The sequence below is a fragment of the Porites lutea genome, chromosome 4, assembly GCF_958299795.1.
Source record: "Porites lutea chromosome 4, jaPorLute2.1, whole genome shotgun sequence".
In the NCBI taxonomy this organism is placed as follows: domain Eukaryota; kingdom Metazoa; phylum Cnidaria; class Anthozoa; order Scleractinia; family Poritidae; genus Porites; species Porites lutea.
Window position 1 is genome coordinate 47,091,548 of NC_133204.1, and position 144,179 is coordinate 47,235,726.

The window sequence follows — 144,179 nt, forward strand, 5'->3', positions numbered from 1 at the left end:
AATTTGACTTTGTAAGGCAAATTTACAATGAAATTTTAAAGGTAGAGTATGGTTTTGATAGGAGTACATGAATAAGCCTAGTTGTATTAAGTATATATCATGAAATTTTAAGATACCAAGATTTTGAAAGATTGGATCAGTATGTGCATCGAAAGTTGTTTTAGCTATAGTTCTGATCACTCGTTTCTGTAAAATCTCAAGACGAATAAGGTTAGTTCTGTAAGTAGAGGCCCAAACTAAGTTGCAATAAAAAAGGTATGGATAGACTAGAGAAAAATATAGTGTTCGTAAGGTTTTCGTGGATAAATAGAAACTGGATTTACGAATAATTCCTGTGCATTTAGAAACTTTATTGGCGACATGTGAGATTTCAGATTTCCAATTTGAATTTTCATCCATGATTACTCCCAAGAAAACTGTTTCTTTTACTTGATCAATTTTTTGATTATTAATAAAAAGTTGAATAGTTTGATTTGTGCGCTTTTGAGATGGTTTAAATACAATGAATTTGGTATTTTTCAAGTTTAATGAAAGCCTGTTAGCTCTAAACCATATTGACAACTTATTTAGCTCAGCGTTCAGTATATTAGTAAGGCAGTCTTCATCCTTGTGAGACACAAATACGTTTGTATCATCAGCAAATAATATCAGTTGTAATATTGTTGACGTGTTGATTATATCGTTGATGTAGAGCAGAAAAAACAAAGGCCCTAGTATTGAACCTTGGGGAACGCCACACATGATATTAGCACGATACGAAACATAACCATTGTATTCTACAAATTGAAGTCTGTTGGAAAAATAGCTCTTAATCCATTTGAGAGCCAAGCCACGTATGCCATAGTGTTCAAGTTTATCAAATAAGATGGAATGATTGACTGTATCGAAAGCTTTCGAGAGATCTAAAAAGACACCAACCGCTAATTCACCATGATCAATAGCAGATGAAATTTTTTCATGCAAATCAATCAAGGCAAGCGTCGTAGAGTGGTTTTTCCTGAAGCCGAACTGGTTATCACAGAGAATATGTAAATTAGTTAAATAATCATACAAGCGATTATAGATGATTCTCTCTAGAAAGTTTGAAAAGCTTGGTAGAACCGAGACAGGCCTATAGTTGGTGAATAGTGACTGGTCATCAGCTTTAAACAGTGGTACCACACGAGCTATTTTCATTTGATCTGGTACAACGCCATGAGCGATCGATAAATTCATAATGTGAGCCAGAGGTCCCGAAATGATTTGAATGGATTCCTTAATTATAGACATTGGAATATTATCGTATCCAGCCGCTTTCCCGGAAGCAAAAGATTGAGCAATGGTAATAATTTCATCCTCTGTTGTTGGGCTAAAAAAGATTGACTCTCGAAATGATCCAGATAGAAAATCTTTATGTGAACAAGGAGGAGGCTGTATCTTCTTTGCGAGGTTGGGACCAATACTAGAGAAGTAGCTACAAAACCTATTTGCTACTTCCACTGGATCAGAAATCTCCTGACCGTCTGACTTAAATATTGTATTTAATTGAGGCCTTGGCTTTTTTCTGTTTAAAACTTCGTTTAAAATTTTCCAGGTCGCATGTGTATTTGATTTAGCATCTTCCAATTTCTTTTCATAATACCGACGCTTAGCCAAGCGCAAGGTGTGATTCAATTTGTTCTTATATCTTTTGTAGAGTGAACAATTGTCGACTGTTGGAACTTGAAGATATTTTTTGTAAAGTTTATTCTTTGTTTTAATTGATTTAAGAAGAGCTTTCGTTAACCACGGTTTTTTAAAGCGCCTCTGCTTTCTAGTCGCCTTCTTGAGAGGGAAGCAATCGTTATAAATCTTTGTATACATTTCATGAAAGCGTTTGTACGCAATATCTGGCTCATCACAAGTTTTAATCGAAGACCAATCAACAACTTCTAGTTTTTCAACAAAAGTAGGAATATTATTCGGATTCTTATCTCTAATAAAGAAGGGGTCTTGTCGACATCGATTTACCGACGTGTTAACGTTATCTGAATGAATTGAGAAGACGGGTAGATGATCTGAAATGTCAGTAAATAATAAGCCGCTTCTCGAACGTTCAAAAAAGTTGTTCGAAAAAATATTATCTATTAACGTAGCAGTATGTGAAGTAATTCTCGAGGGACGCGTAATCAAAGGAAAAAACACATTAGAGTACATTCCATCTAAGAATTGGCCTGCCATCCTTGGGTGCCATCCTTTTTTATAGCGGAATCCATTTTAAACCTCTAAAATCATGTAACCATTTATCAGGCACATTCCACAAAAGATAAACGAATTCGCTTCGTTGGCACTTGCCAGAAGATACCCCTAGTTATAACAATTACTTGAGAGAAACTCTAGGTAATGCTAGGGAATCTTGGAAGGGGGGTGAACATGATCGTGGGAAAAAAATCTTCATCACGCAGAGATAAATAACATTAAAATCGAGGACGTAACTCACTCTTCCTCAAGTGAAATCAGTAATGGCCTTGATGGAATATCATGCAAGCTCTAATTGAAAGAAGCTGCACCAGTTATCAGAGCTTCTTTAACATTTATCATTAATTTATTTATCAGGAGCTGTATATTTCCTAATGACTGGAAAGTTGCGAAAGTAAGTCAGACCCTAATAATTATAGGCCTATATCGGTTCTGCAAATGTTAGTAAAATAATTGAGAAGATTATATTCATTCAGCTTTATAATTATCTAAAGTAGCATGGTCTTTTCGCTGTTTCTCAACATAGTTTTAGACCAATGTATTCAACTCTCACTGCTGTACTTGAAGCTACAAATGACTGGTATTTAAATATCGACAATGGTTCGCTGAATGATGTACTCTCTCTCGCTCGCGATCTAAGGAAAGCTTTTGATACTGTCGACCAATACATTTTACTTGAAAAGCTTAAACTTTATGGAGAAGGTTCGTGATTATGTTTTCCGCCAGATATTAGTTAGGATTTATGAGGCTCTTATATTGCATTATTTTGATTATTACAGTAAGGCGTGGGCATGCTTAGCTAACTGCCTGTCTGACAGACTCTAGCAATTACAAAATAGAGCTGCAAGAATAATAACTTATTTAGGCTACGAACATCGAGTCTGAGTAAGCGACTGCCATAAGAAATCCAAGGGATGTAAATTCATCTCCCACTTTGAAATTAGTCATGTCGCAACTGAAACGGAGATGTTTTCCGCCTTTTAGATCTTGAAAAGCAGACAGAACTGACACCAAATAAGCAATCGGGTTGACAAGTCGTTTACATAACAAAGAGGAAGGACCGCGTGATAAGTGGCCAAGATTTGTTTTTAATGCCTCCGGCCAAGCTTTTCCACCTTCGCTAAATGAATATACCAAGAGTGCTAAAAAGATTTTTAGTTTCCTATTCATTCTTCAGTGAAAATGTAATATTTCTCTGAAACCGTCATCTTCGTTAAAGCGGAGGGTTTTATTGGAAAGCGATAACTTTATCTGATTAAATACACGCGCTTTAATTAAATTTTCCCTCCACAGGCAGTAATATTCCTGTCCTCCACGTAAGATCCAAGATAAACTACGGTGGTAACGCCCAACACTCTGGAGATTTCTTCGCTTTTGTTTGCTAACACGCGCGGCCGTATCCTTAGTACCTGCTAAAGGGCATATTGGACTACTGAACCTGATTCTTGATAGGTGTGGTTCATTTTCCAAACCTCACTTGTCACTGAGAAAACAAATAAGCACCACTGTTCAATTTCTTGCAGCATTTTGGCTACACAGCTGTGTCAAGGTAGAAATCGATATGTTTGTTTCTCAGTGAAACAAAATACATTAATATATACCATTGTCTCGTTTGTAACATTTCGTGTAAAGGGGCAGTCTCATGAGTTGCGCATACTCGGGAGATCGCCCTCACAAGGCTCTTGTTTATCATTGCCGCCATGATGGATTCTTCAGTATTGTGGAAATATTTTGCTTGGAATGTCCTCGATTTCTTTAGTTTGACCTTGAGAACGCGCCAAATCGAACTCTTATCGTTAGGTAAGATCACAAGGATGTAGTTGTAAGAGCTGTTTCAGCGCGAAGCGCAAAGGAAACAGTAACAGGGGATGTTCTTGCAAAGGCCAGTGCGGAGACAGTTGTAATTCCAGTTGTAAAAATAGGGTAAGTTGTCATCGTAAGAAAATCATAACTATTGCATTTCTAGTTTTTCTGAATCTTCTCTTCGTTAGAAATCCATGGACGGTTATTTTTGTGCCTCTCAGGAATCGCAAGGAGGTGCGACCACGGGGAAATCTTGTCTTTCGCATGGCAAGTGACACCAAACCACAAACCGAAAGATTATCAGAAGATGCTCAGAGTGAAGGAAAAAGACGATGTCAATGTGGTATTTGGATTTTTTTACATTTCCAGAGACTAACGCAATGGTGCAATAACATATACATGTGAAGGTGAATAAAAAAGTGTGCTCTACGTATACAACTACGGCTGTACATGACTTTAGTCAGCTGCTTTCGTAGTATAATGTGGATAACTTCTTTAGCATCTTCGGTTAGGGTACGTGGTAGCTTAGCCTGATTAGCTTAGCTGGCTAACGTACTAGCAGGCCATTTTTCTCTAGCCTCTTATTTTTTTTCATTCCTCTTGAGTCACTTTGATTCTTTTGCTCTATCTTGGATGCATGTTGCAAGGTTATAAATATTGTTTTTCATGAAGGCTTACTGCTCTCTAGTGGCCTTCAGATAGACAAGACTTCTTGGCATTTTGGAGATTTTTTCTTCCTTTTTTTTTCAGGAATTTATTGGAATCTCGGATCATGAAATGAAATTGCCCAAAATCATGTACCCAGATTTCTCACCACAGTTAGGGGCACAAGAGTGTTTTACCATTCAACTTATTGAGAACTGTTTCGGTTTTTTTTTTACCATCCTGACCAGTGGCAATGCTAACAGATTCCAGACTTAAGTATTACTGTTCCCCTGGATTGTATTCCCTACTGTAATATTGTATTAAGTAGTGGATTTGGTACCCTAGCTTTTTATTGAATGCGATGATGGAGGTGAGCTTGTATTGACACAAACGTCCCTACTTTTCTTATGGAAAGTACGCATAATAATAATTGTTAGCACAAAAATACCGTGATTTACACAGTAAAGCAGGAAGGGTTGTATTAAAAACGAGTCAATTCTAGCCTCATTTCCAGCTGCAACTCTAAAAAGGCCTACCAGTATTTGCTTTACAAAGCACGTATGTGAGAGGGGAAATTTGATGCTCATCACTTCCAGGGCTAAAAGTATAAATCCAAAAGTCAGGTTATTTCCTTTGTTTTGTTTTACATGACTCCCGAACATGGTACATTTTCCCAGATATTTGACATGCTGTGAATCAATAACAAGGGAGCCTTTTTCCATAACTTCCAAAAGAACTTGTGGTTTCCGCAATAAAAGTGTAAATAGTAATGTTTGAGTTCCCTATATATTGTTTATTCCTCAATGATGCTGGGCTTGCAAAATATAGGGGAGTTTGGGGGCGGACTGATCAGTTAATTGATTCATGGAAAAACAATAATTTATTTGCTATTTAATACACATGTACTCCAGTTCACACTGTAGGTCATAGCATATTTTCCCAAAAACAGATGACTTACTGTTTGTCTAAAAGTTGCTAATGTCTTGGGGTTGAAATTGACATCTTACTATAATACTAGTAATAGTTGACACTACAGCTGCCCCCGCTCTATTGCTGGTTTTCAGTGTCACGCCCTTCAAAATATATCAAAATAAAAATCAAAGCCATTGGATAGATAAAGTCCAGAATCTGGGAAATGAAAGGAGGTAAATATACAAAGACCCTCGCCAAGATTTGGGTCGAAGGAATAATTCATCTACGAGATATCCGAGGAAATGTTTTACCCAAATTTATAGAGCTTAGTATGGAGACGCCATGCTGGAGCTCATCCGGATGAGCTCCAACATGGCGGACGCAAACGAGCAGAAACATCTGTTACCGAGTTTTGCTACAAAAGCGTGAATTTACTCCTAAAGGAACTCATAAACATTAAAGTAATACTTTTTCTAATACTTGAAGTGTTTAGATAGCAAAATGCCTCGAAAAAAGTCATTTTTTTTAACCTAAATGACAGCTCTCTCGGCCGTCATGAAAATGCTGTGTCACGCAAAAGCTTAGCAATTCAAGGGTACTCTGTTACAAAACCAAGAAACCTTTTGAAGCGAAAAATTTGTTTGAAAATTAGTTTTCAGCTGCTCTAATACACCATGAAAGTAAAATCTCAGTATGGTGGATAGTTTTGTAAATTGAATTTTAGTGACGGTATGTGAAAGCCAACAATACATTGTCGGTCAATAGTATTCTTGCTCGTTGTGTAGCTCTTTGAAACATACCGATTCATAATGAAAATTTCACAAATATTCCGTGCAATAGGTGAGATAAATGCAGGAAACGCAAGGTTCCATGCACAGTTTCAGTTCGTTTTACACAGCTTTGATCAAAGTTTTCTCAGCTTCGAGAATAGTTTTCACGCTAGCGCATTCTAGTCTTATTTGAAACAGTTATAACGGAAGGACATCTGTGAGCAGGGAATAAGTCAGCACAAATTTGATTGTCGGCGAATTTCTGTAAATGTCCATCAATCTGCTAGTAATAAGCTAGCCGTTGTTCACTCGTCTTGCTTGTTTGGCCGCTGAGTCTTATTCCGGTCCAAGAGAGAGAAAGAGTGTCTGGCAAGGTTTCCAATATAAATCAAAGATTTGAGAACTCGTGTCTGGCAAACTCTCCAAGTGTTTATATATACACAGTTAAACGCACTTTATAACCTCCCCTGCGCTTAACGAGTGTCTTTTGGTCCTTAACTTTCAAAACAACTGCTCCACAGAACGTCACTGCGTAATGCAAAAGAGTATCGAAGTATGACTGCACAATAAATGTCACAAAATCTACCTGAGCGGTCCCTTCGAGATTTTCTGTCTTTACGTCATCCTAACCATTTCGTACTTGCGGGCGCAAACAATAGAAACGTCATCATTACCTACCGATTCCTCGCGGCCCCAGTTCGAGCAAATCGAGATTTTTTCTAGTATACTGACTGTATATTTGAACTGTAAGTACTGTCCTTAATATACGCGCGAGTTACTAGGGTGCCTCCTCGGGATTTCGCCTCTGGGCGAAATCCCTGCGGGGGCAATAATTCATCTGTAAGTACTTTCCTTAATATACGAGCGAGTTACTAGAGTGCCTCCTCGGGATTTCGCCTTCTGAGCGAAATCCCTGCGGGGGCAATTAATATTAATATGTCAGTACAAGACATGTCTTTCATTGTTTACAATTCCTTATGCTGCACAAAAATTTCACTTTGAAGAATATCGGTATTTCCTACTTCTTGCTGTCTTGATTCTCATAAGATTATACTGTAAATTATCAATTAATGCAAATGTATAAAAATTAAAGAAAGTGATAAATCTTAGTCTGATAACACTCTGACTGGACTCTGTTCTATGTATCTCAAAATATGACAACTCAGTCTTCCATGGGTGATGGATTTTTCTAAAGATCACCTTTTTCCGGTTCACAGCTTTTTGACGGTGCAGGTAAACTGAACCGACTCTACCACTTACGCAATTCTGCAGTGGGAGGTGGTGGTATGGCCGCAATGGATTGGGGCTAACAGTGACGGGGATCACTTGCATTTAGAGAGATATTCCTTGTCAAGATATCCACATCATGTAATCTGGCATGTAATATGTTAGCAATGAGGAGGGGAATATATTCATATCCCTTGTCTACTGTTATGATCTTTATGTCCCATTGCTTTGTCCACTGATAGTACTTTCAGCTGAACATCTGTTCTCCTGTTTTTTTTCTTTTTTTTTTTTTGGTTTGTGGCAGGGGGGAGGTGAAGGTGGTAGTTCCAGTCAATCACTTCAAGGCATTGTCTTACTCTGTAGGCCCTGTAACTGTAAAATATTCAAGTTTGAGGAAATATTGCTACTAAACAGAAAATTAAGGCCACAATAGAGCACTGCATTCAATAGAGAATCAGCCGATCATAATGATGATCATTAACATCCTCATCACCAGTACAGTCAACAAGTAATTACCTGGAAGATATCCTCTTTGATGCATACAGCAGGGATAGGCTATTAGCACATTCAATACTTCCTGTGTGCCTGTTGAGATAAACAGCAGTTAGAAAGTATAAAAAAAATAGAGGGAAAAATAAAAATTTTTTCATAAGAAGTGGATCTCTTGACCCAGGCATATGAAGAAAGGCAGGGTCGGGGGAGGGGGGGTTAACACTTTTATGCATTGGCGTTTCACCAATGCATGTATGCGCCTCATATTATCGTTGAACGCTTTAGGAAACACCCTGATAGTGGCAGAAGCTAATTTTTCTTACCCAGCCTGTGGGGCAACTGAAATTTTGTACATAAAAATCAGTGTCACTGTCAGTGTCAATACATCTGTCTTTATTCAAGGATGGCAAAATTATAAAGTGCTTGATTACTGAAAAAAGGCACCAAAACAATATGGTCAACTGTAGTATAACATAATACTATTCATAGGCAATGTACCCCACCAATGGACCTTTCATGCCCGGTTTAGAGATCACCCTGGGAACAAAGTGTTTGTTAGCAGGAAGAGATTACTTGTAAAAACCTGACATGCGGTAATGAAAACTCTCCAAGTGCAATAATAGATAGACTGTTATGTTTATCCAATATCCGATGGAATATATGTAGGTATATATATATGTTGTTGTTAATTTGTTATCTCAGGTAATTTGTATTTTTCTTTTGTTTAAACGTCATTAGCATACATTACCATACTCAAAAACTAAAGAAAAACAAAAATTATCTGAGATAAACATATAACTACAACATATATACTGTCGAGTATTCAGAGGTAGACCCTTCTGAATCAGAACACATATTCTTATCGTCAGAAAATAAAGACGAGTTCAAACTATAATCAAAAAAAAAAAAAGAAAGAAATCAGATGGGATTGTTGCCTGTGATATGTAAATAAAGACAACAAACTGTGAGATACCTTTATAGCGGAGCTCTAGCGCGCGAAGCGCGCAGCGGAGCACCATGGGTAACAAAATGTGGTAAACTACCCATCCGAGAAAATTTGGTAATCACGTGACCGTACACCGACCGCCCGACCGTCCGTCCGCACCACAGGCATACCAACGCAAAATTTCGGGTAGTCTGTGGTAAGGGTTTTTTGGCGCGAAAACGAATGGCAACCCGCGTTTTGTGAAGCATAAACAACTTAGAAGTTAAGGAAAGTCAACTCAGAACAAAAAGAAATTTTTCGTGACGGTTGACGTCTTTTATACATCCGTATTTTCTACATTATTTATTTATTATGCCCTCTAGTTTGGAGTATAGAGATAAAGAGAGGCAGAGAAAACGAGAAAGTAGGCGGCAAGCAAGCCAAGCTCAACGAGAGAGAGAGCGGCAGAGAGCTAGAGAAAGGAGGCGAAACTGCTCTGACGAGCAACGGGAGAGGGAGCAAGAAAGAAACAGAGAAAGGAGGCGCAATTTTACTGATGAGCAACGGGAGAGAGAACAGGAAAGGGACAGAGAAAGGAGGAAACATTTTACTGAGGAGCAACGCGAGAGAGAGCAAGAGAGAAACAGAGAAAGGAGGCAAAATTTTACTGACGAACAACGGGGAAAAGCGCAAGAAAGAGAAAGGGAAAGGCGACAAAATTTCACTGAAGAGCAACTGGAGAATGAACGAGAGAGAGCAAGAGAAAATAGACGCCTAATAAGCGACGAGCGGCGAAGAAGGGAGCGAGAGACAGCAAGGAAAAACAGGCGTCGTGTAAACGAAAACGAACAAGAGGGAGGAGAAGGTGAGCTAATTTTTGCCGAGGTTAGCTTTCTGTTATATGAATCGGGGATTTTACGAAAACAGAGGTAGCTTTTGTTTTGTTTGTTAATCAATAACCTCTTTGTATAAATTGCATCAGTTTTTTTGGACCAATCACCACACGTCATTTGTTGTCACGCAGTCTAGAGTTGATACCTTTATCATCCATTGAAGTTGACCTGTGTCCTCTTCATTGAAGAGAAACGATGTGATTGAAATTTCACTTTAACAAGACAGTCGCGTCCAAGATAAAATTATAGAGTAACCTTATAATTCGTGCTCCTTGGTGTATTTTCGTTGTCTCTGGCGCGGAAAATAAGGTAATCTTAAATTGTATTAATGAAATTTTATCGAAAATTATAACCATTGCCATGTGTCCGATGCATCGCTGAATGAATGATAACTCCTTATGTAAATTTTAGGCGACTCTGGCCTCTGTGACAAGTTAAAATGATTCAGTGTTAGAGGATTGTAAATTATACGGTCTGTGAAAGCGTTGTTATGTTTTTTGAAAAGAGAGCAGAGAGCACCTTGAATTTGAAGATTTTCAATGTTTGTTGAAAGAGCGTTTTGGTGCAGATTGTTCGAGCTTACCTCTATTTGTTTTATTCAGGGTAAACAGAATTTGAAGGATCTATTCTCCGTCTTGTAATTGAAATAACTTTTATTATTTTACTATAAATCTAGGCTTTTCCATTTTGTAGATACCTATCTTCGAGTGTTTAAGAATGTGTATGGAGATCTATGTAAATAAGGAGGGCAGCCAGGGTTAGAAATTATTTTTGAATGTTGACAGGCCAAACAAATTTAAGCTCGGTCATGTCTAGTTACTAACCGGTCAAAATAAATTATTACCTGCCAAACAAATTTTAGCTCGGTCATGTCTAGTTACTAACCGGTCAAAATAAATTATTACCTGCCAAACAAATTTTTGCTCGGACCGGTCAAAAGACAGTAAAAACTCGTAGGTAAGAACCTGGATTTTCCCATTGCATTAACAGGTACGTTCTTAAAAAAGTAGTTATTGGCAAAAAATTTGTCTATTTTTCTAAAATGAAAAGGTTCTTATTTTCTGAAAGAAAAAAAAATTGCAGATTATGTTTCCCAAAGAGGTTCACCTGAATATTTTCCAGGTGTATAGAATTTTTTTTATAGATTTGAGAAAATAAAGATGTGTGTCAAATATTGGGCTAAACAGGTTCTTGTATAGAGGGGGCCTAATTATAACTGGCAAGTTTAGCCTAACAGGTTCCTAAAAACCAGGTTCTTAGTCACAGCTAGGTTTTTACTGTATTGAAGACATTGTACTTTGCAGTAATAGCCAAATTAAGACAAAAATTATGTGATCATAAATGCTCAAAAACTCCTTGTGTTGAGAGATGGGGAAATAATATAAACCAGTTTTGAGGGTGGTTATCAAGTTGTTCATTCATTGGAGGGTACAGTGTAGTAAATAATATTTCCAGGAATATTGTCAAGCTCAGCTCTTTTTTTCTTAAAAACAATTCCCCATTAGAGTTAAACCAGAAATTACAACTTTTGGCTCAGTATTGTTCTGACATGTTTTCTTTGAACAATAGGTGTATGTAGGGGTGAGGGAAAATTCTTGCCCAACTAAAGATTTTATCTTATCTTCTTAGCCATGGAAGAACATGAAAGTCAGGTCCTCCAGGTTGAATGTAGCATGGAATGCTCTCTGCTTGGTGAACAAGAGCAAAGTCACTCAGCAGGTACTGATATAGTTCTTGGTAGATGGTATTTATTATAGAATTGCATAATTGAGTAAAATCACGCATTCTGATTGGTTAACGAAGAGAGGTATTCAGTGTGGAATTGCGAGTTGAAAACGAGGCTAAGGGATGTTTTTTCGCATCTACGTAACAACTATCGTCAAATTGTAACACAACAACTGCAAAAAAGGTTTTCTACGATGTCATTTTAAAATGTTTTCAAGATCATTGTCACCTTTTGTATATCCTTTCTTAACATACTGTAATGTCGCCTGGTCCTCCACCTACTGTTCCAGCCTAAACTGTATTTACCTTTTGCAAAAGCGTCTAGTGCGGCTCATAACAAAAGCTCACTATCTAGCAAATACCGCCCCTTTGTTTAGCCAGCTTAAAGTCCTTGACATATTTAGTATTAATTCATTTTCTGTCACTACTTTTATGTATTGTTATCACCATAATCTTTTGCCTAGTAGCTTTCGAGCTGGCTACTCTAAAACTTCTGGAGAACACTGAACAATAGAAATATATAAGAACCAATGAGCCTCAGGTGTCACAATCTGCTTGCTTATCTTCGTAGCCATGGAAGAACATGAAAGTCAGGTCCTCCAGGTTGAATGTAGCATGGAATGCTCTCTGCTTGGTGAACAAGAGCAAAGTCAATCAGCAGGTACTGATATAGTTCATGGTAGATGGTATTTATTATAAAACTTAATAATATACATGGAAAAATTTCTTGAATGAGATTGGCTTAGAGCAGTGCAGTTTTTAGTAAACACAGTAAAAGACAAGGAAACATAATGCAAAAATAAGGAAATAAAGTGCAAATTTCTCAGAGAATGAAAACCTGTGAACAATCAGTGTTCTCCAGAAGCGCAGGCGACTGGTGGTTTTGCTGCCTACTCTTATGACTCAAAACAGTAAAAAAAACTGTCTGTACCTTTTATCTTGAATTTTTCAGAAGGTCCTAAAAGAAACAAAAACAATAACTTGTCGTACAAAAAGCTCTTTTGCTAATGGTGTTATCGATATATTTACTGAATGATTTTTGATGAGACATTGCCAGATAATATTTTTAATTGTAAAATATCTAAGACAGTACATGCATTCTGATTGGTTAAAAACCAATAGTTTATTGTGCTGGTAATCTCATAGTAAACTGAAACATGCTTTAAAGTTATTTTATAAAAGTAAAAGACCACATTTTCTATGGATTTACCAGCATGATAACTCACTTGGTTCTTGGGAGAACTCTGGAAAAGCTTATAAATCACGAGCAAAACTTCTCAGATCTCTGGGCTTAATGTCCCCAAACCCCTCCCTTAGATACAGTACTCTCGCTTTATCAGTGCTTGGTGTCAGGCACCAGTTTCTTTGCTTTGGGAGCTGGCTACTCTAAAACTTCTGGATAACACTGAACAATAGAAATGTATAAGAACCAATCAGCCTCAGGTGTCACAATCTGCTTGCCCAATTTATTAAGATTATATCTTATCTTCTTAGCCATAGAAGAACATGAAAGTGAAGTCCTCCAACTTGAATGTAGCATGGAAAGCTCTCTGCCAGGTGAACAAGAGCAAGGTCATTCAGCAGGTACTGATATAATAATTATTGATTACAGAAGATGATATTTATTATGAAAGATAATAATATACATGGAACAATTTGTTGAAAGTGATTGTCTTAGAGCAGTGCAAATTTTAGTAAACACAGTGCAAAAATGAGGAAAAATTATGCAAATAAGAATAAAAAAATATGTTCTCAGAGAATGAAAAAATGTGATTAGCTAATAAACAATAGAAATATATCAGAACCAATCAGGTACCACAATCTGCTGGTCACCCCGTGGGAAGCCAGGTAGGTAACTTGACGAGTGGAAAAATAGCTGGCATACAAAGCAAAATTTAGTTCTGTTATGACAAAGTACTATTGAACAATTGAAAACAAAAATCAAATATAAACGTTGTAAACAGGACCATATATTGATTTGATGTTTGAAGCTATTGTACAAAGAGAAAGGATTTTCAGAGAAAATTGAGAGTTTCTAGGATGCCAAACCCAACAAACTGCTTAGTGGAGTCCTTCTACATCAAGACTCATGAGTAATATAAACAAACAAGTGGGCAACTATGTGCCCAAAATGGTCTGAAAATTAATTATTATGACAGCTATGGACACGCATTGAAAGAGTTAAGGATACACCTGTCCATAACTAAGGACAAACAATTCAGTTCCTTGATTTTGAGATGCTAAAATAAATGCGAAACAACTAAGTATGTGTTGCAAAATTAAAGCATACAAAGGCAGGCAGGAAAGTACATGTAAATTATTTCATGTATATTATTAAAAAGTAATCATATGACTTTTCTCACTCAATGTGGAATTTATTTGCACTCATGTGTTTTTCAAAAAGCTCAAATTGCATTTGCCCTTTAATTTAAGGCTCATTCAGTTTTGATATTTTTTGAAAAATGGAAATTGAACTCAAAGGCGAGTGACTACTTATGCAAACACTCATGCCCAATTCACACGCTACCCATTCACACCAACTAAACATGTATTAAAATGAAAAACAGACACAGAAAATTGGACCTCAGATTCTCACACAGGATTCAAAATAATGACCTTCAACCATTCTGGTAATTTGCAAGAAACTTAGTCAGTAAGCAGCTATTATAAAGCAAACAATTTTAACTTTGTTTAAGCTTTGGTGTGAATGGGGTTAAGTATTTTGTGGAATATAAATGAAGAAGAAAAGGGGAAACAAATGATAACAATATTTGTAGTGAATCATGAAAACAAATGCCTGTATAAGATCCTTGCAAATAAGGGAGCGGACATGCGGACAAAAGTACAACCACTTAAGGATAGCTCCATGGTGAGAATAGGTTCAAAATAGTTGTAGCACAGCATGAAGGTCCTTTCTACAAGTACAATTTGTAGCAGTTTTCTTTATAAAATGAGATAATGTTAGTAAAGCATGTGATAGTCAAGATCTATACATTACATCAAAAGACTGATGACTGATTTATGAAATCTCAGTCAGTAGTTATCACCACTTAGAAAACGATTTTCAAACCTTGTTCTTTTATCTAAGGTTTGGAAAAATACTGTGTATTTCCTTTTTGAAATCAGGTTCTGAAATCAGTAACACAAGCACCATTAGGTAGGCAGGCTGTAGCCTGCATAGCCCAAGAGTCACAATTCTATTAATTCTTCTCCTGTAATTGAATACCCCAAACAACTTCACTTATCCCTCAGGCATGCTAAAAATAGAGTCCACTAGTGCCACTAAGCTTATATTGTGTAGTTGGTAAATAAAGATAATTCATTTACTAGGAGAAGAGATGGAAAGGGACACCCTTGTAGTAGAAAATGCCCCAATCGAGGAAGCAAGCAACGTGCAGGAAACACAGCAACCTCTTCCAGAAGTAAATAATAGTAGCCACCTAGAAGATGACCGCCTTATTGCTAGAGCAAGGGCAGTTGGTGTGGACTATGAGTTTGCAAAGCCTGGTGAAGTGGAAACGGAGGATGACAGGAGAAAAAGACAGCGGCGAAACCAAAGAAGAATATCAGAACAAGAGAAAAGGTTGCGTGAAGCCGTTGGAGATCTACCACCTCCTCCACCTGCAGGGTCTAGTCAGCAAGAAGATAATGCATACAGTGCTATTCGTGCATTTGAGGTGGAGCAGATGACTTATGCATTCTTTTTTTGTGAGGTCTGCAAGGAAAGGCGATTGGAGTGCAAGGGCACGAGAAACATGTGTACTCGCTGCAGAAGAGATAAGAAGGTGCCAAAAGTTTGGTCTGGTGAGAATAACATGGATCCAATGGCTGTTCCTGAGATTTTGTCTAACATGTCAGATGCTGAACAGATGCTGATAGCCAGGCTAGCACCTACTGTGCATGTACACCTACTGAAGCATGGAGGTATTGCCTCAAAGGGACATTGCATTGCTTTCCCACAGGCTGTGCAAGAACCAGCCACTATTCTTCCACGCCTACCAGCAGAGGTGGATATCATACGCGTGAGAAGACAAGGAAAAGATGATACCCATAAGGACTTCAGGGTTAGAAGACACCGTGTTGAAGGAGCCCTTCGTTGGCTCAAGGACAACAATCCTGCTTATGGTGATGTTGTTATTGATGGTGCTCGCATAGAGAATTTACCAGAAGATGGTGAGTTGCCGAATTTGAGGACTGTTGAGTTCTCTGAAACAGAACGCATTGATGACCAAGGCCCTGCACCACAACAATTGGATGTTGGGGAAACAGACAGCACTGATGACTCAACAGTCTCTGGAATTATTCTTCCTGAGCCTGGAGTGAATGTGCAAGCACAAGTAGAAGCAGCCATAAATGAAGTTGTTTCTGAATCTCGGGAAAGTGAAGCTGAAGAAGCACAAGGAAATGTGCAACGACCAGTGATCCCTTGGCCGACCACGGGTACAACACCAGCATCAGAGTTTACCACTCCCTACTTTTTTACGATGGCATTTCCTTGCTTGTTTCCCCATGGAAAGGGTGATTTCCACATAAACCGGCCAGTGACATCTCCTTCACTGCATAACTGGGCAGAGCACCTGCTGTGGTACCAAGACGGAAGGTTTGCGAGGCATAAGGTGTGGAAGTTTGTTGTCCACAATATGATCATGAGGAAGCGTGCCCTGGAGCAGAGTCGGTTCTTTGTTGATCAGCAACTTGGTGACCCACACATAACTGTTGCAGACCTGCAAGAGCGACTTGCGAGAGGTGACACTTTTACCGACAAGTTGTTGTATTTTGGCGCAAATCTGCGTGGTACAGCTCAGTACTGGCACCAGAGACGCAGAGAGCTTCGTGCCCTTGTGGAGTTCATGGTCAATGAGAAGCGTGGGTTGCCTTCATTTTTCATGACTGGAAGCTGTGCCGAGTTTTACTTTCCTCCTCTTAGAAGGCTACTGGAAGAGTACATCTTGCAGACGAAAGGCGAAGAAGTCAACCTTGCTGAAGATAGCAATGCCCGCTTCAAGGCAGTACAAGAAAATACTCATGTAGTGGTGAGTTACTTTGACCTGCGTACCCAGGCTTACCATGAGAAGATACTGAAGCCGGTATTTGGTGTCTCTGATTATTGGTACCGCTATGAGTTTGCCAAGTCCCGTGGTCAAATTCATTGGCACCAACTCAGCTGGAGGGAAGACAGGCAACCACATCAGCTATTGCATGAAGTTCGTGAAGATGGTTGTGAAGAGGAAGAGTATGCAGCTAGACTTAGTCAGTGGGCAGATGAAACCTTTGCCATGACAGCATTACATCCAGCTGGCAATGACGAAGAAGGGCAGCCAAGAAAAGACCTCTGGCCACCACCTGAGGGAACGGCTGAGCCCATATCAGATGACAGAGATCCCTTAGTGAAGATGCTAATGCAGATCGCAGCAACACAAGATGCAATACTGGAGGATCATTTGCTTTTAGTAAACAGGGTTGGACTCCACAGTTGCTCTGATTACTGTTCCAGTCCACCGGCAGACCGATTTCACACCGCAGCAAGTGGTTGTTTCGCATTTAGATGATACTGTTGGGAGATTTTGTACCGGAGTGAAATTCTCGCCGTGCTGCAACGACCGGGGTGAACTGACGCTGGAGTGACTTGTGCCGGCATGGTGGTATTATGTAAACAAATGTAGAGCCATGAGAGGGAACCAGAGTGAACTTGCGTCAGGGCGAAAGTTGCCCCAGTGTCATGTAAACATGCACCCCTAAGAGTGTACACCATGGAAAATTGTGGTCGATTTGTTAAATAGATTGCTTTAGCTATTATTATTGTTATTATTATTATAATCATAACTATAACAAAATTCTCAAATCTGATTGGTTCTCAACTGCCCTGATTTCAGCCTTCATAGGACAGTTTAATAGGACAGTACGTGTCATGCCTAAATTGGACAGTACGCGCCATCACGCACGCGCTTAAATGGCTTTTTTTTTCATTGTTAGCGAAAAATCTTGGAATTTCTTGTGTTTTGATTTAAAAAGAGCCCTATATATCACAAATTTTGTTAAAGTTATGATTAACTGGTAACAGAACTTCGTGTCATCCAATTCGATCTGTAATCATACTCGTGATGAAACAAATCGGACTCCCGCTACACGGTCGTCCGATTTTGTTAATCATTCGTATGATTACAGACCGAATTGGACTCCACTCAGTCCTGTTACCATTACTTATTATTATTAGTATTATTATTATTATTACTATTATTACATGTAATAACTTGGAAGGTCTGCTTGAAGCAATGACAATTAAATAATCATGACCATAAAGGAAATATTTAACTGTTGTGATGTAGTTGACTCAGTTACATAACATTTGGTTTCCAGATTTATATTCAAAGTGTTAAGCGAAGGATTTATAAATCTATTTTTTAGAAAGAAAGGGAAATTTGACACCATTTCCAAGGGGAAAACATCAGACTTTGATTAGTCTCCCAAGCAGCTATTTTTGACTCATCAAGCAGCAAAACGCTTAACAAATGTGGTTGCGTGGTAGACTACAACTTGATACCAACTGGCAGGTATCAGTTAGGCTATATTGTATTATAGTTATTATTACGTAATGAAATCGGGAGCTCCGCTTTTAGGCTTGGCTAAATATATATATTAATTCATATTGTAACCAATGCACGTATTCGTAAATGCAACTTACATTGCTGATTTATTGCTCTCGCCATCTACGCCACCAAGATCTCGAATGGGAGACTTACTCCAAAGCTCAGAAGTGTTAAGCAAACTATCAGCAATAATGGCCGGAGAATCGACAACAGAAGGCGAGGGCTGACCAAAAGGTTTAACTGGAGTTGAGGTAAGCCTGCGAACGGCAGACGTTTCTCCTCGCGAGGAGGAACGTCTGCGACTCAGCTACAGAAATTCCATACTGATGACGCAAAATCTGTCCGGAACCCGGTCAGAAGCGCTAATTTGTCGACGGAGTAGTTTCACTGTTTTAGCTATTGTTTACGAATGACAGACAAAAGACAAAAGTACGCAAAGGTCAAATGTAAAGGCATTGAATCTCTAACAAAACAGTCAATATTTGCGGAATATAGTCTTCTTCAGAAGAAGCATTTGAGTTTTTCCGGAGCTCATTCGCAGATGAACACAACACTTTACCAAAATCGACCAGGAGAAACGTAAAATTGAACAAATTTGCATTTGGAACTCCATGACTACCGGATTTATTATGTAAACATTGATTTACGTCATCGGTATGGAATTTCTGTCGCTGAGTCGCAGACGTTCCTCCTCGCGAAACGTCCCTCCGAGGCGATGAACGAGGAGAAACGTCTGGCGTTCGCAGGCTAAGTTGAGGTCTGTGGCAGAAGACCTGCACCGTTCTAAACCTCTTATTTCACTGGTCTCCTGTAATCTGCGTCTGCGGCCCTTTAAGGAAAATAAGTTTTTATCGATAATCAACATTGAAATGGAAAAAAAACAAATGCTAACCAACACGAAACATATATATCACTGAAACATAATAAGCATCGTCGCACCTTGGCTTCAATTTCCTCTTTTGCATGTCTTCGTGCAAGTGTCATAAATATGATCATAAATATGACTCATTGACAAAAATAATCTTTAACGGTTTAATCATCAGGCAAAGAAACGTATGACTTACCTTCTCCGATATTCAACAGATAACGAACGTGCCACCAAATCGCTGTCACTAGAACATTCACATCCTGCCCCGAATTTCACTGTAAGCCACGACTGAAATATATTATTTTCGAGGAAAGGACGTTGAAGGTTTTTAAACCACTCTCTTTTGCACCGTTTCAGGTCAGAAATCGTTTTTTCTTGTGACCCGAGTTCCTTCGTTTACCGTCATGGCCGCCTCTGCCATTTGCAGCCGCCATCTTTTTTTAGCCGGGTCAATCTTGAAATATTCTACAGAATTTTTCAAGTTTTGAGCTTCGGCCAGCACATGCGCAGTTCATGAGATTGACCCTTTAACTGAACCCAATTATTTTAATTACCTTAAAAGGTTTTAAATGACGCCAACTGAGGAACAAAAAATTACTTATTTAAGGCATATATATTAATGAACATTTTCGTTTTCTTTTCTTTTCTAGCTTAATCTGATGCACAGAAAAGTAAACTGGCTTAACGCGGAAAAAATGTCTCAGTTTCATTTCCTATTGTTATGGTTATTGATGCACTCTTCGCCAGCTACCTCGATCGACCCAAAACGATTCTACCAGCCCGGCAACGTTACTCTAGGAGTCTTGCTTCCTCTTCACGTCAGAACCGCCCACGATAAATGCGGTGAGTTTTACGCTTTCGGCCTTGGATACACCGAGGCTATAACTTTTGCAATCGAGCGTATTAACAAGGATCCTGAGCTTCTACCAAATGTGACACTGGGCTTCGACATTCGAGACTACTGCGACACACCTGTTCTCGACATGAAAAAAGCCAATGACTTTGTGAAAAGTAATTTTCTGAACGAACTACTGGAAGGACAAAGTGATAACTGTAAGTCGAAGCTTACAATAAATATGGATAATCTAACGACTCCGATTTCTGCGGTTATTGGCACTGACGATTCGAGTAGCACCGCCTTCGTCTCGAGTTTACTAAATGTGGCTGCCATTCCAACTATAAGTCCTTCCGCTACCAGCGAAGAGTTGAGCTCACCGTATTTTAACTCCTTTTTTCGCACCATTCCACCGGATGGCCAACAAGCTAAAGCCATGGTTGACATAATAGAGTATTATCAATGGAAGTATATTGCAGCCGTAGCCGTTGACCATTCCTACGGTCGATACGGCTTACGCGCGTTGGAACGAGAAGCTTACGACCGAAAGACATTCTGCATCGCGTTTTCGGAGTACATCACGCGTTCGGGATACAAAGGAAAAATGACATCAATCGTAAGAAAACTCAAAGATGCTGAAAACATCAAAGTGGTCGTCTTATGGAGCACCTATGAACCTGCAAAAAGATTTCTGGAAGAAGCAACTGCGCAGGGGCTTGAAGGACGAACATTTCTTATTAGTGAGGCAATAGCTGCCATCAATCCAGACGTTTTGAAAAAAAATGCTGTCATACTAAAAGGAGCAATAGGAATAAGGCCTTATCTATTCACAGACAATCTGTTTGAGGATTATCTTAAGGGAATCACACTAAATAAGACCCGAGAAAGCGCCAATCCGTGGTGGAAGGAGTTTTGGGCAAGCCATCTAAACTGCTCCTCAATGACTGAAAGTGCTTGCCTTTACTCGGCCAAAATAGACGATCGAGTCTTCGCCAAACTACACAACGCGTTCATTCCTTATCTGACAGACGCCGTCTATGCCCTTGCACACGCGCTGGACTCTTTACTGAAGTGTAAAAATCCCGGAGGCGGACCTTTAGCGAGTGGGTACTGTCCTGAGCAAAATGCCAAAGTCACACCCGAAGCCATGCTTCTGAAACTCAGGAAAGTGAGCTTTCAAGGCATAACAGGGCAAGTGCAGTTCACCGAAAGTGGTGATCCCACTTTTTCGTCGTACGATATCGTGAACTTTCAGAAACAGGCGGAGAATTATGAAAATGTTAAGGTGGGGACATGGACAGGGGGAACTCGTATCAACCTCACAATCAACGACAAACAAATAAAGTGGACTAATGAAGAAAGTGAGCCTCCAATATCCACGTGCAGTCACCGTTGTCCTCCGGGAACTAAGCAAACGATCACTGTGTCCTGTTGCTGGGAATGCATTAAGTGTCCTCTGGGCTCCATCAGTAAACAGCATAGCTCTCCCAACTGTACGAAGTGCCCACAACTACATAAATCAAACGGCGACGGTACAGCATGCCTGCCTTTGCCAGTTATCAACATCAAGTGGTCAGATGTTACTGCAGTCATATTTTTGATCCTAACGGTTATTGGATTGCTTGCAACATTCATGGCCATCTTTGTTTTTGTGAAGAACCAGAGTACACCATTAGTGAGGGTATCCAATCGAGAACTTAGCCTTCTTTTGCTTGTCGCAATCGCGTTGTGTTTTGTTCTCACCTTGCTCCATCTTGCTCAGCCCACAAGGATGTTATGTTGTATTATTTATCCCCTAAGGTACTTTATTAATACGACTTTTGTTTCCATCCTCTTCTTGAAGACAAACCGTTTGGTCCGCGCTTTTCAGACCAACATCATTCCAAACTGGTTCAAGCGATACATCGTGGATCGCAAACGTCAATTTCTTGTGGTCTTGGGACTCAACATAGTTGAAGTTATTCTGGCAGTGTTGTGGCTAACTCTTGATCCACCTTACGAGCACCAGGAGATACGAGTACAGACACATGTGTTTTACACCTGTATGCCATTCAGATCAGCTATCGGAAGTGTCCTTAGGGCAACCATGTTTAGCTATTTCATTTTGCTGTCTCTAGTATGCGCTGGTTACGCCTTTAAAGCCAGGCGACTTCCAGAAAACTTCAACGAAACGAGATACATTGGGTCGGCGATGTACGTGCTCCTGATTTCCTGGGTGTCATTTTACCCGGTGCACACGTCCCTGGAAGGTTTTTACACAACCATTGTGGCCTGTGCCACTGCCCTCGTCACCGCATATGGAATTCTTTTGTGCGTTTTCGCGCCAAAACTATTTGTCATCCTGCTTCGTCCAGAGAAAAACACAAACGAGTTTATGAAAGCTGAAATTAGGCAGTTCACAAATAGTGCTACGTTTTCAGCAACAATCCAACAAGCTGATGTTCATCCCACAAACGGGATTTAAAATAATGATACTTAGTTACACAGCACATCGCAAACTAGACAGTTAACAGATCAGGACTACAAAAATTTCGTTACGTCACTTTATACTGAGAGGCACAAACAAGTTGCAGTTACTTCGAGGTTGAACATGCTACTTCTCATGGGAAAAACTCTTTCAAATTTCTGGGACCCAAATTGTGGAATATCAGTGTTAAATGACATTTCAAACAGTAAGAACCACGACAAAACTGAGTGAAACATAAAAATAACCGATCAAAACATGGACAGAAGGGATAACTATCACAGCAAATACAAAAGGAAGCATAGATGGACAAACTTTTGCTAAAGCTTTTTGAAAACTCTTTAGCGTAAAAGTTCAGTTTTAATTTTTTGTTAACTTTTGAAATAGTAATTGAGAAACATATTTGTCTGACACGATTTGTCATTTTTATTTACCATTTACGATGGTAATTTATAAAGTTCCATTAAAAGCAATAAGGATGCACAATTGGCATTATTGTTACCACGACCTTAGACTACTTTAGAAATACATAACGAAATTTATTGAAACGTTTGTAACTTAATTCATTTTTATTTATTCGTCTCAAATTTATACTTAATTGTACTTTAGTTTTACATTTTTATGACAACAAACCATTTTCTTCTTTTTTTCTCGCAAACAGGTGGTGTTACTCCTAGTTTTAAAAATGTTTTTTCTTGGTTCGAGTATATCAGCTACCAACATTAGGTCCCAAAGTTTAGAAAACTGATGGTAGCAGCTAATTAGACGGAGATAGCCACACCAAACACAAAAAAAAAGAATAGGAAAGCCGAAGCAAAGAGTTCTAAACCCTTTCTATTCTCACGTGGACTCCATATTTCGGGATCAGAGTGACACCAGCAAGAATTTCCAAAGGTACCTGTGTCTCGGGTGAACGTAGAAACTTGTACTTTATCAAGAATTTCACCAAAGCAATCTTGATCTCCATTAGAGCGAATCTCATCCCAATGCATGACCTTGGCCCTAAACCGAATGGCAAGTACTGATATGGGTGACGATCGTCTTTCGCGGAGCTTCGAAATCTCTCGGGATCAAATTTTTCTGGGTTGGGCCAGACATCAGGGTCACGATGTAGAAAATACAAATGATATAAATGGGATAAATATGTCATTAAACTTGTAGTCGTTGACACATTCACGGTTAACCTGAGCCAAAGGTGGATTTAGTCGCTGTGACTCATTTATAACACAATCAAGATAATCAATGTCATGAGAAAGGTCGTACAGAGAGCTTTCAAGGTTTCTCTTTACTGCTTCCTTGATCTCCTCTCTTAATTTGTCCTGTGCATTCTGGTTCAGGGCCAGCTGGTAGCTGATATAGGCTAAAGTATTGCTCGAAGTTTCGTAACCCGCGAAAAGAAAGATCTGACACTGGCCAATTATTGCCTCATCGGTGAGTTTCAGTTGAATCCTCGTTCGCTGTCAGCATCAAATGCATCAAATCTTGTCTTCCTGTTGGCCCAGTTTTTAGCTAGTTTTTCTCCTTTGCTGTAAGATCTCTGAGGCGACCTTTTCGAAGTAGCTTGGAGTTCCAGAATCCTTAAAAGATATATTTCAAAAGGAAACCGTCTTAAAATGTCTATTATCCAAGGAGTAAGGAAAACTTCCTTCACTTTTTTAAATAACAGGCTTTATTTGTCGTTTTAATGTCAGTTTCGAAACCAAATGCGGTGGAGAGTATAACTTCCAGCGTCATTCTACTGAAGTAGTCTAACATGTCCACAGATTCGCCTAAAATGCAAACACACGGCTACCCATTTTAACGGATGGACAAGAGCCAACACCAAGTTGAGTTGGGTCAACTAAGTTGACTTACAAAATTACAGTTCTTTGATGCAGATTTTTTGAGCGCGATAGAAGGTTTATATTAAAGCAGTTACTTAACATAAGAAAACTCATCTCATGCCAACCTATAATTTCTTAAACATTTTCAGACGATTTGGGCACCCTGTGCAAAAAACTGTTATGAACTCTCGTAGAGGAAGTTGTAAGGGGGAGATATAAGATTCAAATTGAGTGTATTTTACGAGAAAGTATCTTTTACTAGCGTTTTCATTAAATTTAATGACTTTTCTAAGCTTTCCAACTAATTTGAAGTCAAACAGATTACTCACAATTTTATTGAAAATTAAATTTGAAACATAGACGGCATTCTGTTCGTTCGCAGTCTTATGATTTATGAACTTGCCTTTAACTGGATGTAAATGCAACAATGCAGAAAAAAAGGCCATTTGGAACAAGTCCAAGGCGATTAAAAGTTGATTGTTTCTGTAATAAAGAACTAGAAAAATTCTTTTTATTACTGTAGTACAGTGTCTAATAAAATCTCAATTTTGCCTTGTAAAGGTCTTCCTCGATTAGGTATGATGTAAACAAGGCGCACAAATGAAAAAAAAAAACACTTTTAAACAAATTTAAACTTTTGTAATGTTAACTAGCTATCAACTGTTGGATTTTGATGTTGCTTAGAGTAATTTTAATTTTTCCTCCTAAAATAAACATTTCAATCTACCGTTCTGTCCTTAATTTCAACAATATTTTTTTTGGTTTTCTATTTAAAAAGCAATAACACACTATGATGCAATAATATAATACGGCGATCAATTCGAAACTTAAATGGTCCGCAACCTTTAAAATTCCCCCCACCCCACCCCACAAGGGGGGCTGTTAAAGTTTTGCATGTAACGCAGTTACAGTTTAGTTTCGGTAAAACAGAAGACTTTGAGCTCGATGGCCGGAGATGAGTTTATTCATTCAGATGTGTTTCAACGGGAAAACTGAAACCCTTCCTCAAAAGGTAAATCAAAGGCTCGAGATGTTACGTAGGGATTTGAATATTTCTTTGTCATGGCTTTAAGATAATACGTTTACAGTTTATTGCTTTTTTTAGAAGTATATAAACGGATGCTTCGCCTTTAGCCCTGGCTAAATCTATATATTACACCTGTAGTCGCACCACGAAAAAGAAAATGGATTCAAGGTCAAACATAACTCCCTTGATCCCTGTCTGCATATCAACCCCCGCGCTCCGATCCCTCATCTTCCTGTTATTCGTCACAACAAATTAACCTTGGTAATCGCTCCCGATTCACAAAGCGGCATCTTTATCCACCATCAACTAGCAGTTCTTACTGTTTCCTGCAGTAAATTGCTTTCTGACCCAGTAGCATGATATAAGTTCATCACACGTTAAAGAAAATTCTAATAGAAATTTTGAGAAGAGAAAGTGAACAAGGAGATGAAGTGATGTATAGATATGCCTGGCTTCAATTATTGCAGAGAACCCGTTTTGTAGGTCCCCTTGCTGTTAAAAAATAGTTTGTGGACATAAGCTTAATTAATTATCGGGCACGTTACAACTTGAATCAACGTTAACAGAAAATGTATGATTATATTCCCAATGCGGAAGGATCAACAGATATCCATAATTGATTAAAAAATCAACACATCTTTGATGTTTAATTTTAGTTTCATGTAGATCACAGGTGAGTACATTAAAATGAGAAATAGGCTAAGTTTGCAGGGACACAACATGCCCTCTAAGTAAGCGACTGCCATAAGAAATCCAAGAGGTGTAAATTCATCTCCCACTTTTAAATTAATCATGTCGCAACTGGAACAGAGATGTTTTCCATTTAACCTTTTAGATCTTGAAAAACTGACAGAACTGACACCAAATAAGCAATCGTGTTAACAAGTCGTTTACATAACAAAAAGGAAGTTTAATCTTCGCAGGACTCCGGGCTAAGTGGCCAGGATTTGTTTTTAATGCCTCCGGCCAAGCTTTGCCACCTTCGCTAAATGAATATACCAAAAGTGCTTAAAAGGGTTTTAGTTTCTATTCATCCTTGAATGAAAATGTAATGTTTCTTGAAACCGTCATCTTCGTTAAAAGCGGAGGGTTTTATTGGAAAGCGATCACTTTATCTGATAAAATACCCGCTCTTGAATTAAATTTTTTCCTTGACAGGCACTAATGTTCCTTTCCTCCACGTAAGATCCATGATAAACTATGGTGGTAATGCTAAACACTCCGGAGATTTCTTCGCTTTTGTTTGCTAACACGGCGGCCGTATTGTTAGTACCTGCTAAAGGGCATATTGGACTACTTATCACAAACTATGTGTGATACAACCAGTTACATTTAGCTTTAATTCTTCACTCCCTTGAAAGTATATTTCTTCACATGTTCATATTTTCGATTTCTTTACTCGGTTTTACACTTGAGGAATTCATGGACATCAATTCGCGTAAAATTTCGATGATCTACACTTAGTCTACACACTCGATCAGCTCCGCGACTCCGAACGACTATACAGACCCTAGACCCTCGTGCAAAGTTCAGTTCCCAGATCATGTGACGAGTTTTCCCGCCACAAAGAAGCAATAATTTCCTTACACACTCCCCGCCTTGATTGACACAGGTCAATCAACAAACGAAACGAATAAAATAACAAATGAAAGGAAAAGAGTTCGCTGTTCTTTGACTTAATCTTAATGTTCACTAACATGCTCCTGTCAAGCATTTCCCATGAACATAATAGGGAAATCAGTGTTTCTGCTCTGACGCTCATTCCCGCACTTGTGATTCGACTGCCACAGGATAAAGCGTATTTAGGGGTCTTGTCATTTGCGTTGCCTCCTGCTTCTCTTAATCAGTTTAATTCTCACGTATTCCATCGCTATTCGACTGCTTTTCGCACAAACTGTGACGTCACTAACTTTAACACCTGGAAGTCGATCTGCTGCAAATGTAGTAGGTCGCGTAATCTTCTACTAGCTGGCAACTGCTGCTACTGAGACTTTTTATCGGCCGCGGGAGTGATTCGTTCTTGTCGTTTTGGGAAATTGGATTTTTATACTTCTTATAGTGTTTTAATGTTTACATAGTTAGTATTTGTGTATTTTTTAAGGGCACACTTAATTTGGAGCCTCGCTCTGTTGTTTGTCCCGCACCTTCGTCTCTCGTTCTTATGACTTGTTCAAATGTATTTTTCCCTAGTCTTATTTTAGCACTGTAATCATGGTGAAAGCGATTGAATAATAAATAAATAAATAAACTCTTTTTCAGGCAGCGCTTTGTTGATTTAACGAGACTTTCAAAGAATCCACTCCACCAGGGTGCTAATGCCATAATAAATTTCCAGGATATGCTATACTCTGCTAACAACCTTTTTCAGCTCTTCACTCTTGAAAGCGGAAACATTGTCCGATACAACAAGCCTTGGTACATCTCATCGAGCAGTGAAACGTTTCAAGCTTCTCACAAATGCTTGAGTTGGCATATTTGGAACCAGGTCTAGATGAACTGCGCGACTAGATGTTCACGTATATAACATAATGTAAGCCTTGTTCATAACACGACTCTTGTTGTACACATCCTTGACATAAATGGGACCCGCAACGTCTACTGCTATATCTGAAAATGCGAAGTCGTCAGACAATCTGAATTCAGATAGTTGAGGGATAGGAGGCACTCCATAGGGACGACCTTCAGGTTTCTTGCATACTACACACTAGCTTAATATCTTCTTAACTGTCTATCTTTCTTTTAACGACCCAATATTTCGAACGCAGTTGAAGTCGTTGAACCAGTGTCTCTGCTACTCCAGTTTGCATAACTTGTTCATGGCACTTGAGAATCACCAATCTCGTAAAGTAATGTTCTCTAGGCAGAAGCACAAGAAATGTAGTATCATAGGGTAATGATGACAGACCTATTCTTCCTTGACATCTGACTACACCTTCACTGTCCAGGGTCGACTTTATTTGCTGGTACTTGTCACTGTTTGGGGAGTTTGGGGGCGGACTGATCAGTTAATTAATTCATGGAAAAACAATAATTTATTTGCTATTTAATACACATGTACTCCAGTTCACACTGTAGGTCATAGCATATTTTCCCAAAAACAGATGACTTACTGTTTGTCTAAAAGTTGCTAATATCTTGGGGTTGAAATTGACATCTTACTATAATACTAGTAATAGTTGACACTACAGCTGCCCCCGCTCTATTGCTGGTTTCCAGTGTCACGCCCTTCAAAATATATCAAAATAAAAATCAAAGCCATTGGATAGATAAAGTCCAGAATCTGGGAAATGAAAGGAGGTAAATATACAAAGACCCTCGCCAAGATTTGGGTCGAAGGAATAATTCATCTACGAGATATCCGAGGAAATGTTTTACCCAAATTTATAGAGCTTAGTATGGAGACGCCATGCTGGAGCTCATCCGGATGAGCTCCAACATGGCGGACGCAAACGAGCAGAAACATCTGTTACCGAGTTTTGCTACAAAAGCGTGAATTTACTCCTAAAGGAACTCATAAACATTAAAGTAATACTTTTTCTAATACTTGAAGTGTTTAGATAGCAAAATGCCTCGAAAAAAGTCATTTTTTTTAACCTAAATGACAGCTCTCTCGGCCGTCATGTAAATGCTGTGTCACGAGAAGAAGAAACCTTTTGAAGCGAAAAATTTGTTTGAAAATTAGTTTTCAGCTGCTCTAATACACCATGAAAGTAAAATCTCAGTATGGTGGATAGTTTTGTAGTTTGAATTTTAGTGACGGTATGTGAAAGCCAACAATACATTGTCGGTCAATAGTATTCTTGCTCGTTGTGTAGCTCTTTGAAACATACCGATTCATAATGAAAATTTCACAAATATTCCGTGCAATAGGTGAGATAAATGCAGGAAACGCAAGGTTCCATGCACAGTTTCAGTTCGATTTACACAGCTTTGATCAAAGTTTTCTCAGCTTCGAGAATAGTTTTCTCGCTAGCGCATTCTAGTCTTATTTGAAACAGTTATAACGGAAGGACATCTGTGAGCACTGAATAAGTCAGCACAAATTTGATTGTCGGCGAATTTCTGTAAATGTCCATCAATCTGCTAGTAATAAGCTAGCCGTTGTTCACTCGTCTTGCTTGTTTGGCCGCTGAGTCTTATTCCGGTCCAAGAGAGAGAAAGAGTGTCTGGCAAGGTTTCCAATATAAATCAAAGATTTGAGAACTCGTGTCTGGCAAACTCTCCAAGTGTTTATATATACACAGTTAAACGCACTTTATAACCTCCCCTGCGCTTAACGAGTGTCTTTTGGTCCTTAACTTTCAAAACAACTGCTCCACAGAACGTCACTGCGTAATGCAAAAGAGTATCGAAGTATGACTGCACAATAAATGTCACAAAATCTACCTGAGCGGTCCCTTCGAGATTTTCTGTCTTTACGTCATCCTAACCATTTCGTACTTGCGGGCGCAAACAATAGAAACGTCATCATTACCTACCGATTCCTCGCGGCCCCAGTTCGAGCAAATCGAGATTTTTTCTAGTATACTGACTGTATATTTGAACTGTAAGTACTGTCCTTAATATACGCGCGAGTTACTAGGGTGCCTCCTCGGGATTTCGCCTCTGGGCGAAATCCCTGCGGGGGCAATAATTCATCTGTAAGTACTTTCCTTAATATACGAGCGAGTTACTAGAGTGCCTCCTCGGGATTTCGCCTTCTGAGCGAAATCCCTGCGGGGGCAATTAATATTAATATGTCAGTACAAGACATGTCTTTCATTGTTTACAATTCCTTATGCTGCACAAAAATTTCACTTTGAAGAATATCGGTATTTCCTACTTCTTGCTGTCTTGATTCTCATAAGATTATACTGTAAATTATCAATTAATGCAAATGTATAGAAATTAAAGAAAGTGATAAATCTTAGTCTGATAACACTCTGACTGGACTCTGTTCTATGTATCTCAAAATATGACAACTCAGTCTTCCATGGGTGATGGATTTTTCTAAAGATCACCTTTTTCCGGTTCACAGCTTTTTGACGGTGCAGGTAAACTGAACCGACTCTACCACTTACGCAATTCTGCAGTGGGAGGTGGTGGTATGGCCGCAAGGGATTGGGGCTAACAGTGACGGGGATCACTTGCATTTAGAGAGATATTCCTTGTCAAGATATCCACATCATGTAATCTGGCATGTAATATGTTAGCAATGAGGAGGGGAATATATTCATATCCCTTGTCTACTGTTATGATCTTTATGTCCCATTGCTTTGTCCACTGATAGTACTTTCAGCTGAACATCTGTTCTCCTGTTTTTTTTTTTTTTTTTTTTTTTTTGGTTTGTGGCAGGGGGGAGGTGAAGGTGGTAGTTCCAGTCAATCACTTCAAGGCATTGTCTTACTCTGTAGGCCCTGTAACTGTAAAATATTCAAGTTTGAGGAAATATTGCTACTAAACAGAAAATTAAGGCCACAATAGAGCACTGCATTCAATAGAGAATCAGCCGATCATAATGATGATCATTAACATCCTCATCACCAGTACAGTCAACAAGTAATTACCTGGAAGATATCCTCTTTGATGCATACAGCAGGGATAGGCTATTAGCACATTCAATACTTCCTGTGTGCCTGTTGAGATAAACAGCAGTTAGAAAGTATAAAAAAAATAGAGGGAAAAATAAAAATTTTTTCATAAGAAGTGGATCTCTTGACCCAGGCATATGAAGAAAGGCAGGGTCGGGGGAGGGGGGGTTAACACTTTTATGCATTGGCGTTTCACCAATGCATGTATGCGCCTCATATTATCGTTGAACGCTTTAGGAAACACCCTGATAGTGGCAGAAGCTAATTTTTCTTACCCAGCCTGTGGGGCAACTGAAATTTTGTACATAAAAATCAGTGTCACTGTCAGTGTCAATACATCTGTCTTTATTCAAGGATGGCAAAATTATAAAGTGCTTGATTACTGAAAAAAGGCACCAAAACAACATGGTCAACTGTAGTATAACAGAATACTATTCATAGGCAATGTACTCCACCAATGGACCTTTCATGGCCGGTTTAGAGATCACCCTGGGAACAAAGTGTTTGTTAGGAGGAAGAGATTACTAGTAAAAACCTGACATGCGGTAATGAAAACTCTCCAAGTGCAATAATAGATAGACTGTTATGTTTATCCAATATCCGATGGAATATATGTAGGTATATATATATGTTGTTGTTAATTTGTTATCTCAGGTAATTTGTATTTTTCTTTTGTTTAAACGTCATTAGCTTTTATAGCATACATTACCATACTCAAAAACTAAAGAAAAACAAAAATTATCTGAGATAAACATATAACTACAACATATATACTGTCGAGTATTCAGAGGTAGACCCTTCTGAATCAGAACACATATTCTTATCGTCAGAAAATAAAGACGAGTTCAAACTATAATCGAAAAAAAAAAGAAAGAAATCAGATGGGATTGTTTCCTGTGATATGTAAATAAAGACAACAAACTGTGAGATACCTTTATAATTCATATTGTAACCAATGCACGTATTCGTAAATGCAACTTACATTGCTGATTTATTGCTCTCGCCATCTACGCCACCAAGATCTCGAATGGGAGACTTACTCCAAAGCTCAGAAGTGCTAAGCAAACTATCAGCAATAATGGCCGGAGAATCGACAACAGAAGGCGAGGGCTGACCAAAAGGTTTAACTGGAGTTGAGGTAAGCCTGCGAACGGCAGACGTTTCTCCTCGCGAGGAGGAACGTCTGCGACTCAGCTACAGAAATTCCATACTGATGACGCAAAATCTGTCCGGAACCCGGTCAGAAGCGCTAATTTGTCGACGGAGTAGTTTCACTGTTTTAGCTATTGTTTACGAATGACAGACAAAAGACAAAAGTACGCAAAGGTCAAATGTAAAGGCATTGAATCTCTAACAAAACAGTCAATATTTGCGGAATATAGTCTTCTCCAGAAGAAGCATTTGAGTTTTTCCGGAGCTCATTCGCAGATGAACACAACACTTTACCAAAATCGACCAGGAGAAACGTAAAATTGAACAAATTTGCATTTGGAACTCCATGACTACCGGATTTATTATGTAAACATTGATTTACGTCATCGGTATGGAATTTCTGTCGCTGAGTCGCAGACGTTCCTCCTCGCGAAACGTCCCTCCGAGGCGATGAACGAGGAGAAACGTCTGGCGTTCGCAGGCTAAGTTGAGGTCTGTGGCAGAAGACCTGCACCGTTCTAAACCTCTTATTTCACTGGTCTCCTGTAATCTGCGTCTGCGGCCCTTTAAGGAAAATAAGTTTTTATCGATAATCAACATTGAAATGGAAAAAAAACAAATGCTAACCAACACGAAACATATATATCACTGAAACATAATAAGCATCGTCGCACCTTGGCTTCAATTTCCTCTTTTGCATGTCTTCGTGCAAGTGTCATAAATATGATCATAAATATGACTCATTGACAAAAATAATCTTTAACGGTTTAATCATCAGGCAAAGAAACGTATGACTTACCTTCTCCGATATTCAACAGATAACGAACGTGCCACCAAATCGCTGTCACTAGAACATTCACATCCTGCCCCGAATTTCACTGTAAGCCACGACTGAAATATATTATTTTCGAGGAAAGGACGTTGATGGTTTTTAAACCACTCTCTTTTGCACCGTTTCAGGTCAGAAATCGTTTTTTCTTGTGACCCGAGTTCCTTCGTTTACCGTCATGGCCGCCTCTGCCATTTGCAGCCGCCATCTTTTTTTAGCCGGGTCAATCTTGAAATATTCTACAGAATTTTTCAAGTTTTGAGCTTCGGCCAGCACATGCGCAGTTCATGAGATTGACCCTTTAACTGAACCCAATTATTTTAATTACCTTAAAAGGTTTTAAATGACGCCAACTGAGGAACAAAAAATTACTTATTTAAGGCATATATATTAATGAACATTTTCGTTTTCTTTTCTTTTCTAGCTTAATCTGATGCACAGAAAAGTAAACTGGCTTAACGCGGAAAAAATGTCTCAGTTTCATTTCCTATTGTTATGGTTATTGATGCACTCTTCGCCAGCTACCTCGATCGACCCAAAACGATTCTACCAGCCCGGCAACGTTACTCTAGGAGTCTTGCTTCCTCTTCACGTCAGAACCGCCCACGATAAATGCGGTGAGTTTTACGCTTTCGGCCTTGGATACACCGAGGCTATAACTTTTGCAATCGAACGTATTAACAAGGATCCTGAGCTTCTACCAAATGTGACACTGGGCTTCGACATTCGAGACTACTGCGACACACCTGTTCTCGACATGAAAAAAGCCAATGACTTTGTGAAAAGTAATTTTCTGAACGAACTACTGGAAGGACAAAGTGATAACTGTAAGTCGAAGCTTACAATAAATATGGATAATCTAACGACTCCGATTTCTGCGGTTATTGGCACTGACGATTCGAGTAGCACCGCCTTCGTCTCGAGTTTACTAAATGTGGCTGCCATTCCAACTATAAGTCCTTCCGCTACCAGCGAAGAGTTGAGCTCACCGTATTTTAACTCCTTTTTTCGCACCATTCCACCGGATGGCCAACAAGCTAAAGCCATGGTTGACATAATAGAGTATTATCAATGGAAGTATATTGCAGCCGTAGCCGTTGACCATTCCTACGGTCGATACGGCTTACGCGCGTTGGAACGAGAAGCTTACGACCGAAAGACATTCTGCATCGCGTTTTCGGAGTACATCACGCGTTCGGGATACAAAGGAAAAATGACATCAATCGTAAGAAAACTCAAAGATGCTGAAAACATCAAAGTGGTCGTCTTATGGAGCACCTATGAACCTGCAAAAAGATTTCTGGAAGAAGCAACTGCGCAGGGGCTTGAAGGACGAACATTTCTTATTAGTGAGGCAATAGCTGCCATCAATCCAGACGTTTTGAAAAAAAATGCTGTCATACTAAAAGGAGCAATAGGAATAAGGCCTTATCTATTCACAGACAATCTGTTTGAGGATTATCTTAAGGGAATCACACTAAATAAGACCCGAGAAAGCGCCAATCCGTGGTGGAAGGAGTTTTGGACAAGCCATCTAAACTGCTCCTCAATGACTGAAAGTGCTTGCCTTTACTCGGCCAAAATAGACGATCGAGTCTTCGCCAAACTGCACAACGCGTTCATTCCTTATCTGACAGACGCCGTCTATGCCCTTGCACACGCGCTGGACTCTTTACTGAAGTGTAAAAAGCCCGGAGGCGGACCTTTAGCGAGTGGGTACTGTCCTGAGCAAAATGCCAAAGTCACACCCGAAGCCATGCTTCTGAAACTCAGGAAAGTGAGCTTTCAAGGCATAACAGGGCAAGTGCAGTTCACCGAAAGTGGTGATCCCACTTTTTCGTCGTACGATATCGTGAACTTTCAGAAACAGGCGGAGAATTATGAAAATGTTAAGGTGGGGACATGGACAGGGGGAACTCGTATCAACCTCACAATCAACGACAAACAAATAAAATGGACTAATGAAGAAAGTGAGCCTCCAATATCCACGTGCAGTCACCGTTGTCCTCCGGGAACTAAGCAAACGATCACTGTGTCCTGTTGCTGGGAATGCATTAAGTGTCCTCTGGGCTCCATCAGTAAACAGCATAGCTCTCCCAACTGTACGAAGTGCCCACAACTACATAAATCAAACGGCGACGGTACAGCATGCCTGCCTTTGCCAGTTATCAACATCAAGTGGTCAGATGTTACTGCAGTCATATTTTTGATCCTAACGGTTATTGGATTGCTTGCAACATTCATGGCCATCTTTGTTTTTGTGAAGAACCAGAGTACACCATTAGTGAGGGTATCCAATCGAGAACTTAGCCTTCTTTTGCTTGTCGCAATCGCGTTGTGTTTTGTTCTCACCTTGCTCCATCTTGCTCAGCCCACAAGGATGTTATGTTGTATTATTTATCCCCTAAGGTACTTTATTAATACGACTTTCGTTTCCATCCTCTTCTTGAAGACAAACCGTTTGGTCCGCGCTTTTCAGACCAACATCATTCCAAACTGGTTCAAGCGATACATCGTGGATCGCAAACGTCAATTTCTTGTGGTCTTGGGACTCAACATAGTTGAAGTTATTCTGGCAGTGTTGTGGCTAACTCTTGATCCACCTTACGAGCACCAGGAGATACGAGTACAGACACATGTGTTTTACACCTGTATGCCATTCAGATCAGCTATCGGAAGTGTCCTTAGGGCAACCATGTTTAGCTATTTCATTTTGCTGTCTCTAGTATGCGCTGGTTACGCCTTTAAAGCCAGGCGACTTCCAGAAAACTTCAACGAAACGAGATACATTGGGTCGGCGATGTACGTGCTCCTGATTTCCTGGGTGTCATTTTACCCGGTGCACACGTCCCTGGAAGGTTTTTACACAACCATTGTGGCCTGTGCCACTGCCCTCGTCACCGCATATGGAATTCTTTTGTGCGTTTTCGCGCCAAAACTATTTGTCATCCTGCTTCGTCCAGAGAAAAACACAAACGAGTTTATGAAAGCTGAAATTAGGCAGTTCACAAATAGTGCTACGTTTTCAGCAACAATCCAACAAGCTGATGTTCATCCCACAAACGGGATTTAAAATAATGATACTTAGTTACACAGCACATCGCAAACTAGACAGTTAACAGATCAGGACTACAAAAATTTCGTTACGTCACTTTATACTGAGAGGCACAAACAAGTTGCAGTTACTTCGAGGTTGAACATGCTACTTCTCATGGGAAAAACTCTTTCAAATTTCTGGGACCCAAATTGTGGAATATCAGTGTTAAATGACATTTCAAATAGTAAGAACCACGACAAAACTGAGTGAAACATAAAAATAACCGATCAAAACATGGACAGAAGGGATAACTATCACAGCAAATACAAAAGGAAGCATAGATGGACAAACTTTTGCTAAAGCTTTTTGAAAACTCTTTAGCGTAAAAGTTCAGTTTTAATTTTTTGTTAACTTTTGAAATAGTAATTGAGAAACATATTTGTCTGACACGATTTGTCATTTTTATTTACCATTTACGATGGTAATTTATAAAGTTCCATTAAAAGCAATAAGGATGCACAATTGGCATTATTGTTACCACGACCTTAGACTACTTTAGAAATACATAACGAAATTTATTGAAACGTTTGTAACTTAATTCATTTTTATTTATTCGTCTCAAATTTATACTTAATTGTACTTTAGTTTTACATTTTTATGACAACAAACCATTTTCTTCTTTTTTTCTCGCAAACAGGTGGTGTTACTCCTAGTTTTAAAAATGTTTTTTCCTGGTTCGAGTATATCAGCTACCAACATTAGGTCCCAAAGTTTAGAAAACTGATGGTAGCAGCTAATTAGACGGAGATAGCCACACCAAACACAAAAAAAAAGAATAGGAAAGCCGAAGCAAAGAGTTCTAAACCCTTTCTATTCTCACGTGGACTCCATATTTCGGGATCAGAGTGACACCAGCAAGAATTTCCAAAGGTACCTGTGTCTCGGGTGAACGTAGAAACTTGTACTTTATCAAGAATTTCACCAAAGCAATCTTGATCTCCATTAGAGCGAATCTCATCCCAATGCATGACCTTGGCCCTAAACCGAATGGCAAGAACTGATATGGGTGACGATCGTCTTTCGCGGGGCTTCGAAATCTCTCGGGATCAAATTTTTCTGGGTTGGGCCAGACATCAGGGTCACGATGTAGAAAATACAAATGATATAAATGGGATAAATATGTCATTAAACTTGTAGTCGTTGACACATTCACGGTTAACCTGAGCCAAAGGTGGATTTAGTCGCTGTGACTCATTTATAACACAATCAAGATAATCAATGTCATGAGAAAGGTCGTACAGAGAGCTTTCAAGGTTTCTCTTTACTGCTTCCTTGATCTCCTCTCTTAATTTGTCCTGTGCATTCTGGTTCAGGGCCAGCTGGTAGCTGATATAGGCTAAAGTATTGCTCGAAGTTTCGTAACCCGCGAAAAGAAAGATCTGACACTGGCCAATTATTGCCTCATCGGTGAGTTTCAGTTGAATCCTCGTTCGCTGTCAGCATCAAATGCATCAAATCTTGTCTTCCTGTTGGCCCAGTTTTTAGCTAGTTTTTCTCCTTTGCTGTAAGATCTCTGAGGCGACCTTTTCGAAGTAGCTTGGAGTTCCAGAATCCTTAAAAGATATATTTCAAAAGGAAACCGTCTTAAAATGTCTATTATCCAAGGAGTAAGGAAAACTTCCTTCACTTTTTTAAATAACAGGCTTTATTTGTCGTTTTAATGTCAGTTTCGAAACCAAATGCGGTGGAGAGTATAACTTCCAGCGTCATTCTACTGAAGTAGTCTAACATGTCCACAGATTCGCCTAAAATGCAAACACACGGCTACCCATTTTAACGGATGGACAAGAGCCAACACCAAGTTGAGTTGGGTCAACTAAGTTGACTTACAAAATTACAGTTCTTTGATGCAGATTTTTTGAGCGCGATAGAAGGTTTATATTAAAGCAGTTACTTAACATAAGAAAACTCATCTCATGCCAACCTATAATTTCTTAAACATTTTCAGACGATTTGGGCACCCTGTGCAAAAAACTGTTATGAACTCTCGTAGAGGAAGTTGTAAGGGGGAGATATAAGATTCAAATTGAGTGTATTTTACGAGAAAGTATCTTTTACTAGCGTTTTCATTAAATTTAATGACTTTTCTAAGCTTTCCAACTAATTTGAAGTCAAACAGATTACTCACAATTTTATTGAAAATTAAATTTGAAACATAGACGGCATTCTGTTCGTTCGCAGTCTTATGATTTATGAACTTGCCTTTAACTGGATGTAAATGCAACAATGCAGAAAAAAAGGCCATTTGGAACAAGTCCAAGGCGATTAAAAGTTGATTGTTTCTGTAATAAAGAACTAGAAAAATTCTTTTTATTACTGTAGTACAGTGTCTAATAAAATCTCAATTTTGCCTTGTAAAGGTCTTCCTCGATTAGGTATGATGTAAACAAGGCGCACAAATGAAAAAAAAAACACTTTTAAACAAATTTAAACTTTTGTAATGTTAACTAGCTATCAACTGTTGGATTTTGATGTTGCTTAGAGTAATTTTAATTTTTCCTCCTAAAATAAACATTTCAATCTACCGTTCTGTCCTTAATTTCAACAATATTTTTTTTGGTTTTCTATTTAAAAAGCAATAACACACTATGATGCAATAATATAATACGGCGATCAATTCGAAACTTAAATGGTCCGCAACCTTTAAAATTCCCCCCACCCCACCCCACAAGGGGGGCTGTTAAAGTTTTGCATGTAACGCAGTTACAGTTTAGTTTCGGTAAAACAGAAGACTTTGAGCTCGATGGCCGGAGATGAGTTTATTCATTCAGATGTGTTTCAACGGGAAAACTGAAACCCTTCCTCAAAAGGTAAATCAAAGGCTCGAGATGTTACGTAGGGATTTGAATATTTCTTTGTCATGGCTTTAAGATAATACGTTTACAGTTTATTGCTTTTTTTAGAAGTATATAAACGGATGCTTCGCCTTTAGCCCTGGCTAAATCTATATATTACACCTGTAGTCGCACCACGAAAAAGAAAATGGATTCAAGGTCAAACATAACTCCCTTGATCCCTGTCTGCATATCAACCCCCGCGCTCCGATCCCTCATCTTCCTGTTATTCGTCACAAAAAATTAACCTTGGTAATCGCTCCCGATTCACAAAGCGGCATCTTTATCCACCATCAACTAGCAGTTCTTACTGTTTCCTGCAGTAAATTGCTTTCTGACGCAGTAGCATGATATAAGTTCATCACACGTTAAAGAAAATTCTAATAGAAATTTTGAGAAGAGAAAGTGAACAAGGAGATGAAGTGATGTATAGATATGCCTGGCTTCAATTATTGCAGAGAACCCGTTTTGTAGGTCCCCTTGCTGTTAAAAAATAGTTTGTGGACATAAGCTTAATTAATTATCGGGCACGTTACAACTTGAATCAACGTTAACAGAAAATGTATGATTATATTCCCAATGCGGAAGGATCAACAGATATCCATAATTGATTAAAAAATCAACACATCTTTGATGTTTAATTTTAGTTTCATGTAGATCACAGGTGAGTACATTAAAATGAGAAATAGGCTAAGTTTGCAGGGACACAACATGCCCTCTAAGTAAGCGACTGCCATAAGAAATCCAAGAGGTGTAAATTCATCTCCCACTTTTGAATTAATCATGTCGCAACTGGAACAGAGATGTTTTCCATTTAACCTTTTAGATCTTGAAAAACTGACAGAACTGACACCAAATAAGCAATCGTGTTAACAAGTCGTTTACATAACAAAAAGGAAGTTTAATCTTCGCAGGACTCCGGGCTAAGTGGCGAGGATTTGTTTTTAATGCCTCCGGCCAAGCTTTGCCACCTTCGCTAAATGAATATACCAAAAGTGCTTAAAAGGGTTTTAGTTTCTATTCATCCTTGAATGAAAATGTAATGTTTCTTGAAACCGTCATCTTCGTTAAAAGCGGAGGGTTTTATTGGAAAGCGATCACTTTATCTGATAAAATACCCGCTCTTGAATTAAATTTTTCCTTGACAGGCACTAATGTTCATTTCCTCCACGTAAGATCCATGATAAACTATGGTGGTAATGCTAAACACTCCGGAGATTTCTTCGCTTTTGTTTGCTAACACGGCGGCCGTATTGTTAGTACCTGCTAAAGGGCATATTGGACTACTTATCACAAACTATGTGTGATACAACCAGTTACATTTAGCTTTAATTCTTCACTCCCTTGAAAGTATATTTCTTCACATGTTCATATTTTCGATTTCTTTACTCGGTTCTACACTTGAGGAATTCATGGACATCAATTCGCGTAAAATTTCGATGATCTACACTTAGTCTACACACTCGATCAGCTCCGCGACTCCGAACGACTATACAGACCCTAGACCCTCGTGCAAAGTTCAGTTCCCAGATCATGTGACGAGTTTTCCCGCCACAAAGAAGCAATAATGTCCTTACACACTCCCCGCCTTGATTGACACAGGTCAATCAACAAACGAAACGAATAAAATAACAAATGAAAGGAAAAGAGTTCGCTGTTCTTTGACTTAATCGTAATGTTCAGTAACATGCTCCTGTCAAGCATTTCGCATGAACGTAATAGGGAAATCAGTGTTTCTGCTCTGACGCTCATTCCCGCACTTGTGATTCGACTGCCACAGGATAAAGCGTATTTAGGGGTCTTGTCATTTGCGTTGCCTCCTGCTTCTCTTAATCAGTTTAATTCTCACGTATTCCATCGCTATTCGACTGCTTTTCGCACAAACTGTGACGTCACTAACTTTAACACCTGGAAGTCGATCTGCTGCAAATGTAGTAGGTCGCGTAATCTTCTACTAGCTGGCAACTGCTGCTACTGAGACTTTTTATCGGCCGCGGGAGTGATTCGTTCTTGTCGTTTTGGGAAATTGGATTTTTATACTTCTTATAGTGTTTTAATGTTTACATAGTTAGTATTTGTGTATTTTTTAAGGGCACACTTAATTTGGAGCCTCGCTCTGTTGTTTGTCCCGCACCTTCGTCTCTCGTTCTTATGACTTGTTCCAATGTATTTTTCCCTAGTCTTATTTTAGCACTGTAATCATGGTGAAAGCGATTGAATAATAAATAAATAAATAAACTCTTTTTCAGACAGCGCTCTGTTGATTTAACGAGACTTTCAAAGAATCCACTCCACCAGGGTGCTAATGCCATAATAAATTTCCAGGATATGCTATACTCTGCTAACAACCTTTTTCAGCTCTTCACTCTTGAAAGCGGAAACATTGTCCGATACAACAAGCCTTGGTACATCTCATCGAGCAGTGAAACGTTTCAAGCTTCTCACAAATGCTTGAGTTGGCATATTTGGAACCAGGTCTAGATGAACTGCGCGACTAGATGTTCACGTATATAACATAATGTAAGCCTTGTTCATAACACGACTCTTGTTGTACACATCCTTGACATAAATGGGACCCGCAACGTCTACTGCTATATCTGAAAATGCGAAGTCGTCAGACAATCTGAATTCAGATAGTTGAGGGATAGGAGGCACTCCATAAGGACGACCTTCAGGTTTCTTGCATACTACACACTAGCTTAATATCTTCTTAACTGTCTATCTTTCTTTCAACGACCCAATATTTCGAACGCAGTTGAAGTCGTTGAACCAGTGTCTCTGCTACTCCAGTTTGCATGACTTGTTCATGGCACTTGACATCTGACTACACCTTCACTGTCCAGGGTCGACTTTATTTGCAGGTACTTGTCACTGTTCAGGATACCCCTTAGAACGTGTTTAATCCTCAGCTTGCTTGTACACTTAGAAGGATTCTTCTTGATCAGTTGATTCGTCCTTCTTTCTTTTAAATTTTTAGACAAATAGCCAGTGAACACAAGTGAAGTAACTGTTATGACCTTCGTAAGGAAAATATAAGATTTCTTTGAGTGCAGTGGCTTTAACTCCTCTTGATGCAGTGTCAGCCAGGTTTTCTGACGTAGGACAGTACCTCCATTGCTCAGGCGGTGCATTTCATCTGATTTAGCTCACGCGATTCTCCACAAACTGCTTGTATTCCTTATGTGTTTCTCGACTAAAGGTTTTCAAGTCCTAAAATATCTGCAAATCGTCTTGAAAATACTGGACTGTATATCACTGGTACAACGTAAGAAGTGACGTACACACTCATTGCATCTATTGCTCTGATGCACAATTGCACAATGTCACCTTCCTTTACAGATGCTGAGTGTCACCAAATGTTTTGATTAACAAGGTTTCCTCACCAACAGTAGGTAAGTTTAACTGCCAACCTATCTTGCTGGTTACATAAGATCTGGCTACAAGAGTCAAAAATGACTCTACTATACATTTCAGTTTCCTGATAATCAGGTCTAGAAGCAAAGGCTTGGGGTGTCTTCAACAGTACACAGTTATTAATATATAGATTTAGCCAGGGCTAAAAGCGAAGCTCTGGTTAATAATAACTGTAAACAAAAAAAATTAAATCGTGTAATGCTAAACGAGGACGACAATGAAAATGGCTTCAAGACTAATAGTCTAATTAGCAAAAAAAACAAATTGCACGTGCAGCACACTTTTTCTTCTAATTAGCAAAAAACAAATTTGCACGTGCAGCCCGCTTTTTTGTCTTTCCCTTGCCGTTGTTTTGCACGACTACAACGCTGTTTTGTACGACTAAAACGTCAAACTTCCTAGTTACACATTATTTTTATGGAGGAATTGTCGCATGTGCTTACCCAATATTTTGTTTCCTGTGGTCATGTTCGCTTTTATTTTTCATTGTCGCTCTTTTTTACATTGCTGGCCGCTAGCATTTCTCATTTTCTCACCGCCGCTTTGAATTTCCATGTTTTTCTTCCTACGAAATTCGTCTCCTTTGTTTTTAATAACTCGCTCTAGCTCTTTCTCTGTTGTCCACGTTTGTGTAAACATAAAAAATAACGCCGAAAAAGACACGACTTTGTTGTTGTTTTCTTCTTCTAAAACGTCGGGCGGCCATGTGATTTCCTTCGAAATAAAACCTTGAGTTGCATTTGGGTTACCATACCTGTTGATTGAGTTAGGTATGCCTGTGGTGCGGACGGACGGTCGCTCGCTCGCTCGCTCGCTCGGTGTACGGTCACGTGATTACCAAATTTTCTAGGATGGGTAGATTACCACATTTCCTTAGCTATGGGGCTCCGCCCACGAGCGGCGCTTCGCGCCGCGCATGGAGCTCCGCTATTACTGCCAATATGCATTGTTGATGTTCCAACATCTCTGGACCTCTCCTGGGAAGTTTCGGATCTAATAAATGATGCTAATTCAGCTCCTGAACCACTAGGTTGGACTGGCTTCTTTAGACATCATGTGTGACTATCTGTGAAAAACCAGCTCTTCAGTTAAAACATTTGGCCTTTGACTGACAACCCGGTGTACTACCCTTGCTTTCAAGCAAACAAAATAGTTATCTGCCTGCCACTTCGTCTCAGTATAGTTCTTCTAGCCTTTGGTTCAGTAATGGTACTACAGGTGATGGACGTGTGATTTTTCTTGCAAAAGATACATTGCAGAGTACACTCTTCACTACCTGCATAGAGTGCAGATGAGAAAAGGAGCTGTTTCAATCTTCCCTTATGCTGATCACATCTAGGGTTAGAATTGGTTGGAACTCAGATTTCAGTGCATTAAACAGCACATCTAGGTCCCAAGTTTCTTTACTCCCAAACTTGCGACTAATGATTAATCTCAACTCAGAAGGAATTTTCTCCATCACAACTGGAGCTAACAAATTTCTAAAAGACTCTGATTCGACTCTGGGTTTTATTTTCCAAATCTCACTTGTCACTAAGAAAACAAATAAGCAACACTATTGAATCTCTTGCAACGTTCTGGCTACACAGCTGCCTCAAGGTTGTATCGATATGGCTGTTTATCGCTGAAACAAAATACATTAATATATGCCATTATCTCTTTTGTTTGTAACATTTCGTTCAACTGAACGCAATTATTTTTTAACAATTATACCTCGAGCCCGAATGGGCTCTGAGTCAATAGCTCATGAGGCCAATCATAAATATAATTGTTTTAGTAAAATCCAACTAGTTGGTGAAAAATATCGAGACAAAGCCATTTTAGCAAGTTAAAGCTAGACTAAAAGCCATTGTTTTAATTTCAAAGCCGACGCTTTTCGCTACCAGTGGGCTATAACACATAGCCTAGTAGTAGCTCACACAATCTGAAGGAAGAATTGATAGTAGACCATTAAGTGGATTTTTCTAAAGGGTATCATCCTTTAACGTTTTTAATGACGACAACTGAGGAACAAAAAATGAATTATTAAGGGCAAATATATTACTGAAGATTTTCGTTTTCTTTTCTTTTCTAGCTTGATCTGATGCACATGAAACTAAACTGACTTAACGAGAAAAAAAAATGTCCCAGTTTCATTTCCTATTGTTATGGTTATTGATGCACTCTTCGCCAGCTTCCTCTATCGAACCAAAACGATTCTACCAGCCCGGCAACGTTACTCTAGGAGTCTTGCTTCCTCTTCACGTCAGAACCGCCCACGATAAATGCGGTGAGTTTTACGCTTTCAGCCTTGGATACACCGAGGCTATAACTTTTGCAATCGAACGTATTAACAAGGATCCTGAGCTTCTACCAAATGTGACACTGGGCTTCGACATTCGAGACTACTGCGACACACCTGTTCTCGCCATGAAAATAGCCAATGACTTTGTGAAAAGTAATTATCTGAATGAATTGCTTGAAGGACAAGGTGATAACTTTGGTTCAAAGCTTACAATAAATATGGATTATCTAACGGCACCGATTTCTGCGGTTATTGGCACTGAAGATTCAAGTAGCACAACTCTCGTCTCAAGTTTACTGAATGTGGCTGCCATTCCAACCATAAGTCCTTTCGCTACCAGCGAAGAGTTGAGCTCACCGTATTTTAACTCCTTTTTTCGCACCATTCCACCGGATGGCCAACAAGCTAAAGCCATGGTTGACATAATAGAGTATTATCAGTGGACGTACATTGCAGCCGTAGCCATTGACCATTCCTACGGACGATGCGGCTTACGCGCGTTGGAACGAGAAGCTTACGACCGAAAGACGTTCTGCATAGCGTTTTCGGAGTACATCACACGTTCGGGATACAAAGGAAAAATAACATCAATCGTGAGAAAACTCAAAGACGCTGAAAACATTAAAGTGGTCATCTTATGGAGCAACTATGAGCCTGCAAAAAGATTTCTGAAAGAAGCGACATTGCAGGAGCTTGAAGGACGAACATTTCTTATTAGTGAAGCAATAGCATTCATCAATCCAGACGTTTTGGAAAAGAATGCCGTCATACTAAAAGGAGCAATAGGAATAAGGCCTTATCTATTCACAGACAATCTGTTTGAGGATTATCTTAGGGTAATCACACTAAATAAGACCCGAGAAAGTGCCAATCCGTGGTGGAAGGAGTTTTGGACAAGCCATCTAAACTGCTCCTCAATGTCTGAAGGTGCTTGCCTTAACCCGGTCAAAATAGACGATCGAGCCTTCGCCAAACTGCACAACGCGTTCATTCCTTATCTGACAGACGCCGTCTATGCCCTTGCACACGCGCTGGACTCTTTACTGAAGTGTAAAAATGCCAACGTCACACCTGAAGCCATGCTTCTGGAACTCAGGAAAGTAAGCTTTCAAGGCATAACAGGGCAAGTGCAGTTCACCAAAAGTGGTGATCCTACTTATTCGTCGTACGATATCGTGAACTTTCAGAAACAGGCGGAGAATTATGAAAATGTTAAGGTGGGGACATGGACAGGGGGAACTCATACCAACCTCACAATCAACGAAAAACGAATAAAATGGGCTAATAAAGAGAATGAGCCTCCCATATCCACGTGCAGTCACCGTTGTCCTCCGGGAACTAAGCAGACGATCACTGTGTCCTGTTGCTGGGAATGCATTAAGTGTCCTTTGGGCTCCATCAGTAAACAGCATAGCTCTCCCAACTGTACAAAGTGCCCACAACTGCATAAATCAAACGGCGACGGTACAGCATGCCTGCCTTTGCCAGTCATCAACATCAAGTGGTCAGATGCTACTGCAGTGGTATTTTTGATCCTAACGGTTATTGGATTGCTTGCAACAGGCATGGCCATCTTTGTTTTTATAAAGAACCAGAGTACACCATTGGTGAGAGTATCCAATCGCGAACTTAGCCTTCTTTTGCTTGTCGCAATCGCGTTGTGTTTTGTTCTCACCTTGCTCCATCTTGCTCAGCCCACAAAGACGTTATGTTGTACTATTTATCCCCTAAGGTACTTTATTAATACGACCTTCGTTTCCATCCTCTTCTTGAAGACAAACCGCTTGGTCCGCGCTTTTCAGACCAACATCATTCCAAACTGGTTCAAGCGATACATCGTGGATCGCAAACGTCAATTTCTTGTGGTCTTGGGACTCAACATGGTTGAAGTTATTCTGGCAGTGTTGTGGCTAACTCTTGATCCACCTTACGAGCACCAGGAGATACGAGTACAGACACATGTGTTTTACACCTGTATGCCATTCAGATCAGCTATCGGAAGTGTCCTTAGGGCAACCATGTTTAGCTATTTCATTTTGCTGTCTCTAGTATGCGCTGGTTACGCCTTTAAAGCCAGGCGACTTCCAGAAAACTTCAACGAAACGAGATACATTGGGTCGGCGATGTACGTGCTCCTGATTTCCTGGGTGTCATTTTACCCGGTGGACACGTCCCTGGAAGGTTTTTATACAACCATCGTGGCCTGTGCCACTGCCCTCGTCACCGCTTATGGAATTCTTTTGTGCGTTTTCGCGCCAAAACTATTTGTCATCCTGCTTCGTCCAGAGAAAAACACAAACGAGTTTATGAAAGCTGAAATTAAGCAGTTCACAAATAGTGCTACGTTTTCAGCAACAATCCAACAAGCTGATGTTCATCCCACAAACGGGATTTAAAATAATTATACTTAGTTACACAGCACATCGCAAACTAGACAGTTAACAGATCAGAACTACAAAAATTGCGTTACTCCACTTTATACTGAGAGGCACAAATAAGTTGCAGTTACTTCGAGGTTGAAAATGCTACTTCTCATGGGAAAAAATCTTTCAAATTTCTGGGACCCAACTTGTGGAATATCAGTGTTAAATGACATTTCAAACAGTAAGAACTACCACAAAACTGAGTGAAACATAAAAATAACCGATCAAAACATGAATAGAAGAGATAACTACCACAGCAAATACAAAAGGAAGCATGGTTGGACAAACTTTTGCTTATGCTTTTTGAAAACTCGTTAACATAAAAGTTCATTTTTAATTTTTTGTTAACTTTTGAAATAGTACTTGAGAGACATATTTGTCTGGCAGGATGTTGTCATTTTAATTTACCATTTACAATGGTAATTTATAAAGTTCCATTAAAAGCAATAAGGATGCACAATTGGCATTATTGTTAACACGAGCTTAGTCTACTTCAGAAATACATAACGAAATTTATTGAAACGTTTGTAACTTAATTCATCTAATTATTCGTCTCAAATTTATACTTAATTGTACTTCAGGTTTACATTCTGATGACAACAAACTATTTTCTTCTTTTTCCTCGCAAACAGGTGGTGTTACTCTTTATTCCTAGTTAAAAAAATGTTTTTTCCTGGTTCGAGTATATCAGCTACCAACATCAGGTCCCAAAGTTCAGAAAACTGATGGTAGCAGCTAATGAGACGGAGATAGCCACACCAAACACAAAAATGGAATAAGAGAGCCGAAGCAAATAGTTCTAAACCCTTTCTATTCTCACGTGGACTCCATGTTTCGGGATCAGAGTGACACCAGCAAGAATTTCCAAAGGTACCTGGGTCTCGGGTGATTGTACAAACTTGTACTTCATCAAGAATTTCACCAAAGCAATCTTGATCTCCATTAGAGCGAATCTCATCCCAATGCAGGACCTTGGCCCTAAACCGAATGGCAAGAACTGATATGGGTGACGACAATCTCTCGGGATCAAATTTTTCTGGGTTGGGCCAGACGTCAGGGTCACGTCGGAGTCACGACGTAGAAAATAAACAGGAATGATGACTTGTAGTCCTGCGGGGATAAATATGTCATTAAACTTGTAGTCGTTGACACATTCACGGTTAACCTGAGCCAAAGGTGGATTTAGTCGCAGTGACTCATTTATAACACAATCCAGATACTCAATGTCATGAGAAAGGTCGTACAGAGAGCTTTCAGGGTTTCTCTTGACTGCTTCCTTGATCTCCTCTCTTAATTTGTCCTGTACATTCTGGTTCAGGGCCAGCTGGTAGGTTATGTAGGCCAAAGTATTGCTCGAAGTTTCGTAACCCGCGAAAAGAAAGATCTGACACTGGCCAATTATTTCTTCATCGGTGAGTTTGAATAATCCCTTTTCAGTTGAATCCTCGTTCGTTGTCAGCATCAAATGCATCAAATCTTGTCTTCCTGTTGGCCCACATTTTCTCCTTTGCTGTAAGATCTCTGAGGCGTCCTTTTCAAAGTACCTTGGAGTGCGCATGATTTGTGCCAGAATCTTTATAAGATATATTCCAAAAGGAAACCACCTTAAAATGTCCATTATCCAAGGAGTGCGAAAAACCTCCTTCACCTTTTTAAATAACAGGCTTTCTTTGTCGTTTTGAATGTCAGTTTCGACACCAAACGCGGTGGAGAGTATAACTTCCAGCGTCATTCTACTGAAGGAGTCTAACATGTCTACAGATTCGCCTAAAATGCAAACACAAAGTTAAAATGACTGCTCGAAAGTATTGATTAGAATGGTCTGCACCTTAAACGGATGGATAAGAGCCAACACCAAGTTGAGTTGGGTCAACTAAGTTGACTGACAAAATTACAGTTCTTTGATGCAGACTTTAGTTCGCGATAGAAGTTTTATATTAAAATAACATATGAAAAGTCAACCTATAATTTCTTAAACATTTTCAGACGACTTGGGCTCCCTGTGCTAAAAACTGTTATGAATCGTAGAGGAGGTAGTAAGGGGGGGGGAAATAGGATTTAAATTGAGTGTATTTTACGAGAAAGTATCCCTTACTAGCGTTTTCTTTAAATTTAAACACTTTTCTAAGATTTCCACCTAAATTGAAGTCAAACAGATTTGTCACAATTTTATTGAAAATTAAATTTGAAGCGTGGACGGCATTCTGTTCGTTCGAACTCTTATGATTTATGAACTTGCCTTTAACTGGATGTGAATGCAACAATGCAGAAAAAAGGCCATTTAGAACAAGTTCAGTTCAAATAATAACCCCACTTACCTGTATTGACAATGCCTTCTAATTTTTGCATCAATCTCTCAAACGAATCTTCGATCAGGGATACCATCCCTTTCATTTTCTTTGCGCTGAAAGACGGGGTAAGCGTAGCGCGGATGCGCCTCCAAGCTTCATCGCGTTCAAGAAAAACGCTTTTGGCAAAAGCCCCTTTAGGCTTAATTACCGCGAAGCGATTTCGGAAGTTCCAGAAATCTTTCACCAGAATCTTCTTCAGGATGTCAGGATCAGCAATAACAAGACTTGGCTTTCCAAACATACTAAAAGAAAACACTTTGCCATGATTTTTAATGTAGTTACACAACAAAAGGTGTACTCCATCAAGTTTTTTCGCGTCAAGCAGATTGCCAACTATGGGCGAACCCTTAGGGCTAGGAGCGTTGATTTTCTTGCGAAGGGCACAATTGCATGCTTCTTGCCACCAGATGAACAATAGCACAACAACTCCAGCTGTTATGAAGGCAGTGGGCAAAGGTTTTACTAAACGTGAGTTAGAATCTACTTCAAGGCCATCCATTGTCCTCTATCAAGATAAAGAGAAAAGTGTGATAAAACCCTCGACTAAGAAACGACATTTCCCAAGTTAGCCTAAACAGGTTCTTACATAAATGATATTAAGCACAAATTTAGGCTATTAAGGTTCTTAAATAGGTTCATATTTTCTAGGGAAAAAATATAGTGTCAGTAGCTAAAGGCATTTAGTGGTATTCACGTTATTCCTCATACAAAACCTGCACACCATTACATTGCAGTTGGAGTGATATTAAAGGCACCTATGTCTCTTCCAAAGAGGATCTTGAATGTCATACAAGATTAGGCCTTTCCCGATTGTGCTCGGCAACTTTTCAGCAACTTTTGGCGTCTAGAGCAACTTTTTGCGGTTCTAGCAACCTCGAGCAAATTTTGCCTTTCTGAGCAACTTTTGAACAAAATATAGGTTTAGAGCACATATCAAGCATGAAATGGTTAACGATTTCATAGAAAGCTTCAATTCACGCGAGTTTTTTCAATGTTTATCAATTTTTTTTTAATTTTTTTTAGGTTTTTCATTTTTATTTTCATTTTTTTTCATTTTTCTTTACCGATGTTAGTAATTATTGTGAAGAACGAAAAATAGAAGCTTTTAATTAACGTTTATATAAAAAAAATATCAAGAAATTTAGCTGGCAACTTTTGAAATTTAGGTTTCAACTTTTTGGCATTCCAGTGAGCAACTTTCAAGTATCTTAAGAGCACAATCGGGAAAGGCCTATGAAAGATGACTTATTTGACTTTATAGATGACTTATGTTGACTTATTTGCCCAATTGTACAGAATATTTTACGGATATTAGAAAATAAGAACCTGTTTCAAATTTTAGGCTAAACAGGGTCTTGTATAGAGGGCGCCTATATAACTGGCAAAATTTAGCCTTAAAAACCAGGGTCTTAGTCAAAAGTTTTTACTGTATACCATTACCAGGCCGGGGGAACCTCTGCTGCTCTACCATTGAATTAAATTTCTTTTTATTTAAGTTAAACATTTTGATAGATATTTGGGAACTTGTCAATTGAAATCCCAGTGCTTTCTCTTGGCAGATGTCTTGGGCTTTCCCGCCTCTTGTTTTTCCCCACGTATACCATATAACTTGATACGCATTTTGCCTCAGTTGATCACGTGATCAACGTTTTGTAAAAAACAAAAAAGACAAAATTTGTATCTGAAATAATTTCAGCAGGAATTGAAAGGGAATATGCATTAGCTAACGAGTACATTTTAAGGCTTATACCTCAAAGATTACTAAAGCTAACAAAGTTAGTAGAATTTGTAAGGGAACAACTCTTCTACCCACTCACAACTTATTCTCGGTTTTATCATGACGTCACCAAAACTAAATCTAAATCTAATCTATCGATTCTTCTGAGCTTTTACTTTCATATTACAGCAGCTAAACACCTTTATTAATACAAATCTTTGGCTCGAAAGGGTTCTTCGTTTTGCAATAGAGGACGCTTGAATTTCCAGGCTTTTGTGTGACGCGGCATTTAGCTAGCGGCCGGGATAGCTCTTATGTGAGTTTAAAACGTTACCGATTTCGCGAGATTTTGCTGTCTAAATATTCGTTGTTTTAGAATAGAAATTACTTTAATCTTTATGAGTTCTGAAAGTGATGTATTCACGCTTGGAGGAAAACTCAAAGATAGATGTTTCTATTGGTTTCCGGCCGCCATATTGGTGCCCCTCAAAGGGACACCAACAATTACATGGCGTCTCCATACAAAACTTTGTAAATTTGGGTAAAACATATTCCCGAATATCTTGGATATGAAATACGGCACAAACCTGATTTCTGGCGAGGTTTTTTGTGTATTTATCTTCTTTTATTTATCGCATTCTGGACTTTCTGTATTGAATGGTTTAAACTTTTTTTATTCTCCATGACATAACGGTGAAAACAGAGAATAGTCGATCTCTCACTGTGATGTCACTAAATTGCCCTAAAATGAGGAATGAGTACGGGAAATCGGAAAATGAAATATGGGAACAAAACAGAGAATTGGAAATGAAGTTACTGATAGGGCTGGGGGTTAATTTAGATTATTTCCCATTTTTCATTTTCCCGTTCACTGTTCCCCGTTCCCCGTTCCTCGTTCCTCGTTCCTCGTTCCTCGTTCCTCGTTCCTTCTTTTAGTAGCATCCTCTTTCTGTCGTCACGTAGGAGAGTTGCGTGACGAGCCGAACGGCTGTTCGTTTTCGCTTCCCATGCAAATCGTAGAAAACAATTGAATTTACAAACTGCCGTATAACAGGCTTTAAATATTGTGTTGTGGCCACAATAATACAACGGCCCTCCAAACGTTCACCAATACTTTATAAAAGAGTAGACTGAATGTATCAAATTTCTTAAAACATCGATGTTCACGATGTTCATCAAGGTATAAGAAATTTAGCTTGTGCAGATGTAAAAACGATATTTACTTACTAGGCGCTATTGTTAACCGGGGGCCTAATTTTGTTCCAAGACAAATAACCTCAAACTTCGAAACGAGGCGCAGCACATTTGTGATTTAGATTACCGATCATGGACAACAATGTATATTAAAGGTCAAATCATAGTTATTAGAGGAGACTGGTTATGAAAAGCGGCAAACATCAATGATAAAAACAACAGTGCTGCAGTTTATGTTGCAAGCACCCTGAAAGTACACAATCCTTTGTTTTCTGTTGGCAAATTGTTACGGAATAAATTAATGCAACGTTTTTATTGGTCAATACAATCAAAATGATAGGAATTCTTTTGAACGTTGTGCACTTTCAGGTCCACAAAAACATATAACAAAGGAGTCTGACGGGTTTCATAACCATTCCACTCAACTAACTATGGTCAAATGAACCAAAATTTCGACATTTTTTATTTTCGTTTAATTCTAGTGAAATGTGTTTAATACGAACCAAATAAACATATTATGAAGTTTCAGCTCAATTGAAGCAAGTATCTCTGAGATATTCGCAATTAAAAATTGCTATTTTTTGGCCCTTATCTTCGTAGAGCGGTCGGAAAAATTGTCGGAAAAAACAGCTTGTGACGTCAATGTTGGTCAGGTGAAAAAAAGCAGGAAATTCAAAACAGAGTTTTTCGAGTCGACTTGGCGCAGAAGTGGTTTGTGTGGCCATAAACCTGGAAAGAACAGGCAATTTGTCTTCATAAGTTGCAAGCTGTGGTTATGACCTTCTTATTATTTAATTTTCTCGAAGAATACTCATAGTAAAACGGACTTTAACGACATTTACTAATTTCCTTGAGTTGTACTGGAAATGTGTGTGCGTAAGTCCGATTTTTTTCAAGACGCATTCACAAAATGTGTTCATATAAGGAAGTTCATGGATATATAAGGTCTGGAGCTCCACCGTGGACACAAAACAAAATATCTTTGTATAATAATCTGCCCTAAGAAATTAAAGTTTGCCCACAATGTGTTTGAAGTCACTGAACTTTGTCGCACTCGAGCTGATATTTTAAAACCCACGCTCGATCGTACACATCTAGCTTCGCAGATCACTAAAATATAAACAAAATCCTCAATGTATAAGTTTTGGCGTTGATATGTGGGCAGAAAAAGAGTTAATCTTTATCTAGTAAATCTTCCCTAAGATCGGATTCAAAGCAAACATAGTTTTTTAAACTTGATCGTTTCGCGCAGATTAATTTTGCTTTGTGTTGTCATGTCCATGCGAGGGTCTTCATTTAAGCAAATTAAACTCAGCAAACTGAATCATTAGAAAATACAGAAAACTGCACATAAGGATTTGTTTTGCTCGCTTCAGTCAAATCCAGCTCCAGCAATTGTTTACGAGCAAAGAGTCGATTGTTTTGGAGTCACTCGCATGCGTTAGCCGTTACGGTTCTTTGACTGAAGACAAGGATAAAGCTGGTTCTGCAAAGGTAAATAAATCTGCGCATGTAAAACAAGTAACCATAACTACTAATAACAGAATACAAGCAGGTTTTAATTCAACCCGTCGAAAGAAGGCGAAGCACTGGACACAAAATCAACTCACAAATCGAATGCACGATTATCAGAAAAATACAAAACTGTTTGGAAATGTTCAAAACGTTTTATTCCACCTCAGACTGACGGAATGATCTGTTTTTACTCTAACATTGGTTGTGCTGAATCCAAAGTAATTTTCAAGTGACGAAAAAAACAACAACAACAAAAGCCTTTACAAGGAGCAAACGTTCGCACCTTCATTCAGTCTCCGTCAGAACTCTCACAGAACAACAGAACGAGACAAACAAACGCAGGCGATAAGGGATGCGCAGAAGCTTGCGCAGAACGTTTTCCCGCCCTGAAAGACTAACATTGACGTCACGTAGTCTCCAGTCTATCACGCGGCCATTTCAGAAACGTTTTCGTGAAGTCTTCGGAAATGCTCGGATTTTGATCTTTTATCTTTCTATAAAGGCTTGGGAAGAAAAATTTTTACCCAAATCTCACTTAGCATGGTTCTTTTTAGTGTTTGGTGAAGGTAAAGCGACAAAAGAAAATATGTCAATTTTTTGGTTCATTTGACCTTTAAAGACAAGCCTCACACGCAAATCAGTAAAATAAGAGGAACGCTTCATAAGACTATAGCATGAATAGTTTTAAAGATACTATGAGAAGGAAGTGAACGCACCTCTATGCCTTGAAAGTGAGATATAACTTGGTTTTAACCCACGAAGATAGACGAACTTGTATCACAAGCGTGACTCAGCAGGCCTCAATATCACATAATTATGCGAAGAGCAGCGTGCGTGAGGGAACGCGGGTGGGTACGGGCGCGGGCGCGGGAGCGAGCGCAACATCCCGGAGTATTTTTGGACCGGTTTTCTGCAGACGAGCATGAGAATGGCTGAACAATTGAAATATTTTCATGCATATTTTCCGTTAATTTGAAGTAATAGGCCAGTATAGACGTGAAAATTCATGCTGGGCTTTTGGGAACGAGGTGGATAGTATTTAATAACTTCCTATCCCTGAATCTCAATGCGATTTTTTTGTGTTTGAGTGTTTTATTGCTGGTTTTCCTATGAGGTCATCAAAAATTCAAACAATAGCCCACGTTCGACATATTAAAATATTAACATGACTCCGAGGCTTTTTTGCAAATTTTTTACGACTCCATCGACTCGCAATTCCCAGAGGAGGCTTGAGCACAAAGAAAACCAAACCAAATATAGAAAAATGACCAGAAAGCCTCGGAGTCATGTTACAATTTTAATGTATCAAGCGTGAGCTATTATCAATCCTCCTGAGTTTTACTTCCACGAGGTATTAGAGCAGCCAAGAACCTAACTTTCAGACAAATTTTCGCATCAAAAGGGTTTTTTTATATATTTGCTTCCACTTTAAAAGCTTTTGCGTGACGCGGCATTTACATGGCGGCCGAGAGAGCCGTCAAGTTGTTTTAAAAAAGTCACTTCTTTTGGGGGTTTTGCGCTGTGAAAAAATATTGTATTAGAAAATGTATTACTTTAATGTTTCTGAATTCCTCGAGAGATGAATTCACGCCTGAAGCCAAATTTAGTGACAAATGCCTCTGTTATTTTTCGGCCGCCATTTTGGTGCCCGTCAAAATGGGCACCAACTTGGCGTCTCCATACATAGCTCTATACATTTGACAAGAGAGAATAATACCCCTTGATTTGAATAAATTATTTCTCTGAATATATCATAGGATGTTAATCTCCTTTATTTCCCAGATTCTGGACTCTATCTATTGAACGGTTTTATTTTTTATGGCGTGACAATGAAAACCAGCATTACACTTCAGCCTCGAAACTGGTCTAAAGTTTGTTTTTGGCGCATACGCATAAGCCAAAATCTCGGGACTTTTTCGACCCTTCTTTTTTGCTATCTTTATTTCGTTTTCCTTTCTTTCCTATATTTAGTTTTGTTCCCCACCTTATCGTCTTTGTCTACCATGGAATTTCCGCTGGCTAACTTTCCAGAAATAGAAGATTTAATATAGGGGAATATGAGTTTAACTCTGGCAGAATTTGTCAGAATTTTAAAAATGAGGTTCTGTCTATATCTGTCCAAAGATCGTTGCTCACTAATACTTTATACTACGTATATTTCCAAGAGCATTGAAAAAGAAATAACTTATACAAAATGTGGGGGGACATAGTGTATAAGAATAGAGCCTGAAAGCGAGGCCTAAAGACGTGAGCCACAATATTTTATTAGATGAGCCAGACAGAAATTTTAATTAAACCTATAATTGTGAAGTCCGTTGGAGGAGTCCACCATCTCTTGCCTCAGTTTATGCAGAGCGTCCGAGCTGAAACTCTTATGTGCGATCATTCAAATTCAGCTCCTAGGCAACACTCCTTTTTGGGCTAAAGGTGACGGTAAAATCGCTTTTAACTCAGCTAATCTAGCTTAAATGAGTCGGCTGCGAAGTGAACAATTCAAACTCCTCTAGTTCCTCTAACTCGAACTGGGTTGACCACACCCAGCATTTAAATTTTTTCGAAAAGGTACCTTCACAGAATAATTGTTTTCTCAAACCTATCCCAAAATAAAGTACAGACAAAATAACGCTTACGTGAAAAAGTGTACTTTGTTGCTCCTCATTTCCTCCTTTTTCTACCACTTTCCTTCTTTCCAGTTCTTTCACATACAGCTATAATTTAGCAAATAGTTTCCCGTGGGAGCCAGGTTTCCTTTTTGTACCAATAAAACAATCAGACTATAAATAACACCAAATGCTTTCCCATTATTAAAACAATGCACTCGCCAATTTTGTGGAGACAAACCCTGTAATCTTGTAATTTTCACAAGTAAATGATGAAAGTAAACGTGCCTTTAAATGACAGAGTTGGTACCGCGATTGCTAATCCGCGTTACAGTCCGGGCTCGAATTAAGGTATTCCGGGCGCAGAGCAAATAAAATTCAATACTTAGGGATGCGTTAAAATTCGAGAACCAATAAAAGACATCTAGAAAGCGGGCATATAAGAATCACTTTGCTCAATTGAGCGAGACTTATTCACGCCGTTTGCAAACAATAACTAGCTCTTGAACAAAGAGTCTCATTCAAACGGCGCACTGAATTAGACAATGACATTTTAATATCCCCGATGTTTTCACGTGTTTGCATTATCGAGAAAACACTAGAGGTCTAAATCGCTGAACAGAGATGAATTTAACTGTAAAGAAAAAGAAGCTTCATGACTATAAGAAAAAGTAAGGGGATAAATGTTTGGTAGAAAAAGAATAGTCATCTAATATTTTTTTTAAAAAAATACGAGCATGAATACATCGCATGAAACTGTAACATAGATATTTATTTTCATAAGATCCTACTTTCCGCTAAAACTGTGTATTTCATGCCTGAGGGCTAATTCACATTACCTGAACTATTCGGGGCATTTTATTTCTACGATGCTGTATTCACGATAATTTTTCCATTTTTCGCAAAACAAATACTTTCCAGCCGGTACAAGTTGATTCATATGATTTATCATTTGAAGCATGATGTATCACATTTTATTGTTTAAGAAATACAAAGAAAGATATTTATGAGATGAACCAGATAAATCTCCTTGAGCTCTCAAAGTGAAATGAAAATTGACTGAGAAATTTCTAGACAATATTATTGTAACTTTAAGAGCATAGAAATTTCACAAAACAGCAGCATTTGCGTTTGTTGCAAAGTAAAAAGGAGTGGTTGATGAGTTAAATGTTTTTTACACTTAACAACATTTTAATGGACCACATTTTACATGTTACCAGAAGCCCCGCTGTTACTTAAATAGTTCATTATTTATGAACAGAAAAAAAAAATGTAATTAAAAAACAAAACTTTTTTCGTGAGGTATTGATTATGGGAAGTTGTAAGTCTGGAGTTAACGATCATTCAAGCAACTTTTAAGTAGCTGAGTAATGTATATGATTACCTATACTTTTAGTTCATTTTTAAAGGGAGAGAATTTCGGATTCTTTGAATGGAATAAAATGAAAAAAGCAGAATTAAATTGCAAAAAAGCTCTCCAAAGGGAACAAGGGTGTCCAAAATAAAACACATTGACGTCCGTGATAGGAGAACGAATAAACAGGTGTTAGAAACAGAGGCTGATCGAGCTTTGAAACCACATAGTGTTATTCTTTCAATGGAAAAGGTGCTAATTTCTGCCATTTGAATCTCCAATTTTCATTTACAGTCTTTGGAGAATATCAGTATAAAATTCAGTATATGTTTTATTTGCTATTAACATCTAGTTATAATATCGTACGATTATTAACGTATTTCTGGATCGAATCATCAAAACTCGCCCTGGCTTTACCAATACAACCATCATCCCCCTTTTGCTAAGAAATTTTTGCCCATTCTCAATACACTGTCACGTGCCGAGAACTTCTAGCGAAAAAAGAGCAAAACGGCAAAGGGGGATACAGATTTTAGCAACGGGACCAATCATCTAACATATATTATAGTAAAATCGATTTCGTTGGGCGAAAGGTACTGGTTGAAACCCTCTCGACACAGGTTCTTCATACAATTTAGGTTACGAAGAGTACATTTAGTAATAAAAATATCCTTGAAGAAAAGATAGTTCATAATTCAAAGGAATATGTTCAAATGATTCTGTACTCAATATCAATGTGAACAGACATCGTCTCTTTATTCTCTTTTTTTCCTTTTTTTTCTATCGAAATAACACTGTCAACTGTTTTTCAGTTTTCAGCAAAATGAAGGACCGACCACATGCAAAGTCCACTTACGTGAGAGAAAGTGCACATTATTCCTTGATCGTACAAGGGACAAGTTTCTTCATCTTTTTTTTTTAACCCCCAATACTCTAGGAGGCTAGCCGTACATAAACAAAGCTTTTTAAATCTCCTGAGACAAAATGGCCGCCGCGTGACAAAAGTCTATTAAAAAAGTTGGAAAGATTTTCTACGGTTTAAGGGGCATGACTTAAAGCGAAGTCAATTCAAATCAAAGTATCATTTGCTTTGGATCCAGTGTGCAGTAAGCAAGCTCTTAGTATTTGCCATTAAGTGACTAGTATTTGTCAGCCAATGAGAGGACGCGAATGCTTACATCCGGGGGTTAGCTAATAACATTGTTTCCACATTTGTACACCTTTGAATTTTGACGGACGCCAATCTTGTCATTAAAAAGATCTTGCGAATGATGCATGGTTCTGTTCTTGAATGTCATTTTAAACTTGTCATCACCCAGATCGAAATGTTTATTCTCCTGAATAACAGTTTCTCGTTACTGAAATGTTACTATATAGTGTTAAATCAGAAGGAATTGATACTGTCACCTGTTCCATGCTTGTAAACTGGGCTCGGTTGTGAGGACATTTGAGATATTGATTAATGTTAAGGACATAATGCCAAACTTTTTTGCTTCTTTCAAATTCAGTTTAGTAATCTATGATTTACTGATACATAGAGTAGCAGATGAGGCAGTGAAAATTTTTTTAGGACACAGTTTGTGTCTTTTCGATCTTATCTATTGTCTGGGTCTAATTTTCTGCATCTGGATGATTTCAAAATCCTACACTACTTTCTTTTGACCTCATAAAAGTTTAGATAGCAGTGAAACAGGTTTTATTGGTTTATGCACATCTAATCGGTTAACATTTTGAATCCTTATAGCCTCGCAAATAAAGTAAACTCAAGGGTTGATGGAAAATAAAGGTGTTGGCCTGTTTAACGACAGTCAGATTGAGTCGTCAAAAAAGTAATCCTTCTTTTATTCGGGTTTTAGAAACTTCAAATGTCTTTTGCCCGTGATAGTGAGCTAAATGGCGTTGTTTGGCTCATGTTTGCATTTTGTATAAACAAGTTTATGAAAAATGTACGGACGCATGTTTGCGGAACTGCGAAGGGCAGATGTTGTTTTCCCATGAAGAGAAAATGGAAATCTGCAAAACCTTTAGAGCACGGAAGCGCGTACTTAACTCAATTACAATATATCATAAATCTTTTATGTAAAAAAAAGAACGAAAGATAATGTCGCTGATTCTCGACAAAGAGGAAAAAAGACTTCAGTTACATGATATTACGTAACAAGATTGATTGGAAGGAATTCTAAATCACCTGTGTGAAACAAAAACTGAGAAAAAACACCCAATTTTTACAAAAGTATTTCACCTCAGAGAAGGCAGAAGCAAAACATTTTTACCGACTCTTCGTTGTATCGTCCAAGAGGAAGGGATAGGAGTTTTACACATCAGCCGTTTCATTTTTATGTTCTTTTACACAGGAATTAATTTTAAAATAATAACTTAAAAGCAGCATTTTTTTCATGCAGGTAGGAGTTCGTATACCCCCTAGACCTGTTTTATTTTTGACCATTGTAAAACAACTCAATCGCGTCTTTTCAATCGCAGTAGTGGGTCATCTTCCTTAATTTGACCAAACTTTAGTGCGATAATTTTACCGTAAAGCTGCGCTTATGGCCTCATTCATATTCTATGTTTATGGAGACAAAACAGCTAGTATAGCGCGTGTGATAATATCCATATAGACCGGTCATGTAATAACATGAAATTACCGCAACTTTAAGGCAAAGAAGTCGATTAACCGATGGATTTAAGTAGAGGTTTTCTCACACTGCAAGCGAGTGAAATAAACAAAAATAATAATCACTTCGGCATTAAAGTATCATTTCAGATTTGCTTTTAAGGGTTTGAAAAATGTTTTTAGATCTCATTAAAGTTTGAACAGCGTAAAAAAGGAAAAGTGCATAAAAAAAGGAATTATTTCAAGCCACTTATAACTGACCTAGAAAGCATTCGACTGCAAATAAAGTTTATTTTTTACCTTGAACAAAAACTAAGAGCAATTCGAGTCAGCTACTTTAAAGAATTGTTCACGAGATTATTAAATCACATCTTTTTTTCCCTTTTTTTCGCATTAAAATAATATTACAAGAAAATATTTTGGGGAAAGAAATACTTGTTTAAGAAAGACTGCCCACACAAAATATGTCCATAGAAAAGGACTGAAGGTTATGTTAATAACAAAATTAAAAGAAACGATAGTTCGCTAACACTTTCACTTTGTGAAGAGAAAGTATCAAAAAGCTACCGGATATTTCCTAATTGAAATTTACTTAGCTTAAATAAATGAACTGTGAACACCGAATGCCTTTCTTTATAAAACACGGGCCATCTTTGTTCAAATAAACAAAGCTAGTCTTTTGTAGAGCGCTAATAAGTTAAGACTACGAAGTAACCAAAACGAAATCTCTTAACATATCGGTATGACAGAATACTGCAGTCTTGAAAGCTACAATTAAGTCGCGCGGCGAAGCTATATTTCTGTGTTAATGCCCTAAACTTCAGTGCTTAAGTGAAATTCATTATTTAGTGGATTTTAAAACAGATTCGACGGGAAATTATTAAAATGTAATGAAGCTATTTTCAGTTTACCATATGGTGGTTTTTATTGAAAATAACACCGCTCAGGGTTTGAAAGCTTATGAAACAAAGATCGATGAACGAATATCTGATGACTTTTACGTTCTTTTTTATAATCACTATTTGTAGCTTTTACCCTTAAAATCCTGCGCTTTTTGGACTTTTATAATTATTTGACACCTTTATTATCGTTTCACACTGCATAACCCGGACGCATCATATCTTAACTGGAAGTTAATTTGAGACTACCTTCATTAACTTGTCTCGTGTCTTACTTTATTGAGCGAAGAATTTGCGCGAAACAACACATCCGAATTTGCTTGTCATGTTTATATTTGATGTCAATGAAAATAGTATTTTCTCCCTGTTTAAAATTTTCATCAGCTGTTTGAGGCGATCATTGGCTTAATAAAGTTTAGACGTCAATAAAAGTAAAATCACAAATGACTCGTTCAACTCGGTTGTTGATCAAGATGATTGCTCGGCTTCAAATTGTTGAGTAGTGTTTATTAATTTCTCAGTGGACGCTTTATCTCGGAGCTAATTTCCAAATTTCGCAGTTTTCATAACTATGAGGCATCCGGCAGCTTGTTTTTAATTTTTGGCCGCTTATTCTCTTAATTAGTTCCAAGTCATTAATTGAAAATGGGAACAATGCATTGTTATAATAATTAAATTGTACGCTATATAATTGGATTGCTTGTAAAAAAGTAGTCACTGTTTGCTTGAGCTCGAAAGAGAAGATCACACCGACCACAGCCCAAAACTAGTCTGCCAAAAATGCACGCATATGAAGGGTCGCAATCATCATTTCTCAACTCCATGTACAGACCAAACTCAGCTCTTCAACCAACCAACAACCAAAGCTATACAAGCTACAAACCTCAAACAGATTACCCTATGGCCGTGCGATTTGACACTCATCCTCTTCACAGTTTGTCCGCCTACAACTCGGGATCGTTTTCATTCTATCCTTGTGCCTCAAGTCATCGCTACGTGCACGATTTGAACTGCAGCTACACTGCTGGTACTTTACACAGTGGTGAGGCCAATTCACAGCTATTCTACTTTTCTCTAGCGCTTAATCTGAATTCCTTAGATAAGAAACCCATAATCAAACCAAAATCTTTGATTTCAAGAGTATTATTTTTTTGCCCGCATGTTATACCCTTTATGTCCTTCAGGCTTTCGTCAAATTTCATCACGAATTTTTCTCTCTCTCGTCTAGGCAAGACATTTTGAAAAACTGCAAACTTTTAAAATTCTGACTAAAATCAATTAAAAGTGATATCCTCCGATGATGGGCATAAGGGTTCATTTTCCTACAGAGTATAGTGCATTTAACTCAGTAATGAGAATTTTCTACCACTTTCTCTCGATGAAAATCACCAATTTACTCTGTCAGGAAGCCCAAAAATTACTGCGCGAATTAGAAACACAAATCTCTTCCTTGTCTCAAAAAGTGTTTTTGGTAAATGTGAGATGATTTTTAGACGGATTCCTTGTAGAGGTTTTTTAGGTAAACCAATTTCTTACAATTGCTGTCTTTTTTCGAAAGGTTTTGTGGCATGTCGCAGACCCAAACGAATCCGAACTGCTTTCACACCAACACAGCTTCTTCACTTGGAAAACGCCTTCGATAAAAATCACTACATCGTGGGAACTGAACGCAAACAACTGGCATCGTTTCTAAACCTTTCTGAGACGCAAATTAAAGTTTGGTTCCAAAATAGAAGGACGAAGTGGAAGAGACAACAAGCCGAAGAGAAGGCATCTTCCCAAGGGAAAAGCTCGTCGGGTGGATTAAGTATGAGTGAATGCCATGGTTTGAGTAGTGGCCAAGTGCAGAAAGACGAAAGTGACCATTTGGGGTGATTTTATGAAAGACATTTTCATGTTCCTCATCAATGACATTGACAGTTTTTATCTGGGAAATCAAAAACTTGAGAGGGTATTTCTCTCTTTTTCTAAACCGTGCGATTTTTATCATACGCGATCGCCCTCCTCGGGAAACAAAGAAATAATGGCGCAATATAGAAGTTCTTCTTTGAAATGATAGGTTTCTGAAAAAGACAAAAAAAGGGTTCATGTCATATTCTTAGCTTTAAGGTGCTTCTACGAAACCTAAGGAATGAAGGCATGAACAATTCTTAATTGATATTTGTCCGCTGTTTGAATTCGTTACATTTCTCCATGTTTTTCCTTGTCTCTGGATAAATGGTTAGTCAAAAGACACGAGTTATCGATATATAACAAAGCTCAATTTGTAATACACAGGTAATATTTTAAACCGTGCAACTGGTTGAAAATAACTTGGAATTGAACCCGATGGAAATAAACTTAAAGCACTTCAAGGCATTCAAGGCAACTTGTCAATTAATGCGCACAAACAAGTGTAATAATGAGACTTTACAGAGAAGAAGCAGAGAAAAATAACCTTTGCTGAATGATTGAGTTTCAAAGTTTTGACTGTACATAAATTTGAAGTTAAATCATAGCCTGCCAACTTGAAGAAAAAGTATAAAAGATTGTAAATATGCGTTGGGATGAACACCTTTGCTAAAGATAAATAAAGACTTTTGAAACTTAAAAACTGAATAATTTATGCATTTGAAGGGATAATTTAGTGGGACAACTTGAAATAGTTTTCAAACCGTAATAATATAAATAGATACTCTTTAAAACATTTTTCGCTATTTATGTAATCTAAAGGCAAAGTTAAGTTAAACGAGTTTAACTTAAATATTTAAATATTGTGGTTCAACAGTTTTTGGGAGGGTTTTTTTCGTCACGGATCTCAGGGTCTCTGATTGAGTGGCTCTAGTGTCGAATCCCATTCTTGGTCTTGGAATGATAAGCATCGCCGTCTACAAGCCGAGGTGAACTCTCGTATTTTCAATCCGCCACGCCTCCTATTATTTTGCAATGAACTGTGTTACTGACCCTAGTATAAAGCCAGAGGGGACAGAAAAGTTGTAGAAAGTCTTGACACATATATAGTATTGAATATTTTGGGGAAAAAAAACAAACATTATAAGGAAATACATGGCCATCAAGAAAGATCTTAGGGGCAAATTGGGAGAAAAATTGACAAAGGTTTAAGTTAATAATTATAATGCACTGAAAACAATTGTTGTCAATACCACTGAAAAAAGACATTTATCCCGCCTGCCTCCTGCTGAAAATTAAAAAATATTTCAGCAACTGAGTTCAATTATGTACTGTACTTAAAAATCTGTTTTCAAACAAATTTCCTATCTCTAACTTATCTGAATCAAAAATCAATTGGAAACAAATCATTGCTCTGAAGATATAAAGTGAACACGAAACTGTTTTGAAAAACTTTTAAATTTTAATGGAATAATATTCACTGACTATGTGAACTCAAGCAACACTAATTTTTTTACGAGTGTTTAGTTAGATATAATTTAATTTCTATCAAATTGTAATTTTGGATCTAATTTCACTTTATCTGGCCTTTAAAAAGTCATTTACGGCCTTTGCCTCCAAGCAATGGAAATAAATTCTAGTTAATACAGGAGTTAATGAAAAATTTATACCCGTTAGAAACTATTCTGCGAAGGACATCGTTAAATGTTTTTGACAAAATAAGTATGTGAGGCGCACAAGTTCAAATTAAGTCTGCTTATTTTGCACACAGGATATTTGAGTTTCCCTTATCGAATTTTTAGCTGATCACCGAGCGAGCTGTCGAAGGCCATTAATTTCTGCGTGGGATAAATATGAGAATGAACTGCTGTCGGGGTTATTAGGAAAATGCTGCAATTTGTTCATTTATAGAGTTATTCTTGATTAAAATATCATCGTACTGGGACGGCAAATGCTGCATGACAAAAACTTGTATCTTTTTTTTAGTCGCCCAGCAGCTGAGGTTTTCTGTAGGTTTTTTAGTCTTTCAAGGCTTAGATTACACAAACAAACTAATCGCTATTTTTTTTAACTATATTGAAATTAATTAAATTAGTACTAACTTCACACGTACTTAAAATAAAAGAGGAATTTTAAGAAGCACGGGATAAACAGTCGACGCTAAGGCACAGAGGTGTAAATGAAAAGAAAAAATGACGTTTAATGATTAAATCGTCCTTCCATCAGGTTAAGTCCCGGTTGAAGTTGATTTCCGAAGTCGTAAGGAAAAACAGAACAGCATTTTAACATATAAAATATTCCCTGCTGTTGTAATTCGACCAAATCATGATTCACGTATATGAGAAGAAATTCTGGATCGTTATCCAAAGAGAGAACCAGGGTGCCCTTCAAAAATCAAAGTATATTTTTTCATTGACATTTTTACTTGATTTCGAGTTGCATTTAACAAAGAGTTTTTTTAAACAGTCGGGTAAGATGCAGACCTGGCTTCAACTTAAGTAAAAAACAAAAAGAAACCTATTACGCACAGCAAGAAACACCTTCAAGTTCTTATGTTCGTTGCTAGATGGAAGAATAATAAAGAGAAGAATGCTGTGTTAGGTAACGTAGTGTACAAAAAGCAGTCACTTTACCTCGTTTGCCAGTGAAAACATACCAGGAAATAATCGAATACAGTAATGTACTTAAAATTGGTTATTTTACGCTGTCTAAGAGGCCCAAACTGTGCCTGGAAAAGTGTTTTGTAACAGCCGAGTAAAACATCTGAACAAATAATCATTGAACAATAATTTTTACTAGCTCTTAGAGGTATTTATTTGTCCAAGAAATTACACAGTTGTACACAGTTGTCTTTGTAATCGTAAGTTGTAAATTACTGCGTTGTAAAGGCCAAGATACTGTTTCATGTCTCGCGAAGTGTCCAATGAGCTATGCTCAGCACATATTCAGTCTTAATACGTCAACCACAGTGGGAAAGCCAAACTAATAATTAAGCGACGAGTTTTCTCACGACAGAGGCATCCCTTTGAATGATTATTCAGTTAGTTAACCCTACTGCGTGCTAGGCGATCCCCTGAGAATATACTGGTTGAAGGCATTCTCATGAATGATATTTAGAAGCCGTTCACACCAGCATCCAATATTCAACAAAGAATGCAACGAAAAAATCTAGGCATGACAGTTAAAAATCGATTAAAAAAAAAAAAAAAAAAAGATAGGCAAGAATAGATTCTGGCGCTAACATGAACTTCCAAAGCGCGCTAATAAAGCGAAACAATCGAGAAGTTCTCCACTTTACACTACCATGACAACCACGTGGCATTCAGAATGCTTTGCGGTCTTATTGACTTCTGTAACAAAAACTCAATTATTTCTATGGCCGCCTTTAATTGATCATATTGAACATATTTAAAAGTGATGTGTTAAACTGAGTGACTTTTTCAAATAATCTAAAGGGATAACTTTGTCATAACCCAAGTCATTAAAGAATCATCGATGACTGAGTATAACTCAATTACGGTAGATTCGCGCGATTTAAACACTTTTCAAGGCCGGTATCAACACCGCCTCTTCTGTGTTTTCTCCCACCAAAAGGTGACATAATTGCAATAGAGCATAACTACTTTCCTCCCTCTTTACCCACTTAAATGCTTAACCCATTTAGGTTGTGTAAAATTTCTTTTCCTTTGAAAGCGCTCGTCAGCTGTGAAGGTGTGACGAGCAACTAGGCGTGCTTTTGTTTCTAAACGACTTCATGAAGTCGGCCTTGTTGAGACGATTGTTGCCTTAATTTGCGAGCTAATCTGCGCCACGGCATAAGAGTATTTCCCACGAGAAAAACAACCAGAGATTTTGCAATTACTAAGCTGGTAAGTAATTTAATAGAGCTTATAATTGTCTGTGTTCATGATGTATTTCATCGATTTTCCGCGCTACGTAACAATACATTAGCAAATGACCCTTTATCGGGGTTTTCGAGAAAAGATACAGGCTCTGAGCATTTCTTTGTTCTCGTGCAGTCAAAAACATTTATTATAACGTAAAGTTATCGTAGGCGTTGGGATAAGCTACAAGGCAAGGAGACATCACGCCATCTGGCATTACTTAAGTTGTATAATGCTCCCGTCTGATGCGAACGTAAATGAAGACGAGTGACAACATCGTCCATTCTTGCAACATTAACCTGTAAACATTTCTTAACAACAAGCGTCTATTTCTTCAGTTAATACTTTGCCTAAATTTGGCAATGCGAAAACCTCTCTGAAAATAAGAAGATAGTGATTCGTGAAGACCTGCTTTTTACCTTGAATTTGCAATTTTCAAATCCAATAATCTTAAGTTTTAAGATCAATAGGAATAAGAAATGTCACCATTTAAGACTATAAAGTATCAGATGTTATAGGATGTGCAGACAATAATCTTTCTAATTCTTACGAAAACAATTCTGACAAAACCTTACCTATTCTCATTTAGGCAAAGGGAAAATATCACGAAAACAGAACTAAAAATAATTCTCATAGCCGCAGGCTTTTTAGAATCAGGTGACAGTAACTTTTACGAACATACTGTATTAAACTTTCAGTAAAATAAACTCTGATACAGCAAAAACAATTAAATAAACCAAACGCTTTAAGAGAAACTACAAACGACTTTTTAATTGAATTTCCGTCATTTTATTGGGGATAAATTATCTGTCAACAGCATGATAAGTATATTTTGGGAAAAAATAACATTATTTATAGTGATAAAAATAGCATACCAGTCAAATTAGCCGGAAAACGAAAAAATTACAGGCTTCTATGGTACAACAACTAGCACTTAGCGCACTTCACCGAGCTGAACAGGCGGACAGACTGGCTCATGTGTCGTACTGAAAATTGTAGAAACCATTCTCTTTGTCCAAATGAAATTTTAAGCTCCAATCAATAGCAAACGACAAAGGCTCCCAGCCCTCTTAGCCGAAAAAGTGCTAAATTATTGTCTTCTAAATTTGAATTTAATTTGCCCCTTGCCTGACATGAAAAGACTCTGTTGTGAAAGGTCAACAAGGGCATTGACGAGCAAATTCAAGGATTAACAAAATTGTCGCATATCTGGAAAAAGTCGTTGATGAGCAAAACCTGGCGGAACGAAGTACATTTAGGATGTCCAACAGGTAAAAACACAAGAAAGAAGTTTATTTCCCCATCGCTGAAGCGTGCCACAAACCCAATTGACGCGTCTTTAATGTTAAAGGCAATTATGCATAAAACAAGCAACAATTAAAGACATGCACGTGTTTTGCTTGGTGAGAGTCACCGCACCAATTGTTCCAGACTCAACAAATAAATCAACGCTTTGTAGAAATTTCTTTTGTTAAAAGGAAAGACAAACTCGCGTTATTCACGAAAATGACCGGCCATTGTTGAGGAGGCTTAATCATGTGTCCCCACAATGGGCGAACTCCTGCGCTCATCAGTTCAGTTTCGGCGTTCCAAAAACATTGACTGACACTATGTACGAGTGGGAATTTGTCATCTGCACGCCGAATAACGTATTATCGTTCAATGAGGCGATCCTTACAGTTTCAACTCGGCGAAGAATGGTGAATGAATTTTTCACGTGTTATTATTTGGTCGTCCCGCCTAATTAACGACATTAAAGGCTTCAAATTATTTGTATTTCGTGTACAATTTTTTTATTGTAGATCAAGCAGCCTGTCCGAGGTGTTTTAAGTGTGTTAACCTGTACATGGTGGTTAATCAAGTTGGATACTCTGCGGAGTTGCTGAAAAAAGTTTTATTACGGAGAAGAAATTCGTTTTTGATGAAACGTTTTGCTTTTATACATATATATGCAAGTCTGTAACGGTCGGTAAAGTTTATTTGAGTGTCTAGTCTTCTAGCAGTCCACAAGTAGAAAAAAGATCAGTTGATTAACCTCAAAACACAAGTCAAGTTAATTCAATCGACCTGAGTCGGTTCAACAATGAGTCACGAAATACAACAATCCTGAAATTGCAAAACATTTGTTATTAGCCCTTTTTATAACGCCAAAACGAGAGAGTTAACGTTCTGGCGTGATCTCATACCAATTTTTTTAACCCCAATCTCAACTGAACCACCCGTAACCGCCTTTACGTACCACTTGTGACGTCATCAGTTTCCACTGCCAGAGTGAGGATACAACTTTGACACCTAACATTTAGAGCGGGATGCTGACATTCGAACGATACCCGAATGAACATGGTCCAAACAGACCGGAGGAAAAGGCAAAAAAACACCTAACGTTGACTAGGATATAAGTCTCGTTCCGCGAAAAACCACCCGTACTTCGTTTCTAATAATTTCACGATCTGCCGGGATTTTCGTGAAAAACTTTTCCCATCAACATGAAGCCTAGTGAATGCGCAGCAAACAACGGGGACATAAAAATAAAAAAAGCGGCCGGAAAGGAGAGAAAGCAAAAGGTAAGTCTAGAAATTTTGCCAGGGCTTCCGAAGCTGCCATATAGTATCAGAGACGGTAACGTAATGCTCATCTTATAAGCAATGTCTCGGGCTGGTCTGGTTCTTTAGGGACCATAAAACGGCTCGACTGGCTTCAAACGGCGTCTAACGGCAATATTTCCAAGAGCTGATGGCCCTTAAGAACCGTGCAGTACAGTCGTATCTCTTGTTTTTAGGCGTTTTTCAATCGAGCTGAAAGACCTGAAAGCCCTTAGAATTGCAAACCCCTGACAACTGTAACTGTAATCAATACAATTGCATGTAGCTGTAAAGTTGGGTTTCAACTGTATCCCTAGTTTAATTTTATTTCCCATTGTTTTTGGGTATGGTGATGTATGTTTGATAACGAGTTTGAAACCAAGAATCAAATTGAACCACAACATATTTTTCACAATTCTTATCTTCGTCGTAGAGTTGGTCCATGTGTATAGGTCTCCGTGACGTATTCCGCCTTCTTCGTCTCAGTAACGACTGTAAAACGAATACATTTCCGGTAAAGCAAAGGCCTCTTACAAAGTAGTTCAACGGCCTGTGTGAAATCTTTATAAACAACCAATATGTTTTAAGTCTTACATGATTCCAGACGCACGAAAATAACTTTTTTTTTTTCAGAAATAGCCAAGTTCACCCGGATATTCAAACTCCTTCGTCGCACTCTTCGAAGCACGAGAGTAAGTTATAATCCAGAGTTAACTGTTAACAGAGAATGTAAGAGGTCATGGTGATCTTCCCGTTCGAGCAAATCTGCCCTGGGAATTGAAGGAAGAACCCCGCCCTTTCAACTGAACATTTTTCTGTTAGTAACACCAAATCAACAGTTAACTCAATCAATTAATCTTTCTTTATTTATATTTAAATAAATAATTTGTCATCTGTTTATCCCTAAAGACAATCGGTTATATGTTGAAAACCTGTTGGCCTTATAACAAATAATATTCCTAGTAAATACTCTGGGCAAGTTAGAACAGTTTTCAAACCTTGGTATACGATGATACGGAAAAGACATAGGTAAGAAGTTAATTGACGTTCCTTTGCTAAGCTTAACTTTTGCGCACAGTTTTGCAGGTTTTAACTTTTATATTATGAATATTGCAGGAGAACGTTAATCAAATTCTTCTTCAGTGTCCGTAAGATCTTCCTCTGATTCTGATATCACTGCAATTGAAATGAAACAAACGTCACTAACTTACAATAGCAAATAAAAAACATTAAAGAGCTGAGAGGAGAGTGATTGACCCATCCATTTGGATAGTTTACTCACTAACTGACTGGTTCCATCGACTGTAGAACTGACTGTCTGTCTGTCCTTGTCTGACTTGACCGCTTTACTGTCTGGCTGATAAACTGTCTTACGAACCTACTGTCTGAGTGAAAAACCGACGGGTCTAACGTCTGTCTGACTGATGAAGTAAATAACTTTATCTCTCTGTCGGACTAACTGACAAACTAACGACTTATACCGGGCTGACTGACAATCTTACACACTGATTAGGGGTATGACTGACTAAAGGATTTTCTGAGGGTCGATAGACTGTAGAGTATAGTAAGAGGTAAGAGGGATTCGTTTTTTCAAAAATACAGCGTTACTTCGGTGGGAGAGTGGAACACAGATGAAGTGAATTCGTCACTACCATGATTTTCCAAAGATGAGACGCCTCGAGAAATTCACTCGAGTACAATCAACCAGTTATTTTCAACCACAAATGAGAATTTTAAGCAGTGTTATAGTTCGCTTCGAAAATCACGCGGAGCCTCGTATAATATCGGGACTTATTGGCTGGATAAAAAGTTTGTAGCATATTTTGTGAGTCGTACCTGTGGACATAGCATCTATTTCTCCAAGAACCACTTCAAGCTGATTCACTGTTTCCATGGAGTCTCTCTCTTGGAGCGCTACAAAAATGATCATTGACAGTGAGAATTAGTCTTAATTTAACCCCGGAAAACTCTAGGCCAAGGAAAATATCCATGAAATACAAATGGAAGAGGGCCATTGCGCGGATTTGGAGCCCTAAGCTATCTTAGACCGAGGAATTATTTAGAAATAGGATTTTGGACAATTTTTGATATTAGATATCTCAGGAAATTTGCTAAGTGTTTTAAATATTCATCCCAAGTACAAAAACTGACAGGAATGTCAATGTCTGAAACTTTGTATTACACGTAAGTGGACGTCAACAAGTGTACTGTAAGTTTCAGCTATTAGGTCTTTATTGTATATGGAAATATATCTCATTGATGCGACTCCTTACATATAACTTAAGTTTCTGGTCAAAGTAGTGGCAACTGTGGAAAACTAAGGGCCTGTCCACACTAATGCGTTTTCAAAAGTATGCGTTCCGTTGTCATCGAAAACACATCGATCGATTTGTGTCCCCAGTTTTGATGCGTTTTCGGCCATACACTAAAACGTTTGAAAACGATGTGTATGCTACAAACACACGCGCATGCAATATTTTCGGTCCTCGTTTTCGCCTTGATGCGTTTTCGACCGTTTTTGGACCCTCTACACTAATATGATAGGTCATGCGCTTTCTTTTTTATCCACTTTCAACAGCGTTTTCAGATAGATGCGTTTTCGATGAAAACGCGCTAAGCGTATTAGTGTAGACGGAAGGCCTAAAGGCATCGATGCATATGCGTTTTCAAACGAAAACGCGTTGGTGTCGACGGGGCCTAAATTAACCAGAACTCAGGCCTACCTTCTTTTACTGGACTGGGGGACCTTGCTTCTTTTTGAGCCATGCTTTTTCTGCGTACTTTAATCTGAGGTAACGGCTCTTTCTCTTTCTTCATTACACCTATCATTTTATCGACAATGACAGCACGTTTCATAGCATTTTTCCAAATATCACGCAGCTTTTCGTGAGCATGTTGCATCACGCTAGACTGTCTATATTCATGGCCATCCTCGGGGAGCCCATACGCCTGCCGGGACACTTGTGGACACTCTAGTGCGCTTAAACTCACATAAGAACTCTTACGACGGTGTTCTCTATCCTTTGAAAACCTTTCTCGGACTCGTTTGAGTTCTGATCTATTCCTCTTGTCATCTTCTTGTTTCTTTTTAAACTCTCTTAAACTATAGTCTATTTCTGAGTGAAGAGTTCTCGACTGTAATGAATTAATATTATTCTGAAGTCGCTGAACCCGTAAAGTCTTTTCCGTAGAGTTTGCGTAGATTCCTTTTAGTCTCTTAAATAACAATGCCTCTTTTTCATTCATCGCTAACACTTTGTTTTTGTGGGCAATTTTCAAGCCTGAGTTTTTCAAAGGGCCCAGGTGACTTCTTCTATTATGCGTAGTACAAACCGTGCAACCCTTAGCGTGAACGTTTGTTTGTTCCGCGCGGACTCCTGCCCAACTCCTGGCCCAACAGAGCTGTTGTTTTTCCTGTCTACCACCTCTTAATCCAACTTTTCTGTTTCCTGGCCTAGGCTTGTCTGTGATTGGTGGAAGCCCTCTGGCACGTGATTCAGTGGTTGACACTGCTCGCCGATTGATGAAGCCTAATTCCAGAGTGGAAACTGTTCAAAATAACACCATTGTTACCAATTTCATCAAAACCTTGTGTCGCCCACTGAAAAGCAGATGGTGGTGCAAAGACCTATCTGCCTGGTTGTTTTATATAATTATAATGTAACGTATATTCAAAGGATTACTTTTCGTTTCTGACCGAGACTTTCCAGGAGGTGGTTCAGTTGGCTGTTTTCATCAATTTTCACATGAGACACTAACGACCGAAATTCGCCATTCGAAAACAAATAGCGCGATACAAGGTCATGCGCGAGCTTTAGTTTAAAATAAAGTTGCCATCGAATGCAAAACGTTATGTTTTACAGGGCAATGCACGTTGAGGCAGCTGCAAACCCGGCCGGTTTGGCCTAAAACCACTGTCCGTGAAGGATCCGAGTCTCGCGTACAGCTCGTGTATAGAAGATCGTGAAATTTGGTTAAAATTTTCAGTAGAAGTAAAAAAGAAAGAGCAGTTCGAGAAGCTGCTATATTTGCTGGCGATTGCAAATTTAAACCAGCAATTTATAGCACTGTACATTTCACGACATGCCTTAAAAGTACTGCAAAGTGCACACATGCATTATCGGTTTTTACTTCCCTTTGTTCGGCAGATAGAAAGGCAGTAAAAAGCCTGACCAAACAATGCTTCGCAGCCATTGTGCACAATGTTGTAGCTGCAAGAGCAGCAACTTCTTGCAACTTCACTGAAATTTTGTTTATTCCAAAAGAGAATATAGGATCAAATGTCATCTACTGTAAATGCCGCTGATTTGAGAGAAGGTAACGTTAAGCCCACGCTAAACGGCTATTATTAGCACAGTGAAACTGCTTTAATACGGACTGGGCTTCGATGTCCGCAGTACAGGGGTGTAAGAGGTGTAACGTGCATTGCAGTTGTATGAAGTGTTTAGTACATTCGAACCTCCCGTAAGCAACCACCCAAAATGCAAAGACTTAAAGTGGTCGCTTAAAAACCACATGGGGCTTCTTCCGAGAAGAGGTCCGGGCACATCTACTAATTGGAAGATAATTTATTGCATTCAGTAAGTTACACCATGAGTAGTTTCATGTTGTTACTAAAGTTCTTCGTATATTCAAAGTAGCACAGTGCACACAGCTAACATAGAGATTAGAGAATGCGTCAAGTGGTCGCATACAAGAGCTTAAAAACAATAGAAAATCATTAACTTTCAGGCCCAAAAAGTGATCGTGGTCGGTTACATGAGGTGGTTGTTTACGAGAGGTTCCAACTGTTAGCCTTTGACTGGGAAAGTTTTGGTGTTTTGGAAAGGTGGTCGCTTATGAAAGGTGGTTGCTTACGAGAGGTGGTCGCACATAGAGGTTCAACAGTATCTTTGGAAAGACACGGTGACCACCCTACAGACCCTACAGAGAGCTAAATGATGGTAAGGTCTCTATTTAGCCCCTCTCTCAAATAAGCCCTAAAGCCCCCCTCTCCATCAAACTCCCCTACCCTCAAACGTGCTTGAAATAGATACCCCCCCCCCCCCCGGCTTATCAGAGGATTTCTAGTATGGTAAATGACTAAAGAACTGTAGGGTCCAACTTAGCGATCGTTTTAGGGAGCTCAGACCCGTCGTTCATTTTTCGTTCGGAGAAAAATGACAAAAATGTGTCCCGAACGAAGAGGATAGCTTGCACATACCTCCAGCTGGTCTTGAGTTTGGCCAGCTCCTGGCAGTGCCCCCAGCATGACCAGGGAACGGCGGAACAGTGCGGTGCTTCTGAAACGACATCCACACCTCCAAATCGTCCTTTACCGTGTGGCCCTGGGATCTAAGAGAAATTGAAATTGCGTAATGAAGGTAAATTCTAAAAAGGAATGGTAAGGTTGAAAAAGAAAAATGTTGTGTTTGTCTTCGGCTTTATGGAGGCGGTATAACCCATGGGCTTAGGGTGCTTTTTTAACTTCTCCTGGGTGAAGTATTGCTATGAAATAGCTGAGATTGCTCTTCACAGCAAGCGAAAAGAAATACTCTGAGTGAGCATGGAAGTTGCCGACGCAGCAGAGGCGCGATCACTTCGATTCCTTTCATCAACATTTCATTTATGTATCGGATTTTCAAGCAAATGAAGAAAGTTTGTCTAAAATAAAATTATGTCTTTGCTGCCGATGTTTTAAACTAATTTACTCTGCTGAACAAACACCATTTTGAACGCAATCATCTTAAACATTTTGCTTCATTTCGCAGTTGATAACTAAAAAAGACTCTACCTGATAATTCGGTTCTTATTCTATCACTATTTTTAACTTTTAATCGGTACTTCCTAACAACAACAAAATTATTATAACAATTGCTGGACTAAGCAAATAGTTTGTAGATAATTGTTCATATCTGATTATTTTAAACGTTCACGTATACTCACAAGAGTCTATCGCTTATGACGTCGCCGATTAGGGATACATACTTTTCAGTGCTAAAGTATAGCGATTCCAGCGGATTCTCAACAAGTGAAAGTTCTTGCTAGCGGCCAGGATTTCTCACGAGGTCCACATGAATTACAATTTGTTTCTCTCTCGGTCCAAAAGGAGTTTGGAGGTCCCCAGTTTCTTTGACCAAATCATAAACTGTGACCATTTACTAAATGGAATCTATTAATAACAGTGTTTGATGCTAGCTAAGCTTTTTATGTTAGAAAATGTGAAAAATGTGAAAAAAACTTTGATCTTTGGATCATGAAAGAGCAAGATTAAACTCTCTAAGACAACAAACACTCCATTAACTTATACCATTAAGTACCCAAAAATCCGTCCACTAATCTTAAGCAATGTTAAGGATTGAGCTTTGAGAGCTTGGCCCTTATGCGTAGAGAAAAGTGCTATGCGTAATGGTCACTTTACACCTAAAATAGAATAAGGTACTTATAACTTTACCTCGCTATGTCATATTCCGTCATTTAAAAGACCTTTCCATGGTACTTCCTACAGATTTCACTCGCGTGCCATTTATCTTAACGCTTAACATTTATTCACCAACAAATATTTGAATCTAGGGCGACCAAGGAAACAAAAAGGTTCCACTCACAATGCAAATTAGTAATCAAGAAAAACAATTGCTAATCACTTTGATATGGAGTCAGTGCCGACAAGACTATTGTCAGATCAGAAATCCATGCATAATACTTTCAGCGCCATTCTTGTCTTTTCTTGTCTTCGAAAACAACATTTTTATTGCCTCTCGTAGTCATATCGAAATACGAGACTGATTTATAATGCTGACCTTGAGTTGGGTGACATGAAGTTGACTCAATCCCGAGCACGCAAAAAACAATCTTACTTAGTTCTATTCAGGTAGAAATGCTTTACTTTAAAACAACCATTATTCGTTCAATTTAGCATAAGACAAAAACCGGCAATAACAATAATAATTACGCGCGCGCATACACTCCAAGCCGTTTCAAACATAAGCTGTGACACTGGAACTCTAAAATGAGTAAACTAACAACAAAAGCCACGAGAAGTAAACTTAATTTAACTAAAAATCCACTTCTTGGCTTTTCCAAATTGCGTAGAGGTATTTCATTGATCCAGTGTAACTACCAGAATGCAAAAGATTGGCTTGCGCGTTTAATAAGAGTGCCATGTATATGTAAGGTAGTTGACTGGCAGTATTTGTATATTAAAATTGCTAGGTGAGTCAAGGTTTTTTTTCTGTTGGTTTAATGAATGGTTTCAGTTTAAGATTTTAGATTTTCTTCGTGCCCACGTGCACGAGCTACGTGGACTAGTTAGGAAAAAGCACACTAAACCAAGCAATTAAATGTGAAAGTACAGCAGATCAGAAGAATCGACCACGAACTGCTTTGTACAATTTAAACTCATCGCCCGCCATCCAAATGAGAAAGACAAACTTGCGTTTTATAAGCACGATATTATTTAAGCCTGAGTCAAAACCAAATGCTAGCCAGACTAAATTTATCAAAATAAATAATTTCTGAGCTAAATATAAGCTTAAACTGATTATGCAAGTGAACTGCCAATTCACAATACCCCACAATAAGCTTTCATAAAACAAGCAAATGAGTAAGTTGTCACCTGGGCCCGGTTGCTCAAACGTTGGATAGCGCTATCCACCGGATAGATCACTATCCAGCGGATGGCGTAATTGATTTCCGTGATACTTTTCCGCTGGATAGTGATTTATCCGGTGGATAGCGCTATCCAACGTTTGAACAACCAGGGCCTGGACTCTAGAAAGCATATCTCATTGTCCTCATCAAATTCAGCAAATAGTATGCCGCAGAGCAGCGATAAATTCCTTTCTGATTACAATGTTTACGACATCTTTTTTTGCTTTCTTGTTGTTATTTTCAGTTTCCTATTCAGTTTTCCCGCCCAAAAAACGCGGGTTGCCACACGATTTCCCACCAAAAAAGCACCATGCAGTTAAATGTGACATTTCACTTTCGCTTACCCAGTTGGACAGCTGACGCCCACATAAAATGGAACGGACCATTTCGGTTCGGTCCGACAGGAATATTTAGTACCACCTTTGAAGGTAGTCCACTTTGACCGGTCTGGTCATTTTGGTTGACCGGAACGAAATGTCCCTTTCCATTACACCTAATTCACGATACCTGCCATCTTTGCACTTGCTAAAGGACTGATGGGAAAAAAGTAATGTCACGTGGTTTCTCAGGGGGCAAACAAATGACAAAAGCTGCCAATGCAAGAAATCGTGATCGAGTTTGTTTATGCTATCAAAACATGACGACGATTTAATTTTCTAGCAAAAAGCCATTTCGAGTTTCCACAAGATTTACGACATTATTGTTTGCTGTGAGGATATCTACGGTCGCTACAGCATCCAAAGAAGTAACATTGATTACTTCTACTCATAATTTGCCATTATCGACTTTATTATGGAAAGTTCTTTATTTTCTGTTGTCTACAGTAAACAAACTCGACCGTGATTTCTTGCATTGGCAGCTTTTATCATTTGTTTGCCCCCTGAGAAACCACGTGACATTGCCTTTTTTCCCCATCAGTCCTTTAGCGCGTTCAAAGATGGCGGGTATCGTGAATATGGTCTTTTGATAAAATTGTTGTTCCCAATACCGCTATTTTGTATCCTGATCACCTGAACAATAACCAAACACGTGGTAGCTTGGGTCGAGTCTGTGCAACCGGACACGTGGTTTGACACGTGGAATTTCCTACAGGCAAATTTTGTTGAATGGAAAGTGCTCCGTAATTCGGTTACGTCATAACCAAACTTTCTCACATCGACAGCTTACCAGATTTAATCTCGTGCTCGGAAATATTAGCTCAATATAGGTACTCTGTAAATTCGAGTTAAAATAAAGTTTATGTATGTATATATGTATGTACCCAGATCTCTTATCGGCCTCGTCAACAAGAGATCTGGGAACGAGATTAGGCCAGATTTTGTTACTTGAAGCTACGCTACAAGCACTAAAGGCAGCATTAAAAACAGATTTAGTGAGCAGCAGACCAATTTATCAGTTTATTTTGGTAAGAAAGTAGTAATTCATTGCAGAAAGAAATGATACAGTAAAGGAATAAATTAGTCAGATTGTCGCCATTCGCTTGTTTGCAAGTCGTTACATTGAGAAGAACGTGCGCCGGCTTGACAGGCATTAGATACCGATTCTTTCTGTAGGGGCTATTTTCAGTTCAATTTGTTGACTCTTGTGTTCACCGACACGTTTTCGAACCCCGGCTACATAGGCCACCTAGTTTTAGTTACTCAACTCTAAGATTCCGTGCGCTGTAGCTTGGAAACACACAGGTCATCGTTGCATAGAAAACAAGTAAGATCGACTTAAAGCCAGAAAAGAAAAGAACGCTTATTTCATCCGTACATCACGAACAGCTTATTACGGCAAGTCAAATCCTGAGGGACCTGTGGTAAGCTTGATTATCAAGTACGGGTCATGCAGAAAGTTGCTTAACTTACCAGGTCTAAAATGTTTTGAGCATGCTGTCAAAATTCGACCTATTTGCTCCCAAAAAATATCCATCCAGTTCAATTCGAGCAACCTTGAAACAAACCTCAGATCTTCTGATATTGCGCTCTTAAAATCGGATTACAGTTTCGAGACATGATAATAACTCGAACGCGAATCTTCGATATTTTTGTCTGCTACTGCTAGTTTAATGGAAAGGGGGGATTAAAGCAAAAATTTCATGAATGTTTTATTTTAGGATTTAGAAGAAAATCTGTCGCACTTTTCTGTACAAAGCTCTTTTAGAGGGTCGATCTACCGGCCGGCCCAAAGCAAGAAGCTCGGGTTCTTGGACACTCCAGAGGTAAAAGCTAAACGTTTTAAGTGCGTTTTGTAGGAACAAAATTTCAGCCACTCAATTTTTAAAGGAGAGCTTATCAATGAAGACAAATAAAAATGGAACCGTTCTTTTTAGTCCACTTGCTTTGGGTTTGAACATAATATCATCGCATTAGGTTCGAGCCATCCAGCCAAAAACCTCTTAACATCCATAAGATCAAATGATGTAAATCGGTTTTTGTCTCATAACTAAAACAAAACAAAACCAGTATAAGACTTATATTAAGAAATGACAAGCACTAGTCCTATAGCCAGTACGAAAGCGTGTACAATTCACGGGACTTGTTTTGAAACAAATGTTCCTAGGGAAAACAAAAGCATGGTAGCCCTTAAAGAATCAACCAATTGACAAAGATAAAGTAATGAACCAATCAGAATTCAGAGCAGCGTTTATGGATGACGCCAACCACCTGGAAACGCGTACTTAGCACGCGTGCGCAAATTTACGCCAATCTCGTCTCTACTGGGGTCGGACAAAATGAATTATTAGGATGTTATAAACTGACTCGAATTCAAACGGAATCTCTTTTTATTCTCTCATGCGCGTTCTAGATCTGCGCAAAAACATGGACTATTTTGCAGTGTTAACCAGATTCAACTGAATAAACTAAAAAGATCGATCAGACCTACATAGCTATTGGAAAAGATTCGTCAACCACAACAAAAAATCCTCACAGCCTACAATGTATAGCTCACCAGAGATCTCGAACTAGTTTTCGTAATGGCTTTTATCACAAGCTACCCAAGCGTGCATATTTTAATAACAACCAGAACGAAGACGTTTTGTACACAATCACTGGACAACAAAACCATGTCATCAGGAGGCAATTACATTACTACCCTTGAGTTACTTGAGCAACCTTTGTTGGATAACCACTAACAGTCCGCAAATTTTCTAGTTATATTACTGAGACAAGTTAACAAAAGCTAACGGCAAACAAGAAAAAGCTTGAGCTCTCACAAAGCAAAATTCGACCGCTTGTAAATGTTTAGAAGCCCTAATTTTATCTGTTTAGCATGATTAACATTACAAAAGCCGGAATGGCCTAGCTAGCCTCCTTTGAGCCCAGTTAAGCTCTACGTTAAAAAAACCTAGTGCAAATCAACGTACAATGGAAAGGTGTACTTGCTGTTAACTTGTGATATGAGACTGTGAAGACTTAAAGATGCTCGGCGATGACATCCACTACTTTGAAAGAGACGCATAGCAGAAGTGCTTGCAATAAAACATATCATTTAAGACAGCGATAACAGAAGAGCACTTGAAGTGAATTAGCGAGCTATTTTCATGTAATTAAAAACGACAACGCGCATAGCAATATTGCAATATAAAAAAAAAAACAGAAATTTTGTGAGATTTCTTAAAGCTGCAAACACGCTAACTTCCCAAGTATACGACGCACAAATATTTCTGTTAAGCAAGATACAAATGAGAAGGTCAGAGTAGGTCAACATAAACATCAATTAATCGCGTCTAACAATTTGTCTTCAAAGAAAGCTTAAAACACCCTTCTGTACTCTATTTTCACGCAAGGGTTATCTAGTTCAGAGGCCTACAAGAAAAAGTGCATCTAAAAGCTGGAACGAAACATCTCAAAGTAACAATAAACTGTGTAATGTAAAGATATAGAGTAAACTTACATTGTGTTCTTCGAAACGGAAAAGGAAGTTTTGGGTCTACGATTTTCGGCGGGCATTTTCATAGTCCTGGTACCAGACGGATATCTTCTGCAACGTTGAAGCAGCGAGTGGTGAACGAGAATTTTTTTCCCCCAAGCGAAGTTTTTAACCTAAAAAAATGCCGTAGTGTGAGAGTTTCAGACGAAAGAACGAAGACTCCGTGTCAGTTTTTATCACCATGCTTCTTATGATGGATGAAATCCGAAACGCGCCAAGTGCCAGCAGAGAAATACGTTTGGTATGGCACGTCTTGCAGGTCTGATATGAAGTCACATGCTGCAAATCAGTTTATCACACACTTCCTTCTCTGAACCGCGCCGTTGCCTAGTGACGCAGTTGTAAATGTGCTCCCAGGGGATGAGTAATTAAGCCACCAAAACTTGGAAAAACGCAGCACAAACGTCACTTTTAAAGCTGACAAACTCCTTTTTCCTTGATTACAATTTTCAGAACCGACGGACGGCACAAATTAAAAAGACATTCCAACTTTAATAATTCCAGCTTCTTGAGGTAAGCCACATTACTTTTTCAGGTCATGACACTTGAAATCTTGCAATATCGCTGAACCACTTTGGAGAAACAAAGATGTTTTGTTTGCTATCTACTATACTAGTCTAGCTCTTTTGTCCAACTCTTGTCAACTTGTTTGCAGAACAATATTCTGACTAAACAATAACCACAACGCGCAATTAGTAAATCCAAAGGCATAATACCCTATAGAAAGGTTTTATTACTTTCTATAATAAGAACGCAGCAATGAAGCCACATTTCTGCCTTCCTTTTATGCTGAGTCTGGAGAATGCATTATCAATTAGTGACGGTATAGATAGATAAGCTAAGATGAACTGAACGGGGGAACCGTGATAGCGCAATTCCTTTTTAAAATCTCGGTGAGATCTCAGTTGATTTTTTTCCAAACTCAACACTTTTTCGACCTTTATCTAGCAAATACACAAACGTAAAAAGTGCTCCTCGAAATTGCACTTGAGTTAAATTAAAATGTCAACAACAGAACTTATGGAATAAAGCATTGCATAATCCTTGACTGACTTTTTGTTTAGGAGGGCTAGGATTTCATTTTAAGAAATTCTAGTGATTTCTACAGGTTGTCCCAATCACCAGGACTTTGAAAACAGCGAAATAGATCAATAAAAAGTGCACACTTTTATTGTTGAGTGCATGATTAATGAGTCTATTAGTACATTACGAATTTTACACTTAATACTAATTTATATATCTCAACAAAAAGATGTCAGGTTCATTTTGGGCATTGTAGTTACACTCTAATAAAGTTTCTTGCCAGCTAAAAACTTACTTGATAAGTAATTATGACTTCGCTTTTAGAAATATTTTTCCATATTTATCAGTTATATTAAATTTGGGGGGACTGTTCCCTCGTAGAACATTAGAAAACATTGCATGATCATGTCTTAAAAGTTGTTTCGCCGAAGAAGATAACTTTGGGGATTAAAATTACGATCTTTAAAGTCAACTTCAAAATGTTAGAGTAGATATTGAAGGGATTAACTTAATAATACCAGAAAACGACGGATTAGATGTACATGTTCTACTACTCTGATCAGTGACAAGTGTTTCCGTTCCTGATGAAAACACTGACAAACAAGGTGCCGAGCACGAAACCCAGGGGCACGAAAGGCTACTACACATATTGGCCAAGCACAACTGGATGCACCCATCTGTTCTATGCGGCCTGAAATAAAATATGCGTATCCGGTGACTAAGTTGATTAGTTTTAATGTTTATTTTTCGTTTGTTTTTTAGTTCAAATGAGCACCTTGTCGACTGAATTCCTCGACCGGACGCCAGTTGTCTTGGCTAAGCCGGATACAGAATGGTGAACGGAGAACAAAGGCTTGCTAGGGACTTAATTAAAAATGTTTACCTACGTTTGGATTTCAATATTGCCCCAATCTTCAATATATGATGCTGATCGATGGGCGCGGTTCTCTGTAATGCGTCTCAAGTTGATAAGTTTACCACAAGTTGACTTTCTTTTCTATTTTGCACGCAACTGCTAAAGGTGATTTAAGACCGCTGCAAGACGTTTCTGACAAAAATATTTCTATGCAAAGTTTACTATAAACAAGAGTGAACAATGCTTTACAGTTCCAATTAATTCTTTTCAAGATCTCTTAATGGAGCACAAGGGAAGGTTTTCAAGTATATACCGATAGAATTATAAGTAGCCAACTACAATCTTGGACAAAATAAATGGAAAACCTAGACCCCCCACTCCCCCAAAATCAAGGATGGGAAAATGGCGCGTTTTTGCCCTTCGCGCGGCGTCATCCTTGATTTGGGGGGGATGGGGGTTTGCTCTTCCATTATATTTTGTGCAAGATTGTAGCTTACCAATTACAAATTCTGCAATTTGATTGGCTAACACACCCAATTTCTCTTTAAACTAAACGTAGTGCTAATTTAAGGGTAGGAGAAAATATAAATTAGGTAATTTATTTTAAATTGAATCTCTTCTTTAAAGTTACATGTTCAGTTGTTACTATATTGTTTCTTGATTTCAAGTTTTGATCAATAACGATTTCTTAAAACACAAGCAAGCGAATATTAACGTTAATTTTAAGTTTCAATCTAATTAGCACCCGCCATGCACGTAAACTTTCTCGACTCGGGGGGCCGACTCTAGTCCGGATCAGAGAGGGGAGCTTGCAGGTTAAAATCTAATTAGATCATTTAGGAATCGGTTTTTTGTACCTCTCTTTTTACGTTGATCCCTTTGAACACAGTCGCTTCATATGCATGGAGGCGGTTATGTGTGGCTTAATTTCATTGACCAATTTACTTCTTGTTTAAAAAATTCATTGTCGGAATGCATCAGTGGAGATTCACCTAACTTTTGCTTTTATCTAGATCCAGTTAAGGATACGTAAGGTGAGTAAAATGACTAAAACTTTGCAAGAAGAAACCGCTTACTCACATTTTTAAACTTCTTTGAGCATCCATTTGCTGTTTGGAATGTTGTCACGTTGGGTGGAATCAGAAGGACGCAGGTTCAGTGAAAAAGGTTGTCTTCGATTCACATTTGCCCGTCTAAAAAGAAGGCAAACAAGTTAAGAACTCTTCGGCTATCATTGTGGAATCGGCTCAAAATTGAGCGAGAAACCAAAAAACGCTCTTGACATTCAGTTGAAAAATCAGCTATTGCAGTTGAATTGAATAGTGAGTTTTGTTGTGCAAAAATAAGAAACTAACCTTTTCCCCTTTTAATCTGAATTGACGGATGTGAGCCCACTAATTCTGTCATAGAAACTTCAGTGTTTTCAAATTAAAAAATTGATTGATCACGCGAGCGAATTAAGCCAAGATCACAAAGGGTTGAATATAGCCATGCAGAATATATAACAGCTTCAACGTATTACTTCGGTAAAACATAAATAGAAGAATGATGATAATAATAAATAAAAAGGAAAAAGTTTAATTACACTTAACATTAATTAGTCCCGGAAATTGGGGAGGGAGTCGCTTCGATGTGAACTTATGAGCACTCGCCTCCCACTAATGTGGTCCAGCTCAAGTAAGTCGCAAGCTGTTTGTTCTCGTCTTTGCTCCACCAACAGCTTTATTTCAACTTGAAATAAAGCTGTTGGGGTGCCCCGGTTTCCCACTCTTCTCACAAACTCCAATTCAATTTGGAATTTTAAAAAAGTTCCACAGAGATCCTTAATTTTTCCTCGGTAAACAAATCACATCTGACATAGTCCAGCTAACGAAATTTTTTAATTGAACGATTGACCTCTGATTCCCTAGCAAAAAGGATTGGTCGCGGGGGACGGAAAATGGTCTTAGGGCACTTACAAGACAAACAGAATTAGCAAAGTAAGAAATCAGCAAGGGGGGGGGGGGGTTCTTGGGATAATTTTTGCTCGGTGTGTGCCACTGGCCTCTCAGAGCCCCTAACCTATTATAGTCTATCCTGTGGCCAAATATGGACCCCATCTTAGTCACTTTTGGTGAAATGAAATTTTCGTGATCCCAGCTTAGAGACTGTTGTTTATGCATCCACCTTGTAAAGCCTTTTAACTACAGGTCATTCTGAAATAAATTCACACGTTGGTTAAACTTAATGAAGTAAAAATCTTCCCATTTTTGGATTCATACGTACTCAATTTTCTGTTCTCCCAAATCCCGAAAATGTGCGATCACATTCTAGTAACTCTAATGAAAATTTAACCCCATTATAGTCAATCCAGTCGTGAAAATGCGACCCCATCCAGCGGCACATCCCCATTAGCCTCTTATGAGGAAGTACCCCTCCGGGGGAAAACAGACCATGGTGACGCGATGCCTGATGATGCTGACTACTGTGACTAGGGTCAGGAGTCGATTACCTAAGTAATCGGCTCCTGCTAGGGTAACTTCGATAAATCAAATGGCCTCGAATTGTCTGAAATAACTAGCGCAAAACAAAAGCATAGTACACCCTATCCCTTGTAACGTCCGAGTTTACCCTTCAGGTTTAATGCAGCCTTGTTTTTTTTTTCGTAATAACCCTCGGACATACACGCAGAGACATTCCCCCCACCGTGGTACAAGGGGGAAGGGTTGATGGAGCCCCCACCCTCAGCTGTAGTATTTACAGAGTGATCTACGAAGAAGTGTAGAAGGCTCCATCCATACAATGGCCCTCGTTTATCTCCTGCGATTCTGTCGTGACAACTCCAGCGAATCTAGTTTTGTGCGCCCTCTAGAAAACTTTGCATTGCGCGCGCGCAGGCTACCGAATAACTCCCATGATTCCACGTAAAAGGGAGGAACGTGAAACGAAACTTTACACGTCTGCATAGGCTAGTTAGATCACGAGAGAAAGAATCCAGAGCCTTTTACTTTTGGCCAAAGGCTAAAGGAATTCTCTAAGGAGACGCCTAAAGAATTTATCTATACTTGCCTGTTAACGGGAATATCCTGAAGTAGGAGCCTATGACTGAAAGCGAGCAACTCCCTTGTGCCCGAGCAACGTAGTTTTGACGGACCAGTTTATTTTTAGATCGATTTTCCGCGAATTTTGACAAATAAGCGTTACAAATCCATCAGCAAAAACCAGAGACTTATTATCGTACTATGGATGCGCATACATAGGGGACAGTGCTTCCATTTTGGCGGGCAAAAGTACTACAATAGTTTAAAAATAAACTAATCTGCTAGAAAATCGTTGCATATCTGAAGTATGGGAGATGCATGCTCTTGGTTTTGGTTTCTACCTGAAGAAGTCTGAAGACATGCGTGAACTAAAAAAGTCCTAGGACTTGCAATGTGTGTAATGACTAATATCTGCCATAGCGTCGTCAAATATTTGATTTTTTCAAACATCCAAATTCGAGCTATATGAGTTACTTTGGCATGAGCCGATCTAACTAAATGCTTTTTAAAACAATATGGCGTTGTCTTGAAAAGTGGAGCAATAAACCCAAAACAGCCTATAGTCTGGGTCCGTTTTGCTTTAAGCTCATCGGTCGCGCAGAGAGGCTTTCGTCGGTTGTTTATGCAACTTCCCACTCAAAAAGCAATGAAAAGCCGATTCGATTAGTGGGCAAATATAGAAACCCTGTCTCCACCTGATCCTTGCTTTTTTGGTTTGAAGCCATATGTGGTCCTCAGACCCTAGGGGCTTTCCCGGGGCGGGGAGGGCAATACCTTATATAAGCCAGGTGCGTACCTGCCTGTAGGCCAAGTAAGCATGCACTGGCTTACAAGTTTTTTTGTTTTTGTTTTTATTCAATTGAAATTTCGGCAAAACTCTTTATAGGCCCGAGGGTAATCGCACTGAGAAAATTTTAACTTGTTTTCCCAAGAGTGGCAAGTGAATTCCGTCGCAAAAGTCAGCAAAGAGCTAGGGACAACTAGAGTACTTTTTGAAACTTCGGAGCGTTCATTTGGTCGGAGCAGAGAGGTTGTCTGGTCACGCTCTCCTGCACACTTGCAGAGATTGGAACATCGACACCGACAAAGTTGTCCAAAAGTTTGGGGCCAAGAAAGTGAGTCGATTGGCATTAGAATTTTGAACATTTACATCATATAACTGAAACGAAACGTTGGCATTGACCTGCATGTTATCACTAGTGTCTTGTTTAAACGTTTGAAATTTTCCATCTCGTAACGACTGTCTCTCGTAACTATTTCGTTCTACAGCATAAACCGTAGCCAATTCATTTAAGTGTATATAGCTGGCGTGCGGATTAAAACTTTAAAGTATTGTTAAATGTAGCGCGAAGTTCAAAATCTGATTTGTGTGATCAGCTACATAATGACAATGACGCGAAGTAAAATGGCTTACTAGTAAAAACTGGCCAGGTACGCCCCTGTAAGCCATTTAGGTATGTGCCGCCCCAAAGGGTAGGGTTTTTGCGCCGTTTTGACCTGAAAACGGGAATAGATTTTGCCCATTTTGGTCTCGAATCGGGTATGGTTTACGAAGGAACTACGGTTGTGTATCAATGTGGTCGTCGTTTCAATTCCAAATGAATAAGAAAGAAAGTGTAATGTGCGAATTCGAAATGGATTTTGAGAAATCTTTTTGTTGCGGTTTTAGTCGCAGCAATGATGACATAATTTCTGTTTTATGTAAACATGTAATGCGTTTTTTTTCAATGCGTTTTTTGACTACCTCCAGGTCTGAAAAGGGGTGTGGATTTTAGAGGCCAGGGGCCCGTTTCTCGAAAGTCCCGATAATTAACGGGCCCGGTAAGCCGTCTCCGTTTATATTAAAGATCGAGGTTTCAAAAGTTTTGCATCTAGCATGATAGAACTATCAGTTAGTTAAACAAAAGGAGTAGTTTGCTAGCCAGGACCCGCGCTCTTATTCTTTATATTTCGATTTGAATATTTGATTTCGGGCCCGAAAAGTTACCGGGACTTTCGAGAAACGGGTCCCAGGTCTGAAAACGGGTCAGGATTTGGAGAACCGGCGGCACACCCCCCCCCCCCCCACCCAAGAATTCCCAGGAGTACCCGGGGGGGCGTTGCTGTATATCGGCGGCCTTATTACAAAGTCAAGCAGAAGATAGGAGGAACTGAATATCCGGATTAGACGCCCTTTTACAAATAACAACAACAACAACTTAATGTGACTCCTCGGCAGTACTGGATTACAATTTCCCATTTAAAGGAAGAACTCTTTTACACAATGGAAACATCTGCATTTACACTTGTCAATCTCTTCAATTTGATCATATGACGGTCTTAATTACGTACACTACAGAGAACCAGAAAAATGTAATAAATTGATGTGCAATAATTCTGTAATGCTCTAATCCTCTTCAATTCAAATCATGATAATAACAGTAATTGTATTTTATCTAATCGGATGGTAATTGATATAAGCAATTTGATGTTTGTATAAATGTTGCAAGAATAACTCGTCAAGATGAGAAAACAACAGCTCAGTAGATCACACCAAGTGGCAACTGTGTAGAAATAAAATGTGGTTGGCCAACTCACCTCGAGAAAATGCAAACCAGCTCGGCAGAACGATCAGTCCCTAAAGTATATCAAAACAGTAGCGTTGCTTTCATCGGAGAGACGGCAAATATTTCTTATTGCCCTCGTTACATTTGAAGTCCAAAGAATGAAATGTAATGTCCCGTCGCGAAGGAAAAACAATGCCAAGGGTTAGGTAAAAGTAAGATCATCTTTCTTTGATGAAAGAATTGTAAACATTTGTTGAAAGAAAAGTCCAGGGAAAAAAGCATCCCTAGGGTATAAAACCGAAATTGACAAAAATTTGCCCGTGTACAGACGCCCCGAGCCTGCGAACCGCCGACGTATTTCCGATCTTCTCTCTTCTCTCCTAACAAAAAAAGGAGAACCGGATCCTAATCAGCAACAGGAAGTGAAAACATTAAACAAAAGAAGCAAGGCTGATTTTACAGTCGGGAATAAATAAAATATAACACATGCTCTCGCAGGCTAAGATGCCCCCTCCCCTCAAAAAATATCAGGGAAAGAGAGGTGACGTCTATCTCCCCGATTTTTTTTTTCTTTTTTTATAGGGGCGATGGGGCGTCTTTACACAGCCTAGACAAAAATTTCTTTGTAAAAAAAGGGCAAATTTACGCAAAACCGGCTCACTACTACCTCGAGAGCAAGGTCGCTTGAGCAGAAACTTTTTTTTACAGCGTTTGGTACAAGAACGCGAATAGCCTAGCTGCGTGGCAGGTGTTTTGGCACACGCGAGACCAGGGAGGAAGGGACCTCTTATCCTTGAAATAGGGCACGACGCTATTCAGTCTCTAGACACCCAGTTACGACCTAGAGTGCGTTCAAATAAAAAAGCTGGATTTAACGGATTTAAAAATCCTTATTTCGGATTTGCAATACTGACAATGACGAAATCCAAACACCTAAAAACGGATTTTAACGCCGAGAAATCCGTCGTTGGATTTCCATTTTTCCCCGTTTTTTCTTCGGGGGAATAGAGGAAAAGGATTTGGAAACTGTTCTCAAGAAAGAACAGCGGTCTGAGTCACCTGCACCTGCAAATCTCTTTTTTTGGGATTTCCCAATAACATGGATAAAAATGAAAAATGAAATGAAAATGAAATTCGTATTTGGATTTCTTGATTGGATTCCACCTTAAGAACGGATTTTTTGGAATTGAAATCCATTTTTGGGTTTCGAGTTTTACTGCAAAATTCCAAAAACGGTATTTCAAAATCTAAATACAGAATTCCCAATCGAACGCACCCCTATGACTGCTGGCAGTGGTACGCAGGTACGAAAGGCGCTAGTGTCAAACCCGGGTAAACAGCCCTCCGTAACAGACCCAGTGGAATCTATATGTTCACTGGGTACTCGGAGAAAATGTCACTGAGTTGGTTTATTTTCCACTGGGTTTTTCTTCTTAGTTGTATCTCCCACAAAAGCGGGAAGGGGTGGCAGGCCTTACATCTGTCTTTACCGGCCTGAAAACTTTGAACACCTTTTAATTGCTGTAGCGAGAAGATCTAAACAATTTACACTTTTTTAATGCGAGTTTGAGTACCTTACCCTCCGTATTTTGTTTCTGTCAATTGTACATTTTACATTACATTTTACACGTTTTACATTTCTGCTTCTTTTAAACAAATATGAACAACGAAATACACCGGTCTTGTAAAGTCATGATAGAAAGTGACAGGGGAAGCAAGAAAATTAGCCGGGTAAAAACAATCTATTCGCTGGGTATCGGGGAGGCTAAATAACCACTGGGTAGACTGAAATAAACCACTGGGTAGGGTTTCACTGCGTCTGTTACAGAGGGTTTGGGTAAGAAACTGTGACAAGGGCGCCACTTTGTAGATCATCAAAAGGATGGTACACTCTCTTTTTGCTATAAGAATATCGAGGCTGAAATTTGCGAAATTCTAAGAATAATTTAAGAATAAACCCGAGGCTGAGAGTTTGAAAAGGGTACGGCTATTGATACCGTACAATTCATGTTTTTAACTTTACCGTAGAAAATAATTCCTTTCACTAAACAGCAGGAACACTGGTAATTGAAACTCCAACACATTCTAAAGCGGAAAAGCCACAAGCTATAATTTATAATCAAGAATAATTCAAGAATATTTTCAGCTTAAAATAGATGGCAAAATAAGAATATTCAGCCTGGGCTGGAAAAACAATATTCAGTATATATAAAAAAGAGTGTACTGGATGAATGTATCTGCTTTATCTGATTTCCTCTAAAAATATTGTACATTGTTTATCAGGTCAAATTTCATTCGATCTGAAACCACGGTATGTACACCCAACAGATGCCCTTTCAGCCTCTCTTGATACATACCAACCATAATGTTTGAATATTGACCTTTTAAGGGGTCTTAATAGGATTTACTGAGACGGTGAATCTCTTTCTACTGTAGTAATCCTCTCTTATATAGCGTAATCTTCGGTTCCTGGCTTACGGCAGAACATTACGTAATTGTGAAAACTTGGTATACATGGGAGGGTAAGAGCTAACATCGGGCTGAAGAAGGTTGACAAGGTAACCTTTTATTTCGTTCCAACAAATATAGCTTCCTTAACCACGAAACGAAGTTGCCTTAAGGCTTTAATAACGCAGTAAATAAAGCCTCAAGTTACGGATAAATGTCAGGGGGCCATGCATTAATACTTAAAATGATGGAGGGCTACGGGTATTATTAGAGCAAACTGCTAATTAAGAAGGTCTTGTTTGGAAGGAAGACCCATGACGTTTTTGCTGATACAACTACAGGGCATTACAGGGTGAAAGGTCGACATCAAACTTTCAAACTTGAAATATTAAGTGATTAGAGTTTGTTTGCTTTCTTTCCTCTCATTTGCTTTTTAACTCCCATCCGTTTCTTTTTTTCGGAAGCCTAAATTATAAGAACGAATTCTTTCGAAATGAGCGATGGATAGAATCCACACAAGTAAGCGGCGTTGGTGTCGTTTGCAGTTTATTTAATAAAATCAATGGTACAAAATGCAGAAAATGACTACCTCCAATTTACCTAAATTATGACCGTCAAGTCCTCATCTCGGACTGAATGACAAATCCTCTTTTTTATCAGTACTTTGGTTTTAACACGTAACATTGTAAAAAAACATTCATCTCATAATGAAAGTGGAATCAGATTTATCCAGTCATGTTATTTTCCGGTCAAATCGTGCTGGCAGTGCTGAGTTTGACTTACAAAAATACACGCATGGGCGTGTCTCGATCTAAAACAGCACTTGATTTCTGCCAAGACGTGGTGGGCGTGGTCCTATCATGATTTCTGGCTTGGTCACTTGGCAATCAGCAACAGGATCTTGAGGGATAATAGTCTTCACGTAGGTACTGAATTCAGCAAGAGAGCATGGCGAGGCACTGCAGTAAGGGATACGTCGTTCCTGACCATGATACAGCAGTCTTACGGCATAGTCTACGTTCGTAGCATTAGTCACCTGTAGTAGCTCCAGCTGCACCATGGAGGCATACGGGCTCCACTTATAATCGCTTGCATTGAAGGCGTGTAGGAATGGCATAACTATATAAAGAAAACAAACTGTATCTCAGTTTCTCGGAGTGAGCAGTATTAAACAGTAGAATGCGGCCACGTAGACTTAAGAAAGTGCTTAAAACCTTGCGAGATAATACTTTCCTACAGAGATAATTTAATGTCGCCTCTTAAACCATCAAAGATTCCCACTGATTCCAAACCAAAATAACGAAATTGATTTTCTTAGTTTCCTTCTTCCACAAAGGCTCTCTTCAATAAGACTTTGGTGAGACTTTGTTGAGAGGCAAAGGGGGGGGGGGAGAGGGGGGAGGGGGGAGTGGTTTTGGAACTCTGCAACTTCGTCATTTCATTCTACCCCTGATTCAAACTAACACCTCTAAGTAACTCAACGTACCCGTATAGTCATGTCCGGAATACAGATAAAACTTTTCAAATCTCTCTCCGGCGATCACATCTTGCATCGCCTATGAACAAACAGTCAGAGATAAAATAAGGCGTTTTTCATCTTTTCTTTCCTCTAATCAACATAACGGTTTGAAGACAAACTAATAATAATGGTTTTATTATTATCCTCAAGTGGGGACCAACTCATTGTCTTTCTCTCTAAAAAATATCCTGACTCATACGTATAATTAATAATAATAATCATAATCATAATCATAATCATAATCATAATCATAATAATAATAATAATAAGTGCACTTCAACTAAAAGGTCTAATCACTGATCGTGTTTAAATAAAGGATCTATTATTATTTACAAAGCATAACATTATAATGTGAAAGGAGGACGTTTCCTTCGTCTGCTTTTTCTATATTAACATTTTTACTTCTAGTATCCACCAGGTTAAAGATTTTTTTTCTAATTATTAGGGCAAGACCAGGTTAGTTCAACTATCATTTGCCTTCAGCCCCGCCCTCTTTATTTTTTCTCCTAACTGTTATTGTATGTAATTTTGTTATAATTATGGAGAAACAACCAGCAAGTTACAGTTTTTAACACGTTGTACCTGCCACATCTCAGCAATCAGAAAGCCGATGCCAACTCTGGAGTAATCTTGAATGGAAGGGTAGCTGAATGTTGAGTAGGACGTGTATGCTAACTCGGTAGCAATACGATCCAGCAAGTCTTGTGTCACAGCGGATGGGATGGCAAAACCATGGCAAAGGTGGGTCATCAAGCAATCATTGACATGAAACAAGCCGTCGATTGCTGAGGGTACATGTGACAATTTGTATAAGTAGATAAAATTACTAATTTCATGAACAAGGACCCAGAGGCGGCGTTATTCTTATGAGGTAAATCTTTTTTAAAGCTGCCATTACAGTGAAATCATGATAAAACAACATACAAGAGCCATAAAACGACTTTAATTTTGCGTTGGTCATTAATACCAAACCAAAATTAGTTGTTCCATTAATCTACGCTCCCTTCACAGATCACGCCTTACCAGCAGAGAAAGAAACCCACCCTTGCAGTCTAATTTTAGTTACAAACCGGTCCACAGAAGAGATATATATATAATGTACATTCATGTGTATTCACAAAAATACCAGCAACATGAAATGACAATATATTGAATTTTTGAAAAGAGTAATTACACGGCTTCCTTTATACAATGCAGAATGGAGACCTGTTGTTTCCGGTTAGAAATTTGTCCCATTGGTGACAAGTGGACTTTAACTTTAAGCACCACAAGTCATTAGCTGTTGTCATTACAGACTTAAATTGAATAAAACTTCAAAGAACCAGCAAAATATCGCAGGAAGTTCACTTACTCAAAGTGTATTTCAGACCAAGTGCCTTCTGGACCTCAGTTAACAGGGGTGCAGTTGTTTCGGCATAATGCTTTTTCCACATATCACTCGCAAAAAATTCCTTTTCATATTGTTCCAACTTGGGGCAAAGACTGAAAGTAAGGCATTGAAAAAGTCAGCTCTATATTAGAAATTTTAACAATATTTATATAACAACTAACAAATCTAGAGTATTCTTTTTCATTAAATGAAGTTTTTGTAAACTAGAATCTAAACTAAAGCCCTACAAGTTTCGGGTACAGGTCACATTCCACCGGTCACTTGAAATAAAACCTTCAAACAAAACTATGCTTTATCGTTTATAAAACTAGACTCGTCTTAATCTCTTCTCAAAAAAATATTGGAGTATCTACCATGAATCTTTGACCCGCAAATTAAATACTTGCCGAATAATTTGTTTCACTTCTTAAAAATGTCAGAAAAAGACCCTATTAGCCTGCGAGCGGGATTTACCGCGGGTGACTGGTTCATTGCACGGGCACTTTTGTTGTTCTTATTTAGGCTGTAAAGCCGTGAAATGAATCGGGATAAATCAACATCCCTCACAGTTGCGAAAATCCCTCGCTAAGCAGAGCAGCTCATCCGCAAAAAGCACTTAATGCAATCTCATCTAGCCAGCTGGTTCACTACCTACAAGCTGACATAGCATAATTTTATAACAAATAATAATTCTCAAGTATTTTCCAGCAAAGACAAAATAAGTCTAGGCCATATGGTTCAGACATATCAGCTAAGTTTACAGAAAGCGAAGCTCTTCTTAGAATTCTAAGACCACAGGATTTACTAGATTTTCAGAAATTTGTCCACCATATATTTGACCATGCATACAATCGGCTTAATCCTCAGCTTGGCAAACAACTTTGTTCAGAAAGAGAAGCTAGTTCTTTTTTGGCTGACAAATAAAGTGACTGATGCCTGATAGGCCATTTTTCAGTTGTGGGCTTAGTTTCCTTTGAGTGAACGTGAGGCTGAGGTTGAGCTTGTTTTGATACAAACCTCCTCCTAGTTAACATAAGACCATGATTTGCATAATAAAGCAGGAAGGGTTGTATCAAAACAAAAAGGTCAACTCCAGCCTCGTTTCAACCTGTAAGTGTATGGGTTATTAACAAAACTTACTTTGCATTTGGCTCCATATCATCATATAATTTATCCATGACATGAATATCAACAACTTGTGCTTTTCCTGATGATGGTGTTGGTGGTGGGAATAATCCTATTCCAAGAGCCTGAGCTGACTGTGTAAACCAAACACACAACCTTTCAGTTCAAGATGGGCAAAAACAAAATCTCAAGGGGAATTTATGATTGAGTACAGTTGGACCTCTCCTCAACAGTCACTCTGGGGACAGAAAAAAGTAGTCGTTACAGAGAGGTGGATGTTGTACAGAGAGAGAGAGAGGGGGGGGTCTAAACAAGAGTCAATGTATGGACTGTCTGCCAAAAAAAGTGGCTGTTTGCAGAGAGGTGACTGTTGTGGAGGGGTGGTCATTAGTGGAGGTTGGACGGTACACTGCTGAAGATCTTCTAATTTGAATGGTTTACACCTGATAGGATTTTCTTAACAGCACAGCAATACTCATAGTGATGACACCTATTTATCTTAATGTGCCAACCAGGAGAGAAACAAAAGATTCTCTCATTTTTTGGTCATCAAGTGAAAATTATGTGCAAGAGATGAAAATAGCCACTTCTCAAACCTTGCAGCATCTCTGCTCATGCCTCTCAACTAACCTTAAGGACAAATTACTGTCTTATAACAGTATCAAACACAGACTGGAAACAAACAAGCACCTTGCAATCATATTTATCTTCAGAATATAATGGCCATCAATTAAAATTTAAATAAGTACAGTCGAACCTCCTGTAAGCAATCACCAATAATGCAAAGATTTAGTGGTCACTTAATTGAATCAAACCACATGGGGTCTCTTCCAAGAAGAGGTCCCCACATGTCTACTCTTTGGAAAAAAATTCATTGCATGCAATTTATTTCTGTGTTACCTAGGCGTAGTTCCATGTTGTCACTAAAAGATCAGATCATCTGTAAAGCAGTACTTGCTCACAAGAGATTAACAATAATTTTTTTTTCATGGAAATTATAAAACACAGGTACCCCAAAAAGTCAGGTTGCGGTCGCTTACAAGAGGTTCAAACTTCACGGCTTTGAATGAGAAGATTTTGCTGTTTTGGGCCTGTGACGCTTATTGGAGGCAGTCACCTAGGGGGGTGGTCGTACACGGAGGTTCGATTGTTATCAAATAATTTTATTAATCACGTAACTGGAAGTCATTAGTTTAACCTTACCTGTCTTGTTCTTGACATATCTGCAAGTTGCAAACAAGAAATTAGTTAAAAGCTAGTTATATTCATCATGTAGTCATTATATATTGCCGCAGACAGCCGGGAAATATCACAGGGTTTGTACTCTTTTGAGTTCTTCAAATTCCATGACTTTTGCCATGACTTTTTCCATGACCTTTTCTAGTTTTCCATGACCTTAGGTTTACCTGTCACTTCCAAAAATTTTCAAAACTTTACTTGTTTTAGTATATTTTTTGACCTTTTAAGGTTTAAAAACAGTTAAACAGAAACACTCTGGTATCCACCAAACTGCATGTCATTCATGCTGTTTAATTTATTACGCCTCTTTGTCTTACATTATCCTTGCATTATGCGTCTGTAGCAACTAATCTACCAAACAAAACTTCAATTTTCCATGGCCTTCAAGGACAGAAAATTAAATTTCATGACTTTCCAGGCCTTAAAAATGAAATTCTTAAATTCCATGACTTTCCATGTTTTCGATGACCTGTATCAACCTTGTAACATCTTAACAGAGCACTTGTAAAACAGGGTGGCAAAGGGGTTTCGTCATGTATAATGTGTCCTATAAATTACGAGCATGATGTGTGAACCGGCCAAACTTAGTCCCTTGAGGTGTAATTGGGCACAGAACAGGGTGGTGCATGATTTACTGTTTCCATAACACACGATGCGTGATTTTCCTTTTGGATTCCGTGATTGGTGAATATCATTTGAAACTAGAAGCACAGACATCAAAAACAGATAGTCATGACACTTTCTGGTCCTTCTTCTTCTTTGTACCATTATGCTCATTCAATTAACTGTTAACGCACAATCCTACCCAAAAAGGACGCTGATTAAAATTTGGCTGCATGACCACATTCAATGGGTTAAGACATCGCCGTACGATTTTACTGCAATTGCACCTCATTTGAGTGCTGCGTTATGACTAATTTTTCCCCTTGATGCGTGATGGCCAGAAAAAAAATTCAGTGTGATGACGTGTGATAGGTACATGTACCCCCTCCCCCCACTTCGCCACCCTGTATTAAGGGCCTCAAGGGAGTGCATAGAACAATAAAATTCCCTGCTGACATTTTGTATTGGCAGCTGTACTGTACTAGGCTCCTCTGAGCTCTGAGGAATAAGGGCTTAAACCTCTTAGTTTAGGCTTAGATCAATAGCTTAGGCTGTGGATCTGATAACAACAATTTGGGATCGCCTTAGAAATTATGTAAGACTTGAACCACTTGAGAACTGCACCGGTGATGCCAAACTGTGTACAGAGTCTGTCAATCAGCTGGATCAATGATATCAAATGTGATCAATGGTATCAAATATGGCTGATAGGTCCAAAAGGAGCAAGATAACTTCCTGCCCATTGTCAATGGGGCACAGAATGTCATTGTGAGCCCTTAACAGGGTGGTCTCTGTGCTGTGAAATGGTTGGTATGCAGCTTGTAGTCTTGAAAGAAGCCAATTCTCTATGACTTAGTGCTTAGTTTGGGAAGTAGCGACTCATTAGAGGAGTTAAGACACAAATGCATGCAAGATTGGTTATTGGTCTAAAATTTGCAAGGTCCTGACTTTATCGAGTGAACCATTCTTGAAATTGGGTCGAGGAGGCCCTTTTTGAGAGAGTTAGGGAAAACACCCTCTCACAATAATGTATTTATTATGGTAGTTTAATATGACTGGTAGAAGCTACCATCAGTATTTCTTATCAACTCACTTTACAGTGTATTACACCAAAACACTAACTCACCATCAGTCCTAAAGAAGTCTTCATGTACGCTATAGTTTGAAGAAAGGAATCCAGTGTCAACATATGCTTTACGCAAATTCTCTCCATTCATTTCCTCCTGCTTATAGCCCTTGAATGTAAGATGACCTAAGCCACAATCCCCACGTATGATATTACGACCTGCCATGTAAGCTGCAATTTGCATAACAGAAATGTATAGTTAAAAACCACACAAATTCGATCCAGGGGTGAATCGTTGAATCCTCTGATAAAAATGGAAGGGGTGCATGTCAAGTGACTGGGCCTTGGTGTGGCATGTATGCTTGTATAAAAAAGTCTCCATCTTGATACTTGTAACTTTGATCTTTAAAATATTAGTTTACCCACTCCTCTCCTCAGCCTATTATTATCACTGACAAATCCACTTCACCCCCTCCCCAGGGGTGGGGGGATGGTACTCCCTATAATGGCTTACACATTACACAGGGAGGGTCCACCTAAAGGGGGTTAACCTTTTTCAGGCTTAAGGTATATGAAAGGGATAGGATATACTTCACTAGTCAAAGTATATGAAAGGGTTCGAGAAATCTGTTATTTCTGTATGCAAAAAGGCCCAAAAAGACAAACAGATGCATTTTATGGGCGTGAAAAAGTCAATAAAATGTCCTGGTTTTGTGATTTAATTCCTATTTAAAAGACAGTGCAATTACCTCAGTTAAAACGGATACAAAGTTCTAAACTAGCTTAAAGCTACCTTATCTGATATTAACCCCCCAAAAACCAACAATATTTTGAAAATGACCCCCTTCACCACAGTAACAAACAACCAGTCTATAACTACATGTATGTACTACTTTACCATCTCTATAAACACGTAGAACTTCTATATCATGAGTGTCATGTTTGATAGTAGGAATGGAAGCTGAAGATAGTAGACAATCCCATTCAGCAGTGTCATTATCCCAACAAGGACTGGCTGAAGCTCTTGTCCTGTCACCATGTCTATGGGTGAAAATATACTGATTAATTATAAACAACAACAACATTATTTTATTACTTATATTGCCAGCAATTACAAAAATTGTTGACTAACCTTTAGTATAAAAATATATCTATATAAAAATATATGTAAAACAAAGTTGAAAATAAGTTGAAATTTTTTCAAAAAATGTACTTAAAATCTTAACAAAATGTCTTGACTATATAACTAAAAAGAGTCAATGTTCTCAGCTTGCCTTAATATTACTTACAAAGGAAGGCTGATTAATTGATTGGTTCTAACAAAAATTTTCTATAAACTCATCAAATTGTTACACTGTACATATGTTAATAATTGAAACTTTACTCAATTGTGCCAAAACAAGTCTTGGGTTGATGCAGTTCTAAATCACAAACCAGATATGTTCAGGTTACAGGAATTTCATTGCATGCAAGTACGAGTAGTTAATCCCCTCATGCAATATTTGCAATTATATACAGTTGAACCTCTCTAATACGGACACCGAAGGGACAGAGCAAAGTATCCATATTAGAGAGGTGTCCACATAAAAAAGGTCACTACGATGACGTCACTTTTATGACTCCACTTACAGTTTTAAGTGTTCGGTAGCTAAAACCAGGCTCACTCTTGTCTTTAAAACTGCATTTAAATTTATTAATTCACAGTACGTACAAAGACACTGTCTTTCAGTAGCATACAACATTGTACATCTCAGCTACAAAGTAAGTGCAGTTGTAGACAAATCACTGTTTTAAAACGAAACACACTACAGTGCAATGCTACATGTAAAAAAATGTGACGTAAAGCACAATTCTCATGAAAGCAAATGCAACAGAAAAGATCTTTATGCTATCTGTAGTTATTCAAGCCTTAAAAAGTTGGTTATGTTCCTCTGTACACCTTTCACAAATCGTTGTTTGATATACAGCAACTGAGCTTTTGTAATCACCTAACATATATAGCTCATCAGCAAGACAGGATTCACCCTGTGTAGATTCACCTGATCAAGAGTCAGAATTCACCTGATCACCGCAGTGTCCATAATAACAAGGATAAGTTTACATGAATTTATTCTTTGGGGCCGAGATTTAGTGTCCATTGTCCATATTAGAGGGAGTCCATATTATAGAGGCGGTTTTTTAGGAAAAATAACGAGAATTTTGTCAGGACATATTGGAAACTGTCCATAATAGAGAGGTGTCCATACCGAGAGGCTCAACTGTAATATTATTATTACCAATAACTTGTTTTTGTGACCTTGTTTGCATCTGAGCACATGAAATTTTTCGTACAGTTGGTTATGTTTGCAAAGTAAGATGACCCAGCAAAGGATAGCTGTCAAGGAACAGAGGATTTTGTCACCAACTGACAAAAAATTGTAGGCCTCCAAATATTCTCGACAGCATCTTTTGAAGTTTGGTAACAGTTGAGGAAATTTTGTAGGTGAGAGAAATGGCTTCCTGTTGACCTTTTTTTTTTGGCAAAACAGACAAAATTTTGTGTAGTGCAAACAGGGGCTTAGTCTCTATCAGAAATAAGTCCTTTTTCCTCTGGGGGTCCCACATGGTGCACGCCCTTAAATAGGGGTATCACTCTCCCAGATGAACTACAGCTCTGGCCAACAGTTTAAGCAGATTAAGTTGACTATTTCTGGTAATTGTAATTCCAAACAATCATTCACTAGAATATATCACTGAAACTGCAGCAAATCAATCATTTCTGTCTGGAACTCCCCAACCACACCCTTCTCTGTCTAAATCATGCTCAATGCAAACTTGGGGTCAAGAAATGGTCATGAAAACATTGGATAACAAGCAAAAAAAATAAATAATAAAAATAAATAATAAATGAATAAAAAACAAGCATACAGCTATTTGCAGGAATCAAGATAAAGACAATGATTTTCAGCTGTTTAGTCAGCCTATTATTTCTACATGATGTAATCTCTGCCTTATGAAATGTGTCTGTGGTCAAACCCCAAGGATGCGGCTGCGTTCTGTCTGGAAAATAAAACTTGGATTTTTGTTTCCACGCTTTTCCCTGTTTACTGGTTGACTATCTAGTTAACCCACAGCAGTCAAATTAAAAACTGACAAGAGATTTTAAAAAAGAAAAAATTGCCTTTTAAGTAAATAAAAATACATTATGGCACACTTTCAATTTATAATTACTACAACGAGTCACATGATAGGTACATCTGTAAGGGTCAGTCTAAATCATCACACCCCTTTCTCAAAAGTTTGAACACTTGATGTAGAAAAAGCTCGAAAAAGAAAACCAATGGGCCAAACAAGACATAAGAGCTTAAATTATTTTAAAATTTCTTCGAAAACATGGGGACTTTTTTAAATTTTACGCGGATCTGCCGGATCATGTATCTTTTAAGCTCTTATTTTAGCCTGAGCTCAAATTACCTGTTGCAAGTTGCATTGACGAAATTTAGCAGTGACTTTGGCAAAAAATAATAATAATAACTAGAGATTTATGCACAGATGGATACAGTATGATACTCAAATATGACATAACAGCGCATTCGCTTCCGATCCGGATATTAAAGCAGAGATTTTAGTTGCAAATTGCGTGACGACTGTACAAAATTTTATGGTAATTATCATAAAAAAAAATATGCGGAAATTTTACCCAAACAGAACGTACCTAAGATTTACCATTAACTATCCTCATATTATTTGTCTTAAACATACTTAAAAGCTAAGAAGAATAAAAATTAACATAACACGTGTTGTTTTGCACGTCGCTAGCTACAAACCTTATAACAACGTGGACTTGCTTCACGGTAAACTCTCCTCGTGGATCTTTCCTTAGCGGAGTGTAGGCATAGTCTTGCGGTCCGCAATATTCTGGCAGATCTGCTCTTACACTTACTGCAACACTAAAGAAGAAATAGCAGCAAATCGCCAGAAATACTTTTACAGACATGCTTCCGTGACCGCCAGAAACTTGCGCTGTGTCTCCAGGGACCTGGAATTGATGTATAAATACTGGTTAATAGTCCCTCTCCAAAGAAACGGACGAGGAATCATCAGCTTGGGAAAGAGTGATGCAAAATTGAGGATAGAAAAGACAGCATGGAACTGAACAACTAAAGCATGGAAGATCGAGAGCTCTTGACTTACATCGACATGTCCCGAAATTGAGCCCTTTGTACTGCAGCAATAAACTGCTCAGTTGGTATTTCCTGCGAGCGCAATATACACACCTACTCAAAGAGGCCATTCCACAATTGTACCTGAGCGCGCAAAATCCTTCGACTGAATCGTTCAAAATTCCACTTGTGAGGCAAAACTGAGGACGACAATATACCGCTTGTAAGGGGTAATACAACGTTTATTTAGCATGAATCCATGTACATATGCAGAATAGAATAGAATAGAATAGAATAATTCTTTATTTAAACATGGTAAAGTTCATCAGGAGTATAAGAAATTTTCAATAAACCTAAACTACCCTAAACGATATGCAAGACCATCTACAACTAACCTAACTAAGACCTGTTTTTCATGAATGCCGTGTACACAGTACTTAAAAATCAGCGCAATATCTACTTACAAATTAAGCAAGTGATAAGTCCATTGCATTGTAGGCCCCCTTTTAAATTGATTTTTAAAGGATTCACATAGCAGTACATAGCATCCGTGAGCAAGTATGGGCTGCCTGTTCCCTTCTGTGACCATGCACTTTAATATGCCCAGTTGCATATATGGCCCTCACAAAACAGGACACTTATGAAGGACACTTATGAAGGCCGTGTTGCATGGGATGACTACACTCTCATAAGTTTCTGCCTTAGTGTAACTTAGGACTCACTTAGGGGCACACGTTCTTTTTTTATATTACACCTTATTAAATAATGACTCACTCTTTTTGTTTTTAGTAAACTATTGGTGAGTATAAAGAAAGTGTCTAGTCGTTTGAAGCACTTTAAAAAGTCTCGGAATAATAATAATAATACAATAATAATAATAATAATAATAATAATAATAATAATGACTTTTTTTTAGTGTCAATGTATTAAGCTTAACAGTTAGCTAATTAAGGACGCTTTCCTACTTACTGGCACACTAATCTATAACATACTTTTAAATTAATGATCTTACCTAAAACCTAAAACTATATCAAAAATGTACACGACTCCAAATTTACGCAGGTCACAGCAATGTCCTATGCATCTACAGAAAAAAGTTGTGTTTCATCGTTTTATTTTGAAAAAAAATCCAACAAAGAAACCTCAACATAATCAAAAATATTCTTTTCTTCTCCGGCAGTCGCAAAGGAACCTCGGCTGAACTTCTTATCAGTCTTATGAAGACAAGTTTTTGATACACAACTGCAGCCAAAGCCGGGATAAAGTAGCTTGGAGTCTTCTATTTTAGAATTCTAATTTAAGCAATTCTTCCTCTTTCCGGCCCTGGGGCCCGTTTCTCGAAAGTCCCGATAATTAACGGGCCCGGTAAGCTGACTCCATTTACATTAAAGACTGAGGTTTCAATAGGTTTGCATCTAACATGATAAAACTATAAGTTAATGAAACAAACTGGAGTAGTTTGCTAGCCAGGACCCGCGCTCTTATTCTTGTTATTTTGATTTGAATATTTTATTTCGGGCACGAAAAGTTACCGGGACTTTCGAGAAACGGGCCCCTGGTATTCGGCCGCCCACCAAACTGACCAGGGAAAAAAGCCAGGGAAATGCAATTTATGTTCTTCTTTCAAAAGGTTTGATATACTACTTTTGTCACTCGTGAACGGTCCCTTTCTGCGGTCTTCCTCGTGCAGTCCAATCCATTGTACCACTCCATAGCCGTTGGTCCTAGTTGCCGACAAAATTTACGGAACCCGCTTAACCAAGTGCTGGACTTGAGAAAATCATGGGCGCGGCCTTTTAAATGTCCACGTAAGTGCCTGAGCTTCATTAACTGAGGATGATCTTCGTCCTGTACAAACAAATAAAAAGCTCGAAATGTGTTTTTGTTTTCATCCATCTGGCGTGATTGCATGGCTATTGCTGCAAGAATAAATAAAAAAGGTGGCCTTGTTGAAGGAAACTTGTCTGGGACCGTCTGGCCTTCGAAACGAGGAAAGGGGAAAGGATCGGCTGATATGCATCGCGTGCGAACGTTGGCCGGGCAGCTAAGTTGCGAGAAGTCACGCGAGAGCCACATGGGAAAGGAGACGCTTCGCCCGGCCATGATTGGAGAGCTTGCTCGACCTTGCTCGCATGCGACCGGGCAGCCGTTCCCCTTTTTGAACGATACCATTCAGCTAAAAAGAACCTATCCGTTTTCATATTACCTTTCTTTAATTTACATACTGTTTGGCTTTTCAAGACGGCAAAGGACAAATGATTATGGATTTATCGAACGGCGACTGAGACTCTTCAGTGTTTTTACCCTAATCCTGAAGTTTTGGATTAGTCTGGCTGAAAGTATATCATTATACGTATACTGATCGGATTCAACAGTATTTCTGTCTATCACAGTGTTTCTGCACTTCCTTTATCTGTTTATGCGAATTCCTTAACACTGCTTAAGTACAGTTGAGCTTAGAACAACAGCTATTCATAAATGATTCAGTTCAGATCTTTCTTTTAGTTTTTCTTTCTCTTTTTTTTTTCAGATTTTAAAAAAAATTGTTGTATATCAGCCGTCTACTGGATGTCACGGCCGATCTTTAGGCTGTTAAAATGAATTTTTTACTACAGTAGCTGGTGCTTCAATGGCATTCGTGAATCTTGTATTGATTTAATTAAAACCATAGGCAGTTTCAATCGAACTCAGATAACTGACATATTAAAACACGTGTCTCATCTAAGCCTTTTCAGAAATTATTGATCGAAGTTGTAATTTTGCGGTCAGTTATAATTGATAATATTAAAACTGAGTATTGACAAGGAAGTTAACACCGCAAGCTGTAAAACAAAATCGAAGGCAATTGAAAAGTCATAATCTGGACTGATATCTCTTTGAACATCTTATCACACAAATATTGAATGACGATGATTCTTCCGTAATTAAAATTATTAGACGGATCAAAAAGCTAGTACATCCGATCAAAGAAATCTTACTCTTTGCCGTTTTTCCTAAAAGGTTTTTGAAGCTTTTTGCCCGGATCTATGAAGATTAATCTTTCTGTAGACCGATATCAAGATTGAGTTAAGAACTCTCTTCATTCTTAAAAGTCCCTCCTTTTTTCTACTGCTGTTTTGCCTCGATTCACGCCGAACCGGTAAGAAACGATTGCTGCGAGCGTGAAGCACAACTGAAGTCCACCGAATCGCCAAGCAAATGGCACCCAACGTTGGGCGAGTGAGAAACCAAAAGTACAAAAACAGTTGGTGCAATAATGTCCCAAAACCGGAAAGAGCTCACTCGCAATAACGCAACTGCAGTTTTCAATATATATGCCAAATGCAAGTGAGTGAAGAAAAGAAAGGACCGTTTTATAACGTACACCCACTGAACTTGAGCATCTAAGAAATGGCTTTAAAGAAATATATTAATAATTGTTAGGAGTAATTTTGACCAATTAATTACATATATGTTCACTTGAGAACGCCGAAAGAAATGTATGTGGTCTTGCGACACTACAACGCTTACGCCTTCTCCTTGTTCAAGTTTTTCTACACCGCAGCACGCGTTAAAAACCTAGTTATGGTACCGATGAGGCACCTTAATAATTACTTCAGACTTATAGGAGAAGGTTTAGTTTCGGCTTTCAGTTGTCCGCTCTTTCACAACGAGCACCTATGAATGTCCGTCTCAAAGAAAGAGTTTACTTTGACATGTTTTGCAATCTTGTACAAGAAAACTGGCAACCTTTGTTTCCTTCAAGAATGAATAGACCGACAAAAACCGCCTGATTTTTGGCAGTTAATCTCTAGACTTCCGTAAAGACAGTGGTGTATTTATCACCAACGGCTTAAAACTCTCAAAATTGACCACTGTGGCTAAGAAAAAACGTTTTCCCCAAACAAGTATTAGTGGTTTGGCGATCAATTGTTGCAAAGTAAAACACACGCTCCGTTGAAAGATCTTTTGGCAAGGCGATGAAACTGGGTTTTATACATGATGTACATGTATGTGGGTCTCGCAGCAAATAGTTGATAAGCATCTACTTTTGAGAGTTTCTAAAAGGATTGAATAAACAACTCTGCCACTATTACTGCAGGCATCACAAACGATGACCGCACTTTAAAGGAAAGCAGTTCTCAGCCGATTTCTTAGCTAAATAACCTTAAATGGCTTGTTGACCCTCTAGAAAATGAGAACTATTTGACGGCGAACTCCGCTGGGCTAATGCTCTTAGAACGATCTGGGTAATAGCTTTCTCGGAATCCCGTTTGACACCGTCGCACATTCCAGTGTTTTCCTCAAAGTTGGTGGTCTTCACGCTCGTGTGATAGTCGTTTAGCAGTGTTTAAAGGGCCATGGTGTTAAAAAAGAGTCACACGCGTAGAAAACTCGGCTGACGTATCCCTTTGGGTAGTAAAACGCGTCTCGCGCACCAATGCGCGAAATATACGTTTGCCTTATAGTTTTCTGGCTCACTCCCTGTGAAAACATTTCAGTGCAAACAAAAACAAAGAGCTCTCTCTTATCTTATCTCTTAACTGCAATTATGTGGGTCTTCAGGTTTTGCCACGCTAACTGAGACGAAATACGATCTACTAATTATGTTTTCAAGCCGCGAAACCTCGCATCTTGAGAAGGGAGTTTATTCTTCCTTCATCAAGTAATCACGATGACATAATGCAGGACATAAAGAAATGTCTCCACCAATAATGTGGCTGCCCTTACATTAAAAACCCCTCGGACTTAAATGCACTCCAGACCAACGATTGTCGAGATAAGGAGCTAACAGGGGAAAATTATCGGCGCATCAGAGCTAAGAGACAAGAGTTTTCATCCGATTAAGCGTGAAATTTTCACTGAAACCTCTGCGTCTTTTTCGAAAGACCTGCCTGAGATTATGCTGCAAAATAGCCACGGCATCAGTATTCCTGCTTTAGTACCGCCATGTTTTGAAGAACCTGGATATGGGATCAATACAAGTGTGTCAAGGCCACCGTTCTCCATCTGCCAACCGCACGTAACCGGTTCGAATGGCATTGCGCCATCTGCTAGGGTTCTTCAAGAAGTTATGTTTCCCAACGAGATGAATTACCCAAGTTACATGCCTGATATACCATCAAACCAAGGTCTAGCGCTTCCATGGATGTCCTCGTGGCATCAGAGGCAAAATCTGCAATATCTGGGACACCCTCATCCAGGTAAAATTATCGTTTCAATATTTTTTTTACTACTGGAATCAAACCCCACTCAGATCTGTTTTGAGTTGAATGACTACCTTTTACGAAAGACATGTTGGTCTCATTTGGCGCCCTTCAAGAACTTATCGATTTATTTAAACTCGACATGCTCTTTAATTGTTGTCGTGATTTTATTTGTGTTATTAGAACTTCTTAAGCTATTTGCTTAGCCCTGGTTATAGCGTGTTTGTTTACTGTTAGTACGCTCTCTGCAGGACGGAGTGAGGCAAACAAGATGGTGTGAATTAGGCGATGGAAATGGCACGCGCGCACAAACACGCACGTTTAAAATTTACTTTGGGATTAAAACAACCGTTGCAGTAAAAGGTTCGGAAACTTCAACTGTCGCGTTATTCTTCGACTACAAAATCGCGAATGTAACTGTTTAACCCTCGGCGTTGATGTTTATGTTGTATTACGGTACGCGATAGCACTGAGCGACAGTGTAAACTTGCGTCAAAGATGAGGGAATGCAACAGCATTCTGATAGCAATATTCCTTCTTGGCGAAGTGATTGATTGTCTCATTAAGCTGGGACATGCGCTAGATTTGACGAGTTATCAGAAAAGGAAAGGAAGTGAAATCATTTCTGATCAGTTAGAAGAACACCTCAAAGCAAACGACAGCAATCAAATGTTGTTCTGCGAGACTACAGGTCCATCGTCATCTCAAAGGCAAGGATCGGAAGCCGATGCGAACTGATTAGATCATGTCACTTTACTGATCAAAGTTATCTGACACGAAACCTTGGACTCATCTATAGTTCTAGAACCATACGAATGGCTCAGTCAGTTTTGTGTCTGTTAAGGTCGACATTATAGCCTCAGAGAGCACTTACAAACGGAAACAAAGCGCGCTATGCCTCTAGCATACTTCAGCCAATTTAGTGCCTTAAGGACCTGAAGCGACCCTTCGTCAGTTTTAATATTTTCGTATGAAAAGAAATTCAACTGTTTAAAATGTTGTGGATCTGCACCTGTTCGCAGAGATAAGTAATGTTCTCTACCAAGAGACAAACGGTAAAAGAGAGATTTTTTTCTGAAAAAGTTCAGTTGGTTGATTTTAAATATCTCAAGTGTAGTTGTGTTTTGTTGCATTCCACCCGCGGAAGCCCCATTTATTAGCTACAACATTAAACAATTCCTGACCGGATATAGAAAATAAACAACTTGTTTCCTGCTTTGAGATAATGCAGCACTACGTCAAACCGAGCAAGCAAAAACCATGCAATATTTTTCAACAGGATACGCTGGTCAGACAGCTGAAAAATTGCTTGTCACAATCGACCGAAATTTTCTTTTCTCGACGCGCATTTGCGGTGATGTATTCTTGAGAGTCAATTTTACGGTCACTCAGTTCTTTAAAAGTTTCTACTGAAGGCAGAGAACATTTTAGCTTCAATAACCTATTTTCTTTTGTTACTAGGAGATTATTATCCTTATGGATCGGAGTTTGGAGACTTAGATGATTCAGGAATGTACCCTCCAAAGAAGAAACGAGCTCGCACAACCTTTTCAGCTGAACAGCTTAAAAGATTGGAGAAACGTTTCCTCGGGAATCACTACATTGTCGGCGAAGAAAGACAAAAAATAGCCAAAGAGCTCGACCTATCCGAGGCCCAAGTGAAAGTTTGGTTTCAAAACCGGAGAATAAAATTTAAAAGGGACGAAGAGCTGGAAAAACTTGGAAAGGGTAAGAAGCGAAAAGGAGAACATCACATTCGAAAATGGCAGTTGACAACCCGCCACTTCGGACCTGAAACAAACGCGCTATTCCATGACAATTATGATAATACTTCTAAAAGGCGTAATTAAACTTAATTTGCTCTTTACAGCAATTGAAAAGATAAAAAGAAATGCGCTGAAGGCTAGCGGTAAACTTAATCTAAAGCCGAGCTCGTCGGAAACTCGTTAATGAATTTTCCATCCAGACCAACGAGAGAAGAAAGAACCCAAGGTTAAGTGTCCAACTTCTAAAGTTTACGCTCCATGTTAATGCCTCTTCTAGTCATTAGTGATTATTTTTACGTATCCCTTTCGGTTAGGGGTTAATTTGGCTTTCTAGAACCCCAATACTTTGAAACGCAACGTTAAGGCAGATTAGCGTTAGCCCATCTAGAACATCTGTAACAACTTTCGTAATGAGAAAAATACTTATGTAATGTTTTCACGAAATGTCAAAGTATTTGGTGCTATTAACGACTTTTTAAGGTGGACAGATTAACAAGCGCTTTGCTGATGCGATACGCTAAGAAAACAGCCCTTTTCCGTATGGACTTCTAGGATAATACGCGCTAATGATAGGTAATTACAACTTGTAATAAGTCTCCATATCTCTCCGCTCGTAGCTTTAAAAATACAAAATGAAAATCGTTCAATAACTTGAAAAGAATATTCCCTCTTCGGGAACTTTATCGTATCGGTATATATATATTTAGCTTTTTGAGTCCGCATTCTGTCGGTCTTTCTAATATATGAGTTTTTAGTAGTCACCGCTAAGTCAGTATCAATTGCGGGTTTACGAGGCCCTCGCACTCGAGATAAAATGTACATACAGAATAAATTGATGGGCTTGCGTGATACTTTAACGCAACTTCCATGTTATTTATAGTATTGACTTGTGTTTACTTTTAAAATATATAGTTTACATAAAATAATGGTCCGCTCTATAGATTTCATAGCGCTATTCGGTTTTTTTTTTCTTTTCCTGTGAGGGAATCTTTTGGGCGTTGCCAATTTTGGCGTCCCAACAATCCACAGGAAAAAATTTCTTTTCACAGTCGTGTAAAAATGTACGAACGTGTTTTTCCATTGCGACCAGGCCGGTGTTTCCCAATTTGGGTGTAGCTGGATCTCATAAATCGTAACAGATTTGTTTATTTAATCTCAAATGACTTGTGACCAGTTCATTGTTCTTGTTAGATAACAAGCTGCTACCCGGCACTCGGTCAATTTTAAGTATTAACCTGTCTACAGAAGGTCTAAAATATTTATTGAAAAAACCGTCAGTGTAGTGACAGATCTTATTCAAGATCAGTTTTTTGTGGGGCACGAACATACAAAATATTTCAGTTCTTTCCTAACATAAACATATGATGCATATTTCAGAGTTCGCCTTTTTATCTCCAACGCTGACTTGCCCCAATGAACTTAAAGAGCGATAGCGATCTAAATATCCAGGGAATGCTGGCATCTAATGTATCCTCTCTGGCCAAGAATATTACGATTACTTGCCCCTCGTGTTGTTTAGCACATTCCAGCTCGTTCATTGCAAATCTCTTTCTTTCTTTTCACAACGCAGAGCAATTCCTTAAAATTTCACCACGCGCGCACGCGTTTCTTGGTTGAGGTTACTGTCAATGATTCTCACTGAGGGCTTACCCACATTTTTAACACAATATCTTTCAATACGCTAAACTAGCAAACGACAGTGTGGAACAACACGATAAGTTTTTAATCCCAAACTATTTTAAGTGAAGTATAGCATTACTTTCTTATCTACGAAGACCACGCAAATGGTAATTTTGGAGTTGGGCACTTCCGACGTGACACATGTAGGATGTCGCGATATGACAGCATTTTTTTTTTCATCAATGAACTATCTATATGCAATCACGAAGTCGGAGAATTGAGCCGAGATATCTTTAAAACTAATTACAAAGTGTCCCAATTATCAAGCCCGATCTAAATTATTTATTTTACTTATTTTGTGCACACTTCGTGAAATTCACTGGATCTTAGACCAGTAAGTCAAAAAAGTTTCCAAACTTTTGTTTTTGCACATAGAGACGATTGATTAGCGCGCTCGTACCAATGCAATATGACTTCTTTTTTTTCGATAAAGCCGCTATGCAGATGCCAAACATCAGAGCCGCCCCCAGAAAATTGAATCATGATGGTCATAACCGGTATTTCATTTGTCAAATACACAAGCTTAACTAATTCATCACCTTTTTTCACTAAGTATGTATGAATAATATTCCAAATAATTCACGATATTTAGTAACATTTCAGCTGGTAAGATCAGTCAAACCAGAACAGAAACCGAGAAACGTATCCTTTTTTGGTATTTCTAACCCACAAGGTATTAGGTCAAGCAAGATAAGGGATCTTTGTAATAGTAAAGCTAACGTAAGCTTGTGTCAAACTCCATTTCAATAAAACCTCTCTGATAGAGTCATTTGGTTTTTCCATCTTATATATGTATATTTTGTATTGCACCTGTGCATTAGCATCATCAAGTAAAGACACTAACTAATCCTTACGGCAAGGAGATTGAGAGAATATGAAAAACAAGCGACAAAGTGTATTGCCCGATATTTCGGTTTGCTACTTCGGCCGGTTTGATATCTGTTTCGTGGTGGACAAAATACTGATCCCAAGTCCATGGACTACCCTAAAATGGATCAGTTATGCCGCTGAAGTTTAGTGATTAGGGTTATGAAAGTCAGTGAATCAGGTTCCATTAAGGGTAATTACAATACTGAGAAAACTAACCTGAAACTTGATTCACTCAGTTTCCTAACCCTTATCACTAAATTTTAGCGGTGTAGCCCATTTTAGGGTAGTCCCGGTATTTGGGTAGTCCATATGGGTAGTCCATATACTGTCGGCGGTGTTTTGTCAACCACCAGCGAAACGAACCTCCTACAAGGGCTTCGTTCTCTGCGTTTTGATTTTACTAAGTATTAAAAGTTTTTGCTGATCCACGTCTACACATTAAGGCACGGTATTCACTCCTTACTGGTTTGTCACTGTAGTTTTCCCTTCATATTAGATCTTTTATCAGCACATACATTGGAAGCTTTCTGCCTAGTGTTAATACCAGCAGCAGAATAAAGGACGCATGTCCCATTTGAACCTACTGAAGGTAGCTCATTTTTAACCCATTTGGCTATAGAAAGTCAAATCCTCGGCCCTGCTCTTAATTAACTGGTTGCCTCCTGCTAGTTAGGGCTTCTAATCCTGTTATGCTCTCTTCCATATTTTTCTTCCTCTAATTATTTGAGTTGAGTGCCTGTAAACTAGCTGGAACTAAGCTCTTAAGATCATAGCTTGTTACTTTGCAATTGGCTCTCAGTTACTACTCAAGTGATCTACTTCAGTTCTGTCATGAAAAGCAGACCGTAAAAGGAAATGATGTTTGAGTCGGTGATAAACATCGTTAAAACCTACGCTCAACTCTCAACAGTGATAAACACCGATTTTCTCATGTAATTTTTGTAGATAAATTTATTAGAAAGGTCACATGCAAATATTAAGTCGGACGTGATCTGAGACCAAAATTAAATTCTCTTGAAATTTTCACTTCTGTCTCGCCTGTCTAAGAAAGGTAACGTATGAACACAGGAACGTCTTTTGGTTACAGAAGAAACTGTGGGAATCTGTTGTACTCGGCTGCAATAAATATGGTTATTATGTGGGTTGACGTACGCTGTACAATATCATTTCAAATGTCTTTGATGCAGTAGCTTGTTTTCAACTAGGGCTTAGTGTTCCAGTAAATTAGCCAGATTAGTACTGTGTAGAGTGACCTGCAGTCTCACGGTTTTCCTGCCTCAAGGTCAAGAACTGCTTTATTAGCATCACACACTAAGAAACTGCCACACAAGTTGACGAGCCAATCGAAGAGAAATCGGCTGAGATCCAGAGGCATTAATTAAAGCATCTTGTCCGACATGATGCTCTTGGTCTCTGAAGTAAGGTCAAGTCAGAACTTAAATTATACACATTCCGCAACGTTTTTTGTTCACAAGTGTAGCTAGAAGGTTTCAGAAAGTTCCTTTTGACGTTCAACGTACTTGAGCTTTCAAATTTTAATCTCCGGCATTTAATGAACTATTTGATTAAAGAAATTTCTTTTGCTTCATTAATGTGAACAAGTCAACGGGCACACATTTCACCATGCAGAACGTCTCGCGAGAACAGTCCGGGGCCGGGTAAATTGATTGGTCGATCAAATCATTGTAGCTCACTGAGAAGATGTAACTTTTTCAGTGGTAAGATAATAATTTCGATATATCTGAAGTACAGTTAACTTGATGTTTTAATTCTTTGAAAAAGGCTCTGCAACATAATGACTTTTCGAATTTTATTGAACGGTGGACTAAATTTAAGACAGCAATTAACTATTGACAAAATGGAATTTAGCTTCCATAACGCAGTTTGCTTTCCTTATACTACAGCTCTTAATACGGGAATACTGAAATGGCTGTATATAATCTTTAATGGAGCTAAGTATAGACAGGAACCCGCGGCTCCTGGTATTTCGTTAGTTAGGTGTTAGTTCCACCTTTAAAAACCCTGAAGTTGAAATCAGAGATGGAACTTTCTCAGGAACTCAAAAGAAAGAAATAAAGGGTTCTCTCAAAGAGAAATCACCATGATCAGGAAATGACTTCGACAAGGCACGTATTTCGACTTAAATCTTGAAGTCAGTTTCAGTTGTAATCCATGCCAAAAGAACTCACGCAGTTCACATTATGAAAAGACAGGGCAGTAAAGACAAATTTCAAGCACAATGCCAAAGCATCGCAATACTCGTCTATTAAACCCTATGAAGCTATTGGCTCGCTAATAATTTTTAAAGGAATTTTCCTTAAAAAAATAGTGCAAATATGCCTCAACTATTCCAAGATATACGTCGCAATATCCGTAACTCGTTTTGAGATTTCAAGTGGACGGAAGAATAGCAAGACAAAGCGCATCACTCCTTTGTTTATTATTGAGCCTCGTTATCAAATAAATCTAATCGGATACTGGGGAGAATGTTTACAACCGTTTACTTTCTTCCATTTGTAAGATAAACAAGATGAATTGATTACAGGTAAATCAGTCGAAAAAGGTAGGATTTTTTACCGTCAACCGTCAAAAATGCAGATTAATTTTAACCGTCAAAACTTCACGGTATTTCAAATAGCTTTCAAATGTGACTTTTTCAGCTGATCTGTACGGACTTTTGGCTTCTGAAGAATCTCTAAACGGGAAAAACTAGTGATCCTAGTTCAGTCCCATTATGACCATTATTTTTATCAATGAAAACTTTTTCTGGCAAACTATTAACATTTTATCAGTAGCAGGCAGGGACAACATCGAGGACGCCCTCCACAACACAACAGTTAGTATCAATATAAACAGAAGTTAATTGCTGCGGAGCGACCGTAGGGAGCGAGCAGCAACATAATCAGGATTTTAGGGAAATATATAAGGTGGGACAAATTCTCGAATTCATCACTTTTTACCATTATGCATTGCATTTAACCACACTCTTTACCACAATGCATTGCGCCACGAACAACTCAAATAAAACACGGGGAAGTTCGGTAGGTTAGAGATTGCATCGTTCGCTGCCCAGAGTCAGAGTTTTCTTTGTGGCAAATTTTCTACAGCACTTTTAGAGGTCTTACCAAATTTAAGACACGCAGGAGTCTTTCAGATGAGTACGATGGTTAACTTGGGGATTGGCGAGAAGATGAGCATTTGCTCTTCGACTCCGCTACACAGGGGATATACAAATAACAGCTTGCTAGAAGGTGATGTGAAAGTGAGAAAATGTCATGCCATTCTATTCTTAAGAACCTGTATGAGCCGAAAATGGAAGTGATTTTGGCCATTAGCTTCAAAATAACAGCGGAAATCGAGATAACAAAACATATATTTTGCGTCCTACTTTGCAGACGAGGACGTGTATCAGCGTTTTGAAAAGCATAATTATGTTCTTTCATGTTCTTTCATTCATTCATTGCCATGGAATATGCGTTTACATTGTTTTTTAACTGTTAATAGCTTGGTTAATGCAGCTGGCGATCATCTTGCCGGCCGAAGTTTCATGGAAAAGGCATTTAAAAATTATTAAAAGACTTTTCCCCGAAGTTACGTAATTAGCCTCTGTGGTGTAGTAGTCACGGCAAGCCGAAGGTGCTAGGTTCGAGTCCTACTCAACTCTTTTTTTTCTTCCTCTTTCTTATTTTTCCGTTTTTTTGTGTTGTTGTTTTCTATAACTATATACCTAAATAACTGTTATTTAATAAAGCGCAATAAACAGCAAGAAAAGTATCATGTTTCCAGAGGAAAGATAGTACACCTTATATTAAATAATTATATGGATAAACAATCTGAATTTCTATCATTTCCTACAATTTACTGTGGGAAAACCGGAGTTGATAACCACTTGATCATTTTCTAAACAACTTTCCCACGAGTTCTTTCTATAGACTGATAGTAATTATTACTTTCCAACATGTAAATAGGACATTCAATGTCGTGTTCGATTCTTTTATGACTCACTACCTAACTAATGCCAGTATCAACAGAATGTGCCGCAGCATTACTATCTGTTAGATACCCTAGTATTTACTGAAACTCTTCGACTAAATTTCCACTTAATAAACATCAACCGTCAAAAGCTCTGAACTTTTACCGTCAACCGTCGAAGCTTCCACGGCCCCATAAGACCTTCCCATTGTGTGGCCACTCTCGAGAAGGCAGGCAAGTGGCTGCAGGTTGGTTTGTCATAAATTAGTCAACTCTTTATTAGGGACATCACTTTATTTTGAAACCGGCAAACGCACGACGGGAGAACCGTTACTGGTCTAGCCTTTTTATTTTGACCACGATTAGTCCCTCATTTTCCCTCAGGGATAGTAAAGCGAGCGAAACGCGAGCGTGCATGAAAATCACTAGCCTGTGAACAGGCCTTTGGTCGACCGGGGGGCCCAAACACAGAGCCTGTTCACAGGCTAGAAAATCACCCACGAGAGAAAGGCGAGACGCGGTGGGCGCTCGCGTTTCGCTCGCTCTACTGTCCCTGAGGGAAATTGAAGGACCACTCTTGGTCTGCTTTTATTTGTGTTTACTGGAGTACAGGCCGTCAGGGGCGCGCACTAAGATGACCGCGGGAGTGAGGTACCGTAAATCCTCTATTAAGCCCCCCCTCTCAAATAAGCCCCCCTTTTCAGAGGAGGAAAGTTAATAAGCCCCCCCTCTCTATTAAGCCCCCCCCGCCCTCAAAAGTGCTTGAAAAAAATAAGCCCCCCTGGGGGGCTTAATAGAGGATTTACGGTACTTCGTTTTCCTCGCACATCGTGCTCGCACTCCATTGTCAATTTCTTGAAGAGAAAGAAAAGAAAAGAAAGAAAAATAAAAGCGTTCTAAAGGAGAGAGTGCCCCAACCCTTAAAAGAACGTTATGCTTAAAGAGACTGCCGGGAATACCTTTTTTCGTTTGAAAGATTATCTCGGCTCTGGCGGGAGTTAAAATGAGTGATGACAGATTGTAAAGGAAGCATTGTTGATGGCCGATTAAAGGGAAAAGATGCTACGTTCTGCAGAACCAGCCATACTCAAACCCACAGAGCATATCGTAAATGCTCAAACAAGCGCCTGTGGCGCTTACTTAATATGTCAGAGCCAAAGGGGGCAATTATTTCACTTTTTTAATCTTCAGCCGCAAGATTTGATTTAAATGAAGTGCAACGTTAAACTAGAAAACTAGAAAAATCTGAAATTTTTGTGAGTGTGGTGCATGGCTTTGGACGTTCTGTTGTAACTGAGTTCTGTCGCTTTCAACAGTTTTTGGAATATGCTAATTTCCTTTTAAAGCGGAGCTCTCCCGTGCGCAAATTGGGCGCAGCATAACCTCCCCTACTTTACGCCCGGGGGGGGGGGGGTAGGGGGGGTAAACAGGGTATCTTTTTCTTGGACGATAGACAGCCTGCCCGTATATTCTACGAACTAAACTACAGCAAAATTTTTATTTATTATTGTCGTACACAGGGTATGGTTTCGGGTTAAATGTCTTAAACAGGGTATCAAAAATCGGGATTCTGTCTTAAACAGGGTAGGAAAATCAGCTATTTTTGTCTTAAACAGGGTCAGGGTATGAGGGTCCGGGCCGCACCTCCCCATCCAAGGATATATCGAGTACCCCCCGCCCCCGGGTATTTAACTCACCGCCCGTCCGTCGGTCACCTGTAAGCCGGAGTGAAAATTCGCATTCAAGCTCCTGCGCGTGTTGGCTGTAAATCGCATGGCCACCCAGACTTTTAAACAGAGAAGACACAACAAAGCCGCGTTTTTTTTCCACTATTTTTTTATGTCTACGCTGACGTGGATAACAGAGAAAGAGCTAGAGCGAGAGCGAGAGACGAATAACAAAGAAGCAAAAGTTGTTCGGAAGAACAACATGAACATTTTGTAGCGCCGGTGAGACAACGAGAAATGCTAGCGGACAGCAAGGTGAAAATGAGCAGTAGTGAAGATGAACACAAGCAACAACATTTTTGTTTCACATATACGAAATTTCCTCCATAAAACATGTAACTATTCGGTTTCAAGTTGTAATCGTTCAAATCAACAGCAAAGAAATATGCAAAAACGGTGTGCTGCACGGGCAAAGTCGTTTCTTTTGCTAATTAGACCTAATGACTTTTTTGTCGTTCTCGTTGCGGAGGCCGTTTAGCATTACATGATTCTATTTTTTGCTAGCTTCGCTCTTAGGCCGCGCTTAATCTACATTTTAAACTATGTTCATTGAGATAAACGTACTGTATACCGTATATTCGGAAAGGAGGACACTGGACGTGGTGTTAGTTCCGGGGTGCTTGTTTGACATTTCTGGCCATAAAGTGAGGTTTAATTCAACGGGTTGGGCTTCTTTGAAGAAGAGGGCTAACTTGAAAATTACGGTACGGCTATTTGGCTTACCCGGAAGATGTGGACGCTTATTCGAAGAAGGTGGTATCTGGGTATCTATATTCTCAGACCCTCTATGTTCTCTTTACAGATCGTCGAGCGCACGCTTCTAAAAATAATGCGGGGGATATTGACTTCAAGCGCAGGGGTAATTAGTTTATATCATCTTATATCTATGTTAAACCATACATTTGTCTAGTTCTATTTTTTCTCTTGTTGTAGTCGTATATTACTGATTAGGCATTGTTTTTATATGTGTATTTTGTAATGTTGTGAAGGCCGTAAGTTAGATAACTCATTGGGTTATTACGTCACCTTCGTTAAATAAAGAATATTGTATTGTATTGTATTGTATTGTATTGGGGATGCCGCGCTCGCTCTCGCGTGCTCGCTTCGCTTGCGTGCAGTTCTCGCCGGTTTTCGAAAAAAAAAAAAATAGAAAACAGCGTCTGTTAACAGACTAGAAGACAAGGGAAAACAGCATGTTCAGTTTTTACGTCACCATAACGACAAGAACATTTTCTACCCAGCTAGTCCTTCTCAGTTTTTCTCGCGTTTCCCAAATGAAAGTGAGCAAAGGCAACCAACGAAGGGGAGGGATAAGAGGGACAGAGGACAAATTTACCAGCAGCAGAGCATGTGTGGTTCAAGTATCCTTATCTGACACTCAGGTTCACATTCACTTACACAAACTATATCCAAAGCTTACCCATTACATCATGTACTATTTTACAAAATCGGATATCGATTGCTTAGGTATCCATTACATTATTAAGAATTTATTCATACGTTTATCTTATTTCACTCAATAATAAAATATTGAATAATATTTTAGTCAGGAAATGTACTGAAATACAGTATTGGATTGACATTCGAAAAAACAGGTTGTTAAATTAAGTAAGCTGCATATCCTTTGCGATGATAACAATGATATTAAGTTGGGAGGAATTCCAGATTAGCATTCATCAACGGAATACAGACAGTGTTTCTCAAAAACCTAATTTAGAAGCTTGTTTGGCTTGATTACCATGTGCCTTTATCCAGGAAAACCAGACCGATGGGGCTTAGCATTCAATTTGAATCGCCAGCCCTCTCGGGGCGATTTTTCGCCGTTTTCGCCGTTGCAAGCATTTCTGGGCATGTATTTGTGACGCGAAAAGTCCGGGGGGGGGGGGGCTGATCCCAACAGTCTAATTTAAAGTAATACTGTAAAATATTACCATATGAATATCATTTGCTCGCTTTCGAGCCGAATAAGAGCTGGTTTTGGAGCTAATATTTACGAAAACGATATAGAAGAATCAGGATGAGCGCTTACGAATGCGACAAGGGGCTATGAGAGTTTAAAGCACCCAGAATCACTACGGTTCCAATCAGAACCAGAATCAAAACAAGCGTTCATCAAGTGAACTAGCTCATTCTCTATCAGTTTACTGTGGTAAATCATCTTATCAGGTTTAATATAATGGTGATATATTAAATATACAGAGTCTAATATATGCTGGGTAGATTTTTAGCTTCTCGGATAGTGGCGCACAACTCTCATTAGCTAACGGAGTATTTCGGTGGGCTTCCACCAGCTTCCAATGGCGTTTTCGGTCATTTTATCTAGCTTTATTTATACTGATTACCTCAAAATTTTCGGCGCTTAGAGTCACGGTTTTTTTAATAGTAAAGTCTCAGGCCGCAAAGTCTCAAATTTACCATTCTATACCCTTCGTCTGTACATTAGATATTGCGCTGATCGTGTTTCGTAAGCCATTTATCTCTACCCTTAACCAATAATTGTTATGATTTGATAGACAATCGTAAAAATTGCTGACTAAAAATATACATATCGAGTCAGTCAACGCTGTCCATGCATATTGCTTCAGTCTAGACCTAACCCAGGAACGTAAAAAATAAACAAATAAACCAAATGTTCAGTACAGTACGCGCGATTTTACGAAGGCAAATAAGCTTTGGTGACAGGGCGCGTAGTAAAAAGGTAAGTAAACATGAAAATTAACGGCAGCCTAAGACGTCTACGATTATGATAGTGGTCGCAATTGCAAGTAACCGACAGTGCCCGATATCTTGGCGAGAGTATTTTCCCACCGATGCAACACCACTGTTTGTTTAGATATTACTACTCCTTTATTAACTCTACAACAGTTAAAGCTTAGTATAAATTTATATGATACTGAATCAGAGTTACCAGCTTGCATAACAGCACTTCCGCAGTGCTTTTACAAAACGTTTCCTCTACATTAAATATTGCCATTTGATATTGATTATAATATTCTACACATTAATCTTTTTAATTTAAAAAGATAATCCATTAATCTCAACCTTCACCAGAAATTTTTATGATTTAACGGACAATCGCAAATATAGTCTACAGTACACATCTATATATGAAGTCAGTCAAAAAAACATTGTCCATATTACTTTCTACACTTCAAGACCACAAAAAATGTTATCATCGTTATCACAACTCTAGTTAATGAGTACTGAACAAAGAGTATTTGTTATTCTACTCAATATAAATAATTTTAAGTTGATAATTCTCGAGTCAAAGCGAAGCAACCAAGACGAAAGTTCAGAATAGAGAATGAAAGATGACGAGACCGGGGTCAACAGTTTAAGATGCTCATGCGAGTTCGCAAGCTTATCGTAAAAGACGTAAAGGGCGCGAAGTTTATTGTAAGAATGCAACTAATTTTAAAACCATGGCGTTAAAGATAACAGACAGCAACAAACATAAAATGTAAAGATTTGGCTAAATACGGAGATAGCTAGAGGCCAGGCTACTTTGATTTACGGATTATACTGAAGAACTCCTAGTACGCGAGGTTTAGAGGAAGCTCGCAAACATTGATGAAAACGAACGAATAATTCGGATCTTAAATGTCGTTTCGGAACGGGAGGAGTAATGACTCGATTCGAAAGTGATGTTTATTGCAGTCGATAACGTACAAGAATTGTTAAGAGAAGCACGACAGTCGAAGGCCAAACTGCAGGTCCAGGAAGCGACGAAAATTATCAGTCAAAACTATGCAAGTAACGCGATTGTTAGGGACACAGATGATGAAAGACAGTAGGAGTAGTGGCAATTTTAAATGTATGATGCCGAACTCGAGATGATAATTCGTTGATTACAGATAATTAGCAAAATTGATAGAACTCAATCAGGGGCATACAAAAATAAACCGAATATTCAGTGTAGAGTGTGGGCGATTTTACGAAGGCATATAACTCATATATTATCTGACAGCGCGCGTTCTCAGTAAACACGAAAATTAACGGAAGCCGAAGGCGTCTACGATAGTGGTCGCAGGTTACCGACAGTAACGGATATATGGCGAGTGGATGTATAGCGAGTGTTTGATTACAGTGTACGCAATTTGGCAAAGGCATATAAGCATCTACGACGTTTAAAGGAAACGCGCAGATTAACGGGAACCGAAGATGCCGACGAGGTTTCTCAATAAAGTTACCAACAGCACCGCAAAGGTTGGCGAGAGTGTTCATTACAGTGTACACAATTTGGCAAAGGCATTTAGGCGTTTTCGATAGCGCTCGTTTCTGAAAATGTAAGTAACACCAAGATTAACGCCAGCCGAAGATAGAACAAGCGTCCATCGAGTGAACTAATTTTCTACCAGTTTACTGTGGTAAATCATCTTATCAGGTTTAATATAATAGTGATATATTAAACATATATATTAATACATGGTGGGTGATTTTAGCTTCTCGGATAGTGGTGCACGTAGTATATTGGTGGGCCTCCCCCACCTTCCATTGGCGTTTTAGGTCATTTTATTTAGCTCTATTTATACCGTTACCTCGAAATTTTCGGCCCTTAGAGTCTCGGGCTCGGACTTTTTTAATAGTAACGTATCAGGCTCGGATACAAATAAACCGACTTAAGTCTTGGTCTCAAATTTTGAAACCGAGGTCTCGCAGTCCCCCATGCAAAGTCAGCTCAAATTTACCATTCTGTACCCCTTCTTTTAATGACATGGCTTTTTCTCTACATTAGATATTGTGCTGATCGTGTATAACATTATACACATTAACCTTCTTTCATTCAAATTAAACATGAACCATTTTTCTCTACCCTAGCCAAAAATTGTTAAGATTTGATAGAAAATCGTAAACATTGTTGCCTTAAGATATACATACTAGTATGGAGTCGGCAATGTTGTCTATATTACTTTCTACACCACAACCAGCAGCGTAAAAAATCAACAAATAAACCAAATGGTCAGTACAGTATGCGCGATTTTACGAAGGCAAATAAGCTGCGGTGACAGGGCGCGTTCTTCAGTAGTAATGTTCAACACGAACATTAACGGAAGCCGAAGACATAGTGCATAGTCGCAAGTTACCGACAGAACCCGATATTTGGCGAGAGTATTTTCCCACCGATGCATCACCACAGTTTGTTTAGATATTACTAATCCCTTCATTAATTTTACAACAGTTAAAGCTTAATATAAATTTATGTGACACTGAATCAGAGGTTACACTTTGCATGACCTCATTTCCACAGTGCTTTTACAAAAATTTTCCTCTACTTTAAATATCGGTTATAATGTTATATACATTAACCTTTTTTAATTAAAATTAAACATAAATCATTAATCTCAACCTTAACCAGAAATTTTTATGATTTGATAGACAATAGCAAATATAGTCTACTACACATCTACATATGGAGTCAGTCAAAAGAACATTGTCCGTATTGCTTTCTACACCTCAAGACCACAAAAAATGTTGTCATCGCAGTTACAACTCTAGTTAATGAGTACTGAACAAAGAGTTTATTTGTTATTCTACTAATATATAAATAATTTTAAGTTGATAATTCTCGAGTCAAAGCGAAGCAACCAAGACGAAAGTTCAGAATAGAGAATGAAAGATGACGAGACCGGGCCAACAGTTTAAGATGCTCATGTGCGTTCGCAAGCTTATCGTAAAGGACGTAAGGGGCGCGAAGTTTATTGTAAGAATGCAACTAATTTTAAAACCATGGAGTTAAAGATAACAGACAGCAACAAACATAAAATGTAAAGATTTGGCTAAATAAAGAGATAGCTAGAGCTACTTTGATTTACAGATTATACTGAAGAACTCTTCGTACCCGAGGTTTAGAGGAAGCTGGCAAACATCGATGAAAACGAACGAATAATGTCGGATCTTAAATGACGTTTCGGAACGGGAGGAGTAATGACTCGATTCGAAAGTGATGTTTATCGCAGTCGATAAGGTACAAGAATGGTTAAGACTTAAGAGAAGCACGACAGTCGAAGGCCGATCGTTGTAGGTCCAGGAAGCGACGAAAATTATCAGTCGAAAACCATGTAGAGGTGCGCGATTGTTAGGAACACAGGTGATAGAAGACGGTAGGAGTAGTAGCAATTTTAAATGTATGATGCCGAACTCGAGATGATAATTCGTTGATTATAATTAACAAAATTGATAGACCTCAATCAAGAGCATAAACAATATATACAAATAAGCCGAATATTCAGTGCAGAGTGTGCGCGATTTACGAAGGCATATAAGCTTCGTATCTGACAGCGCGCGTTGTTTAATAGTTGTAAGCCAGAGTAAACACGAAAATTAACGAAAGCCGAAGGGGTCGCAAGTTACCGACAATAACCGAATAACCGTCATATGGCGAGTGTTTGATTACGGTGTACATGCGCAATTTGGCAAAGGCATGCATACAAGTGTCTACGACGTTTGAGAAGAAGACACGAAAGTTAACGGGAACCGAAGAAGCCGACGAGGATATTCAATAAAGTTACCAACAGTACCGCGAAGGTTTGCGAGAGGGTTCATCATAGTGCGTTTTCGATAGTGCTCGTTCGTGGTAATGTAAGTAACACCAAGATTAACGCAAGCCGAAGAAGTCGACGATAGTTTTCGTTAGTTACCGAAAGATCCCGGTTGGATCATGGCGAAAGTGTTCTTTGAAGGGTAGGCAATTTGGCAAACGCATATAAGCGTTTACGATCGATAGCTTGCTTTCTTAGCAGCGTAAGTAAACACGAAGATAAGCGGAAACCGAGGAAGGCGAAGAGAGTACATGAAAGTTATCGACAGTGCCCCAAAGGATGGCGAGAGTTAAACATATTTCACGTATCGTAATACAACTATCCTAAAAAGGAATAACTAATTTCTGAGCAAAATGAAAAGACTGTTCCCTGGTAGCAGTCATTTTAGTGAGAAGGAAATTCCTCTGTTTAAAATGACTGCTACGTAAGCATAATTATACCAAAAGTATTAGTTAATTCCTAAAATATTTCATCTTGCTCGATACATCTTCGTGATGACAATCTTGACTTTAGTTGTCTTGAAAACACAGGTAGAAGATTCTTTGCGAGGAAACCAACAGCCAGCGAGTTCATAGAGACATGGAACGCCCTAAAACAGAAGGAAATGCAACGTTAAATAAGAGATCGTAGATGAAGAAATACGAATTGTACTAGTATTATTTGAAAAGAAACGTCTCACTATTTTGAAACTCAATCCCTCTTGATGGCTTTTTTAACAGGAGCTGATGTTTAATAATCACATACCTTACAGAGTTGATGTTGTCTCATCACATGGCATGAGGTTTATGAGATAACGGTTAGTTCCAACATTTGTAAATGAACAAGTGCAGTTTGGAAGCTGATCCTAAACTCAGTTAAGATAACAACCAAAGTAACCATTTATTAACAAAATAAAGCATCTCAATAATAAATGAAAATACATGCAGTCGAACCATGCCCAACACTATTTTGGGGTGTACCGGTACTAAGTGTGATAAGCGCAAATGAAAAAACAAGAACTTCTATTTCTAGTTCTCGATTAGCAACAGGGATAAATGAGCTCTTTTCTGTTGGTTTTTTTAATTCTCCATTCTCTGACAAGCATACGACAACATGTGCTATATTAAATGCTTATTCTAAATATTATATATTTGCCTCCATAAATGGTATCAGTGCTTAACTGACAAACGACTCGAGGAAGGTCTGACAGAAAATCGACCATTAATACAAATAAAACAAACTGTCATATACAAATTACCTGAAGCTTCCACCCAATAAGCAAAGTCCGCAACTCAATTTTGAAGACAGTTAGATTCGATCTAAAACTGAAAAACATAAACTCAAAAAAGGAAAAAAAAACAAAGGTTAGTAAACGTTACCAGCAGAATTCATGGACCGGCAATACTTGACATCTTCTTCCTTCCTCACCCCTGTCCCATCAACGTTATATCTTACTGAATATGACTTTGATCTGCACCGATAGGGAATAAACATTTGATCCACCCTTAAACTACCGTCGGGAGGTAGTCAAAAACTTTTTCCTCCCAGAGCCTTCACATTTGCCGTAAAAATCAGCGCAAAATCATGCAGTAAAAGCAAAAAGCTAACAATGTCCTTTTTTGACTTTTCCATTGAGATATTCGATGACGTCCGGAATAACTCTTGCTATAACCTGAAAAGATATAGTAGCCGTGCGTTAAGCATGAAATATCAGACTAGGAAGCTTTCGTTTCCCTTGCTTGCTAGGTTAAAATCCAAGTTGATCTAGTGTTAAAAGTAACTTTCATCTGTCATGAACTAAACTATCAGTCCTCGGAGCTCTTGTCGCCGTCTATTCCTGGGTTGGAATCCCACTTTATCTAGTTTTAATAGTACATTCTTTTTAACTACCAAAAACTGAACTATAAGTCCAGGGAATTCCTCTCTCCCCTGATTAATGGGTTGAAATCCCAGATTATCTACTTTTAATAGTAAGTTTTAACTACCAGAGGCTGAAGTATCAGTCCAGGGAGCTCTTGTCTCCCTTGCTTGATGGGATGGAATCCCACTTTAACTACTTTTAATAGTACGTTTAGACTACCAGAAACTGAAGTATCAGTCCAGGGAGCTCTTGTCTCCCCAGCTTGCTGGGTTCGAATCCCAGTTTATCTACTTTTAATAGTACGTTTTAACTACAAAAGACTAAAGTATCAGTCCGGGGAGCTCTTGTCTCCCTTGCTCGCTGGGTTGGAATCCCAGTTTATCTACTTTTCATAGTAAGTTTTAACTACCAAAGACTAAAGTATCAGTCAAGGGAGCTCTTGTCTCCCTTGCTTACTGGGTTGGCATCCCAGTTTACCTACATTTAATAGTCAGTTTTAACTACCAGAGACTGAAGAATCAGTCCAGGGAGCTCTTCTCTCCCTTGCTTGCTGGGTTTGAATCCCATTTTATCTACTTTTCATACTAAGTTTTAACTACCAAAGACTAAAGTATCAGTCCAGGGAGCTCTTGTCTCAATTGCTTGCTGGGTTGGAATCCCAGTTTATCTACTTTTAATAATACGTTTTAACTACCAAGGACTGAAGTATCAGTCCAGGGAGCTCTTGCCTCCCTTGCTTGCTGGGTTGGAATCCCAGTTTATCTACTTTTAATAGTAAGTTTTAACTACCAGAGGCTGAAGTATCAGTCCAGGGAGCTCTTGCCTCCCTTGCTTGCTGGGTTGGAATCCCAGTTTACCTACTTTTAATAGTAAGTTTTAACTACCAGAGGCTGAAGTATCAGTCCAGGAAGCTCTTGGCTCCCTTGCTTGCTGGGTTGGAATCCCAGTTTATCTACTTTTAATACTAGGTTTTAACTACCAGAGACTGAAGTAATCAGTCTAGGGAGCTCTTGTCTCCCTTGCTTGCTGGGTTGGAATCCCAGTTTATCTACTTTTAATAGTAAGTTTTAACAACCCAACACAGAAGTATCAGTCCAGGGAGCTCTTGTCTCCCTTACTTGCTGGGTTGGAATTCCAGTTTATCTACTTTTAATAGTACGTTTTAACAACCAAAGACTGAAGGATCAGTCCAGGGAGCTCTTGTCTCCCTTGCTTGCTGGGTTGGAATCCCAGTTTACCTACTTTTAATAGTAATAAAGTTTTAACTACCAGAGACTGAAGTATCAGTCCAGGGAGCTCTTGTCTCAATTGCTTGCTAGGTTGGAATCCCAGTTTACCTACTTTTAATAGTAATAAAGTTTTAACTACCAGAGACTGAAGTATCAGTCCAGGGAGCTCTTGTCTCCCTTGCTTGCTGGGTTGGAATCCCAGTTTATCTACTTTTAATAGTACGTTTTAAGTACCAAACACTGAAGTATCAGTCCAGGGAGCTCTTGTCTCCCTTGCTTGCTGGGTTGGAATCCCAGTTTACCCACTTTTAATAGTAATAAAGTTTTAACTATCAGAGACTGAAGTATCAGTCCAGGGAGCTCTTGTCTCCCTTGCTTGCTGGGTTGGAATCCCAGTTTATCTACTTTTAATAGTACGTTTTAACTACCAAAGACTGAAGTATCAGTCCAGGGAGCTCTTGCCTCCCTTGCTTGCTGGGTTGGAATCCCAGTCTACCTACTTTTAATAGTAAGATTTAACTACCAGAGGCTGAAGTATCAGTCCAGGGAGCTCTTGTCTCCCTTGCTTCCTGGGTTGGAATCCCAGTTTATCTACTTTTAATACTAAGTTTTAACTACCGAAGACTGAAGGATCAGTCCAGGGAGCTCTTGTCTCCCTTGCTTGCTGGGTTGGAATCCCAGTTTATCTATTTTTAATACTAAGTTTTAACTACCAAAGACTGAAGTATCAGTCCAGGGAGCTCTTGTCTCCCTTGCTTGCTGGGTTGGAATCCCAGTTTATCTACTTTTAATACTAAGTTTTAACTACCGAAGACTGAAGGATCAGTCCAGGGAGCTCTTGTCTCCCTTGCTTGCTGGGTTGGAATCCCAGTTTATCTATTTTTAATACTAAGTTTTAACTACCAAAGACTGAAGTATCAGTCCAGGGAGCTCTTGTCTCCCTTGCTTGCTGGGTTGGAATCCCAGTTTACCTACTTTTAATAGTAAGTCTTAACTACCAAAGACTGAAGTATCAGTCCAGGGAGCTCTTGTCTCCCTTGCTTACTGGGTTGGAATCCCAGTTTATCTACTTTTAATAGTAAGTTTTAACTACCAAAGACTGAGGTATCAGTCCGGGGAGCTCTTGTCTCCCTTGCTTCCTGGGTTGGAATCCCAGTTTATCTACTTTTAATACTAAGTTTTAACTACCAAAGACTGAAGTATCAGTCCAGGGAGCTCTTGTCTCCCTTGCTTGCTGGGTTGGAATCCCAGTTTACCTACTTTTAATAGTAATAAAGTTTTAACTACCAAAGACTGAGGTATCAGTCCAGGGAGCTCTTGTCTCCCTTGCTTGCTGGGTTGGAATCCCATTTTATCTACTTTTAATACTAAGTTTTAACTACCAAAGACTAAAGTATCAGTCCAGGGAGCTCTTGTCTCCCTTGCTTGCTGGGTTGGAATCCCAGTTTATCTACTTTTAATAGTACGTTTTAACTACCAAAGACTGAAGTATCAGTCCAGGGAGCTCTTGCCTCCCTCTCTTGCTGGGTTGGAATCCCAGTTTACCTACTTTTAATAGTAAGTTTTAACTACCAGAGGCTGAAGTATCAGTCCAGGGAGCTCTTGTCTCCCTTGCTTCCTGGGTTGGAATCCCAGTTTATCTACTTTTAATACTAAGTTTTAACTACCGAAGACTGAAGGATCAGTCCAGGGAGCTCTTGTCTCCCTTGCTTGCTGGGTTGGAATCCCAGTTTATCTATTTTTAATACTAAGTTTTAACTACCAAAGACTGAAGTATCAGTCCAGGGAGCTCTTGTCTCCCTTGCTTGCTGGGTTGGAATCCCAGTTTATCTACTTTTAATAGTAAGTTTTAACTACTAGAGACTGAAGTATCAGTCCAGGAAGCTCTTGTCTCCCTTGCTTGCTGGGTTGGAATCCCAGTTTACTTAGTTTTAATAGTAAGTTTTAACTATTATAGACAAAGTATTAGTCAAGGGAGCTGCTTTCTCCCAAATTTGCTGGGTTGGAATCCTAGTTCTCCTAAGTGCATATAATGGTACTTTGAAAATTAGGTACAATCTTCTCAGAGCAACAACTCTTTCCAGGGAAACCCAAAATAACCCCAAATTTGTAATCATTTGAAAGACCAAATCAAAAGGTAAAGGCTTACAAGACTTGTTTTGCGAAAGAAGCTGAGATATGGTATAAACCGATGAAAAGCGTACACTCCGTGGCCTGTGCAGTATCGATTAAGTCGATAAGCACTTGAGTGCAAATGGCCACAAGAATGACTGTGACCTCCGCTTGCGACAAACCGGGCCACCTGGGCATGAGCACTTACAACAGACTTGTCTCACTATAGGAGGATGGGATATGGCATGACCCGATGAGCGGTACACCCCTTCGGCCTGTGCAGTATCAAATCGTAAAGCTCTGCCCCACTGCAGAATGAGTCGATAAGCACTTGAGTGCAACGGCCGTTTTCTCCTAAGTGCCCAATACATCACCTGTCGGCCAGAGGCGACCACCCACCCTCGGTGTAACTGACGGCTCAACACCACTCGCCACGCATAAGAAGACAAGCACCCTGTCGAACGCACGAAACCCTCCACCTGGCTTGAGGTCACCATATTGGCAGCAACGGGCCACCTTTCATTTTAGAATCCCCTCTTAGTACTTAGGGCACTTCATTTTTTTATCTTTATTGAAAGAATTGCTGCTGCTCCAACTTATTTTATTAATTTTATAGGTAAGACAGTACTGAACTTCATTTGCTTCTACAATTTGGGAACGAAAAAGTAAGTTTCACCTAAATGTATCATAGACTGAAGTATCAGTCAAGGGAGCCCCTGTCTCCCTTGCTTGCTAGGTTAGAATCCCATTTTGTCTACTTTTAATAGTAAGTTTCAACTCCCAAAGACTGAAGGATCAGTCCAGGGAGCTCTTCTCTCCCTTGCTTGCTGGGTTGGAATCTCAGTTTCTCTACTTTTAATAGTACGTTTTGACTACCGGAGACTAAAGTATCAGTCCAGAAAGCTCTTGGCTGCCTTGCTTGCTGGGTTGGAATCCCAGTTTATCTACTTTTAATACTAAGTTTTAACTACCGAAGACTGAAGGATCAGTCCAGGGAGCTCTTGTCTTCCTTGCTTGCTGGGTTGGAATCCCAGTTTACTTATTTTTAATACTAAGTTTTAACTACCAAAGACTGAAGTATCAGTCCAGGGAGCTCTTGTCTCCCTTGCTTGCTGGGTTGGAATCCCAGTTTATCTACTTTTAATACTAAGTTTTAACTACCGAAGACTGAAGGATCAGTCCAGGGAGCTCTTGTCTCCCTTGCTTGCTGGGTTGGAATCCCAGTTTATCTATTTTTAATACTAAGTTTTAACTACCAAAGACTGAAGTATCAGTCCAGGGAGCTCTTGTCTCCCTTGCTTGCTGGGTTGGAAACCCAGTTTACCTACTTTTAATAGTAATAAAGTTTTAACTACCAGAGACTGAAGTATCAGTCCAGGGAGCTCTTGTCTCCCTTGCTTGCTGGGTTGGAATCCCAGTTTACCTACTTTTAATAGTAAGTCTTAACTACCAAAGACTGAAGTATCAGTCCAGGGAGCTCTTGTCTCCCTTGCTTACTGGGTTGGAATCCCAGTTTATCTACTTTTAATAGTAAGTTTTAACTACCAAAGACTGAGGTATCAGTCCGGGGAGCTCTTGTCTCCCTTGCTTCCTGGGTTGGAATCCCAGTTTATCTACTTTTAATACTAAGTTTTAACTACCAAAGACTGAAGTATCAGTCCAGGGAGCTCTTGTCTCCCTTGCTTGCTGGGTTGGAATCCCAGTTTACCTACTTTTAATAGTAATAAAGTTTTAACTACCAAAGACTGAGGTATCAGTCCAGGGAGCTCTTGTCTCCCTTGCTTGCTGGGTTGGAATCCCATTTTATCTACTTTTAATACTAAGTTTTAACTACCAAAGACTAAAGTATCAGTCCAGGGAGCTCTTGTCTCCCTTGCTTGCTGGGTTGGAATCCCAGTTTATCTACTTTTAATAGTACGTTTTAACTACCAAAGACTGAAGTATCAGTCCAGGGAGCTCTTGCCTCCCTCTCTTGCTGGGTTGGAATCCCAGTTTACCTACTTTTAATAGTAAGTTTTAACTACCAGAGGCTGAAGTATCAGTCCAGGGAGCTCTTGTCTCCCTTGCTTCCTGGGTTGGAATCCCAGTTTATCTACTTTTAATACTAAGTTTTAACTACCGAAGACTGAAGGATCAGTCCAGGGAGCTCTTGTCTCCCTTGCTTGCTGGGTTGGAATCCCAGTTTATCTATTTTTAATACTAAGTTTTAACTACCAAAGACTGAAGTATCAGTCCAGGGAGCTCTTGTCTCTCTTGCTTGCTGGGTTGGAATCCCAGTTTATCTACTTTTAATAGTAAGTTTTAACTACTAGAGACTGAAGTATCAGTCCAGGAAGCTCTTGTCTCCCTTGCTTGCTGGGTTGGAATCCCAGTTTACTTAGTTTTAATAGTAAGTTTTAACTATTATAGACAAAGTATTAGTCAAGGGAGCTGCTTTCTCCCAAATTTGCTGGGTTGGAATCCTAGTTCTCCTAAGTGCATATAATGGTACTTTGAAAATTAGGTACAATCTTCTCAGAGCAACAACTCTTTCCAGGGAAACCCAAAATAACCCCAAATTTGTAATCATTTGAAAGACCAAATCAAAAGGTAAAGGCTTACAAGACTTGTTTTGCGAAAGAAGCTGAGATATGGTATAAACCGATGAAAAGCATACACTCCGTGGCCTGTGCAGTATCGATTAAGTCGATAAGCACTTGAGTGCAAATGGCCACAAGAATGACTGTGACCTCCGCTTGCGACAAACCGGGCCACCTGGGCATGAGCACTTACAACAGACTTGTCTCACTATAGGAGGATGGGATATGGCATGACCCGATGAGCGGTACACCCCTTCGGCCTGTGCAGTATCAAATCGTAAAGCTCTGCCCCACTGCAGAATGAGTCGATAAGCACTTGAGTGCAACGGCCGTTTTCTCCTAAGTGCCCAATACATCACCTGTCGGCCAGAGGCGACCACCCACCCTCGGTGTAACTGACGGCTCAACACCACTCGCCACGCATAAGAAGACAAGCACCCTGTCGAACGCACGAAACCCTCCACCTGGCTTGAGGTCACCATATTGGCAGCAACGGGCCACCTTTCATTTTAGAATCCCCTCTTAGTACTTAGGGCACTTCATTTTTTTATCTTTATTGAAAGAATTGCTGCTGCTCCAACTTATTTTATTAATTTTATAGGTAAGACAGTACTGAACTTCATTTGCTTCGACAATTTGGGAACAAAAAAGTAAGTTTCACCTAAATGTATCATAGACTGAAGTATCAGTCAAGGGAGCCCCTGTCTCCCTTGCTTGCTAGGTTAGAATCCCATTTTGTCTACTTTTAATAGTAAGTTTTAACTACCAAAGACTGAAGGTTCAGTCCAGGGAGCTCTTCTCTCCCTTGCTTGCTGGGTTGGAATCTCAGTTTCTCTACTTTTAATAGTACGTTTTGACTACCGGAGACTAAAGTATCAGTCCAGAAAGCTCTTGGCTGCCTTGCTTGCTGGGTTGGAATCCCAGTTTATCTACTTTTAATACTAGGTTTTAACTACCAAAAACTGAAGTATCAGTCTGGGGAGCTCTTGTCTCCCTTGCTTGCTGGGTTCGAATCCCACTTTATCTACTTTTAATCGTAAGATTTAACTACCGAAGACTGCAGTATCAGTCCAGGGAGCTCTAGTCTCCCTTACTTACTGGGTTGGAATCCCAGGTTATCTACTTTTAATACTAAGTTTTAACTACCAAAGACTGAAGTATCAGTCCAGGGAGTTCTTGACTCCCTTGCTTGCTGGGTTGGAATCCCAGTTTACTTATTTTTAATAGTAAGTTTTAAGTACCAGAGACTGAAGTATCAGTCCAGGGAGCTCTTGTCTCCCTTGCTTGCTGGGTTGGAATCCCAGTTTACCTACTTTTAATAGTAAGTTTTAACTACCAAAGACTGCAGTATCAGTCCAGGGAGCTCATGTCTCCTTTGCTTGCTGGGTTGGAATCCCAGTTTATCTACTTTTAATACTAAGTTTTAAGTACCAAAGACTGAAGTAACAGTCCAGGGAGCTCTTGTCTCCCTTGCTTGCTGGGTTCGAATCCCACTTTATCTACTTTTAATCGTAAGATTTAACTACCAAAGACTGCAGTATCAGTCCAGGGAGCTCTAGTCTCCCTTACTTACTGGGTTGGAATCCCAGGTTATCTACTTTTAATACTAAGTTTTAACTACCAAAGACTGAAGTATCAGTCCAGGGAGTTCTTGACTCCCTTGCTTGCTGGGTTGGAATCCCAGTTTACATATTTTTAATAGTAAGTTTTAAGTACCAGAGACTGAAGTATCAGTCCAGGGAGCTCTTGTCTCCCTTGCTTGCTGGGTTGGAATCCCAGTTTACCTACTTTTAATAGTAAGTTTTAACTACCAAAGACTGCAGTATCAGTCCAGGGAGCTCATGTCTCCTTTGCTTGCTGGGTTGGAATCCCAGTTTATCTACTTTTAATACTAAGTTTTAACTACCAAAGACTGAAGTAACAGTCCAGGGAGCTCTTGTCTCCCTTGCTTGCTGGGTTGGAATCCCAGTTTACCTACTTTTAATAGTAAGTTTCAACTACCAGAGACTGAGGTATCAGTCCAGGGAGCTTTTGTGTTCCTTGCTTGCTGGGTTGGAATCCCAAATTATCTACTTTTAATAGTACGTTTTAACTACCAAATACTGAAGTATCAGTCCAGGGAGCTCTTGTCTCCCTTGCTTGCTGGGTTGGAATCCCAGTTTATCTACTTTTAATACTAAGTTTCAAAAACCAAAGACTGAAGTATCAGTCCAGGGAGCTCTTGACTCCCTTGCTTGCTGGGTTGGAATCTCAGTTTCTCTACTTTTAATAGTAAGTTTTAACTACCAGAGACTGAAGTATCAGTCTAGGGAGCTGTTGTCTCCCTTGCTTCCTGGGTTGGAATCCCAGTTTACCTACTTTTAATAGTAAGTTTTAACTACCAGAGACTGAAGTATCAGTCCAGGGTGCTCTTGCCTCCCTTGCTTGCTGGGTTAGAATCCCAGTTTACCTACTTTTAATAGTAAGTTTTAACTACCAGAGACTGAAGTATCAGTCCAGGGAGCTCTTGTCTCCCTTGCTTGCTGGGTTGGAATCCCAGTTTATCTACTTTTAATACTAAGTTTTAACTACCAAAGACTGAAGTAACAGTCCAGGGAGCTCTTGTCTCCCTTGCTTGCTGGGTTGGAATCCCAGTTTACCTACTTTTAATAGTAAGTTTCAACTACCAGAGACTGAGGTATCAGTCCAGGGAGCTTTTGTCTCCCTTGCTTGCTTGGTTGGAATCCCAGTTTATCTACTTTTAATAGTAAGTTTTAACTACCAAAGACTAAAGTAACAGTCCAGGGAGCTCTTGTCTCCCTTGCTTGCTGGGTTGGAATCCCAGTTTACCTACTTTTAATAGTAAGTTTCAACTACCAGAGACTGAGGTATCAGTCCAGGGAGCTTTTGTGTTCCTTGCTTGCTGGGTTGGAATCCCAGTTTATCTACTTTTAATACTAAGTTTCAAAAACCAAAGACTGAAGTATCAGTCCAGGGAGCTCTTGTCTCCCTTGCTTGCTGGGTTGGAATCCCAGTTTACCTACTTTTAATAGTAAGTTTTAACTACCAGAGACTGAAGTATCAGTCCAGGGTGCTCTTGCCTCCCTTGCTTGCTGGGTTGGAATCCCAGTTTACCTACTTTTAATAGTAAGTTTTAACTACCAGAGACTGAAGTATCAGTCCAGGGAGCTCTTGTCTCCCTTGCTTGCTGGGTTGGAATCCCAGTTTATCTACTTTTAATAGTAAGTTTTAACTACCGAAGACTGAAGTATCAGTCCAGGGAGCTGTTGTCTCCCTTGCTTGCTGGGTTGGAATCCCAGTTTATCTAATTTAAATGGTAAGTTTTAAAAACCAAAGACTGAAGTATCAGTCCAGGGAGCTCTTGTCTCCCTTGCTTGCTGGGTTGGAATCCCAGTTTATCTACTTTTAATAGTAAGTTTTAACTACCAAAGACTAAAGTATCGGTCCAGAGAGCTCTCGTCTCCCTTGTTTCCTGGGTTGGAATCCCAGGTTACCTACTTTTAATAGTACGTTTTTACTACCAGAGACTGAAGTATCAGTCCAGGGAGCTCTTGTCTCCCTTGCTTGCTGGGTTGGAATCCCAGTTTATCTACTTTTAATACTAAGTTTTAACCACCAAAGACTGAAGTATCAGTCCAGGGAGCTGTTGTCTCCCTTGCTTGCTGGGTTGGAATCCTACTTTATCTACTTTTAATAGTAAGTTTTAACTACCAAAGACTGAATTATCAGTTTAGGAAGCTGTTGTCTCCCTTGCTTGCTGGGTTGGAATCCCAGTTTATCTACTTTTAATAGTAAGTTTTAACTACCAAAGACTGAAGTATCAGTCCAGGGAGCTCTTGTCTCCCTTGCTTGCTGGGTTGGAATCCCAGTTTATCTACTTTTAATAGTACGTTTTAACTACCAAATACTGAAGTATCAGTCCAGGGAGCTCTTGTCTCCCTTGCTTGCTGGGTTGGAATCCCAGATTATCTACCTTTAATACTAAGGTTAAACTACCAAAGACTGGAAAATCAGTCCAGAGAGCTCCTGTCTTTCTTGGTTGCTGGGTTGGAATCCCAGTTTACCTACTTTTAATAGTAAGTTTTAACTACCAAAGACTGAAAAGTCAGTCCAGGGAGCTCCTTTCTCGTTTTCTTGCTGGGTTGGAATCCCAGATTTTCTAGTTGTAGTAGTAAGTTTTAACTACCAAAGAGTAAAGTATCATTCCAGGGATCTCCTGTCTCCCGTGCTTGTTGGGTTGGAATCCCAGTTTACCTAAATGTATACTACTTTTTTAAATACCAGAGTTTCCTTGTAACAGGGAGGTCCTTCTCTGTCATTCATCAAGGGAGTATTTGTCTCCCAGGTGTACTGGATTGGAGTCCTAGCTGACCTTGTTGTTTATTTGAAGTTGTATATATCAAAGTCTCTATGTATTAGTCCAGGAAGCATTTGTCTCCCACATGTTCTGGGCTTGAACTTTAGGAGACCTTCTTGTATATTAGCTATTAATTTTATAATATATCATAGGTATTTATAGTATGTGATAGTCTAGAGAACATTTGTCTCCTACGTGTACTCGGTTTGAATCCCAGGTGACCTTGTTGTACATTAGGTTATGTTTACCGTATCAAATTTGCTAGGTAATAATCCAGAATAATAATTTACCTTTTTGACTCTTGTCTATCAAATGCCTTTAGGTGATTCTTATGATCATATCATCTGTGAGGGACAAAGAAAGGAATATTTACATTTGTTGATTTGCTAGTTCAAGTTTGCTTGATATTTGGTTTTTCAATTCTATGTTGAATTCATTAGTTTAAAACCTAAATACCCTTTATGAGTGGGGTAGCAGTATATGCCATGTCATTAAGCATGGAAATATTTGAATTTATTTTGACCTATGTCAAGGTCAACCATTAACATGCTTACACTCCGGGATACAACACTAATCTCCTGGTTCTCCGTACAGGAAACCAAATCTCCCAGATAAACTCATAGTTCGGTTTCTGGAGCATTAATTGAATGTATTTAATCACCGACAACTGAACGATTATTTCACCATTACAATCTCAAAAGCGAATTGTGATGGTCTGTACCTCATTTAAGACTTAAAATAATGACCTAAGCTTATGGGGGCTCAGGGGTTCATGAAAGGTGTGGGGTGTTTGGTTGTTGATATTTGATATTCGGGGGGGGGGTAATGCTAAAGATAGAGTCTCTAGATTTTAGATTTCCAGAGGTTGACATCTCTGCTAAAATGTATAAACACATTTCAGAATTTACCTTTTCTGTTTTTTGTTGGTCAAATTCCAATAGGCAATCCTTCTACTAGTCACCTTATTATGCAGACTGTAACATGATTGGAATCTGAAATGAAACATAATTATTTATGAACATTGCATGTTGTTTGTTAATTATGTATATCTATGTCCTGACTTTCTAGTTATAAACTTAAGTTATGTTTACTTCTTGGTTTTGTAATTCTACTGATCAATGTGAGTGCAATAGTTTAGGGTTAGGGTTATAACTTAAACTCATGTGTTGTGCTATTTAGTGATCTTTTGATCTTATTTTACCTTACCTAGAACCAATTACCACAGTTTTTACCAACGTAGTCTGTAGTCCATGTTTTATACCCAGTCTGCAGTCTGAGGCCCACAGCCCACAGTCCATATTTCACACTGACCATTGTCTTAATCTTAATTTTGCCTGTGTATTGCTTGATTTTAAGAAGATTTCTTTCTCAATAGAGTGTTTAAGGTGCTATAAATAATATTATAAGTTTTGCATTGACTCAGTCATAATTATGGCTGAAAAATCCAAAACTGATCGTGACAAGTTGCTAAAAAAATTTTCCAATCGAAGTGGACACCTTGTTATATTGATTTTAATTCATGGTACATTTTCTGTTAATAAATTCTTAGTTTTATTCATGTACTATAGTACAGTACAGTGTAACTTAGGTCCTATTTTGGTCCTCACCTCTGATCTCTGCAGTCAAGCTCTTGCTGGACCAGTTTCTGTCAGAATGTCCTTATGTTGAGTCTTTCAGTCAACTGTCTTCACAAGTTGATCTACGTTAATCCGATTTTAACCCCAAACTGTGAAAAACAAAAAACAACAAAAGAGTAACTAACAAAGGTTGGAGCCATTTTGCCAAGAGTTTGAGATTTTTCTCAGTCGAGATAGGGGAAGGGGGAGCAAGGGTGGCACAGTGGTGAGAGCACTCGCCTCCCACCAATGTGGCCCGGGTTCAACTCCCGGCTTCGACGCCATATGTGGGTTAAGTTTGTTGTTGGTCCTCTCCCTTGCTCCAAGAGGTTTTTCTCCGGGTACTCCGGTTTTCCTCTCTCCTCAAAAACAAACATTTCCAAATTCCAAATCGACCAGGAATCAGGTAGACGAAGAACCACTCTGTGGATGTGCTACCTGCAAACTGTTATTTATTTTATTTCATTTCAATTAAGTACATGACTTGTGTATAAGTTGTAAGATAAATCTCAAGTACAAGAGAAAAATGGGGGAGGCTTTTATTTCCTTTGGCTATTTAAACCAACCACTCATGTCTGGACTTACATTTTAAATCTCTTGGTCTTGTGTCATCACTTTTTGTCAGCACAGCCTCTTCTGTTATCTACATAAAAAGAACCAACAAGAAAATTTATCAAAGCAAGACAACAAACTCACTTAAAAAGTAGTAGACTTTCTCAAAGTCGTTCACATGGTTTTCTGGTCTGGTGTGGTAGGACAGTACGATCGCGTTTCGTGCTCACTGTCGCGCTACGCGCTCAAAAGATACCTTGTAATAAACCCATTAAAATTTGACGAAATTTGCCTAAAATCCTTTTCATATCACACTCCCGAGTCAATAAAAGCCTTAAAATAATTTTTAAACAAAGACAGAAGTTTGGTCAACACAGCCAAGTTTCTCAAGAAAGTCATTTTCTTAAAAATTTTAAAAACTGTTTGAAGGTTACAAACTCAAAACTTTAGGCTTGTTTTCAATCATCCATATTGCCATAGCAACAGCCCAAACCTCAGTTTTACTCTAATGAATGTCAATTCATAAATATATTTTCCCACCTATACCAAATTTGAACTTAATAGAAAATAGTCTTAAATAACAACATAATAAAAGCTAACAATCTACAACCTACATGTATCAAACTGTGTTCAGCTTCTTTAATCATGTAATTTGAATAATTATGGTCAGTACAAAATGTAGACCACAGACTAAAAACAGGGTACAAAAAGCAGTGTGCAAAGCACAGACTCACTAGCTACAATCCCGGACAAAACTACTTGAGAAAGTTTTCCCCATCATGTCCACTTCCTACGCAACAAAACTATTTCCAAAACGACGCCTTTGTGGAAAGAAATCCCCTTCCCCCAGTTCAATGTTGCTTCCTACAAATGCCCAGGGATTAGCCTTTCTTTTGAATACACAACAACATTGCTTTCAGGGGAAGGGGGAGAGGGAAGAACTGGTACAGCTACGATGTTGAGAAAAATGCTCCCCTAGTATACAATTTTCTCAACAGTTTTGTCCAAGATTGTAGGTCATGTACAAAATGCAGACTGTGACAAACGAAGTTTCAAACAACTCTTAGTACTTCAACAAAACTGCGAGGATGCCAGGTTTTAAACAAGCCAAAAGAAAATGTCATGCAATCAACAAAAAACAGAAAGGGACTAGTACAGTGTAGGTCCAAATGATTTTTGGTACTCTGTTGTTGTATATTGATTTTTCTCTGTCTTTTGCTTTCTCCTGTTTCATATTTTCTTAGTTTTAATTAAAATGACAGTTTAATTTCTAATTTTGTTATGGCATTTAGTCAATTTAGCTTAAAGTACTAAATATGTTTGGGCCCTGTATCCACTCATATATATATATGTACTTCTAAGAAACACCCTTGAATATGTTCTTTCCTCAGTTCATCAAAATTTTAACAGCTTCTGGCACCGTGGGGTATACAATCAAAAGCTTTTCTAAAATCAACAAAGAATGAAAAGAGAAGCCTTTGCTGTTTCTGTGGTTTAGAGTAGTTGCAGTCAACCAGGTTGCGTGACAAACAGTTTGTCAAGTCAACAATCTTACAGTTTAGAAATAAACAGGGTACAGTGTACATGTAGAAGAATTTCTGTGGCTTTCAGATATTTTTGTCTAAGTCTGCATTTTAATTGTTGCACCTGGTCTAAGAAACCCGGTAAGCAACAGTGTATAGGTCATTTACCTTAAGTTTTAATTCTTGTTGGTCAAATTCCTTTAAGGCCATTCTTCCCATCACTTAAGCATACCATCTGTAAGAGATAAAGAAATGAACACTTTTTATGAACTACAATCCAACCCTGTTTTATGGACACCCGCTCAAGACAGACACCTAATTATGAACACCCAGTTAATACAGACACTATCTATGGCCCCCTCAGTGTCCTTATTAATGGGGTTTGATGGCGTACAGTATCTTATATGCTCTGACTTCTACTTTAAGTTTTGCTTAAGTGTTTTGTTTTTGTATTTCTATGTTCACATAGTTTTCTGTTTCATTTTCTTGTTGTATCTTAGATTTTGTGATAATAAACACTGTCTTACAGTGTACATAGGTCCCAATCAGCCTGTGTCTAACAGTTGTCGTCAGTGTTGGTCATTTTGGGTCCCATGCATATTATCCTTCCTAGACCCAGTAAGATTCCATTAAGGCGGGAACATTATTACTAATGTGTTCGATTTAAAGGTTAGGGTGGATTTGGGAAAAATATCATGGTCTATCATGGCTACTTCCCTACAAGTCAGGTGCAAATCTCTTAATATTGACACAGTGCTGTTGTGCAATGCTACAAATTTGGCTGCACAAAAAGAATTTAAACAGAAGGCTCTTGCGTGCACTTGCCAGACCGGTTTCTGAAGATCTGTAGGGCTACTGGTAGTTGAGTCTAGGATCACCCAATGTTCATTTGCAAGGATCAAAACGCTTTCTTACTTTCTTAAGTGTAAACAATAAGCCCAACGGAATTCCGTTTATCAATAAATTCCCCAATGTTTCTATCATTTTTCATGATCGAGAAATATATAACCTTATTGTATGGCGCTCCCGTGAATTGCTGCATGCACAACAAATGTGTGGGGCTGAGAAGAAATCTTACCCACTTTTTGCACTGCTGAACTCTTTGATTGGCTGGAGAATCCACGCCGATTGTAACTTGCTCGCATGAGTTTTCAGCTTAAAATGTCTCTGGTTTGCTACCAAACCGCGCAAACGCGCGCTCGCGCGCTGCCATATTGAAATATGAGAAGACCCTGGGGACGAGTTTACATGAGCGTGCAATTTTTGCGATGAGTGTATTGACGCGCGCCGTCGCGTTTCGCTACTACTACTGTTCCTGAGGAATTAATGGGGGTTACTCGTAGTCTACCCTCCCCCTTTTTAGTAGCATTTTCTACTTGTTATTGCTACGAGAAAAAGATAGAGGAAGTTTGATTTATTCACATACGAATTACGTGAACCCCCGCATTCGAAGCCACACAGAAACATGAGATAATAGTCCATTAAACTGTTCTTGTTTTGAAATATTTTGCAAGACTTTCGGGGATTTTGAAATCACTTCGCTGACAATTATAGCCCTGAACAAACAGGCTCTAGATTTTAGTAAGATTCATGATAAGAATTTTTGACGGTTAGTTGTTCAAGTCTAGAACACTTCGCGGGGGTAAAAACACTTAGAATTACGGGCACTCAGGGCGAAAACAAGCACGGTAAACCTATCTTTTTATTGAAGCACTTTCCCTTACTCCATTCAAGCTGTAAAATAAGTTAACACAACACACTGGTGATTACTTATACGCTACAATTTATAGCCACATGCCTCCTATTTTCATGAATTCTATAAATCATGAAAACCCGCAGTTTTCTATTAACGTAGACGCCATCTTTCCTTCTTTCTTCTTTCGTTTTATTTTTTATCTATCTATCGTATAAAAATAACTTTTTACAGTTTAGACACTTACCTTTTTACACCTCGTACTTTGTTTTTCTGCCATGGAGCTGACATCTTTTTGTTACTTTTCCTTATCATTGCCGCCGGATTTCAGCGGTCAGATGCCAGGCGATTTCAAGTCAAACCTGAAGAAAAATGGAAAAATATGTTACAATACTGGAACAAACGTTAAAAAGCGTCTCAAGAAGTTCACAGTTTGACTAGTTCTTCAAGATCTTAGGCACCTCGTTTACGTGTAGACACTAGAAAGTCAAGAGATGATGGCGTTAATATAGCAAAAGCTGGCATAACTATGGATCTGATATGCTTTGCAGTAGAACGAACTGATTCGTTGAACATTTACCTTTCTTTAGGCTTTAAAAGTAAATAATCCAACCATCATTAAAAGCCCAGCAAACTTCGAAGCCGTTAAGAACTTATTCAATTCAAAAATCATTTCGAACTTATTTGCGCATGTGTGAATAAAGTAAACTCATTATTCCTTTTTTACAAAAATCAATGAAATTTTATTGTGTAAAACACCTATGGAGTATCATAATTTACATTTTTCTTCTTTTGATTGGTGTAACGGATTGCGACCAGTGGACGTGCACATCATGTTAAACCTAAGCAACAATGGTATTGGTTTTAACCAAGAGAGAATGACTGTTTTAACAAGAAGCATCTAACTCTGAACAGGATTGATGCCTCTGTTTTAACCTTCACTTTTTTAAAATATCATTCGGGATCACTTTTAATCCCTTTCCCCGTAATCTTTAACCTATTTTTTTTTTCAAAATAAGGAAGGAAGGAAGAAAGAAAACTAAGATTTGTTCATCTGTCATCGGATTCTGAGACTTGTAAGACTTCGATCTTACAATCAAGCCCTCTGTCCTCGTGGGAAGATTAAGCGTTTTTTAGGGGAAGGGTGTACTTCTGCAAAATTGGTGGATTCATCCTCTTGTTAGTTATAATGCGACCTATTGCACTTTTAAGGGTCAACCAGAAATAGGAACTGGCTCCTTTTCAAAAGATTTTTGGTCCCCGAAAATTTTGGGTGGTGCGCCAAATTAAAAATGATCATCGATTTATAGATCGTATAAGAACGGTTGGTTCGCTGATTTTGACCAATTTTTATTACATTAGTTTACTGCTTTTTTTTAGCTCCCCTCTAATCAGGGCCTTTTACCTGATTACGGTGGCGCCAAACTCTAAAACCTTTAAAATTGCCAGTACCACTATTTATTTGCTGCTTTATAATCTCTGGTGACCCTAAATGGACTGCAATCATGGCAGCATACAGCACAGGCACCTCCTTCGCGTGTCTCCCTCTCGCGCGCCAGTTCTTTCTTCGCGCCCAAATTTTTCCCACCGCCTGTTAGATTTTAAAATTAAAAATAGTAAACTGGTCCCTTACGGCAGGGGGCTTTATAGAAAAAATAAAGAAAGAAAAAAAATGATAAAATGGTGAATTGTGTTTGTATTTTATATACATACGGTATTTTACAAGCGGGGGCCCGTTGAAGATTTGTGTTGGAAACCTAAATCACTGATCGGGCAAATATAATTCACCATTTTATTTTTGTTTTATTTCTTTATTTTTTCTATTACTCTTAATGCCACAAGGATCAGTTCCGACTGTTTTAATTTTAAAATTCGGTGCTGCAAATTTTACTGATCCAGGTCCACTAAAGATCTGGCCGACCCTCGCTGGTATGAAGTCGCGCGTTGAGTGGTTTTGCCTCCAAGAGTGTTTCCGCCTAACTAGGACATTTGTACCACTGGGAGTTAATCTCGTACCCAGATCTTGGTCACGAATCAGTTCGGATCCTCTGGAGGTATGGATTTTCATTAAGAAATCCAAATATGAAGTTTGTTTCTGGATTTCTTGTTCGATTAAAAAAATCCGAAAATAAGGATTTCAATTTTCCAATCGCAAAATATTTATTTTCTGTGCCACCGTTCCCGGGGTAAGATATAGAGCTCACCACCCGGCGAAAGAGCCACGATCGACTGAGCCGGTACCCTGGCCGGGACTGAGCCCACCCCTGCAAGGACATCTGTAACCGCTGAACGATTCCTTGAGCATGTGCATGCTCAAAACGCATGGTACAACAACAAAAATGGCGGGTCATGGATCTGATCCTTCGGATGCCGAAATACGGGGCGCAATGGCAGGTAAATGAGTTCTATTTTACGATATTCAGATTTCCTACTCAAGCCTTTTGCAAGGGAAATTATATATCTTATTCATATTTTTTTCTCAGACATTTTAAGGGAAGGCGAACTTTCCAAGCTCACATCAAGAATTGTCCGAACTCAGCTGGAAGAGAAGTTTGGTGTGAGTTTCTTAGGAAGGTAAAGTGAAAGCATGTGTTTGAGAAACCAAGCTTGTTTATTCACAGCCCCTTTGTTTCGAGAAATAAAAATGAGAATAAAGTTCGTGTAATTACCAGTAAAATTTTTTACACCCTTGTGTACTTTTGCTTGTAGATCTAGTAATATTAATGTGACATTCCAGATTAAAAAATATGAAATCAAGCAGCTTTACTTTTATCTCAGTTGTGAAATATCGAAATAAAGTTACGAAATAAAATGTATAGTCGTCAATAAAAACTTGGTTTACCAGTGTAAAAAGCAGATTGACTTTTTCTAACGCGTTTGGTGAAGTCCCCTAAAAGTAACGAAAGTCATTCATTCGTGGTAAAAATATTTGACCCTGATTTTATGCCTAAACGCCGCCTAAACGAACAGAGCACAGAGACCAACATCTCGTGATTTTTCTCAACAGAGATTTGTAGAGATG

General features: G+C 38.9%; 9 protein-coding genes and 3 pseudogenes across 11 annotated transcripts in view; 7 read left to right on the plus strand and 5 right to left on the minus strand.

The window, feature by feature from the left end:
* The first annotated feature begins 11,001 nt into the window (after window positions 1-11,001).
* LOC140934775 (uncharacterized) lies at window positions 11,002-17,158 on the plus strand. The gene is made up of 4 exons (XM_073384343.1): window positions 11,002-11,603; window positions 12,181-12,270; window positions 13,104-13,193; window positions 14,940-17,158. Exons 1-4 carry the CDS (start codon window positions 11,516-11,518, stop codon window positions 17,156-17,158), a joined length of 2,487 nt encoding a protein of 828 aa, XP_073240444.1. The 5' UTR covers window positions 11,002-11,515.
* Window positions 17,159-19,759: 2,601 nt separating this feature from the next.
* Window positions 19,760-22,818, plus strand: LOC140933850 (extracellular calcium-sensing receptor-like). The gene has a single exon (XM_073383515.1). It carries the CDS (start codon window positions 19,760-19,762, stop codon window positions 22,361-22,363), a length of 2,604 nt encoding a protein of 867 aa, XP_073239616.1. The 3' UTR covers window positions 22,364-22,818.
* A 340-nt stretch (window positions 22,819-23,158) lies between these two features.
* Window positions 23,159-31,790, minus strand: LOC140934776 (cytochrome P450 3A29-like; annotated as a pseudogene).
* A 1,443-nt stretch (window positions 31,791-33,233) lies between these two features.
* On the plus strand, window positions 33,234-36,050 carry LOC140933849 (extracellular calcium-sensing receptor-like). Its single transcript, XM_073383514.1, has one exon. The coding sequence runs from the start codon at window positions 33,234-33,236 to the stop codon at window positions 35,835-35,837; it is 2,604 nt and encodes an 867-aa protein (XP_073239615.1). The 3' UTR covers window positions 35,838-36,050.
* A 491-nt stretch (window positions 36,051-36,541) lies between these two features.
* On the minus strand, window positions 36,542-38,976 carry LOC140934778 (cytochrome P450 3A27-like; annotated as a pseudogene).
* Window positions 38,977-44,215: 5,239 nt separating this feature from the next.
* LOC140933851 (extracellular calcium-sensing receptor-like) lies at window positions 44,216-47,241 on the plus strand. The gene has a single exon (XM_073383516.1). It carries the CDS (start codon window positions 44,231-44,233, stop codon window positions 46,787-46,789), a length of 2,559 nt encoding a protein of 852 aa, XP_073239617.1. The 5' UTR covers window positions 44,216-44,230; the 3' UTR covers window positions 46,790-47,241.
* Window positions 47,242-47,250: 9 nt separating this feature from the next.
* LOC140933855 (cytochrome P450 3A4-like) lies at window positions 47,251-54,393 on the minus strand (annotated as a pseudogene).
* A 7,400-nt stretch (window positions 54,394-61,793) lies between these two features.
* LOC140935952 (homeobox protein EMX1-like) lies at window positions 61,794-63,653 on the plus strand. Its single transcript, XM_073385527.1, has 2 exons — window positions 61,794-62,102; window positions 62,619-63,653. Exons 1-2 carry the CDS (start codon window positions 61,841-61,843, stop codon window positions 62,933-62,935), a joined length of 579 nt encoding a protein of 192 aa, XP_073241628.1. The 5' UTR covers window positions 61,794-61,840; the 3' UTR covers window positions 62,936-63,653.
* Window positions 63,654-70,502: 6,849 nt separating this feature from the next.
* On the minus strand, window positions 70,503-84,129 carry LOC140933844 (uncharacterized). 3 transcript variants are annotated; one of them, XM_073383507.1, is made up of 5 exons: window positions 83,920-84,129; window positions 74,620-74,750; window positions 72,140-72,964; window positions 71,253-71,330; window positions 70,503-70,592 (listed from the first exon to the last, which is right to left on the minus strand). In XM_073383507.1, the coding sequence occupies exons 1-5, from the start codon at window positions 83,943-83,945 to the stop codon at window positions 70,540-70,542; spliced, it is 1,113 nt and encodes a 370-aa protein (XP_073239608.1). In that variant the 5' UTR covers window positions 83,946-84,129; the 3' UTR covers window positions 70,503-70,539. The 3 variants fall into 3 exon arrangements, with proteins under 3 accessions (XP_073239608.1, XP_073239607.1, XP_073239609.1); XM_073383506.1 differs by lacking the exon at window positions 83,920-84,129 and adding an exon at window positions 80,925-81,156; XM_073383508.1 differs by lacking the exon at window positions 83,920-84,129 and adding an exon at window positions 78,896-79,047.
* A 7,257-nt stretch (window positions 84,130-91,386) lies between these two features.
* Window positions 91,387-101,788, minus strand: LOC140933845 (counting factor 60-like). Its single transcript, XM_073383509.1, has 9 exons — window positions 101,581-101,788; window positions 98,673-98,815; window positions 97,835-98,005; window positions 96,070-96,089; window positions 94,882-95,000; window positions 93,724-93,854; window positions 92,955-93,157; window positions 92,340-92,409; window positions 91,387-91,972 (listed from the first exon to the last, which is right to left on the minus strand). Exons 1-9 carry the CDS (start codon window positions 101,748-101,750, stop codon window positions 91,665-91,667), a joined length of 1,335 nt encoding a protein of 444 aa, XP_073239610.1. The 5' UTR covers window positions 101,751-101,788; the 3' UTR covers window positions 91,387-91,664.
* A 4,623-nt stretch (window positions 101,789-106,411) lies between these two features.
* LOC140935953 (homeobox protein EMX1-like) lies at window positions 106,412-109,750 on the plus strand. Its single transcript, XM_073385528.1, has 2 exons — window positions 106,412-107,099; window positions 108,564-109,750. The coding sequence occupies exons 1-2, from the start codon at window positions 106,799-106,801 to the stop codon at window positions 108,950-108,952; spliced, it is 690 nt and encodes a 229-aa protein (XP_073241629.1). The 5' UTR covers window positions 106,412-106,798; the 3' UTR covers window positions 108,953-109,750.
* Window positions 109,751-143,471: 33,721 nt separating this feature from the next.
* LOC140935955 (uncharacterized) overlaps window positions 143,472-144,179 on the plus strand; it is an 8,956-nt gene continuing 8,248 nt past the window's right edge. The window contains exons 1-2 of the mRNA XM_073385529.1: window positions 143,472-143,551; window positions 143,641-143,731. Coding sequence (XP_073241630.1) covers window positions 143,497-143,551; window positions 143,641-143,731 — 146 coding nt within the window. The 5' untranslated portion in view covers window positions 143,472-143,496. The remainder of the gene's footprint in view (window positions 143,552-143,640; window positions 143,732-144,179) is intronic.

Coding starts and splice junctions, on each gene's coding strand:
- LOC140934775 (XM_073384343.1), top strand. CDS start 11,516: ATGGAAGAACATGAAAGTCAGGTCCTCCAGGTTGAATGTAGCATGGAA. Junction 11,604..12,180: donor AGAGCAAAGTCACTCAGCAG/GTACTGATATAG, acceptor TTATCTTCGTAG/CCATGGAAGAACATGAAAGT. Junction 13,194..14,939: donor AGAGCAAGGTCATTCAGCAG/GTACTGATATAA, acceptor TTCATTTACTAG/GAGAAGAGATGGAAAGGGAC.
- LOC140933850 (XM_073383515.1), top strand. CDS start 19,760: ATGTCTCAGTTTCATTTCCTATTGTTATGGTTATTGATGCACTCTTCG.
- LOC140933849 (XM_073383514.1), top strand. CDS start 33,234: ATGTCTCAGTTTCATTTCCTATTGTTATGGTTATTGATGCACTCTTCG.
- LOC140933851 (XM_073383516.1), top strand. CDS start 44,231: ATGTCCCAGTTTCATTTCCTATTGTTATGGTTATTGATGCACTCTTCG.
- LOC140935952 (XM_073385527.1), top strand. CDS start 61,841: ATGCACGCATATGAAGGGTCGCAATCATCATTTCTCAACTCCATGTAC. Junction 62,103..62,618: donor TGCTGGTACTTTACACAGTG/GTGAGGCCAATT, acceptor TTTTTTCGAAAG/GTTTTGTGGCATGTCGCAGA.
- LOC140933844 (XM_073383506.1), bottom strand. CDS start 80,986: ATGAAAATGCCCGCCGAAAATCGTAGACCCAAAACTTCCTTTTCCGTT. Junction 72,965..74,619: donor AAACTCAAGACCAGCTGGAG/GTATGTGCAAGC, acceptor TATTTTGAACAG/TTTCCACTCTGGAATTAGGC. Junction 70,593..71,252: donor AATAGATGCTATGTCCACAG/GTACGACTCACA, acceptor TTTCAATTGCAG/TGATATCAGAATCAGAGGAA.
- LOC140933845 (XM_073383509.1), bottom strand. CDS start 101,750: ATGTCTGTAAAAGTATTTCTGGCGATTTGCTGCTATTTCTTCTTTAGT. Junction 95,001..96,069: donor ATATGTCAAGAACAAGACAG/GTAAGGTTAAAC, acceptor TGGTTTACACAG/TCAGCTCAGGCTCTTGGAAT. Junction 93,855..94,881: donor GATATGGAGCCAAATGCAAA/GTAAGTTTTGTT, acceptor CCTTACTTTCAG/TCTTTGCCCCAAGTTGGAAC.
- LOC140935953 (XM_073385528.1), top strand. CDS start 106,799: ATGCTGCAAAATAGCCACGGCATCAGTATTCCTGCTTTAGTACCGCCA. Junction 107,100..108,563: donor TCTGGGACACCCTCATCCAG/GTAAAATTATCG, acceptor TTTTGTTACTAG/GAGATTATTATCCTTATGGA.